Below are 119,561 nucleotides of genomic sequence, written 5' to 3' on the forward strand. Positions count from 1 at the left end.
GCTGGTAGCAGAGGGACACACCTCAAGCAATGACAACAGTAGTTCCTACTATGTCCTATGCAGATCCTGCATGGTTCTTGTCCTAGCTAGCACAGGCCAGTGACAAAATGAATAGTTGCCAGCTTACTGAAGGGATGAGGCAAAAACACAATTGAGTGTTACTTTCCCTTACGTTTTGCACAGCTGCTACTGCTTTCTAGCTTGTGCCTTTTGAGTGTAGGAATGGGATGGCCAACATGACACACCTCTCACTACCCTCAACCCCAGCTAGCATGGCAGCGCTCTGGGGTGGTGGGGGCTGAAGGAAATTGCTGAGTACCCTGGTGTAGAAACTTCTTGCTTCTACCAGGTGGATGGAAAGTTAAACCAATAAATAGGAAAACACAAATGTCATTGCAACTGCTAAACTATTTTATTCATTGTACAACCCCACTCCAGACAAACATCTCTAACAAACTAGAAGGTAGTTTATCTCACCTAACATGACACCATTGCTCAGCTGTATTATACGCGACACCATTGCTCAGCTGTATTCTATCTGCCCAAAGAGTTGTAGTATACTCCTATGTTCCAAGCTCTAACCATGAGCCAAAATATTTATCTGGTTTGGGCAACAAAATGACTGGTAAGTTGAGTACAGCACCAGCTGCCTTTGCTGTGGACTTGATTTCTGTCACTTATTTGGAGAGGGTCCCTTTGCTCCTGGAAGTCTGTCCATCAATACTTGGTAAAAGGCGGTCATCTGTGGGCAGAAATCACACAAAAAAAGCCAAATTAGTGTCATGCATTGAATGCTGGGACTTTCTAGGAAAACTTTGGGGAAAACTTGACCCAAGATATTGTGTCTATCTGCCTATTCCCCCATCCACCAGTGGCAAATTCCTTAACCCAAGGTCCCTTCATGATTAACATGGCTGATCTCAGCTAGTGATTCCAGGATGTAAAAGAGACTACCTACCATTTAGCATATTGCATCCACTGCATGCTATGGTGTTTGCACCTGCTCAATACAGGCCATCTCCCTGCGTATTCTAGAACCACAGTTAAGCTGTTTCGTTCATCCTTCCATACCTTTCTCCTGTAGCTGGTACATATATCTCTCAGGTGATTCAAGAAGAACATTGCTACGCGACACCATTGCTCAGCTGTCACATATCTGGCCAAAGTGTTGAAGTATACTCCTATGTTCCAAGCTCTAACCATGAGCCAGAATATTTCTTCATCTGGATAACTGGACCGCAGCACCTGCCAGTAACCAGGAGAAAACAGCACTGATCAGGGTTTTCACGTTGAGGCTGTAGTTCTAGTAGAAACTGAAAGAATATGAGAGTTTGATGCAGCACAATAGCTTTTGAGGAAATCTGGCAGGATTTCTTGAGCACTTATGTTGGCTACAGACAAATTTCGGTTCAGAAGGACCTGGGCTACAGCTCAGAACGGCTCAGCTCACAAGCCCCTACCCAACCACATGAAGCAGTGCATGTCAGTCCCCCGAAACCTTTTAGATATTGAGGCCATATATCATTACTTAGACCTGGCAAGGTCTATAGTTCACAGGTGGCCACTTCTAGTGACTCCGGAAGAAAGGAAACCCTGACAGCTATGAATTCCCAGCCCGACTGCCATTACCAGGAAAGAAGCATGTGGAAATAATTTTGATGGCACTTCCTCCTCACCATGCTATCCAAAATCTTGAGAGCTTCTTCAAAGTAGCCCTGTGACTCCACCAGTGCATATGAATCTGCTCCAGGCGCATCAGATGGCAGAGTAAGCTGAATCAAGCTATGTATACATTTGCTGAATATCAGCAAAGAAAAGGGAAAGAGAATTCAATGCAAGCATGTGTAGAAAGCCCTTCTGACTCATCTGCAAAGCAGTTGTCAGTTTGACACTCCTCCCCAAAGAAGCACACAGCAAAGTTTATCCAAGGGGACAGTAGATTCCTTTCCAAACTTCCAACCTCTTCAAAGGGTGAAGTATAAACATCAGGGCAGAGCCCTTCACTACCCAGTGGTATCAATTGGGTCACTCAGACGGAGGAAGGAATGCAGGTGGGTTCCTTTGCTGGGAAGAATGTAAGGAAAGAGGCCTCATCAAGGACTTCACTTACAACACGTACCCCATCTCATTAAGAAAACAGCTGCGATAAGTGGTAGCAGGTACCCATTGGGATTTAAAGGGCAGGAAGGCAGGGAGACTTAACAGTTGGTGCGGCCAAAACCAATGACAGGCAGAGGCAACTAACTCTAGTTTTGTCTGCATCATCTTCCCTGCTGAGTTCTATTTGAGCAACACGGGTTAAGTAGTAGAATGCTGACAGTCAGTTCCCCTCCCTGGACTTGTAAACAAGGTTGCAAAGCAGATCGCACTGAGATTCCGCTGGCCAGGATGCATAGCCCTTAGTGTAGCTCATCCTTACCTGAAAGTGAGTCCATCGAAGGGTTCACATTTGCTAATAGTCAAAAGCTTCCTGAGGGCCTTCTTGGCGAGTGAAGGGTAGTAAGCCGGTGGAGCCATGGCCAGCGCTGGAGAAAGGAAGGCAAGACGAGAGAGTCACTTTCAGAAGTGCGAAGCTTTGTTGCTATGCTATGTTACATCAGTCTGCCTGGTGAGGAAAATGCTGACTGCACCAGTCAAAAGCACAGGGGAAGCTGAAAATCTTTCCTCCTTCAAATGTTGCCGTTTACCTGAGCTGGTATCAAACAAATTCAACCACCTCTTTTGATCAGCTGGTGGCCACTGTAGCAATAATACTGCCATGGACAAAAGACTGCCAATCGGGTTGCGGGGAGCGGAATGCCAGATACTGGAAAGCGAACTGTCTGAGTGGCAGAAGCCTGTCTTTCTTCCACTACCACTAACTCTGGTCCAAAACTTCTACAAGGCAGGCTGCAGCTGAACTACTAACAGGAAAGCAAAAGAAATGGTTGTGGCAATATGAGGCCCGTGAATGCAATAGTTTGCCCCACAGAGATCCAAAAGATTAGTAATTCACTGGGCTGTGGAGCACACATGGTCCCACCAAGCAAATGAAATGCAAACATGGCTCTTACAGGCAATTGATTCCAGCATCTTAGTATCGATATTGGGCCTTTCCAAAATTGTATCCAGAAGACTGGTTACTTTCGGATCACCGAGCTTTACTCTCGTCTCAAACTCGTAAAGCAGAAGTAACGTATCTGATGGGTCTTCAGAAAAGTTGCCTTTTGAGTAGAAGGAGAGTCACATGTTAGCTGGTCGCTAAATCAGCTTGTGTACTGAGGTTGGCAGACCCCTAAATCGATAGACACTTAGCTGAAGGAGAATATAGATCCTTTGCCTTTGCTATACAGTCATACCCCGGGTTAAAGATGCTTCGGGTTAAAATGTAGCGTCCCACGGCAACCTGGAAGGACCGGGAAGGGTTACTTCCGGGTTTCGCCACTTGCGCAGGCGCTCAAAATGACATCACGAGCATGCGCAGGTTGCGTTCTGCTCAGGTTGCGAACGGGGCTCTGGAACGGATCCCGTTGACAACCAGAGGTACCACTGTACTAGTTTATGTGGGTAAGATACAAATCCGGGATACAAACTTGGCCCTGCTACGTAGTGGCAAAAGGTGACTGCTTCAGGCAGATGATTTGTCATTAAACCCAACAAGCAGTCTGATATTTACACAAATATCTGAAATTTGGAAGCCAAGACTACACACCAAAATATTATTTTGAGTTTGACATGTCTTCTGTGAAGGGTAGTGAAGACAAAGGCTAGGAGCTTGTTTCAGTTCTAAGGCTAACAAGGTTCCTTAGCATCAAGGTGTTTGCTTGCAAGTTTCCATCATGAATAGTTTCATCTGCCATCTTAAACTTCATCCGCAGTCTGCCCCAGGAATTTTAAAGAGAGCACTGGATGTCCAGGGGTACAGGTAGTTCTCAAAGATGGTGACTACCATCTGAAGCAGGCTTAAACCTCTGAAAAGATCTCAGCTGCAGGGGCATTTTTGGTCTCCTCTCACCATATGTCTCAGGGTCAAGCTTTTTTTTTATTCCTTCCAGCTCTTCCACCAACCACCACATATGGCTTAACATTTGTAAGCAGCAACTATAAGTAGTATACTTACAACACTATGCTTGCAATCAACACTGACTTGGGCATAAATTGTATTCAGTTCAGTGGAACTGACTTCTGAGCAAATAGGCCTGGTTCCAAGAAACTTGTGCAGCAATAATTCATACCTTCCCACCCAGCTCTCCAGCATCATGCTTTTGTTCTTCATTCTCTTGGGCTGCATGTATTTCCTGCATCCCAAGAGAAGTCACTGTACCAGCGTCTACCAAAGCAAGACCCACTTCTTTAGGCAGATATATATTGTGTCAACAGCAGCACTTTGTATTGCATAATCTCCAACTCACCAGTTTCTTTCAGATACATCCCGATATCCCAACAAGTCTCTATGTGTCCGAGGGCCTCCACCAGTAGTTCATTCTGATTTGAAAACAAATATATAATTGTGGGGGGGGGGACTCCACTTTTGAACCATAACAGTTGCACTATTCTCTGGGTAAGGCAGTTGGGGTGGGGTGTTGCATTCCGTACATAGGATTTTAGCTCCTTGACTTGCTCAAATGCAGCTGCAAAACTCTCCAGATAAATTCCAGAGGGGAGGAAGTGTGCAAGTTTGTGAAGTGGGAAGGGCTAGGAAGATGGCCTGGATATCCCATGAGGAAGTCCAGTTTACCCAGAGTCCTCCAAATGTGATTCTAATGTTTCTAATTGATGTTTGAAATTGCGTAACTTATTGGGGGGGGGGGTTGAAGCCCTGCTTATGCTGCTATATGAAAAGTGGTACATAAATTCCTAGATTTCCAAAGAGGAAGTGGGCGACTGTCCTCTCAGCATCGAATCCACATCAAACAATAACTCGGCTGTACCTTCGAGCTTGCATAAAGCATTAGCCACAAAAGGGAGGGGTGTAGAATTCTTACTTCATCCAAACTCTACCTGGCCAGTAGAGCTGTTCCGTCCTATTTCAAGACCAATGGCAATAGCCATAAGCAGGCATAATCTCTGGTCAAGCATAACGGTTTTCTCAGCAGGACAAAGCCGAGCAAACTGCAACAGGAAACATTTAATAGAAATGTGATTGTTGTCCCTTTTCTTTGGATGCCAGAGGGTTTTCTCTCCACAAACACACTCCAACTCTCCCTCCCACTCTCCCTCCACATTGCAGAGCCCAAGTCTTCTACCTCTCTGCTCCCGCCAAATCTGACCCTCCTAGGTTCCTATGAAGGGCCTGGACAGAAGCAATAGGAGCTCTGGAGTGCAAAGTGCTTGAGGGACATGCCCAAGCCCTTTCGGGTATTTACTGCAGCATTCATCTTCAAAGCTCACAACCAATTGTTGATGTTCTGAGCAAAACTGAAAATAGTTCAGCTAGGCCTTGTTTACATGGTGACAAAGAAAGCCTTCTAACAGTATCTTTCATGTTAAACATGGAAATCAAGGCAGGAAACAAAGCCTTATGAGGAGCGCTTGAAGGAGCTGGGTATGTTTAGCCTGCAAGAGAGGAGACTGAGAGGAGATATGGTAGCCATCTTCAAATATCTTAAGGGCTACCACAGGGGCAAGCTTGTTTTCTCCTGCTCTGGAGGGTAGGACCCGAATCTATGGCTTCAAGTTTCAAGAAAGGAGATTCTGACTAAAAATTCAGGAAAAACTTTCTGACAGTCAGAGCTGTTTGGCAGTGGAAGAGACTCCTATGAGAAGTGGTGGGCTCTCCTTCCTTGGAGGCTTTTGAACAGAGGCTGGATGGCCTTCTGTCAGGGATGCTTTAGCTGAGATTCCTGCATTGCAGGGGCTTGGACTCTACAATTCTATGAAACATGTCCTGCTCCTGCCATTAAAAGATCTACCACCTCTTAGCCACAGGCAGTATGCAGAGTTCCACTGAAGCACAGATAGGATGCTGAAGCAGCTTGGTAAAAGGAAACTTGGTGATATTCCCACATTCCCCACCTGTGGCAATGTCACATGGTCAGTGAATGCTGCCCTAGGGAGGCTGAACTAACCTGGAACAGTTTCTCAAAGGTTAAGCCAGGATGATCCACTTCTTCCCTGGGAAACCCCCTTCTTCTGAACTCACTTTCAAAACAGGGTCTACGGATCTGAACAAATTCTCTCAAATTTGTAATATTTACCACCATCATGACAATGATTAATTGGGATATTTGTGGTTTCCCCTAAACTTACCAGCCCATCCTAGCATCTCAACTATAGCCTGAAAGACTCTGAATGTTGCAGTGAAGACCATGCCTAGCAACCCACCTTTCTGAAATACATACTGTTACAAAGGTTGCAGCATGCCACCCCCAATCTGCCATGTGGTAGCAAGGCTCCAGGGGGTTCTAGCTGCTCAGGCAGGGCAGTGTTTTCATTGAGAAACCTATGTGTCTTTAGGAAATATGGTTTATTGGGCATGTATTTACACCTCGGTCTACACTGGAGAGTTCAGGGCATTAATCTCAAGAGGGGATCAATAAATAATAATTATAATTATACCCCGCCCATCCAGCTGGTTTTCCCCAGCCACTCTGGGTGGTTCCCAAGAGATTAAAAACAGAATAAAACATCAAACATTAAAAACTTCCCTAAACAAGATGGTTCTGCCCTGCATGACCTCTTGTCCAGAGTTCTGGCTCCACCCTTCTCCTTCCCAAAGACACTTTCGAGAGAGAAAACCGAAGCCTCGTGTAAAACAATACCTTTTTCCTGTGGGCACAGCCTGCCTGCTCCCCTCTTTTCCTATGCCATAGAAGCTGAAATCCTAAATCTTTCTCTGCCCACAGTAACCCTGGGAACTCTCCCCTCTGTCCAATGCAGAAAATATCTTGCCCTGGTGGTGGTTTCACTGATGAGCCACTATTTCTTAATAGCTACCCTCAACCAGCCCTGCCAGCATGGGCTAAGTCCAGAAATATCCACGTTTGGCAGAGTTTACTTAAACCTTTGTTAGTTCTAGCTTTCACCGATTCTACCAAATTCTATGACGATACACACAGTCCTCTACTTGGAAGCTGTTGGAACAAACCATTAAACTTATTTGGCAGCACTTATGTGCATTTAACCTGTGCTATCTCAACCATATACCAAGCCAGGCAGAGCTTCAAAGTTCACCCTGGGTATACTTGGGGATACCCAACACAAAAATAACTTTCAAGCTCTCTGCTTTGCTGGGGGCGGGGGGACGGGGGACAAGGCTCACTAAGTGTACCAGCTCTGGGATGCTCTTGGGAGATCTTGCAGGGCAATCCAAGTTCCTGCGATATCTCATGCAAACATCCCAAGGCTTTCAGAGATGGCATACTGAGATGACCTTGCCTGGCAAGCAAGGTGGAGAATTTAAGAGCTCTTTCAGTGCTGGGTCCACCTGGGTTACTGTGTATGTGTGGACCCTTTGGAACTGAACCCCCATGTAAAATGTGAGCAAACTGTTCAGAACCGCATCTGACCACAATTGAAAAAAGGATTTTTGGATTTGGATTCCAAGTGGATTTGCCAGATGGCTGGGATACTCTTGTCTGCCTGCTGCCCACACTCTGTTATAGCTCAACACGTTCCTTTACACTTCAACAGGACACAGCAACCTGACTTCTCCAAAAGCTTCTCTACCTTAAATAGATCTCTGCTGGCAGTAAATCACAAGGCTGCTTCTACATCTACTGAATCCCCAGCTAACCAATGTTTATTAGTGTTGTCATCATCATCATTATTGTTATTTATTATTACAATTTATTACCCACCCTTCACCCTAAGGTCCCATGGCAGGTTGCACCAATTGGAACAACAACATGAGCATTAAAACACAATATTAAGCAATATTAAAAACAGTTTAAAACAAAATTGCAAAAAATAAGCTAGGTCCTAAAAATAAACGTCTAAGTGTCAAAACCCAGGGCGAAGAGTTTAAAGCACTCCTCAGAATGGAACAGAAGTGATTTTGATTTCCACCCCAGGCCACTAAGTTTAAACACAGTTGGCTCAACAAAATATTTTCTTATTAACAATTCCAGGTTGACATACTGAGTATTAGTGAAAGTTGTACAGTAGGACTTAAAGCTGGTAGGACCTCTTCTCCCTATGTGATACGAGTTAATTATGGTTCAGTAAAATCAGTAACAGATTTGCAGCAATGGCAAACTTGCCAAATCACAGTAATCAGCTGTTAGCTTTCTGTGACCTGGTTCAGTAACATGGCACACAATACATGACTGACACACTCAAATCTGGGAAGTACCAAGTGACATGCTCCGAAGAGCTTTTTGTTTGCGGACTCTCACTGAGCTGAAAATAAAACCATTCATTGCAGCACACAGAATGTTGGCAGAAGCACATACCTTGAATGAAATTAGAAATAAATCCTTTGTTAGTCTCAGGCAGCCCCCCGACATGGCAGCAAAGGTCCAAGCTTAGAGAGCAAGTAAGAAAGAACAGGATTTAAAACACACCACAAAAATCAACAACTCTGCTTTGTCTCTTCTGACAGGTTAAGTAGGCTCAGTATTAACTTCAAATATGATGTGACATGCATTTAGGATCAACTGGAAACAACTAGTCGTTTGGCATCAATATCTTATTTCAATAGGTGATCATTTTGTCAATTAAAACATTTGTGCCACAAAACAAGATTCTGACTATAAGCAGAGAACTCCACAGAGACCCCTTCAACTATATTGTTACTATACAACCTATGTTGCCTTTCCCCCTTTTTGGTCTTTTTGAATCCCTCACTTCTACTGTGGAATTAATGTTCATGTGACAAAAAGGTCATGTAAATCAGTTGCCATGAGTAACTGCTGAGCAAAATCACCAGGGTGCACACCTTAAATGTGCAAGAAAACCCACACCGTTCATTGTATGTAAGCAACAGATTTACTGCAATCTGTCATTGCTCTTCCTTATTTTTTGGTGACTGAAAGGGGGAGTTGTGACCCATTAAATGTATTTTATTTTCATTTTAAGTATCTGTCCCTAGAGGGAACTGTGATGCCTTTTGGTTAATGATACACTGCTAAGACCACACAAGCAAAATCTTCCCACCCTATTCTCCTTAGCTTATAACCTTGTTGCTCTAAGTCTAGGATTTGGCCTCTAAACTGTTAAGAGAAGTGAGGGGAATTTCAATTCATCCCAGAAGGAGCTGCTTCCATGAAACCCTAAGACTACCACTTACCAGTCTTCCTGAACCATTGAACTTCACTGACTCTTGTTTCAAATGTCGTCATGTCCTTTCCGAATTCTTCATCATATCTATAGTATGCTGGAGCAGGAATATGCAAAATGATAAAGGAACTGGGACTTTTAAAAATAATCTAAGCAAGCTTCTGTCATGGAATTGATCTAAACAAGATGTCTTTTTCCACCAGCACCCCAAATTATTTTGCACTTGCTAAGTGAGTGAGAAGTGCTATAACATAGCAAGCTACATACCTGCAGTCAAGTATTTTAGAAGGTTCTCCAAATCAGACGTTCTAAAAATGAAGTAGGGGAGGAAGTTACCAAACTTGCTCTAAACAGTGCAATGTAAGAGATAAAATGTGATATTGGACCTAATGTGAAGGTTCATTTTCGACAAGGAATGTCAGGTGGCTTCTCTCTCCCACTTGCTCCATTAAGCAGGTCCTTACACAATTAAGTATCTTGACCTCAACTGGGAAAACAAGCTCACTCTAGTTTCAGAGAGGCAAACTGAAAATGCAAAAGCACATACCAGGAAAGAGCGGCCTAACGAGGGGAACAAAAGCCAATAAAAGGCAAAATAGAGGAGAGGGAAAAACCTCTAGACATAAAAATTTGAACAATGCTCCCTCAGAATAGAAAAGCCAGAAAACAATTTAGCCCTGTGCCATCTTAACAGTGCAGACTAGAGTCCTTGAGATGCCAAATCTGCAGCCTAGAGCAACAACAAACTCCTAGGGCAGGTAAGGTCCCGTCCATTCCCTGAAGTAAACAAACTTTCACAGTAGGTCCAATGTCACATCTTCCTGCAGGGAGGAGAGGATTCTCGAATGTGGTACTGAAAAGCTTACCAGACAGGCACCCATCTACTGAGACAGTGTAGAACTTGCCTGCTGAAGGAAGCCTCAGCAGATGCATGCACCCAGTTTTTAACAGGGCTTGACTGCCGAACCTTGGGAGCAACACTCCCATAACCTCCCTCAGGGGCTGCAGTCAGGGAGACAGCCCCCCCAGCCTCCTCATCAGAGAAATCTGCTGGAAAATAGAAGGCTACCAGGCCTCATAGCAGGCTGGGCCATATTTCTCAGTAGATACACTCTCACAAAGAATCCAGAAAACTTTATTTCTCCTTAACCAACAAGAATGACAGAAACCTTCTGTCACCCAACCTGCATAGGGAGTTAGGCAGGAAAGAATTGGAATGAAGTTGCCCTACAAATCAAGGAAAAGAGATCTAACAAACATAAGGACCTGGCCTCTTTCTCTTTCTCCTGTTCAACCAAAAGCTCTTTTCTTTCCTGGTCCAAGTCGCCTCTTCGTTCAAAATCCTCCTGTGGTTTGCGGGTTCTTCATCTAATCCTCTAAGCAGCCCAGTCCTGGCCTAGTGGATCAAGTGGCAGGAGGGACACCCCATTTGAGGATCCCCTCCTCCCTTCAGGAAAATGTCCTTTCTCGCAAAGTTCACCTCTCACTGTTAGGAAAATGGTGAAGAACTGCAAATGCATTAACAGTTCATATTACTGCATCTTCCCAACAGCCTTGAGGAGCGCTGCTGTTACTGTAACTGCACAGGTGGAGAGCAAAGGCTGACAAACAGTGCCTTTGCTACTATCACTCCTCATCCAGAGTCCATGGCTGAGATGAAATTTTGAGTCCAGGTCCAAAAGGCAATGCAACAGCAGAACTTCGAGCTAATTCTGTTTTACTGGATTCTATCTTTACTTTGCAAATCAGTTCAAGCTGGTCACCTAACCTTCTTCACCTACGCATTGTACAAAGTGATTAACAACAGCTGTAAGAATGAAGTGCAACTCACATTTCTTCTCCAGTCTTCCCATTGATTTTGTACATTATAAGTGGAACCAAACACCTGTAGGCAAAATAAATTACAGCAAATTATTCTTAGTAATCCTATTGACTCGAAGCATCAGCCTGTCCTCTGGAAAGGCCATGCCACCTCCATGCATCTCATCGTTATCATTTATTCTGCAATTCTGGGGTGCAATCTTATACAGAAGATGCACTGCCTGAGCTCTAGGATTTGATGGAACGTTTGAAACTATATTATGAGGTGTCCTGTCTTTGCTGGTTGCGGGATTTGATTTTGTTGAAAAATACAGATTTATTAGATCTGGAAGGACATGATAATAGGTTTGGGTGGCATGCATATTTATGGTATAATAATAATAATAATAACAATAATAATAATTTATTATTTATACCCCGCCCATCTGACTGAGTTTTCCCAGCCTCTGGGCGGCTTCCAATAGAGTGTTAAAAACAATACAGCATTAAATATTAAAAACGAAAGTACACAAAGGATTCCTCAACCACGTAATACAGAAATCAATCCACAAGGTATGGGATAGATACAAAAACTCATTAGAGCGAAGAACACCATGGTGGCTCTCCCCATTGGAAGCAATTTCAGTTAAAAAAGTAAACATGAAAGGGTATTGGGCCACCCATAAAGAATTGCTGATAGAGGCAGATGGCCAATTAAAATTGAATAAGAGGAATATTAACGGATTGGCTACGATGTTTTTAAAGTAGATTTTAAAAAAGAGGATTTATTACAGAAAGATCAAGATCTGAAAGTGATCTGCTGGAAAATAAGGTGAAAATATTATCAAAAATGTACAAACTATTGTTGGAATGGCATACAAAAGATGAAGAAGTTAAGGCAGTGATGATACACTGTGCTAGAGATTTTGGGTATAAATATTCAGCTTTTATCTTGGGAATAGTTGTGGAAAGAGGAAATAAAAATTACTTCATGCTGTTTGTTGAAAGAAAATTATATGAAAATGATGTACTATTGGTACATAACCAAGTAAGATTGCAAAAACGTATAAAACCAAATCAAATATGTGTTGGAAATGTACAGAGACAGAAGGTACATTTTGCCATATGTGGTGGTCATGTCATAAGGTAAAAGACTTATCGGAAATGATTTATAATGAATTAAATGTTTAAAAATACATTTGTTAAGAAACCAGAAGCCATCCTTTTAGGTTTAATAGGTGAAGTAATACCAAGAGAAGACAAAAGACTTTTTTATGTATGCAACGGCGGCAGCGAGAATGTTACTAACCCAAAAATGGAAAGAAGTAGAATTACCAACAAAGGAAGAATGGCAGATGAAATTGATGGAATACGCAGAAATGGAGAAATTGACAGGGAAGATCAGAAACCAAGAGGATCAAGTATTTCTCAAAGACTGGAGTAAATTTGTAGTTTACTTAAAAAACCATTGTAAACAGTTAAAATCATTGGTAGCATTGAAATGACATTTGTAATGTGAAATTGATTGTGATAACTAGGGATATACAATAGTTGGATAAAGCTTAAGATGCAGAAAACTTAAACTTTTAATATATGAACCCATGGGAGGGAGGGGATGAAGTCTGAAGGTTCAGAGAACCTTGAAATTTGATGTTTGAATTGGTGAGAGATAAGGCATATAAAAATGTGAAAACCTAATAAAGAATGTATAAATATTAAAAAAGGATTTGATGGAAGAAGCCCTGCTAACATCGGCAGAATCTGACATATGCTACCAGCATAACTGATCTGCTGGCAGAGCTTCCCCAATATACTGGAAGAATGTTCCAGTGGTGGAATGGCTGAAACATGTCAAGAAATGTGGGTGGGAGAAGGTAGCGCAAGGATGAGCACACCCATGCCATAGCCTGCACCTTTTCTATCCATGACCCATATTCAACAGTGGAACTTTTTAGCCCTCGTTGCAATAAATGCCCATCCCACCAGCTAAATGAGAAGGAGGGGTTTAAAAATAACCACGGCAGAGTTTAGCATATGGGGGAAGCTTACCTATGAAGGTGACCCGGAAACTACAGCTGATCCAGAATGTGGAAGCTGTACTGGTGACTGGGAGTGGCTGCCGAGACCATGTAACACCGGTCCTGAAAGACCTATACAGTGGTACCTCGCAAGACAAAATTAATTCGTTCCACGAGTTTTTTCTTCTTGCGAGTTTTTTGTCTTGCGAAGCACGGTTTCCCATAGGAATGCACTGAAAATCAATCAATGCGTTCCTATGGAAACCGCCTTCAGACCAGGTCCGGGGACAGTCTGTCCCCCGACCTCTTCTGAAGGCTGGGGGGGGGGGGGACAAGGGCTTTTCTTCCCACCGCCAGCCTTCAGAAGGCTGTTCTGAAGGCTGGCGGTGGGAAGAAAAGCCCTTCTCCCCACCTCCCGCCCCGCAAGCTCCGGGGACAGGAGGGCTTTGCTGCCGACCGCCAGCATTTTAAAAGCTCCCGGGACAGCGGAGACTTCTCCGCTGTCCCGGGGCGATTTTAAAATGCTGGCAGGCATTTTAAAGTCTCCGCTGTCCCGGGGGCTTTTAAAATGCTGGGGGTGGGCAGCGAAGGCTTCGCTGCTGCCCGCCAGCATTTTAAGATCGCCCCGGGACAGCGGAGAAGTCTCCGCTGTCCCGGAAAGGCCGGCGGGGGGAGCAAAGACTTTTGCCCCCCGCCGGCCTTCAGAAGAGGTCCAGGACCTCTTCTGAAGGCCGGCGGGGGGCGAAAGTCTTTGCTCCCGACCGCCAGCATTTTAAAAGAGGTCCCCGGAGATTTCCCTATGGGCTTTCTTCTTGCGAAGCAAGCCCATAGGGAAATTCGTCTGGCGAAGCACCTCGAAAAACGGAAAACTCTTTCTTCTTGCGAGTTTTCCGTCTTGCGAGGCATTCGTCTTATGAGGTACCACTGTATTGTCTCCCTGTACTTTTCCGAGCACAATTCAAAGTGTTGGTGGACAACCTTTAAAGCCCTAAATCACCTCTGGCCCGTAAACTTGAAGGAGCGTCTCCAACACCACTTTAAGCCCAGATGCTGAGGTCCAGCACTAAGGGCCTTCTGGTGGTTCCCTCACTGCAAGAACTGAAGCTACAGGGAACCAGGCAGAGGGCCTTCTTGGCATCTTCCCTGTTGAATGTCCTCCCATCAGATGTCAAGGAGATAAGTAACTATATAACTTTTAGAAGACATCTGAAGGCAGCCCTGCAAGGGGAAGCCTTTTAATGTGTAATGTTTTATTATGTTTTTATATATGTTGCAAGCCGCTCATATTGGCTGGGTCAACCCTGTCAGATGGGCGGGGTACCAACCAACAAATTATTATTATTATTATTATTATTATTATTGTTATTGTTATTGTTATTGTTATTACTACTACTACAAAAGCCCACTCAATCACACAGCATGCTACTGCCAGTATATAAACCCCAGACTGGGAGACCAGGATTCAAGAGGTCCACTGAGGTGACTCAGCTGAGAGGGCTTATATCACAGGGCTGTATCTTTCTAGCCTCATGCTGTAAACACTTAGGTGCTCACATGGAACAATTCTGTAATAGGTAGGCATGGAGAAAGGGTACTTCACACACAAAGGGAGCACTTTGCGAGAAAACAACCTGGCCTCCCATCGCACAGGGGAATTTGAGCACTTTGCTGACCATTATGTGCCTAGGCTCCTAAGAGGTACTTCACCTCAGGGCTCCAGAACACAGAAGCACAACACCAGGCTCTGTTTCAGCAACTAGGAATGCCAGGGCAGAGCACCTACACAAGCACATAAGGGAAGGCAGAATGCATCCTGCAGGGCATAACTTCTGCAACTGTCCCCTCATCTCTCCCCCCCACATATTCCATGCGTTTCTACCCTACTTGCCTATGGTTCAGACACTCCCCCCCCCCCATTAGCAGGCAGCGGTACCTCTAAACTGTTGCTTTTACGTGGTTATTTGCATTTTCTGATAGTGTTTTCCCCTTTTCACCCAGGCTGAGCGTGCATTGGATTTGGTGGCCTTTTGGACAACGTAGCATCACGGTTATCTCTGGTCCCAGAGTAATATAAGTATGAGGTTGCTTGGTAAGAAGAGGCTGAGCATCCCTTCCCTGTTCAACTCCAGTGGGGCCCATTGCGCCTCCTAGGGTGCAAGGCAGGGAGCCCAAGGCAATGACAGCCCAAGCCACCCCTTCCTTAGTTGTAAGAAGGCCGGTGAGGGCCGGGGTCAGGCTGAAGTGGATGGAGCCGTGGCCCTCTGGCGCTAGCAGACTAGCTCCACTGGTGGAAGTGTTCATCTAATGGCAAACATCAGCAGTAAGCCTCCAGGAACCAACAGGCACACATTCAGAAGAACAAGAATCAGGGATATCTTTTAAGAATTGAATTCCTGTCTGGGACACAAGTAAGGAATTTCAGCTATGAATCAGGACTGAGGGTTTTTCCACTCGGGCAACAACACTAGATCTATTGCATTTCAAATATTCAGAACATTTTAATGACAAGGAAGTTAGTATAGTTCTGTATTTTGTTACTCACTTAAAATCTGCAGCTATTAGTCCACAGTCATCCAAGTGCAGAGATAAACACTCCAAGGCCTTTATAGCTGCACAATGTTGCCTATTCTGCAGGTGGAGAATGACGTTAGTTAATCAGTGATATAACATATATAGATAAAGAACATGTATCATTAGTTTGGTGTTACGAATAGCTTAAATACAAAATTTTTTTTTTATTTCTGTTTTGCCATGTCAAACAGCTGTCAGGTTACAAGAGCCCCCAAATCATGGGGAACGTTTCAATCAAAAGTACCATATTTTTCGCCCCATAGGGCGCACCGGCCCATAGGGCGCACCTAGTTTTTTGGGGGGGAAATAAAGGGGGGGGATTTATTTTCCCCCCCAGGCGTGGGGCTGGGGCGGGGGAACCCTGAGCTTCCCCCGACCCCAGAACAGGCTGCTATCCGCAAGCCTTGGGAGCCCGGTGGGAAGTTGCGCCCGTCTCCCCAGGCTTGCGGATATCTGCGCGAAGTCGCGCCGGGCTCCCATGGCTTGTGGATAGCTGCGCAAAGCTCAAAGCCTGGGGCGTGCTGAGTTCAGCGCACCCCAGGCTTCAGGATGCAGGCAGCTCTCCGCAAGCCTTGGGAGAGCTGCGCGACTTCGCACAGCTCTCCCACAGCTTGCGGATAGCTTCAGCGAAAGCCTGCATTCGCCCCATAGGATGCACACACATTTCACCTTCATTTTTGGAGGGGGGAAAAGTGCGTCCTATAGGGCAAAAAATACGGTATAAAACACAGAATGGAAGCCAGAATTCATTTAATACAAGCTGAAATGTGAGAAACTGCAATATATCACATCAGACGGCAGGAGACTGAGCTACTGGACTACTCCATTTGTTCTTTTGGAGGTCAGCTCCATTTGAGGCCTCCATCCATCCAAAGGCAGGCAGGCAAGCGGCCTTTCCGCCAGAAAGCAGCAGAAAGGGAGATGGGAAGCAGGGGGTTCTCTGCCAAATCTGCTGAGGGCTCCGGCCACAGCCACATAGTTTAAAGCACACGGCATGAAATATAGCTGATTATCACACAGATAATGAATGCTCGAATGAGCAGAGCTAAGTTAAGCCCGTAAATTTCAGTGGATCTTCTTTGAGCAAAACTTAGTTGCATACTACCTATCACTTACTGCAATAAATTCCGGGAACTGCATTTTACCCTTCACACCGCTACAATTCCCAGGACCCTGACAAACGACTGTTCCCAGGATTCCTTGAGGGAGGCCATGTGCTTTAAACATATGGTGCAAACATGATCCAGCTGTATTTGCGCCCCCCTCCTGGGATGCTTCTGTTCCAGCTGCTTATTATAACCTTAAAAACTGGATTTTTATTCTGTTTATTAAATCTGTACACTGCCCTTCATCTGCGGATCTCAGGGCAGTTCACAACAAGCACAAAATATATAATAAAAACAAGAACAAAAAACCAACCAACCTCCTCTTCTTTTTTGTGTGTCATATCTTTCAGATTGTGAGCAGGAACTGTTCTTTCTTATTATTATTCATCTTATATAAGCCACTCTAGGTGCCTTTTCGGCTGAACATCAGGATAAAAATGTTTTTAAACAACATCTTCATCGAACATATTTTAATTGAACCACCTCTTAACTGGAAGAGGAGTAATGAGATAGAAAATAACAGTAGGTGGCTGAATTCATTTTAAAAGGTTAAAAGTATCTCCATATTCATAAATAACACATTTATGTTCCGGGCAGCTGTAGGCTATGACAAAAGCCTTTAAGTAGCCGCAATGCAACAACTCTCATCTTTTGGAAATTGCAAGAGCCCCGGGTGGAGGAGACAGGATAGCTAGACAAAGGCTGCCACCTTAAATACACTTGCTGGAGACTGAAGTCCCACTGAAGGCAGGTGGGACTTGTTTCTCAACAAGCACCTGAGAATGCCACTCTTAAGACTGCATTAGACGTGCTGGTTTAGAAGTGAATTCTTCTCATGTTTTATTTTCACTTTTTTCCTGCAAACAGTTTTTTCTAAGCAACGGGATACAAAAGCAGCTTTGGTTGAAGGGAAAAAAAACACACAAGCAAACACCGATCCAAGGACAGCCCACTTTCATTCCCCCCTTCCCCATACAGATGTATTTGGTAGCAAGGAACAAAGACCACTTCTGCTGAACTGCACCACACAATTGCAGACTGGAAATGAAGCAGCTGGTTTCTGAACTAACAGGTTGAAAGTTTCCAGTTTCCAGGTTAGGGAGTGCACCTGTGGACTGCTGGGTGTTACCAGAGCTCATTTCAGGGCATAAAAAGCAACAGATGGCTTGCCACCATTTTTAACTGAGGATGTGGAAGGAAGTGCCACAGCTCAGTGGTGGAGCATCTGCTCTGAGCTCAGCTTCAGTTCTCAGCATCTGCAGGTAAAGGCTACCTGAAAACTCTGGAAAGCCATTGCTGGTCAGTGAGGATAGACAGTACTGAATTAGATTGGCCAATAGTCCGAGTCTGTGTAAATGCAACTTCCTAAGTGAATTCAAGTACCGTACTTTCCCGTATATAAGACGGGTTTTTTTTACTCTAAAATAATGTTAAAAAATGGGGGTCATCTTATACACGGATAGTGCATGGGGGGGACTGGTGATTGGTTGCAGCCATGAGCAGAGCAAGAACTTGTCAGTGGCGATTTGGTGGGTGATTGGTTGCTGCCGCAAGGGCTGCTTTGGATTGGTGGCGGCTGCGGTAATTGGGCGGGTGATTGGTTGCTGCTGCAAGGGCTGCTTTGGATTGGCTGCTGCTGTGTCAATTGGGCGTGCAATTGCTGGCTGCTGTTGGCTTCAGTGATGTGAGCGATTGTCAGCATTTGTCAGTTGAGTTAGTGATTTTCAGCATCCCCCCCCCATTTTCTTAAATTTGAGTCCCCCAAAATAGGGGGCATCTTATACACTGGAGCAACTTATACACAGAAAAATATGGTACTTGCTGGGCATTCACATACAATCAAAGGAATTTGCTGTCACAGTGCAAGACTGGAGTACCATGAATTCAAACATAGCAGAAATGAAATGTCTTGGCACAGTCTCTGGTAAGCAAAAGCAATTAAAAGTTCATCAAGTGAGGTCCTCTTATAAGGGCCACGGTCCCTGGAAGTTCATTTAAATGACTGCCTGGGGCAGAGCTTTACAGGTGGTGGCACCCACACTTTGTAAATACATTACCCCCATGAAACTAGAATGGTGGCAACAACCTGCTCTTTCAGGAGCCTCCTTAAGACTTCTTAAAAGAAAAAAAAAATCAACAGGCTTTGTCCGGATAGCATTGCTGGAAATTGTCTATGCTGACCTCACAGACACAAGTTAACTCTGCCTTAACTCTGTATTTTAGTTTTATCTTCTTATCTCTCTTTGTACACTACTGCAAAATTTTCATATGGTGGGAGGTGTATAAAACAAACAAAAAGATGCCCGCGTTACAGGGGGTTGGACTAGATGACCCTTGCGGTCCCTTCTAATGCTAGAATTCTGCAATCTAGATACCTAGGTAGCGCTGGGAGAGACATGGGAATGTAGGACGCTGCCTTATGCTGAGTCAGACTATTGGCCCATTGACCTCAATCTTGCCTATGCAGATTGGCAGGATTTCAGGCACCCCAAACTTCAGGTGCCATTGCAGATTGAGCCAGGGACCTTCTGAATACAAAGTAGACACTCTGAGCTATGGCCGTCCCCAGGATATGTTAGTCTGTTTTGTGTACCCGATCTCAAGCAACCATGGAAGTATTTATTAAGCCCATTTAATATCGTAAGTGGGAGCTCTCCCACAGAAGCGAAAGGGGTCAAATGCCACACACTGATTTATGTGCGCATGCACACCAGCAAGGGCTACTAAGAACAAAGCCAGAGAAAGAAAACCAAATTTTCTAGACCCAATGCATTTCTCTGCAAAGTAGACCTGCGGAAGTTTAATAAAGAAAGACAAGGTGCAGGTGCTTCACTTATATGAAAATCAGGACAGAAAATCAGGACAGAAGCCCCCCAACTTTTTTTTTTTACCTCTAAAGCAAACTGGGCAGCTAATTTCAAGAGGTTAGCCAAACTTCGTTCTGACATCCAGGTCGTTGAGTCTGGGTCCGTTACGGTCCTTTCCATTTCATCAATTGCATGGGAAGCTTAAAAAAATGAAGAAGAAGGTGGAGGTGAGGGAACAGGGAAGACATTAATGATAGGCTGTACTAGTTCATACAAGAGCGGTTGTGGTTTCTCAGATCAGCAGCTGGTTGTTCAAGGCATACAGGTGTCCTATCCTGAGGCAACAAAGTGCTCCTATAGTTGTGAAAGTACATGGCTTGTCTATCCACTGTGCTCATTACTATGGTTACTAAACCCCTAATCTGATCCCTTCAAAGGCCAGGCATTCCATTTTTTTGCCAAATAATCCACAGATGGAGTGTGTTTAGCTCTGTATGTATAACCAAAAGCAAGGACAAACCAGGACAGATCTGCATATGCATAGATGCAACCCACATAAATAACAACTCTAATATAACTGGATATATCATGCATCTCACTACAGCACAGAGGACAGTGAGCTGAGCTCAGCAAAGTCCAGGGGTAAACAGGCAGATCCACACCACATGTTTCAAGTACCTTCAACACACATTTGAAGCACATGACTTCAACCCAAAAATTCTGGGAACTGCAGCTTTCTCCTCATGGGGTATAATTCTCGGCACCTTTAACAAACCACAGTTCTCAGCAGGGCTTTTTTCAGCTGGAACTCACTGGAAATCAGTTCCATCACCTCTCAAGTGGGCACTGTTGCCCATTATAGGAAAACAAGGGAAGCACTCATGGTGAGTTCTGACATCTCCTTTTCTAGAAAAATAGCACTGGTTCTCAAGATGATATTATGGCCTTAGCTTTTGTAATGTGATTCTACTGTATGAACCAGCATGTTAAGAGTTCGGATATTCCTCACTCCGATAGATTTCTCTGAGTGGCTTGCTAGTCAAATCAGTTTGGAGACTGTAGCAAGTGTAAAAGTTCTCTAAAAAGCAACTGTCATCCTTACACAAAGAAACAAACTTGGATTTAACGTGGTATATTTGAAATCCCAAAATATACCATCCTGATTCCAAATACGTGACCAAATAACTGTGGTCAAAACCACCGATGGTATACACACATAGGGATAATAGTTACAGTTAGATTTCATATAAATACTCCCAATAACTGCAACCAGGAAAGAAGCATGCTATCAATATAGGAAACCCTTATCTAATCATGACTATGTATCTCTTTTCTAAGATAAGAGAGAGTTTCTGGCATTCCCAGATGAGTGTCACTGACCGTGGCACTCAAAACAGAGAGCCAGTATGGTGCTGCAGTCATACAGTGATGTAATAGGACCTGGGAGACCTATAAAATGGGAAGAGGAAGAACCATGTAGGCTACCTTGAGCTCCTTAGAGGATATAAAGGGGATATAAATGCAGTAAGTGAGTAATAAAAACACACAATCTTTTTTTTTTGTGCCGTGACTCGGATAAAAACACACAATCTTGAAACCACTGTACCCCCCTTATCATTCTGCTAGATGACATGTTCTGACGTAACAGATTCCAAAGCCTCAGATCTCGTCACTATAATTGCCAGTGAATTCTGTCCCTCTGTAACATCAAGAATGCTAAGTCAAGTTGCTCAAGCATGCTATTATTCCATGAGATAATGTTGGGCAATCCCACTCACACTGACCATTCACTACTTCATTGCTAGGATGTGACATGGGCCTGTCTCTCTCCCCTTTAAGATGCTCTAGGTTTCAATTTCCATAGGGTCAAATCCACACTGTAAAAAGTGGATGGTTGTGGCTTCACTACACCTGTTTGGCAGTCCTACATAGAAGGGAGGCAGAAAGCAGAGTTTCCTCTGCGTAACTTGCATACCCTTTTCAACAACAGAATTCTATTCCTGTAGAAGGCGGTATTGTTACAAATATAGCTGTGGACAAGTATAGAGAAGACAACGAGACAGCTTGCTGAAGTTAGAAGCTGTAATGTTTAATGAGTTTAAGGACAGAAAACTACAGAACCCAAAGTTCCCTACCCACTTTTACCTCTAAGTCCTCCTGGGCAAGATAGGAAATCCCAAAGCAGAAAATATGACTAAATATTCCACCACCTTCTGTTTTTACCTGCTGCCACGTCATTCTCCAAGATGGCAATTTTATAGAAATAAAAATAAGTAAATATGCAGTTGGGATGGTGCCTCTCTGCTTCCTTCAAGGCCTCCTTAGCCTGCAGACAGAGGGATTAGCAGGATTGCTGATTAAGTATTAAAGCAAGGACAACTAACAACAATTAAACACACAGGATGCACAGAACACATTGATATTATTTACATCATTTCACAGAGAACTCACAGGGCAAGAGCCACCAGCCTGGCATCCAGGAAGTCTTCTAGTGGTGGTCCTGGGCAGGTGCCCCAGGTTTCGAGCTTTCTTTTATTTAATTTTTATTTTTTATTTTTTATTTTTTAAGTCTCTAGCCCTCCTAGAAAGAAAGTTAGGCAGCAAAAAGTGCATGTCTGTTCCAAGTGATTTCTGTGAAATGAAAATGGTGTGTGGCTACCTCGTATATCTTTCCTGGCCCTGAGGAAATGTTTCCTGTTGCAGGGGATTGGACTAGATTACCCTCAGAGTCTCTTCCAACACTACAAGTATGATCCTATATTAGGCAGCACCAGTATCCGGGAGGGTGGGTGTCATCTACATAATAAGGACTAGCATGACATGGTTGACGTCCAATAGTAAATATAAGGTTGTCTCTAATTTTGTATCATATGACAAAAGCAGTTATTTCGTGTTATGCCACGCCTCCTTTGTGGTAGCCATTTTGTGACTGGCACCCCTGTACGCTCTCAAAATTCAAAATGTGCCTATATATTTGAAGCTGTTGGCAACCCTTGACTTGGGAAAAACTATTATCATCATAAGGTTAGATTAACCGCGCAAGACAAAAAACTTACTGTTCTGTTGCTTCATTTAGCCAGTTTTTGTTGTTGTTAATAATAATAACAAATAAATTACTTTTAACTGTGCACAGTTTGAATGCATACATATGGCGACAGTCTGTTAAGTAGTATGAAATAATTAATAATATTTAGATTGGGCATGCCTGCTCAGTACTAAATCCCATTGAATTCATTAAAATGTGTCACTGCAGGCTTGCAGCTACTGGTCCAGGTTGAAGTCTCGTGTTGATAGGCAAGGCTCTGAATAACGTGGGGTCCAGGATATCTTAACCTGAGCCCTTATATTCCAGCCTGATCATTGAAGTCATCTAGGGCAGCTAGTTGTCTCCCATGTTACAGAGGCCCAGCTGGCCTCATTCAGAAGTTGGGCATTTTGTCTCGCAAGTTCTATGCTAAAATATCTCGAGCAGCCAAGCCAGCTGCCTGAGTGATTGCTTTGTGTTGTTACTATGTTGCTATATACTGATGTTTGGGCAAGAGTGTAAATACTTTTGCAAATAAATAGAACAAGAGTGCAATCCAATGCTCTGCTGTGCACTGTAGGTTTCTAGCAAAAGGGGCTGCCTCGGCTGCTGCAACTATGCAGGTGAAAAGAACAAGCAGGACATGAGACCTTCCTATTAGAGGCTTTTGAGGTGGGGAGATGAATTGGAACCACATGAGGAAGGGCCATGCACACAGCCTTGTTTCCTGAGTAGTCAAGTGTAAGCACAAGTTTGTGACCACAGGTGAGGGTCAGAGGATGCCAAGAGCTTTTATGAGCAAGGCAGAACTGGCTGCAACAGTTGCCTGGGCTGGAAATGATGTTCCTTTAGGTGTTTGCAGTATAGCCTTCTGTGCCTTTGCAACAGACCACATGGGTGACAGAACCATAGCTTCAGCTATCAACTACCAAACAAATATATACAAGGAGAAACCTCATTTTTCAAATGAATTCATGTTAAACTTTAATAACCTAAACACAAGGAGGAATTTGGACAAGTACCCTTCCCTCTCTGAAGGCAAATGATTTCCATCACTGGGTGGTGATGACAAGACATGCAAAACCTGATTGCAGCCCTTGCTCCTAACAACCTTTTGTTGGGCTGGCATAACATACATCTCCAACATTAAATTAATAAAGAAAAAACATCCTTCTTGCGGGATGGGTTTTAATAGATAGGAGAGGATATATTAACTGCAATTTATCTCTCCGGGCACCCACGTGTGTGGGATGAAGAGAGTTTAAAAGTCCCACCCTTAGCAGCAAAATTAAAGGAATTGGCTGTCAGGCCTTCTTTTAATTAAGTCCAGCTGCGAAGCAAGCCAACTTCCTCTTTTCGTTTACCCCCCTTAAAAAAGAAATCGGACAAGTTGAGGCTGCCTTAAAATATGATATACTTACTCATAGTCTTGCACTGGTTCTCAGCTACAGCAGCAGTAAAATACATATATTTACAGTAAAAGCAGTCTCAGGCATACTGCCTGATCTGGAGCAAGTGGACATCCGTCCTCCTGCACAGCTGGTCAAAGAGCGGGGTGCGGGGGGAATACATCTTTGACTGTTCCCACTCAAGAGAGGAAGGGAAATGACGTCACACACTCTACTAATTGCATTTCTATGGTCTGAGTGCCTGCCAATCAGCCACACAGCTCTGTGGCAGTCAGCCCCTAATCTTACTATGTAGCAAGAATAAGCAATGTTAGGTTTGGCTGCTACATCTCCCACATTTCGAAAGGAAGATTTGCCCGTACCCCCACCCCACAAAACACCCCAGGCCTGATAATATTAAACAGTAGCAAATTTTAAGACTTTCCATAAGCTCATGGAGAAGGTTAAATTGGAAAAAACATCAGCACCTGAGGCTGAGAAATACCTTGAGAGGCTCTTTCAAGCGAAGAAAGCAAGCAGCCATATTCCTTTCCAAACTTGCAATGTTGTTCTCTATTTGTCTGCCTGAGCAGAGTTTGAATGAGTAAGTGTACCACTCAAGGGCTTCATAATACTTTTCTTCCTAGAAAATAAGCATTGTGTCTTAAACTGATTGTATTCTGTGAGTTCCAAGCTCATGGGTTGTGAACAAGTATGCAGTTGTTCTGCTCTTCATCAATAGGAGGTTGGAGAGCATGGTGACTTTTCAAAGCCAAGCAGGCTAGGATAACACTGATTATTTAGATCTCAGAGTTGGGGAACCACCTGCATTTTGAAAGGTATGTACTGCAATCCAGCACAACAATCCTTGCTGAAAACCACTAACACAGCCCTTGAAAAATACTGGCTTAGGAACCTTGAGTATAAAAAATGAAAGAGGCTGCATTTTATTTCATTTCATAACCAGTCCATGTCTGCTAAACTTATTCCTGCACCTGTTTATTTTGAAAGCTCAGATACCCAAAATATTGGCAAAGTGCAGGGTGAGTGGGAAGGTGTTCCAAAGGAATGCTACATTCAGGGTTCAGCCCACAGACTGCTTGCATTCACCATACATAAGGAGTTAACCACATGTGGTAGTCAAATAATAATAATAAAAAAATTAATTTATATCCTGCCCTCCCTGGCCAGAACTGGGCTCAGGGCAGCTAACATCAAAAATATATAATACATTAAGACATAAAATTCAGCAATCGACTGAAATACAGCTTAAAATCGGATTAAAATCAAAATAAGATCAGATGGCTACCAGCAAATTATAACTATAACTATAGGGGTTGGGAACCTTAAGTACTCACCAGGCTCAGCTATTTGTATGAGCCAGTGAGAAGAGTTAGAGAGGCCACCTGTATGCAGGGTCTTGTAAAAGGAGAGGGGTCAGACTGAGCCCCGACCAAAGGCCTGGTGGAACAGCTCTGTCTTGCAGGTCCTGCGGAAAGATGTCAAGTCCCGCAGGACCCTGGTCTCTTGCAACAGAGTGTTCCACCAGACTGGGGCCAGGGCCGAAAAGGCCCTGGCTCTGGTCAAGGCCAGATTAACCTCCTTGAGGCCCGGGACCTCCAAGATGTTATTGTTTGTGGACCATAAGGTCCTCCGCGGGGCATACCAGGAGAGGCGGTCCCGTAGGTACAAGAGTCCCAGATCGAATAGGGCTTTAAAGGTTAGAACCAGCACCTTAAACCTGACCCTGTATTCCACTGGGAGCCAGTGCAAGAAGAAAACAAGAAGAAAAACTTTGCATGGCTCCAAACCTTATAGTACTTGGTAGCTCTGTCCCACAGAACATGGTGCAGGTGATCCAGTGTTTCAGGACGAAGAAACTTTCCTTGGCTGTGGTCTGAGGAGACAAAGTTCAGCACTTCACCAATTTTAGAGCATCGAACATATTTGCAAGGACAGGAGCAAAGTGCACTCTATTATAAATCCTCAAAGCCAAACTAAAATGTGACCTTATCTAAAGCTGGACTCTTGGCATCTTACATAAAGCCTGGTTCTAAGAATGCTCAATCAAAGTTAAGTCCTACCTGTTACTTTCACCCAAGCAAATATGCTTAAGATAATCTTAAGAGCAATATATCCTGAACCAGTGTGGCCCATTCCTGACAGGACAGCCAGGGAAGAGGAGGACAACAGCATTTGCAGTGGAAAAGTGGGTCAGGGATTCAAAACCACCTTCCTCTGCCCCACTTTCCCCACAAACCCACCAGCTTACATTTGTCTAGAAGCCTAGGTCATTGTTAATAACTGGGCAGAGACAGAAACTAACTGGCCTTAACTGTTATCATATGGAGCTGCTGAAATTGATTTGTGGGCTCCCAGTTCCCGAAGTTCCTATATCTTGAACTGGAATGGCATGTGGGATGGCAAAAAGGAAGTTGCTGCCTGGGGGCTGCAACAAGGGGAAGGGGACCATTACTGAGCCTGAAGCCCCTTAAGGACCACCTGATCCCTTATACTCCCCTTCAGTCACTGAAATCCTCTGATGGGACACTTCTGGGGGTTGGCCTTCATCAGGGACTGAGCGTTTAGTGTGCAGGCCCTGCCCTGTAAAACTCCCTGCCAGTAGATGTTTGGCAGAAACCACCCCTTGCCTTCTCTCAGATACCTCTTAAAAACTGCCCCTTTTAGACAGGCCTGACCAATATGATCAAAAGAAAACTGGCACAGACCTGCAATAACACCTTCAATTATATTTTGGGCAAGCGACTCATTCATTGTCTGTATCAGGAGTTCAATCTGAAGAAGACTGATTTTGCCAAAATCCGGGAATCCTTTAAACCTCTCAGCAAGTGAGTCCAAAAAGTCTAGCGCGATGGTCTGCCTAGATATGCAAAGAACATGCAAACAGGTTGGGCATATGGACTGCCAGTCACTGGCAACAAGAAAGGGAGGTAGCATTCATGAATTGAGTTTCCAATAGCAAAAGAACCTAGATTCCTATCCACCCACATTGCCCTCTCAAGGGAGAAAATTTCAGCCACTCTCTGATGCTCTCACACCAAAAGCGTCATGAAACACTGCCATCCTGACAACAGACCGTTTAGAACTGCATACACCAAATGTACGTACACCTGCAATAATACTAATTGCAGGCCTCAATCTGCTCACCCAAACATCTCTCCAAAACGGTTTGAGCACCTAAATGTGCCCAGATGAAAGAGCCATTGCCCCTTTATTTTCTCATCATTCCCAATACTCCTGTAATTTTTCTCTTAAGGAATTCTACCATGACAAGCCATGTCATAATTTGAGTTCCTTTGTCTTCCTTAGCGTCTATTCTGCTTGATGAAAAACTACTACTGGTCAGGATCCCTTAGATAGCTGTACCTCTCATGCTCCAGAAGCAGTTTTGCCACATCCACAAAAAAATCCAGGGTGAACCCATGACGCAGAAGTTCATCAATAGCTGGAGAGGGAAGGAAGTGGCAAGGTTAGTGTGTCACTGAAAGCAAAGGGTGGAGAGGAAGATAAAATCAGACAGAAACATCAATACTGTTCAGGTTTTGATTTCCAAGTGCTAATCACAGAATCCAGATAGGCAGGATTGTAGCTGATTTGATTAACTTGGGTGGGGTCTCAGAAAATACTGAATGTGCATAGTATAAAAACAAATATCCCTCCAAATCTATGCTAATGGCACTGAAGAAGGAAAATATTCACTTGGGTGAATATGGACTGAGAGTGCAAGCACCTGTACTGTAAACAGCCATTTTTCTACTTTGCAGTTCATACTCTTTGTTAAAAACAGAAGAGGCTCATCAACTAGAACACCGTGCAGTATAAAATGAAGTTGCCTCTGTTGCCATAGATTAAACAGTCCTGGCACTTTCCCTCACAACTCAACCTTCCTTTACAGGCATGATGCCACATGTGACTTATTTTGAACCAAGGATGGTACCTGCGCCAAGTTCTGCCTCTAGCACATCGCCTTTCAGGAGAATCCTAATTTTCAAGAACAAACCAGCTGGATGCAAATCTTCCTGTAAATCAAGAAATCAAGACATTATTTTGACAGCCAAGCTATTCTTCACCATATTCAGGATATTTTTAACTGGCTGCTGTCAGAGCTTAGCTTATTCATAACTCTGAAAGAATGTCAAGGCCCTCTCATCAGCACTCCCCAAAATATATATTCTAAATAATCTCCTAGAATAATTTTAAACATCCTTAGCAACAAGTCAGCCAGCACTGCGATTATAATTTCTCATCCCAGAGCCTCAAAACTATATTCTTTATTTTTTTCAGAATTCTCATATGGAGAGTGGGAGAGGAGAAATTGCCTCTTTACTGTCTCCAATATCCCGTCTTCTTCTGAGATAGCAGAGACCCCAGGAGTATCAGCTGCCTGTCACACCAAAGATCATTTAAAGGGGTGAAAGAGGATGCTGTTCGCTCTCTGCATTCACACCATACATTAAAAACACCTGACTTCCCCCCCAAAATCCTGGGAACTGAAGTTTACCCCTACAAAGTTATAGTTCCCAACACCCTTTGGGGGAAGTTATGTGCTTTAAATGTATGGTGTGCAGACACATCTGCTCTTTTGTAAACAAAACAAATAAACTCCATACTTCCCCACACCACTCCCACGCTGGCATCGGCCACAATCAGATAGACCATGGGTAGGCAAACTAAGGCCCGGGGGCTAGATCTGGCCCATTCGCCTTCTCAATCCAGCCCGTGGATGGTCCGGAAATCACTGCATTTTTACATGAGTAGAATGTCGTTTTATTTAAAATGCATCTCTGGGTGATTTCTGGGGCATAGGAATTTGTTCATCCCCCCCCAAAAATATAGTCCAGCCCCCCCACAAGGTCTGAGGGACAGTGGACTGGCCCCCTGCTGGAAAAGTTTGCTGACCCCTGGGAGATGAACTAAGAAGGAGCAAAGAAGGATGGAAGCCACTCCCTCACTCTGCCGCTACAAGGGGAAGAGGGGATAAAAGGAAAAGACTCCTTTGCCCCTGGACAGGGCAATAATAGCAGGTAAATTACTCTTCCAAGCACATTATGCAGCTATTGCTTTGAGAGTAGGAATTGGTACTACACTGCTAATAAAGCTGCTGCACAGAGCAGCCCTGAATTCTCATGTCTCTATGTGAAACAGCAAAGGGCCTCACACCTTGTAAGGCAACCCTGAATTCTCCATTCCGTGTAAGAAGTCTTAAATGTCTGGCAACTGTGCACAACCTTCATGGAAAACCAGATGCATTGTGTCAAAATCACTGCATAACCCTATGTTCCTGCTAAAATCATACAGCCATAATGGTTCAATATAACATAACTCTTAGGGTCAGTGACAAAATTTTCATAAGGATCAAACAATGTTCACAATGTAGTGTACAAGCTTTCAAGTTACAGAGGACTCTTCTGCAGACCAAAAGTTCAAGATTACCCAGGAGGGGAGTTAATGGAAAAACGAATGCTTCCAAATGTAAGTTTAATGGTGAACCCTTGTTTGCAGGTTGTTTGAGTCATAAGGTGAAGATAGAACAAAATTTTGTTTCAGACTGAAATGTAGAGTTTAGTGATAAACGCAAAGAGGCTTGGGGGAAAGATACTGTTTCTGGAGTAGCTCCACTGACTGCAGCACTTAACTCTCAGCAGAAACAAATCCAATCCATATGCTTAGAGCACAAGCAACTCACTCAATCCCATGTCTTTCAAACAGCTGTTTGCTTGCTCCCTCACCTCATTAGCCATGGTGACAGCCACAAGAGCTTTTTGTTCATGACCTCTTATCCCCGAATCCAGATAGACATTACTTAGCAACCGCAGTACTTTAGCCTACAATTAAAAATAAATGAATATATAAGCTCAAAAGGCTGGCATAAATGAATCCGTTCTAACCCCAGAGGAAAACGGATTCCTCCATTGGGCTACATGTGGTTTACAAAGATTTCTCACCTGCATTGCTTTTTCATTGGAGTATTTCCTATCCATCTTTCCAATTTCGTAACTCTGGCTGTTGGAAAGGGGGAAACCGACAACAGACTAGCTGATTATTCATAGCATAGAAAAGACCCACTTGGCTATATTCACAGGAAATAGCATACTGTGTAAGAATAACTGTATCCAGTCCACGGTACCAATTTTTCTCTTATTGTTTCACATGAAATGTTCCACAGTGAAGAAATTATACTGCAGATTAGCCACTGCAAAGATGGTGAATTCAATGGGGTGTCATTTACTAATCACCTGAAGATTCCCCAACGCTCTGAATGGCAGGTGGTCCTCCTCTCCATGGAGGGCTCTTCAGTCGTAGACCCCTCTCCCCAATTCAGCTCACACGAAAGTGTTCAAGTCTTATTTCAAATGGCAAATTTGAAGCTGGCTGTCTACTCATAAATGAATATTGTCAGGAATAAGTGTCCTAGCCTGTCCCTGCCATCTCAAGGGACAAGTTAGAGCCTATGTCAGCAAACGTACCAGCAAATAAGCAACCTAGTCAGCTGCTTAAAATCCAACATGAATTATATTTTGGGACAAGATGGGATTCAAGATTGTTCACCTCTTCCTCTACCAGAAATAAATTCATGATGGAGCTTTTCTGTGAACACTGTTTACTTTAAAAGATGTATAGTAGAACCTCATGTTACGGACAGGATCCATTCCGGGTTCCACACAGAACTGACGCACGCATGCGGCACAATTTAGCGCTTCTGCACATGCGTGAGCGACAAAACCTGGAAGTAACCCATTCTGGTACTTCAGGGTTGCCGCGGGATGCAACTTAAAAACACGTAACCTGAAGCAGATGCAACATGAAGTGTGACTGTACTGGTGTAATCCCCTGTTCACTGGCCATGACAGGTCATGGGTTCCTCAACTTTGGTCTAATGTCTGCTTCCTTTAAGAAAAAAGCAGCTTTGGGAGGGTTCAATCTGGAGTGCAGCAGCAGAAGGAAAGAGTTGCTGTGCCCTCTCGGGTCACTGTTTCTCTTCATCAAACCACCCAAGCTGCTGTCTCCACCTTCGAAATGCATGCTAACTTCCCTTGGAAAAATGCTCTCATAAGACTAGATTTTCTGCCATTGCAAACAACTTTTTAAGCCACTAGATGGTGCCAAACGACACAATTGAAACCAACGCTTGTTTGCCTTTGGTATATCCGAGACAGGACATTCTATCTCTATAGCCTAGAAAAAAATAAATAAATGCCTGCTTGTCCTTTTTTGGGAGGAAAGGGCAGCATATGCTATCGGCAGGTACCTTCTGTTGCAACATTTTAATGCTTGCGGAAACCATTTCTATTCAGTCAGGCTTATGCAGGTGGTTCAGAAGGCATCTTTCAATAAAAATTTATGATGTTAAGATTTAAATGATTTTTTAGTGGTACCTCAGGTTACAGACGCTTCAGGTTACAGACACTTCAGGGTTACAGACTCTGCTGACCCAGAAACAGTACCTCGGGTTAAGAACTTTGCTTCAGGATGAGAAGAGGAATTGCGTGGCAGCAGCAACGGGAGGCCCCATTCAGGTTAAGAACGGGCCTCCAGAGCAAATTAAGTTCTTAACCTGAGGTACCACTGTAAATCGCTCCAATTATTTAATCAATAGTGGTACATAAAATTTTCTTATAAATATATACTGAATAAGCAAAAGACTACTCATGGAATTACCAGAGCCAAAAGGAGCTCTCTTCATATCTCTTCTGTGTGTATCCTTCCACACCAAAGTTATAGCACAGGCGGGAGAGGTAACAGGTCTGCAAATATACGAAACAAACATACTGCTGTGTTAAAAGGCCAAGATCTGTGTGGAATAGTTGAAACATTTCCCCTAATTTTCAGTGAAGCACCACTGCAACAGAATAGAGTACAAATGCATTAAAAACTATCATAAAGACAGTCTTATGGCTACTCACCTTTTGTGGCAGGCTCATCAGGATGTTTTTGCACTGAAGAACACATGTGACAGCTTTCTGATGATTTCCTTCAGCAACTGCCTGAGAAAGCAAAAGAACAGGCCAGTAAACTGCTAGGTTGTGCCACAGGTCAATTTTAAATTGATGTTTCAAAATTCTAGAAAACTATGTTTGTATTGGAAACACGTTCACAGAAAGAGTGTGTCAAGTTCTATGAATTAAAAATGTTGGAAGCCAGTGAACTGCAGAAAGCACATCATATGAACAATACGAATGAAGACAACACTCATTACATTGCCATAGCACTACCACAGCAGCTTGGCATTTATTTTTTGCACCAACGTACCGATTCAGCCTGGAAAGAGATAATGTTGAACATGCCCTTCTCTATATCAGATTTGTGTTCACAAATATCAGTCTCTCTAGGACTCCTCTTTTTCAGCAGAGCATAGAGTTGTTTCAGACTCTGCAAAATGAAGCAGGTAATATGCTTAAAAACAACCAACAAACCATGGTATTTGCTAAAAACACACCAAAAAAACATTATTGCACAGGAAGGCACAAACTTACATCCAAAGCAATCTCAAAAAATTCATTGGCAAGATCAGATTTTCCAATATTCGCATAGGCTTTCCCAGTCTTTGTAGCCATCTGGATCATAAAATAAATTCGTAAGTTTAAAACAAAACATGGACATTGGCCTCTATGGAATCCTACAAAACCAGTACATATTTTCAATAGAATAACAGAATCGAGAGACCTTTACAACAGTTTGGCTGGTTTAAATTAGAGATCGTGATCCTGGCTTATGGCTTTTTGATCTGAGACCAAGAATCAAACCTGCATGCTCACCCATCATGCATAGCCTCATGCCTCTGTGCACCTGCTTAAGTGCAACTGTCACATCCTTCCCGGACAGCACTACTGGGAGTGAGAAGGACTGCATTCTGAAATCATGGAGCATCGCTGCCATCCAGCGCGAGACAATGCTGAGCTAGATGGACCACTGGTCTGGCAGTGCAGGGCAACTTTTCTGGTATCTTGCCAGGCTCTAACCTGACTCAGGACGATTCAACCTCTTAAAAAGACCCAGACTTCCCAGGAGGAAAGAGCAGTCCAACTCCAGAACTGGTCCGAAAGGCCTCAATATCCATGGAGACACCTCACCAGGCCTTCCTCCAAAGGCTGCCTGGAAGGACTGCTTCTCAGTCTGAGTCTGAATCACCTCCCAGCTCCAGACAGCATGCCAGGAAGGTCAGGTGGCCACTCTGTAAAGGACCCCCTATGTGGAAACTCAGAGGAACATAGCAGCTCGTGAGCAAGGGGGTCCTTGGCAGTAAAGGGCTGCTCAAGAGCAGAATTAAATGCACTTGGTCCTGGATGGTGTTTGAGAGACCAGACTATGCAAGTTCTCAGTTGATGACTAGCAGCTGCTGAAGCAACACACATCTTTCAGCTCCCAGACTTTTCTAACCTGACTTCTTTGCTCTACCTCTTGACGGACCTCCAAACCTACGTGCAATGACTCAAGTCTTCTGTACTGCACTCAGTTATGGACATTGGTTTATGACCTTTTGACGTTTGCTTCTCCTGGGCTTCCTGTTTTGGAGGCTCCTCTGGCTCTTGACAAGCGCTGTTGTTTTGGATCCCAGCCTGTGGCTAATCTTGTTGCACGCAACTACCCTACCCAGTGCTCAGGACCTGGGACTTCAATTTGGATGGAGGACTACTGCAATTTGTTTATACCAAACTAGGGAAGTGGTGCAATACTGGTCTACTAATCAGGACATGAAGCCACACCTGTTTCATATCCTAGAAAGTAAGCCAGGAATAAACCAATTCCCCATTTTGGGTGTAATGGGGAGCTGTGGTTTAAACAAGCCGTAACAGAAGTGTCAAAAGCAGGTGCATGCAAGGAGGAGCAACAGGGGAGCATATGAGCACAACGTCTATCATCGGGTTTATTACCTATAATTTATTAACTGTGGTAATAAAGTAGTTCATTAGCCATGTTAATAAAACTGATTGTTAAATGTGAGGTAGACCCTACCTGACATTCTGCTTCATAAAAAACTGCAAACAGCAAATACTTTAGAATTATTATAAAATATAGTGGTACCTTGGTTTACAACCTTATTTTTTTAAAAAAAGATATTTATTGAGTTTTTCCACCTTTATACATTAAAAAATAAAAAAACAAAAAACAAAAAAGTTAAAAACACATAAAGTTTACAATCCTTATTTTCAATAACATATTTCCCTGACTTTCCCACACCTCCCCTTCTTATATTCCAATTCAAATTGTTAATTCAACAAGTTCTTGTCCCCAATTTTTGACCTTTTTATATTTAATTCATTTTAGAAAAACTAATTTTAACTTATAAACATCAGTATTTAAACATCAGTGCTCATTCTTAAAACTTTTTTCTAAAGTCGACCCAAATTCCCTTCCACGAATTCCCCAATTTTCATACTAATAACAAAACAAAATTAAAAAAAAAATTATAATTCTGCACCCTTTGGATTCCCAACCCCCCCCCTTCCCGGTTTCAATCCCCAACAAATGTCCATCAGTCTTAGTCTACTATCAGCCTGGAGACCTCACATCCGAGGCTCTTAATTCTCTCTCAATTCCTCTCTGCCGGTTTTTTTGGTAGTCCTTAATATTAAACACCAGATCTCGGAGAAGCTCTGTCCCAATAGGGTCCATATTTCTTCCAGCCAGACCTCCATACTTAAAAGTGGAGCCCGAATCTTGTTTCTTACTCCTTTTAAGTCCAAATGTCCCAAAAGCTCCAACTTCCACCTTAATCAAATTTGTAATCCATAGGTCTTCAGATCTCCACATAAGGAGATCTCTCCATTCTTCAATCTTCAATTCAAAACAGATTTTCATCATCCAGTACTTATTTTCCTTTGTAGCCATCATGTCAGGCCTCTGGCTCTCCTTCGTCATCTGCAACATTACATCTCCTCCTTCCTTTTCCTCAGAAACAACATATATCTCTTTCTCCACACTCTCAAATCTTTCAAGTTTCTCTTCTTGTCCAGCTGCATGAACTTCATGAGTCAAGTCCTTATCAAATTCAATGAATTTGTTTACTGTTAAGTCCAGAGTTGCAACATTTGTAGCCAAAACATCAATTTGGCCTTGTAACTTTCCCAAGAGAAGAAACACTCTGTCCAATTTAGCTTGAATTTTTCCTCCTTCAGCCATTCTTGTAATGTCCCAAAATCCCCTCTAGAGGGATTTTGGTTACTTTATCTTCCTTCCAGTTCAAATCCAAAAATCAAGTTAGTTTGTATCAGTTCTTCCTTGTTTTCAACAAAATATAACCAAATTGTAGCAAATATATCCAGCAGAAACAGCAGAAACAAAGTTCTCTTTTTGCTTCTTGACAGCTAATTTGACAGCTGTCAAACACTTCTATATCTCCTCAACAGGCTCTCTCGCGGATCACTCCCGGGTCCGGGGGGGGTGGCACTTCAGCTCTCAAAATTAGCTCTTATCCTCCAGTAAAATTACTTATACTGCCAAATCGTGAAATTAATGTCTTTTACCCAATAAAGAAGAAGAAATTCTCTCGACCTTAGTTAGCTAGTCCTTGCTTTAGATTATTTATAAGACGGGGAGACGGACTTCCTGTTTGCGCCTTCCCCGATCGTGCCTAATTCAAAAAATTTTTTTCTTTACAAATCCAATTTCCGTATTACTCACGGGTTGTTGCTTTTAGAGTCCAATTGTTCACAAGAAGAAGTCAGCGCTCTCCGACCATGGCATGCGGCTCACCCCGTCCCCCGTTCCGAAGCCTTTAAAAAGACTCATTCGCGGGTCAGGGGGGCGCAAATGGTGCCCGCCGAGTCACCAGGTTCACAGGCTTCAGCGCCTGTGATTTCTGAGGGTCCCCGCGTCGCCGCAGCAGCAAGACCCGGATCCTGCGGAGCCGATTCCCTCCGGAGCTCGGAGGGAATCCGCCATTAGCCGATGGCGCTAACCCGGAAGACCTTGGTTTACAACAACCCGTTCCGGAAGTCCAGTCTTAAACCAAAGTGGACTTAAACAAAGGTGTGCTTTTCCATAGAAAGTAACGGAAAATGATTTAATCCTCTCCAGACGATGAAAAGCAACCCCTAAAACAGCAGTGGTACCTTGGGTACAGTGGCACCTTGGGTTAAGTACTTAATTCGTTCCGGAGGTCTGTACTTAACCTGAAACTGTTCTTAACCTGAAGCACCACTTTAGCTAATGGGGCCTCCTGCTGCTGCTGCGCCGCCGGAGCATGATTTCTGTTCTCAACCTGAAGCAAAGTTCTTAACCTGAAGCACTATTTCTGGGTTATCGGAGTATGTAACCTGAAGCGTATGTAACCTGAAGTGTATGTAACCTGAGGTACCACTGTATGAATTTTACTATCTAATGAGACAATTGATCCATAAAATGAAAGCAATAAACCAGACTGCAATCTACTATCCAGTATCAAAAACTGGCAGTGACCTACCCATTGCCATTGGAGGGACAAGACGGGAGGGGGGAGTTTAAGGGGTGTGTGGAAACACTCAAACTGGAGGAGCAAGGAGCGCGCATGGGGTTCTTGTGGGAAAGGAGGTGGCTAACTTGATGCAGGAGATGGGCTTAAGTGGGGAGGGAAGGAAAAACACTGAAGGGATGAGGAGCATGCATGGGGTGTGTGGGGGGGAAGGAGGCGGCTCACTCACTGAGGGGACGCTTCTGCCCAATGCCCCAATCAGCACGATCTTTTGAGATCTCCCTCTTGTCAAAGCAGCTGAGCTGCAGATTGCTGAGGGGACGCTTCCCTCCCAAGCTTCTGCGGGGCTTGCTCTCCTCCCGCAGCTGCAAGGGAGAGAGTTGTGAGCCTTCCAACCATATGGCTGGCGGGCAAAGCCTCTGTGGGGATTGCTCTCCTCCCGCAGAGGCTTGGGAGAGAGTTGTGAGCCCGCCAACCCTGCCACTGAGGGAGGAGAGCAATCCCCGCAGAAGCTTGGGAGGGAAGCTGCATGCCTGCCAGCCATATGGTTGGAAGGCTCACAACTCTCTCCCTCACAGCTGCAGGAAACACCGTGATGACCCCCTTCTCCGCTGCCAGACAACGGAAGTGTGGCACCCAAAACAGAAGTGCAGCCACAAACGGAGTTCATTCAGAATCCAAAAAAACCACACAACCTGGAGCCCTCATTTCCAGGTTGTAATTGGTTGTAATCCAAAACGGTCGTATACTAGGCTGTTCGTAAACCGAGATACCACTGTAAAGGTAAAGGTAAAGGGACCCCTGACCATTAGGTCCAGTCGTGGCCGACTCTGGGGTTGCGGCGCTCATCTCGCTTTATTGGCCAAGGGAGCCGGCGTACAGCTTCCAGGTCATGTGGCCAGCATGACGAAGCCGCTTCTGGCGAACCAGAGCAGTGCACAGAAACGCCGTTTACTTCTGGGGCAGTACCTATTTATCTACTTGCACTTTGACGTGCTTTTGAACTGCTGGGTTGGCAGGAGCAGGGACCGAGCAACGGGAGCTCACCCCATTGCGGGGATTGGAACCGCCAACCTTCTGATTTGCAAGCCCTACGCTCTGTGGTTTAACCTACAGCGCCACCCATGTCCCTGAGATACCACTGTACCTGCATTTAAATATTTGAAACAAAACAACCAGGTATAAAGAAGTGTGGATCCTGGCACTGGCAGAAAAAACTTACTGAACAATTAAGAATAATTGAATTTTGAAGATGACTTTTGCAGCACAGGGCTTTGGATTAAATTACATATATTAGTAAAGCAAAGAGGAAGGATCTCAATGACAGGAATTAATGGCTCCTTATGGACAGATACCTTGGTATAAGATGTTAAAGAAATAAAACTCCACTGGACTCCAGAGAGCTATTCAACCGGACTGGAGATTCAGATACCAATTGTTCCATAGTTCCATAGTTATGGAACAATACAGACAGTAAAACAATGTACTGAACATTTATGGTTGGGGAAGGGGCTGGGATTTGTACTCCATGATTGTATACGTTATAAAAGAACAGAAGTGAAATACAAAACATCTAACCACACATTTTGGTACGTCATTTGAGTCATTAATTATTATTACTGTTTAATCATTGCAAATGTTTTCTAAATAATGGATATGATATTTTCCCAGGCAAGTTTAAAGAAACTTTGAAACCCATTTCTTTGTGTCTAGCACCCTCTTAAGGTCCATGTAGCACCAACTGAAATCTATCAGTATAAGAAAAAAAAGGCAACAGTTGCAACTTTATAGGCTATTTAGTTTTTCAACATTTTGGGAAGCTGAATCAAACTTTAGAGAGTAACAGTATGTTATTTAGTTGCAATTACCAAAATCTGCCTCCGCACTTTCTGCTCAGAAGGGTTATCTCCTTCAGAGGACTTCATCAGTTTGCAGGCCACGTGGAGCACTGTAAAACAATATGCACATGCTTAAACACCAGACATATGTTATCTATTGCTGCCAACACCACTAAGTAGACTAAACATGGAAGAGGTCAGCATATTTCCTTGCAAGTAGGGGATGGGGAAGAAATTTGATTCTGTTTGCACTTAAACATAGCCACACTTCAAAATCTGCACTTCTCTGAACTTTCTAATGCAATTATGCAACCATGTAAAGTGTAACAAAAATGCATATACTGGGGTAAAATGCACATAAGCATGCATAAACTGGGGCAAAAAAAAAAAGATACAAAAATGCATATATGGGGTAAATTGTGTCACAAAAATGTGAACAACTGGCAAAATTGCATACAAGAATGTTTATATTAGGAGAAACTCTAAGCTAGGGACGTCCAACTCCCAAGAGACTGTGATCTACTCACAGAATAAAAAACTGGCAGTGATATACCCATTGTCATAAAAAGACTGGCAGTGATCTACCCAAAGTTGTTGAGCTTTCTTTAAGAAGCCAAATTTGTGGAGCTTTTTTAAGAAAGGCAAAGTTGGGGGCTTTTGGGGGCCTTTTTGTAAGGAGATCGCTGAGGGGTCAGAGATCAACCAGGATCTACCAGGAACACCAGTAGATCACAATCTACCTGTTGGACATGCCAGCTCTAAGCCTAAGAATCTGATGATTTGAAGGCTTTAAAAAAAAGGTATTCATGAACTGATGTGGAAATAAGCAGAGCTGAACTTAAAACTGGAAAAATAATAAACAGAGACCTGAGGCTGTCAGATTTGCACATCCTTACTAGCCAGTGAGACATGCTTCTTTCAGTACACCAGTCACCCTGTCCTAATTTAGGTCAGTCTCTAGGTGGCAATTAAAGAATAATAATCATAAAGTGTGCTTTCATTTAAAAATACAAAACCAGGCAGTGGTACCCATAGCAAGTCTGGAGTCCTTGTCATTTGCAGTTCCCCTTCCCCCTTTTGAGACTTATACAAATTTCAAAGTAACAGGAAATATTTTACTCTTTTCAGTAAATGCTGAGTGTTTATGGCAGAGATATCATACATACACTGAACTTTCTGCACATCAGCCATAACACAGTTTTTATTTGTTGCCGTGGTCCAATTCCATAAACTGAGTGCAGTTTCTTCAACCTATGGGGGCGGAAATTGCAGCCTGTCAAAATCCATACAAGCCATTTGAAATGTTTTCTAGGAAAAGCATCCCAATTATCAGAGCTGTACAATCCTCCTGGAAACTGGAAAAAGGAGGAATGGGAGCTTGTCACACTGTTAAGCACATTATGGTATCCATTCCATAAAACAGATCTGAGATGACGATGTAAGTGAATAAAAAAAAGAAGACACCATATGTTCTCCCTTCCGATAATCGCTCTTGATTATCACTTCTGTCACACACATGAACATACAAGCTGTGTCACATCAAGATATTTTATCAGCCACAAATACATTCTACCCTAAAGAATATTGCATAACATGGACTCATGCATAAGGTTGGAACGAACTTTTCAAGGACATTTAGATCCCCAAGAGCCCACAACCAGGTGACTGCCCCTTCTGAGGTAACTTGAATGGGAACTTTTTGGTTTTGGTGCCCTATTTACAGAATGCTTTCTTCAGAGAGACCCTTTAGGAAACAACTCTTTTATCTTACAGTGGTGGATGGTGCCCACTAGGACCCGAGCTGCAGGCAGAAGACAAACAGCTGATGGAGCCAGAGCTAATGACAGAACAGACAACTTATTTCAATTTAGCCCCCATCCTCCTCCCTGGTTAGTTCTGCTAGGTTATCAATGGGATGGCGGAGGAGGAGGAAGCCAACAGCTGGCAGCCCTTGGACTGGTTGGAAGTAGGAAGTCGAGGTTGGCAGAGAGTGGACTGTGGTTTGCCCTAGTGAATGAGCCTCTGCTACAGCTTCCGACCACAGGCAAATACATTTTTTAAATTTATCCAGGCATTTTAACAACACATTGTTACGAGTTTGGAAAGGGAGTCAGTCTGGATGATACCTCCTGTGCCTTCTCTCATCATCTTTAACTGCTTTCTTTTAGCTTTAATTTTCTCCGCTTTTTTATTATCACCATCATCATTTAAATTTGTATACAACCCTATACCAGTGGTGTCCAAACTTTTTTCAAAGAGGGCCAGATTTGATGAAGTGAAGGGCCAACCAAAGTTGTTGAGCTTTTTTTTATTATTTTACCCTAAAGGTTTTTTTTAAGGATTTTACTCTAGCAAATAAAGTGCCACAGGGGCCAGATTAAACTGTCAGGCCCCCGAAACGGACTTTAGACATGCCTGCCCTGTGCCTACAGATCTCAGGGAAGTTCACATGTTTAAAATATGCTTGATATTTATTTCTGTATACGGTACTGTTTTTGTTGTTCTCTCAAGCTTTAATAAAAATTCAAATGCAAAAAAGATGCTTCCCGGTGCCCCCTCCAAACCTGTGGTGCTTTGTGCGCATGTGCCCGTTGGGGAGCAGCGCTAAATTGCCTAAGAGCCAGCTTGCCAAACCCATTCCTTTGCAAAGGAATTGGTTTTGACTGACTAGTTAAGAGCTACGATTAGCGTAACCAAAGAAGTCGCTCTGTGCCCACAGAACAAATGAGCAAGCCTTCCTAGCTACTAGGAAAACAAAACCAAGCCTTTCCAGATATCGAAAGAACAATAGCCAGAGATGTGAGTCTGAGCTGAGCTGGAAGCTGTAGACACAAAGACATGCTTGATCTGTGCTTGACCCAAAGCTGCAACTAATGGAGAAGAAAGGTCTTTTGCAGTGTTAGTACTGTGACCCCTCCCCCCATCCTATGTAGAGGTTGCATATGTGAATAAAACCATATATGCTAAAGACACCACAGTCTCTGCAGACCTTCATTCCAAGGATAATGAATGCTGGGGAAATGCCAGAACCCCTGGAATCTTTCTCTCTGTTGACTGGGGTGGCATGTATCAGTATTTTAGGTCTGTTTTAATGTTGTTGGTGTTTCTTCTGCTATCTGACTGTTTCTGACCACAGCTGCATTTCCTAATACAGTGGTACCTCCGGTTACGAATGGGATATGTTCCACAGGCCTGGCTGTATCCCGAAAATTTCGTAACTGGACGACCGCTTCCGGGTTTGTCGCAGCCGTAACCTGAAGATTCCGAAACCTGGAGGTAACGCAACACAAGGTTGTATTGCTCATTGTTTCAGGCTGCAATCATAAGTAACCCAATTAAAAGGTAAAGGTACCCCTGACCATTAGGTCCAGTCGTGACCGACTCTGGGGTTGCGGCGCTCATCTCGCTCTATGGGCCGAGGGAGCCGGCATTTGTCCGCAGACAGCTTCCGGGTCATGTGGCCAGCATGACTAAGCCGCTTCTGGCGAACCAGAGCAGTGCATGGAAATGCAGTTTACCTTCCTGCCAGAGTGGTACCTATTTATCTACTTGCACTTTGACGTACATTCGAACTGCTAGGTTGGCAGGAGCTGGGACTGAGCAACAGGAGCTCACCCCGTTGCAGGGATTCGAACCGCCGACCTTCTGATCAGCAAGTCCTAGGCTCTGTGGTTTAACCCACAGTGCCACCTGTACCTGAGAATAAGTCCCATTAAATTCAGTGGGACTTATTTTTGAGCAGGCCTTTAAAAGACTGTACTGTTCACTACTGAGTAAAAGCCGGGTATTAAAAATTTATCTAACAGTGAACATCAGTCTACACCCAAATACCAAACAGATTTCTAGGAAGACAATTTCCCCCAACTTCCAGTCCAACTTGTTTTTAACAAAACTGTCTCTGTGTCTACCTTGACCTTCTGAATATTGGTAATGGATCCTTTAGTCACTGTCTCTGTCTTTCCGAGTAGAGTGTCTACATCCACTACAATCTCTTTTTTCATCAGTTCTTCAATTTGCTCTGAAAGAAAAATAACAAGTAAAATAAGATTACAGAGTAGACTGAAGGCAGCTAGCTTATTTTTTCGCCACATCACTCCAGCAACAAATAGGGCTTTCCAAGGGAAGCTGAACAGACAGATATGCTATATGGAACTTCTATTCAGGGTTGGCATCATAGGCTGACATTGTCTGGCACCTGACAAAGCCCACACCCCTGGTTCTCCCCATCCTTGCTGTTCCTGCCTGTTTACCTGCATCCTCTGAGCATGCAAGCAAGAAGGCATAGGCAGCCTCCATATGTCCCTTGTCATGAAAAAAATGTGCCTTGCATCTTTAAATATTATTTTAGTAAGCTGGCAACCCTAACAAACATAAGCACTAGGACCAGCCTGTGTATTTGGTAACCTAGTGAGTTAATGCTTGTTAAGGACATTTGTGCTTATGACATATTCACGTATGCTTTTAAAAACCCTTTTGCCCTTTTTGTTATTAAGTTACAGTAACCATTATGCCAAACTATGACAAGAACAACGAGAAGGCACAGCTGCCTTCACTTAACTTACCCTCTCCTTCCAAGCAGTGGTGTGGATTAGACTAAAATACAGAGTGCAACAGGGTGGCAGATGCAATCTGCTAAGGAAATCATCTGCAGAGGGGCAGACTGCTTCACTGAAATGAACAGCAGGAACGAAATAAAACAGCATGGAGGAAAGGAAGCAATGGCTATTACCCAGAGTATTTAACATTTTACCTGGACCGAAGATATTAGTTTTATGCAAATATTTTATATACCTTTTATTTCCACAACTGGGTCAATTATGTCCAATTCGTCCACGGAGAAAAACGGCTTTTTAAAAAGGGGGGGGGGAGAGAAAAGAGAGAAGCATTTCAGTTTATATTCCTCAGTTATCCCCATCTACAGATTCTATTGCATTCTTTCCTCCAGTGATTCACATTCACAACTATTACTAGATATGACTAGAAACCTGCAGTCCCAAAATAAATAAAATGGCTGGTTAGTTCCAAGTCTGACTGTATCCATCTTCCTTTCCCCTGAAACCTTATTCTCTGCCTACACCTCTCAGGTTCCTGATTCTCAGTCCCTAGCCTATTTTGCATCCTTTTAACATTATTATTAATTTACATACCACCTTTTTCTTCCAAAGAACTCAAGGTGGTGTGTGTGGTCCTCCTGCTCCCCATTTCAAAGTAGATTCACTGCACAAATATTAGGGCACTGATGCTATACATAAGGAGTGGGGTCCAATCACTTTAAGTGTGTAGGATTTTGGCCCCTGCAGTACAGTGCTACCTCAGGTTAAGTACTTAATTTGTTCCGGAGGTCCGTTCTTAACCTGAAACTGTTCTTAACCTGAAGCACCACTTTAGCTAATGGGGCCTCCTGCTGCCGCTGCGCTGCCAGAGTACGATTTCTGTTCTCATCCTGAAGCAAAGTTCTTAACCTGAGGTACTACTTCTGGGTTAGAAGAGTCTGTAACCTGAAGCGTCTGTAACCCGAGGTACCACTGTCTCAGGCTTGTGCTCAGTGCCCAGTAGCAGATACTCTGTAACTAGGGAGTCCTTATTTCCTCCTTGTAATACACCATGCTTTCCACAAGGAGCTCCCAAGAATCACATGACATACTGCGTGTTGTTCTCCCCCTCACCACTGTATTCCCACGCCTCTGCGAGGCAGATTTGGCTGCAAAGTGTTGACTCGCCCAGGATAACCCACTATTAATATGTGTTTGCCATCAGTGCTCTACCCAGTGAGCCTCACAGCTGAATGAGGATGTTTTTAACTGGTATCTCCTTACTGGTATCTCCCAGCCCAGCAAACAGCACACCAAGCTGACTCTCTGGAGAGGGGGTCTAACAAATGCCTCAGAACATGTGCAGTGTACATTTCCTTTCTGGAAAGTGTTTTTAAAGTGCGTTTTTCATCTTCATTATGAGTTGCCTGGAATTCTCCACATGTAGAAGGAATAAAAATGCTAAAGCATTTAAGGAAGTGTGGGTTTTATAACAGGAAGGTAGGAAGTAGCTTCTTTGCAGGGGCTTCACTAAGTCTCCCCCTCCCTAGGAACAGCTGGGAAAAACAGCAGCGAAATTATTTATTTATATTATTTTTTAATGCATTAAATTTCACAGGATGAAATTACTGAAACTTTAGTTTGTTGACTAAAACTACTGTAGCACTGAGTTTGTTGTTTTTATGTCTGAGGGGCCAGTTTTCAATGGCTTGCTTTGCATTTCTTTTCCCACCCATGCATTTTTAAAAGTTATTATCATCATTATTACTACTACTATGTCTGAGGGGCCAGTTTGCAAGACCTTGCTTTTCAGTTCTCCCCCCACCCTGGCATTTTATATTTTTTTATTACTATTTCTAGGGGCCATTTTCAAGCCCTTGCTTTTCCTCCCACCCATAGTTTTTAATTTTTATAATTGTTTGAGGGGCCAGTTTGCAAGACATTGCTTTGCATTTCTTCTCCCACCCTAGCATTTTATTTATTTTTTATTACTATTTCTAGGGGCCATTTTCAAGCCCTTGCTTTGCAGTTTTTCTCCCACCCATATTTTTTAATTTTTATAATTGTTTGAGGGACCAGTTTGCAAGACCTTGCTTTTCAGTTCTCCCCCCACCCTGGCATTTTATATTTTTTTATTACTATTTCTAGGGGCCATTTTCAAGCCCTTGCTTTTCCTCCCACCCATAGTTTTTAATTTTTATAATTGTTTGAGGGACCAGTTTGCAAGACCTTGCTTTTCAGTTCTCCCCCCACCCTGGCATTTTAATTTTTTTTATTACTATTTCTAGGGGCCATTTTCAAGCCCTTGCTTTGCAGTTTTTCTCCCACCCATAGTTTTTAATTTTTATAATTGTTTGAGGGGCCAGTTTGCAAGACCTTGCTTTTCAGTTCTCCCCCCACCCTAGCATTTTATTTTATTTTATTACTATTTCTAGGGGCCATTTTCAAGCCCTTGCTTTTCCTCCCACCCATAGTTTTTAATTTTTATAATTGTTTGAGGGACCAGTTTGCACGACCTTGCTTTTCAGTTCTCCCCCCACCCTGGCATTTTATATTTTTTTATTACTATTTCTAGGGGCCATTTTCAAGCCCTTGCTTTTCCTCCCACCCATAGTTTTTAATTTTTATAATTGTTTGAGGGGCCAGTTTGCAAGACCTTGCTTTGCATTTCTTCTCCCACCCTAGCATTTTATTTTATTTTTATTACTATTTCTAGGGGCCATTTTCAAGCCCTTGCTTTGCAGTTTTTCTCCCACCCATATTTTTTAATTTTTATTACTGTTTGAGGGGCCAGTTTGCAAGACCTTGCTTGGCAATTCTTCTCCTGCCCATGTACCTTACTTTATTTTTATTATGCCTGAGGAGCTAGTTTGCAAGCGTTGGCTTTGCAGTTCTTCTCCCACCCTCGAATTAATTCTTATTATTATTAACATTCTTCTTAATTATTCTTATTACGGCTGCGACGCCTGAGGGGCTTTTCGAGAGCAGAGGCGCCAGAGAAGGGCACGCGAACGAAAGGGCGCGGCCCCGCGGGAGGGCTACTGTACCTCCATGTCGAACTCCATGTCTGACTCCTCCGACAAGCGACGCGCTCAGCACGCGGCAAGACACGCCTCCCCGCTCGCTCCCTTCCCGCCTTCATTTTATACTTTCTGCGCCACGTGCTTCCGGCGGGGGCGGGGGCGGAGGACCGGAAGAGAAGATGGAGAAGAAGGAAGGCCTCTGACGAGTGGGGCGGGGAGAGGGAGAGAGAACTACACCACCCGGCAGCCCTTGCGGCACGGCGGGCCCGCCCCTCTCCGCCATTGGCCGGATTCTCTGCTGGGCGGCGAGGCGAGCAAGAGGGCTCCTCGAAAAACAAGGAAGGGTCTCTGGGCGCGACGGAGGAAGGGCGAGGAGGGATGTCGGGGCTGCTGAGCGCGACGCTGAGCGGCCTCAACAGCGACTCGTACTGCGAGTTCAGCACTTATCGGGACCAGCAGTTCAAGGTAGCGCCCGGGGCTCGCTCTGCACGCGCTCAGAGGCGCCCGTGCCCCGCGGAGGGTCCCACCCCGCGGAGGGTCCCACCCCGTCCGAGCCCCCCCCCCGTACGACGCATGGCTGCAATGGGCGCAGAGCGGCGGGCTCCAACCGACGGGGCTATTCCAGCCATGCCTGGAGCTTTTTCTCCCGCTCCTTTCAGCACCATAGACAACAGCACCAACATCCTCTTGGGATTTCTCTCACGGGTTGTTGTTGTTTCTTCCCTTTTTTCCCTCCTTAAAAAAAAAAACACGACCCCGTGTGCTTTTTTCTTTGTCCTCTGAAATCCACTGAGGGACGACGGTACGTACAGGGCCAGATTTAGATTTGATGAGGCCCTAAGCTACTGAAGTTAATGAGGCCCTTTATATGTCCAGCTGTCCTTATCGCTTTTTTGTGTTGAATATATGCTATATGGTCATTGATGGACCTAACTGGTATCTAAAGCCATTTGCACATAAAATATGCAGAATGTAGGCCCCCAATATATAGAGATGAGCAAACCGGTGATATTTTAGGGAGCAGGTGGAGCCCATTACTTACAGCATAGGAGCCTACACAACACAAAACACTGTTGCTGTATGTAGGTTTTATTTTATTTGTTTTTTATCTTACATTTTGGAAATGTACATCCAGGGGTTTTTTCCCCTTTAATTTTTTTTGGGGGGGCTCCAAGAGAGTGGAGCCCTGAGCTATAGCTTGTTTAGCTTATACGTAAATCCAGCACTGGGTATGTATGTATTTATTCCGCTTATGGTTCCCACAAAGCACCCTGCAGCAATCAACAAAAAAAGCACATTTCGGATCTGGTACAAAGGCTGATATGCATCTCCACCTGAAAGGCTCGTTGGAAAAGGAAGCTGTCCAACAGGCACCTTAGAGACAGTAGTGAATGTGTACTTTTTAAAATAACAATAGATACTCTGTAAACAAAATCCCTTCTTCCAGCTTTATCTTGCCCATTTAATGTTTAAGCCATTACGTATGCACTGTGCTGCTTCTTGGTTTTGCACAACTCTTAAAACCTGATGGTGCTAAGCAATGTAAAAAGGAATATGTGGGTTTTTAGGTGACATTATCTATGCTTCTCCCTTTTTCTTTTCCTTTCCCAGGGAAGTTGTGACCTGCAAGAAAAAACTCTGAAAAACTCCTGCACACTTTATGTGGGCAATCTCTCTTTCTACACCACAGAGGAACAAATTCATGAGCTCTTCTCCAAGTGTGGGGATGTGAAGCGCATAGTCATGGGGCTAGACAAAGTGAAGAAAACCCCCTGTGGCTTCTGCTTCGTGGAGTATCCTTACCTTCTATTAATTGAAGTAGACTGTGGGCGGTCTCACTAATGTTTTTTAAGCATCATGGGGCATGAAGCAAGGTTGCGTTCTGGCCCCCACTTTTTAATTTTTATATTAATGACTCGGTGCCCTATTTAGGAGTCAGTGCAGATGGGAGGTGCTGCATGTTTATCATCACCATCACCATCATTTATTTGTGTGCTCTCTTTCCATACTTAAAACCATGTTCTATACTTGCAACACAAATTGATTTACCTAATTATCAAGAGCATAAATCGTTATAAACACTAAGAAAAACACATGGGAAAATAACAAATTTGAGCAATTTCCACATAAATGATAATATTAGAATCATAGTATCATAGAGTTGGAAGGGACCCAAGGGTCATCTAGTCCAACCCCCTGCAATGCAGGAATCTCAGGTAAAGCATCCATGACAAATGGCCATCCAACCTCTTGCTTAAAAACCTCCAAAAAAGGAGAGTCTGTTGGCTATTTGCAATTTAGTAGTGCAGCAGAGAGCTTGCTGGGGCGACCGTGCATAACAAGGAACTCAAAATAACTTTAAAAAGGTTTTAATAACAAAAACAAAAACTCCTTTTACACAAAAGATAACAACAAACATGACCCAACCACCAACCCATCCCAGGGTAATGGGAGAGCTGCTCCTTATATACTAACCCAATTGCTGACACAGCTTGATTAACACAACTCAGCAGCACCTGCTATGTTTCACAGCTGTAAGACTGGGTCTCGTTATTTGCCCTAGCCCTGGACCTTAAAGGCATACACAACTTGTGAAACAATAATGAACCTTCACATTTTAAAGTGACCATTCAACAGAGTCCACCGCCTCTTATGGGAGTCCGTTCCACCGTAGTTGGAATCTCTTTTCTTGTAACTTGACGGCATTGGTTTGAGTCCTACCTTCCAGAGCAGGAGAAAACAAGAATGTTCTCTCTTCCATGTGACGGCCTTTGAGATATTAGAAGATGGCTATCATATCTCCGCAGTCTCCTCTTTTCCAGGCTAAACATACCATGCTCCTCATAAGGCTTTGTTTCCAGACCCTTGATAATCTTGGCTGCCCTCCTCTGCACACGTTCCAGCTTGTCAGCATCCATAAATTGTAGTGCCCAGAATGGGACACAGTATTTCAACTGTGGTCTGACTAAGGCAGAATAGAGTGCCCTTGATCTGGGCACTATACTTCTGTTGATGCAGCCTAGAATAGTATTAGCTTTTTTTGCTGCTGCATCACCCTGCTGACTCATGTTAAGCTTGTGGTCCACCAAGACTCCTAGATCCTTTGTCCGTATTGAAATTTATTTTGTTAGCTTGTACCCAGTTCTCCAATCTGTTAAGGTTATTTTGAATTCTTATATTAAAGATACAAATATTAATACCAATAACAAAACTCTAAACAATACCCCATCTCAGAGACTGTTTGGCAGCCTCAGCCTTTGTAGCTGGAGTCATTCAGGGCCCTGTGCTTCCAAGCTAAGTGAGGAATGACAAGGAAGGCAAGAGAAGGTCTTCCAGGACTCATAGCCAGGCTGTTGGCTGTCCGTCCCCGTCAGAAGTCTAGCTGCTGCATTCTACTCCATCTGGATTTCCTGGACCGCACCCTCAGGCAACTTCACATAGAGTGCATGGCATGGTTATTATGTTTACCTGCTAACTGAACTTGTGGAGGTTATGAGCTGTTTGATTTTCAGCTTGCCTGTTCTCCCCTTCATCGGCCTATAACCAGCTGGCATAAACCCTCTAGCAATATGAATTTTCTTTAAAGTAGCGTTCCAGGTACTACACGAGAGCAGAAGCAGAGCATTCCATGCGGTTCATCAATGGAACCCGTCTGGACGACCGCATCATTCGAACAGACTGGGATGCTGGGTTTAAGGAAGGGCGGCAGTATGGCCGTGGGAAAACAGGTGGCCAGGTAAGGGTTGCTCATCCATTAGAGTGCTCTACCAATCTGGAATGAAGTGGCAGCTGCACACCAAAGCCCACCCCCCCACAGGGCTGCAGGAATACACAGTTATGAGTCTCATTTTATGGGAAAGCAAAGATTTTATCTTCTGTATTCCTGGAGCACAAAGGTGAAAAACACACTTTCCCCCACCTTAGTGCAGGACTTCCATTCCCTTGCAACTCACCAAAACTGCCATAGCTTTCTCCAGAAGCATTCCAAGTTCATTTCTTCTTGTATCCACCAGCATTCCTTTAGCATCATAAAGACCAAATCATTCGTTGGGAGCAGAAGCAGGCTTCATCAGAGTTCTGGACAGCTCTAGCTTTACATATGTTCAATTAGCATTGATGGTGCTGCTGGAATCTTGCTGTTCTCTGTCAAAAAGTGGCCTATCAGAGTTTTATTTGAGCTGGCCTACAACTGGTCTTACTCAAGCTTTAAAGGCTGCTCTGAGAATTTAGTATTTGACCTGATTTCATCTGGATATGTGCTCTGCCCAGGGTTCCCACCCTACATTCTCAGGCTGGGGTTTGCTGGCTAAATGCCCTGCAAGAGCAAAGTCGAATTTCATTATAAAATCTTAAGTGTTGGAAGGGACCCAAAGGTCATCTAGTCCAACCCCCTGCAATGCAGGAATCTCAGCTAAAACATCCATGACAGATGGTTATCCAACCTCTGCTCAAAAACCTCCAAAGAAGGAGAGTCCACCACCTCTTGTGGGAGTCCGTTCCACTGCTAAACAGCTCTTTCTGTCAGAAGGGTTTTCTGAATGTTTAGTCAGGATCCCTTTTCTTGCAACTTGAAGCCATTGGTTCAAGTCCTACCATCCAGAGCAGGATAAAACAAGCATACTCCCTCCTCCATGTGACAGCCTTTAATATATTTGAAGATGCTATCAGATCTCCTCTCAGTCTCCTCTTTTCCAGTCTAAACAGACCCAGCTCCTTCAAGCTGTCCTCATAAGGTTTAGTTTCCAGACCCTTGATCATCTTGTTGTCCCTCCTCAGCACACGTTCCAGCTTGTCATCATTCTTCTTAAACTGCGGTGCCCAGAATTGGACACAGTATTCCAAGTGTGGTCTGACTAAGGCAGAATAGAGTGGTACTATTACTTCCCTCGATCTGGGGACTATACTTCTGTTGATGCAGCCTATCTTTTTTTGCTGCTACATCACTCTGTTGACTCATGTTAAGGTTGTGGTCCACCAAGACCCCTTGATCCTTTTCACATGTACTGCTAGTAAGCCAGGTGTCCCCCATCCTATATTTGTGCATCTGGTTCTTCCTGCCTAAGTGCAGAACCTTACAGTTGTCTCTGTAGAAATTCATTTTGTTAGCTTGCACCCAGTTCTCCAATCTGTTAAGGTCCTTTTCATTTCTGATTCTGTCTTCTGCAGCATTAGCTACCCCTCCCAGTTTGGTGTCATCTGCAAATTTGATAAGCATCCCCTCAATTCCTTTGTCCAAGTCATTTATAAAATTGTCAGTGAGCAATGGAGGAATTTGTCAGATCTTACACTCTTGGCAGAGCTTGAGTCCCAACAGGTATCAAGGAAGTTGAAGTCCTCCATGATTATTTTTTCTTTCCTTTTTGAATGTTTGGTAATCTGCTCTAGTAAAGCATCGTCCAAGTCTTCAGTCTGGCTTGACACCCACAGTAAGGTCACTGTTGTTTCTCCCTCCTATACTTTCTACCCATATACTCCCAATCTGCTTTCCATGCTCCAGGTCATAGATTTCTTCACAAGTGAACCCGTCCTTTATATACAATGCTGCTACTCCTCCCTTCCTGTTTGGTCTATTCCTTTTGAACAGATTATGCCCCTCAGTTCCTACATTCCAGTCATGAGTCTCATCCCACTAGGTTTCAGTAAAGGCTATCAGGCCATTATTGTTAGAAAGAGTCCTGTCAGAATGGACTTAAGACAAGACTTGGAGGCTGCAGACAAAGTGAGAAAAGCAAACTGAGTCTTCTAGGATAAATAGTTAACCCTGTGCTCTTTGGGAGAATCTTTAGGCGACCCAGCCGTGTTGGGCTATGAAGCAAAACCCACTAGTATCCCAATGCTCTTTTCCACCTAGAATACTGGCCACCATCAATCTGGTGGGCCTTGCCTCTGCTCTGGTCATATGAGGCCACTTAAAACACGCACAACCCCCATACCTTCTTGACATCAACATGCCCAGAATATTGGTCCTTGTATCTGCCTCTGTAAGACATTTGCCTCATTTTTCTCCTCTTCCAGGTACGAGATGAGTACCGGACAGACTACGATGTGGGCAGAGGTGGCTTTGGCAAGATTGTTCAGCAGCAGAAGATGAACCAGCAGACAGTGATCTACTAATGGCTTCTTGGATGGGGTAGATAATAATAATGAATTAAATAATGAATTAAATAAACCTGATCTCATGATATCTACAGTAGCCTGGAGTGATATAACTGGCGTAGGAGAGGGAAGAGCAATTTCAGAGGTCCTGTCTTAATTAGCTTTTAAGACCCATCTCCTTATAATGTGCTGGATTGCCATTTCTGCACATACATGGCAGCTAAGAGGGACTGGGGAGAGTCTGGGTTTGTCTTTGGAGTAACTTTGGAGAATCATGGATCTATGATTCATAGGTCCATGGGTCCATGATTCTCAGGTCTATAAAAGGCCCCTTCCACATACCCAGTTCCATGCTCTGGACTTGGCCTCAGTTGCTGGTGATGTTGATGTACAAGGTTTGTTGAGGCTCCTGAGTTCTACTGGGCAGCTGTCCTCATAAGATGCATTGAATTACTGGGAACAAAATAATTCCCTCCCATTTGTGAAAAAAGGGGGGGAGACCAAAGTGTGGCACATTATGGCCCAGCTTCTTCTCTTGTGCCATAAATTTCAATGCATCTACCTTATTTTCATCCCTGGCACATCTTCACCAAGAAGGCAGCATTCTGCTTAGCTGCCATTTTGTTTCATTGATGTAACTCAATTTTTAACCCTGTATTTTTTTTTTACCCTCACCCCGAATTCCATTCGATTTGCTTTTCCTATTTGGGGGAGGGACCCAGACAACAAAAATCCCACACAATTTAAAAACAATGAAAGCAAATTAAAACAGTTCAAAATACATTAGAAATGACTCGGCCCCAAACACACTGATCAGATGTCTGGAAGCCTCTCCTGGTATGTCCCATAGAGGACCTTACGGTCTTCAAATAAAAGCATCTTGGAGATCCCGGGCCACAGGGAGGTTAGGCTGTCCTCAACCAGAGCTAGGGCTTTTCGGCCGTGGCCCCGATCTGGTGGAATGCTCTGTCACAAGAGACTAGGGCCCTGCGGGACTTGACATCTTTCCACAGGGCCTGCAAGACAGAGCTGTTCCACCAGGCCTTTGGCCAGGGCAGAGCCTGACCCCCCCCCCTTCTGTAATCCTCATAGAACTCTAGCCCAATGGTTGCCGTTAATTTGACTCTGAATTGATTTTAGAATGTATTTCAATTAATTGATTATGATTTTATGTAAACTGTGTTATTTTTACTGTTGCTAGCCACTCTGATCCCAGCTTTGGCTGGGGAGGGTGGGATATAAATAAAATATTATTATTATTATTATTATTATTATTATTATTATTATTATTATATTTTAATAACATTCCTCTCATCCCAAGCCTTTGGCTAATTAAGCAATCTATGGCCTTTTAAATGGGAGGTAGGGAATGGTGGGTGTGGGTGTTTTTATATACCGTATTTTTTGCTCTATAAGTTGCACCAGACCATAAAACGCACCTAGTTTTTGGAGGAAGAAAACAAGAAAAAAAATATTCTGAATCCCAGAAGCCAGAACAGCAAGAGGGATCGCAGCTCAGCCATCCCGCTTGCTGTCCTGGCTTCTGTGATAGCTGCGTGCAGCCTCTCCCCGGCAGCGGGATGAAGGCTCCTGTTGCCCGGGAGAGGCTGCGTGTGGCTAAGGCTCCCCCAAGAGCCACGCTCCCTTAAAAGAGCACACGGAACATGTGTGCGGCTCTTGGGGGCTCTCCCTTCTCGGGGAAAAGCCCCCAAGAGCCGCGCACACACTCCACATGGCTCTTTAAAGGGAGCACTGAGCAGAGCCTCCCGCCTGCACTTGCTCCATAAGATGCACACACTTTCCCCCTAACTTTTTAGGATAGGAAAAGTGCGTCTTATAGTGCGAAAAATACGGTATATAATGATTGATATATATGTTTGTGTTTTTATATAGTAAGCTGCCCTGTGATGCTAGGATAATGGGCAGTATAGAAATTTGGTAAACAAATAAAATGATAAAATGAAATAAATATGAAATACTAAAAAAGTGTTTTCTTCATGCTGTGATGCATTTGGGTGGGGGCAGAAGACCAGGCGTGGCCCCACTATGAGGCACTGCAAACTGGCTGTTGTGGCAAACTTCACTTAACTTTCGGACTCTGCTACCAAAATGTCTTGTGCCCAGTCTACGGTAGGGCTGTCGTTAACCCAGCCCTTGTTCCCATCTCACCAATGCTTTTTCCAGCTGGTCTTTCAAGAGTGGCTCCCTTTAGCTGCAGTACCCTCACCTTGATCATTTCAAGGAGAAAAGGACTGGTTCTGCAGGCTATCTTCTTCTGCCCCAGACTAGGAAAGTGTTATTGTTTGCTGTCTTAGAAGTCTTGAGATCTCTAAGAGCATGCCAGGATGCTGAATCCCTCTTAAGCCAACCTCCCCAACCGCTCCTGGACTCAGGAAGGGGAAAGGGTGGGTCTGCTGGCACCGATGAGCCTGGCAGCTGATGACAGCAGCCAAGAGCTTGCATCATTGGCAGTGCTGCAAAGCATCCCTGTTAACATAGTCTGGTGTTCAAACTTTTCAGAGCAGCTGAGAGTTCCCTTGTGTTCTCCCAAATTGCAGCTCTGGATAAGCACACGAAGGTTAGAGCCCAGAGCTGTAGCATCCTGGCACAGAAGATGGGGCTGCTCTCTGCGTGGTGCTTTCCTCTGTGCTGGAGGCGGAGGGTCAGGCAGCAGCCACTCCTGTTAATGCTCTCAGTGTGGTCAACATTTTGTTTTACTGATCTCATTACACCAGCACCTTTTATTTTATTTTTTTACAGTAACTAGGTGCGCTGAAGTGACCCTGGTGAAACTTTTACTGACAGGCCTAGGGCCATTACTAGGGGAGCAGCTCAGGGGGTTTGAGTCCCAAGGCTTTTCTGCCACTTCCCAAAAACAACGGCAACTTTATTTTACATAGCAGCTAGAGATCCTGCAAAGCAGGGTGTTTGTGGGAGCACAGGCAACTGCCATCTCAGTCCACTCAGGAGTCTGTGCTCTGAGGTGTACTTTTGCAATCTAGCAATGCCCCTAAATGAGACCAAGTGATCAGAAATTAATTTCTGCATGACAGCACTGCTGTTAAAGGGGCAGGGAGCAGTTGAAAATGTAAACAACACTGTTCCGGAGGTCCCGTAAGAGCCAGGCTGCTGGATCAGCCTATCTAGGGCAGCATCCTGCTCTCACACTGGCCGACCAGATCCCCAGTGGGAAGCCTTCTGCAAAGCCTGAGCACAACAGCGCTCTCTCCACTTGTGGTTCTCAGCAACCTGTATTTGTAGACAGAAAACAACATTGGTGGCCTTCTCTCCCATGAGTTTGCCTGAAGTTATTTTAAAGCTTCATTAACCCCTAAATTTTGGGTTCCTTCCAAACTGATGCCAAAGTTTTGTGCTGCGAATCACGCTTTGTGACGTCACCGCACACACCCCAAAACTGAGTAATTGGCACAGCAAACCGGGGTTACAGGTTAACATCCCAAAATCAGCGAAACAAATGCAGAACTTTAGCCTCAGCTTGGAGCAGATCCAAAATTTTTGGGTTACACATTAATGAAGCTCTGTTTTAAAGCATCCCATGTTGGTGTCTATCACTGCCTCTTGTGGGAGCAAGTCCGTTTGATTGTTTGTTTGGTTGTTTCATTTGTATACCCCCCCCCCTTCAGCTGCAGATCTCAGGGCGCTTATCAGCATAAAAACACAAAATGCATTAATAAGAACAAGAACAAAAACCATTGATCCCCACCCCCTCCTACAAACATATTTAAAAGGATGTTAATCAGCCAAAGGCCTGGTGGAAGTAGAACGTCTTAGCCTGGCAACTAACTGTAACCTAACCATGCACCCTGTTGAAGAAGTATTTTCTTCTCCCATCTCCTCCTGGCTTGGGCCAAGCACCTTTCAGTGACTCAGTGCTGAATCCCCTCTGAGCTCCAAATATATAAAAAAATAAAATTGTCCAGTAGCACCTTAGAGACCCACTAAGTTTGTTCTTGGTATAAGCTTTCGTGTGCATGCACACTTGCCAGTCCTTTGTAAAATGGATGGGACTTGGGGAAAGCTTAAGGAGGGCTGACACACCCACTGATTAAGAAAATAGTTCCCAACACAGGCATCTTCCAGAGTACATCCCTTAGGGCACAGACGCCTACACCATGCTGCATCTTGTGAGGCTAACTAGACACCCTGCTATGCACTGCATCTGACCTGAAGCTCTTCTGGCAGAGGTGCTGAGAGTCTGAAATTGGAGTGCCAGAAGTCCCCCATCCCTGCCTAGAGCAGAGGTGGGCAACTTTGTGGTCCTCCAGATGTTACACCCATCAACCCTTGCCATTGGCTACATTGGTGAGGTTGATGGAGAGTTGCAGTCCCAACAACATCTGGATCAGGGATAGGAATCCTTTGGCATTCCAGAGCTTGTTGGACTGTGCCACCCATCAGCCCAGCTGGTTTGGTTCCCTGGATGTCCCTGGTGCTTAACTGCTAAGTAGCAGATGGACAGCAGCTCTGAGGTCAATAGCTGGTTCAAGAACGGATCTTGGGAGCAAGAAGGAAGAGTCTCCCACTCCTCTCAAGAGGAGAAAAACAGCAACATTTCTCTCAGCAGAAGAGGAAGCAGAGCCTGCACAATCCACAAGAAATTCAGCACCGCCGTACTAACTGGAAGACACAATTGCCCTCACCACATCCTCCTGAAACAACAGGTCTTGGAGTGGTGGTGAGGTGTTTTAATGTGATTGAGCTAAGCCTATGAGGACAAGAGAGGGAAAGAAGCACCTAGCTCTCTCTTCTACACATTTCCCCATCTGGAAGCAGCAAGATCCCAGCTCTGGTTTCCCCCAGAGCTTGGAAGTGAATGAGTGAATGAATGAATGAATGCATCCCCTCTAAAGCAAGAAAGGCAGAGTGAATTGCGGGAAGGAAACAAGCCTGCCTCATGCTGGGGAGCAGCTGACGCAAGGAAGACGCAAGGAAGAAGCCGCCTCAGAGGTCAGAAGCATCCATCTAAAGAGGCTTATGTGCAGGGAACAACACATTGCTTCTTGACATTTTACTGCTGAAGGCTAATTCTGCGCATCTTCACTCGGAGGTAAGACTCACTGTTCATTTTAAAGGTATTGGGAACTGCCCTGCAAACTAATGCTAAAGGGTGATCTATAAATCAGTCTGGAATGAAACGGCAGAGGTGTTGGGGGGAACACAGGATTTCTATAATTGCATGCAGAAGGCCCCTGGTTCAACCCCTGGTATCTCCAGTTATTAAAGGATCTTGTAAGGCGAGGCTGAGATGGAGAGGGAGCCCTCTCTGCCTGCCTGAGAAGTGTTGGATCCATTGCCTGGTGGAGTAAATAAAGCAAGGCCAGCTGGGTCAATTGGTGTGGATTGGCACCAGGCAGCTCAACAGGCTCATTAATCTCTGGAGAATGGTAGCTCCTGGCAGAACATCTGTTTCCTATTCACAAGGGTTCAGTTCCAGGTAGGGTTAAGAGAGATGCCCTGCCTGAAATCCTGGACAGCTAACAGCTGTCAGTGTAGGAAAATGGTCAGACTCATAAGAGTCTGCTGGATCAGGCCAGCAACCCATCTCATGTGCCATCCTGTTCTCACAGTAGCCAATCAGATGCCTGCGGGAAACCCACAAGCAGCACCTGAGCACAAGAGCCCTCCTCCCTCCTGCATTCAGAAGCGTTGCTGCCTCTGACCATGGAGGCTGAGCAAAGCCATCCTGGGTCTTAACCTCCCATGGCAATAACTTCAGGTAATAAGCAACAGGGCCTTTTCTACTGCAGCCCAGTTTCCCCCCAGGAGAGATACATGCTCAGTGGTGTCATAGTTGAAACCTCTCCAGTCTCCACTTTCAGACCTGTAGGGAATTATTTGCTCCCCAATAAATAGGATTACTAGAAAAACCATGCAAGCAAGGTGTTCTTGTATAGATGTGTCTTCAGTGCTGGGAAAATACCCTGGGTAGCCCGGAACAGACCACAGAATCCGGAAACCAAATAGACGGACATTTATTTAGGCATTGCAAGGCCAGTGCAACACAACCTCAGCCAGCAAGTAGTGAGGCATGGCACACCAACTGCGAAAACAGTACAGTACAGGCATTTATACACTTACAAGCAAAGGGGCAGGCGTGTCCCTATATGGCAGTACTTCATCATTATCATCATCATCATAATTTATACCCTGCCAATCTGGCTGGGTTTCCCGAGCCACTCTACTAGCTTATTGTGGTTTAATCACAAAGCATAGCAACTTTCTTATATTTCATTCCTTCCTTTGTAATCAACAGTTATAGCAATAGATGCTTTGCACATGTCACTCCGTCCTCGTCTCATGGCTCTCTTGTGCACACAGCCTTCATGTTCCAACCTTCACCTGCTCAGCCCTTCTCACATGCATTTCGATTTTCCTCCTATAATTCCTGTAACTCCCAATAATTATCCAACAAGACCGTAGGCAGGACTGTCTCTCCTGAAGTTTCCAGCAACTGGTATTCAGAAGCATCACTGCCTCCGACTGTGGAGGTAGAACATGGCCATCAGTTTTAGTAGCCACTGAGAGCCTTTTCCTGCATGAATTTAAAGACAAGTTGGTGGGCATCTCATTCCTGGGTTAAATAGACTAAACGCATGGGCGCAGCCAGGATTTATGTTGCTGGGGAGAAGAGGGGCAGGATGTCACCATCCTCTGTCAGGCTCCGCCTAGCAGATCAGAATGAAATGTCTCCAACAACAGTTGCTAAGTGCACAGAAAAAAACATGCCAAAATCTTCATTCATTTGAAAACAAGGAAATTAAATAAAAAATTAACATCAGGGGGTGCCTTTCATGCAGTTTACAAGTATATTTTGCAAAATTACAAAGAAAACGTCTTTTTCGTCTTATTTTTTTAAAAAATCTAAACTAAAACAAGTTTTCTTGGATTTGCTGAAAAGCTTTTACTGTGTACTTAAGCTTATTATGATAAAAGGGTTAAAGCTCCAAACCTTTTTCCTGGTCTTTAGCAAACTTTCCGTTTACAATTTACCCCCCCCCCCCATAATTATTAATTTAATGGGCACAGTCTAACATCACAATATTATTTTACACACTGTATAAAGGAACACCATACCAGCTTAGCTGAGAGTTGGTTCGTTGAACAGGGCATTATTCTGTGTAGGCCTCTGTAGGATTTGTGCTGCGAGTATTCTGTAGGAATAAGAAACATTGGGGAAAGTTTTTTTTATGGAGGGATTTAGTGGAGAGAGACAGAGGTCATAGAATCATAGAGTCGAAGGGACCATGAGGGTCATGTAGTCCAACCCATTGAAATGCTATGTGTGGTTCGATTCGAACCAACCACCTTGAGATTAAGAGTCTCATTACCAACTGAGCTATTTGTCAGATGGAGCGCTGCTTTATGTTTCTGGAAGGAGAGGCAGCCAGTGAAGCTGTGGACAGAACTTCGCTCGGTCAGCAGAAGAGCATGAGACTCTCAAGGTCGTGGGTTCGTGCCCCACGTTGGGCAAAAGATTCCTGTATTGCAGGGGTTGGACTAGATGACCCTGGATCTCCTTCCAATTCTATGATTCAAACTGTTCCAAGGAAGGGGCAGGCTGTCTCGGACACGTGTCATGTTGCACGGTGGTGCTAGCGCTGCCCGCTTCGTTCACACGATGCTGTTCGCTGGGCAGAGGTGCCGCAAGCGTGCTCCTCTCTCATCTAGAACCTTTTGCCTCGAGGAGGCGGGCGCAGCTTTGTCCCCCCCCCCCATCGGCCCGCCCCCTCCGGTTCTCGCCACTTGATATTGCTGGCCGCCCGCCCTCGATTCTCCTTTCTGGGATTTGCTGGCTGCTGAGCTGCGGGAGGCGCCGGATCTGCGCTGCTTTGGCTGGTGAGAGGCGGGGACAGGGCAGTGTGGGGGCGCTGGGCTGCTGAAAGCCGGGGAGGCCGCGGCTCGTTCTCTTCCCCTCTCCTCACTCACTCACTGCCGAGTTGCTGCCTCTTTTGCAAGCGGAGTGCCGGGTTGCGTCAGCGCCTCCCTACCGGGAGCGCGCCGACCAGCCAGGCAGGAGTTCAACAGGTGTAGCTTCGGTTTCCCGCGAAGATTCGGGCGCTATAACTTTTTAGGGCTTCCTCCCGCCGCCTCCTCTGCGCGGGGAGGCGCGCTCTGTCCATGCTCAGACACACACATACACACACACACACACACAAAACCCCGCTTCGTGGAGGCGCCGCGTGACCTCCCCCCTTCCCTGAAAGAAGGTTCCGCATCTGGAGCAAATTGCGCCCTGGTGCCCCGCAGGTGGGAGGGCGGTTTGGGTTAGCTTGAGGCTGCCCCCGTAAATATCTGTCTGCAGGGCAGAGGGGAGTGGGACGGCATCGAGCTCGCTCCGGGAGGTTGCATCATCCATCTTTCCCCTATAGTTTAGGGAGTAAGATCCGGTTGTGAGAAAGATCTGAGCACGCTTCTCTCTCTCATTCACACCTTTTCCTGCCGACATCCTGGCTGGAGTATTCCCTGAGCTGCTGTTGATGTTGGTTCCTACCCCAAGCAGCAGACATCCTTACTGGCGACCAGGGCTGTTTTCCAAATTCACCACCCCTCCCCTGCCCAAAGCAACCCCTGCCCTTTGGAAAGGTGGACAAGGCAATTGTAGACAGACATCTGTCCCAGTATGTTCTATGTATGTTTGTGTCTCGCCCTGCAAGAGTGAAGTTCAGATTGGGGCGCTTTGGGATGAAAAATCAAATTAGATTCCTGAACATGGCAGAGGCAGCCGCTGTAAGGAGACTTGCCAGGAATTCGGAGGAGGGGAGAACAGTAGCCAAGACAGAGATCGTATCATTCCTGTAGCATTTTCATAACAACTGCCAACCCCTTCTATTGTGTTCACTCCAGTTTACTTTGCCTTACTTTGCTTTTTTGTGAGGGTCTGATTTAACTGATTCTCCTAACCTGCCAAAATGCCCGCCCCCTGCCCCACCCCGCCCCAAAATAATCATGGAACGCTGATATACCAGTCACCCAACTTTCCTGTCCATCAGTCTGATGCTGCCGGTACAATGTTATGTATGCATTTTTCATTGCATTAATTTCATACATGCACATTTTCTTGTTGGCTATCTTATCTATATCTTGCTTTTACACTTAAAACCAATGTCTAAAGTGCCTCTACAAAGAGAATATTGAGAAGACTCTGCCCGTATGATAGAATCTTAGAGTTGGAAGGGACCCTGAGGGTCATCCAGTCCACCCCCTGCAATGCAGGAATCTCAGCTCAAGCATCCATGACAGGTGGCCAGTCAACCTCTGCTTAAAAACCCTCAAGGAAGGAGAGCCCACAACCTACCCGAGGGAGACCGTTCCATGTTGAACAGCTCCTAGTGGATCTCTGGGGTGGGGAGAGAATGCAAGCAAGCCCAGTGGACGTTGGCTTGCCTCTCTGGACCCTTCAGTCGTTGGTGCTGGCTTCACAGCCGGACAACACCTTTGTGAGGAACCAACCATGTTGTCATAAAAGAATGGCAGGCTGACACATCCTCTAGAACTCTTCATTGCAAAGAGTAGGAGGGGGCGGCGGTTGAGGAAAAACAAGAAAGCAAAAAACTACAGATTTGGGCGGGGTGTTGATTCAGACTGTCCAGGCCGTGGGAAATTCCTTGTCCAATTTCTGGCTTTCAGCTGCTAAATTAAAAAAGAGTGTGGGTGCGGGAACTGAGCTCTGCCCGGAACAGCCCCTGGCACTATTCGGTGCTTCTGGCTGCAGCAGTTGCTTGGCTGAGTCCTGTTTCCGTAGTGCCTAAGCAGAGAAGGCAGTGCCTCCCTTTGCTGCCTCTGCATTGTTGTAGCTCAGTGGGTAGAGCGCAGCGCTGATAATGCCAAGGTTGCAAGTTCAGTTCCCAAATGCATTGCAGGAGGTTGGACTAGATCAGCAAACTTTTTCAGCAGGGGGCTGGTCCACTGTCCCTCAGACCTTGTGGGGGGCTGGACTGTATTTTGGAAAAAAATAATGAACGAATTCCTATGCCCCACAAATAACCCAGAGATGCATCTGAAATAAAAGGGCACATTCTACTCATGTAAAAACACTCTGATTCCCCAACTGTCCGCAAGCTGGATTGAGAAGGTGATTGGGCCTTAGTTTGCCTCCCCATGGACTAGATGGTCCTCAGGGTCCCTTCCAGCCAGTGCCGGATTTATGTATAAACTAAACAAGCAATAGCTTAGGGCCCCACTCTCTTGGAGGCCCCAAAAAAATTAAAGGGGAAAAAACCGGATGTATATTTACAAAATTTTAAGTTAGAGCTTAATAGTTATTTCACTATTAACATCCTTCTTAATTGTATTTCACTACAGTGGTACTTTGGCTTACCACCATAATCCATTCTGAAGGTCCGTTTGTAAACCAAAACAGGTTGTAACCCAAGGCGCGCTTTTGCCAATGGGGCCTCCAAAAAAAATTCGTTCATAATCCCCCCCCCCCAAAAAAGGGTTGTAATCCTAAAAAAGGTTGCAAACTGGGACACACACTTCCAGGTTCGACGTGTTTGTAATCCAAAATGTATGCAAACCAAGGTACCACTGTATTAATATACTTCTTAATTGTATTTCAGTTCAACAATTACTTTGATAAAATACATAACGTATTTTTTGCTCTATAAGGTTCACTTTTTCCCTCCTAAAAAGTAAGGGGAAATGTGTTCGCGTCTTATGGAGTGAATGCAGGCTGCACAGCTATCACAGAAGCCAGAACAGCAAGAGGGATTGCTGCTTTCACTGCACAGCGATCCCTCTTGCTGTTCTGGCTTCTGAGATTCAGAATATTTTTGTTCTTCTTTTCCTCCTCCAAAAACTAGGTGCGTTTTGTGGTCTGGTGCGTCTTATAGAGAGAAAAATATGGTATTTTGTTATGTGCAAATGGCTTTAGATACCTATTAGGTCCATAAATTACCATATAGGATATACAGTGGTACCTCTGGTTGTGAACAGGAGCCCTGTTCGCAACCTGAGCAGAATGCAACCCGTGTCTGCGGGCCGCAATTTGCCACGTCTGCGCATGCGCGAGCGGCGAAACCCGGAAGTAACTCATTCCGCATCCTGAAAATATTTAACCTGAAGCAAACATAACAAGAGGTATGACTGTATTCAACACAAAAAACAGTGACAATTTGTTGTTTACAAAGGACAGCTGGACATATAAAGTGCCCCATTACCTCCAGTAGCTTAGGGCCTCATCAAACCTAAATCCGGCCCCGCTTCCAGCTCTACAATTCTACAGTCCTGTTATTCTAATCCACAGGTAACTCCCAGTATGAAACGTGCCCTCTTAAAACTGGTGCAGTTTTATACTGTGGGGGAAAACATTAACAATACTCACTTGAAGGAATATGCCTCCGAGCACCATTGCTTTTATGTAGGTCCTTCTTGTGGGCTTCCTGGGGTAATCTGGTCAGTCATTCAAGAGGAGGAAAGTGCTGGATTTAGAGAGCTGTTGGCCGGATCCAGCAAGCTGCTCTTAGATTCTGGTGAAATCCTGCTTACGGAATGTGCTAAAGGCATGCTCTCCAGCAACTTCTGGACTCCAGCTCCTGCCAGCCCCAGCCAGTGTGGCCAGTGCTCAAGGATGGTGGGAGTCATGGCCCAGCACCAACCAAAGGGCAGCACATTTTCCTGTCTCTGCATTGGGGGGTAGCAGCTTCCAAAATCCCTTTGCAAAAAACAATTGCCCCCTTACTGGAGGCAATGCTAATATCTGTGTTCCTTAGATACACTTGGCCTTGCTGGGAAGCAGCAGGCCGGATCCCAATCCTGAGGCTATATTGAGAACAGGATGCATGAACAGGTCAGGGGGCTTCCAGGATAAGGAGTGGCTCAGTGGGGCGTTGGAGTAGGTTTAAAGGGCGCTTGTGGTGCTAGCCTCAGGATCCCATCTCGTCTGTTTATCCTGCTATTGTTACCTGTGGCACTTAAAACTCCTAGGTCTTTTGAAATCAAGGAAGGGTGGGGAAAACCCTTTCATCCCTGTGTTTGAGCATGACTTCTGCTCAGGTTTGCACCCTGGGGGCTACTTCCTGCCTGTGCCTGCCATAGCTTGGTGACGAAGGATCTGTCTCGCCTGCAGAAGGTCCAGTCTCCAGGCAAAGCGGAGAGAGCGCCTGCTCTGAAACCCCAGAGAGCTGTCACTGCAGATAGCTCCAAGCCAGATGGACTGTGGTCTGACTCTACATAAGGCAGCTTCCGATGTTCCTCGGCAGTGTGGTAGTGGGGAGCAGAAGAGGGTCAGTTGGCAAGCAGGGGAAGAGGAACTGTAACTGTACCCAGCATTCCTCAGTCTATTTGTGCCCAGGAATCAGAGTACAGTACAGCAGACCTGCTCCCAGCTGCTTTCTGACTTGCCTTGCTGTTTCTCCTCTTCCTAGAATATATCTGTGGGGAAGAAGTGCTTGATATTAACTGAGCAGCAAGCGGCTTTTGAAAACAGCCAGGTGGGTACTTCCCTTTGCTCCCAATTCAGCTCTGCGAATGTTTCTCCTGTTTGTTCTTATCCCTATTGCATGACTTCCACCGATAATATCGGGATGAGCTGAGCACTTCCTTGGTTGCAGGAGGGGAGTCTGAGCCCATGTTCACACACACACACACCCTACTCAGTCAAGCAGGATTTTTTGTAAGCCTCTGAATGACACTAAGAACACTTCAGGAAATTGTGTGCAGTCCCAGCCAGGTGTGTGTTTGTGTCTTGGGTGCTTGGAGTGTTAAGTGCACCATCTCCCAGATTTTTTAATAACTTGTGAGATGAAAGAGCCAGTTGTACAGATGATGCTCTTCTTCCTTCTAGCAAGGGGACATGGGTGGTTTAGATCTTTTCTTTGGTCCTCTGCTTCAGATCTTTCTTGTGGAGCAGCTGACTTTAAAGCAGACCTCATTAGCACCGCATTATAGATTAGCTCCTGGAGGTTTCAGAGAGTTGGGCAAAGTGCTCTGAAATGCCTCAGAGCTGCGGTTGAGTAAATAGAGCCCTAGTGGGAAGGAATCCCTTCTGGAAATTGCTCCAGTTTGAAGGCTAGTAGACTAATCTCTTCCTGGTTTGGGTTTTTTAACATCTCTATGGTTTCTGCCTTCCTCAACATGGGGATGATGGGTGGCTTGAATTGCAGCTCCCATCAGCCCCCTGCTAGCCTAGCAAAGAGCCGGGAATTATGGAAGTTATAGTCAACATCTCTGATCTACAGAGCAAATTGAGGGGCGGGGTAATGGGTGAATGCAGTTAATTGCCTTGAGGCACTTCTTGTTTAGTTGTTTAGTCGTGTCCGACTCTTCGTGACCCCCTGGACCAGAGCACACCAGGCACTCCTGTTTTCCACTGGCTCCCACAGTTTGGTCAAACTGAGGCACATACAATCTTTTGAAACACAGTGGTGCATGCTTAAACTTGGTTTTAGTCAAGCCTGAGAGCCAAGGATTTTCTCTCATCCATTCCTTAGGGTCTATAACATACTGTGTGTCATTTATGGCCTTCCTGAGCTGGAGTGTGGATCAGTTAGGTTGCTAAGCCAAGTGGCAAGGAGAATGCACTTTTACGAACATGGGAAACTGCCCTATGTTACTGGTCCACCTAGCTTAGTGTTGTCTGTACTGACTGGCAGTGTCTTTCCAAGGCTTCAGGCAGAGGATTTTCTCCTTGCCACACTTGGTGATGCTGGCGGCTGATCCCAGGACCTTTTCCACACCAAACACATGGCTCTGCCTCTGAGTTGCAGACCTTCCCCAAGGAGGGAAGTTCTGCGAGTGGGAGAAGAAAACCCAGTAACCTCTCTTAATCTCTCTGCAAGAGACATGACACCAGCTAGGACCAGCCAGTGGCATTGCATGACTTGGGACCCACCCAAAGCATATTTCATTCCGTGCCCTGGGTTGCCTCCAAATGTTGTGTAGCCTGTAGCTTAATAAGCCATGCAGAGGGACGTGTGTGTGTGTGTGTGTGTGTGTGTGTGTGTGAGAGAGAGAGAGAGAGAGAGAGAGAGAGAAAATCCTTCGCAGACTTGTCGAGGCAAAGTTAAATGAGTTGAGCAGCTGCAACAGAAGGAAGAGGGCTTGCTTTTCATCTTCAGTGACTGGCTGATGCAGTTGGCTGCCTCTTCCTGCAGCTCCTTGTAACTGTCCAGGACTTTTGCCCTCATCAGTTCACGCTCAGATGACTCTTCCTCTGTGACCATCCCTCACTGAGAAAGAGGCCGCGGTAAAAGTGTAACTGCTCAGTGAATCATTCCTGCCCAAAATGGGAACCGGCGAATTGGCAGGGTGATGCCCCAGTCTGTCACGGGGAGTGTGGCTGTGCCTATCCTACAGGCTATTACTGGGCTGTTCTTTATCTGATGTTTCCGACAGGGCTTCCAGAGCAGCATGAAGGGTCTTGTCTGCAGGGTAGGGACTGCTGCTCTCCAGGGAAGAGATCGGCCTGAGGTTCTATACTCTTCTCTCAGAGTCTTTGCAGGGTGGAAGCCTAAGGCACCAGGAGTGGGAACCTGGGAGGGTGACTGGAATAAGCGACAATTGGCATATTGAGTGGCGACTGCAATGGGTACAAGCCAAGCACCCCATGGGTTCAGGAGGGCCCCACACACTTTTCTCGGCCTTCCCGCAGTCACCCATAGACAATGGCAGCAAATCTCTGCTCTCCCCTGAAGTGGCTGCCCACCACTTTTACTGACCCGAAATGCAATGCCTTTGCCTATATAGCTAGGTGATTTCGGCATTGCATGGTGGCCACCATGGAGAAGAGCCAAGCTTGGTTCTTATTCAAAAGTGCATTGCCACTGAAATGCTGCCCAGTGGAGAGCGGCTGGCAGGAGAGTCAGTGGGGTGGGGAGTTATTGCATAGAGGTGGCCATGTTGGGGTGGCAGTTGTAATGGCAGCACTGTGCCAAGGAGCCCCTGAGATCTGGCACCAGCTCTGCAGCAAGGGCTCTTTCAAGGCCTCAGCTCCACTTGAACATGGTCATTTCCAGTGTTGCTCTTCCCACAAGCAGCTCTGCTTGTCCTTCTGTAGGTGTGTGCTGTTTCCTTAATAAGTTACGCCTCATGAACGGCTGCCATCATAAGGAGACCACCTCTCCGTGTCTGCGCCTCCCTGTTGGGACTCACGATGGGAGTAGCAGGTGGTGGAGCTCTTCAGGGGGTCTGGCATTGCTTGGGCTTGGCAATTACGTTTCCCTCTGGAGCAAACAGATTTAATGAAAAGGAGAAAATGGGGGTGGGGAGGGGAAGGGACTGAAAAACAAGCAAACAACCAAGACCTGTTTCTTGCATTTTGCAACTTTCATTAATGCACCTGTGTTATTTTTTTTAATCAACACATCTTTTTATTGTGCAGGACTGAGCTACGGTCTCAAAAGTCCTCCTGATCAGGAGAACAAACAAGGAGATCTAAGAGCTCAAAATGCTAATTCCACAATAAACCAACTTTTCAGTTAAGCTTTTCATTTTAACCCATCCTGTCTTCAGGAGATTGTAAGATAATGCATTTGGGAAGAAAACCCTGAAACGAACCATTAATTCTTGGTACCCGCAAGACACCCCTTAACCGATAACACATGAGTTGTGTTTGTTTGCCAAAGTCTAGATTATTGTCTTTGTCTCCATAGCTCATTAAAGTGCAGCTCCCACATTCAGGTGAAAATTGCCAACTATTTCTCCCTCTGTCTCTGTCTCTCTTTAAAGGAATGATGGTTTGTATTTCTGACAGCATCATGCCACTCAGGTGGCTTACCTACCTCTGGCCTGCTTTTGTCCCCCGAACCTTAAATCCAACATGTAAATACTGGGAAACAACCAATATAAAGGGAAAATAAGAAATGGGAGGACATTTTTATATATTTCATTTATTTCAAAATATTTGGGCAAAATCTTCCCAATGCAGCTTATAGAAGAGCAAAGACATATAGACTGTAATAAAACCACAATCCAAAACTAAAAATAATTGCTATTACATTATTAATAATTTGTCAGGTTTTCCATGAAGGTGTCTGAAAGCGACTTACAAGTAGAAACAAGAAAATTATGAAATATTAAAAATAATTATTAAACATTGTATAAGCATTGGGGCAGTAAAACAGTAGCACTTAAAAACAACACAGGAACACTGCATATTAAAAAGCAGTGTTAGCAGGGAGGAAGTGTTCAGACTCTTGTTTAAAAGTCACTAGAGTCAAACCTTGGTTTCTGAACGCCTTCGTTATCGTGCATTTTGGCTCCCAAACGCCAAAAACCTGGAAGTAAATGTTCCGATTTTCAAACGTTTTTTGGAACCTGAATGTCCGACACGGTTCCGCTTGAGTGCGAGAAGCTCTTGCAGCCAATTGGAAGCCACGCCTTGGTTGTCGAACATTTTGGAAGTCGAACACTCTTCCAGAACGGATTACGTTCAACAACCGAGGTTTGACTGTAACGTAGAAGCCATGCATACTTTGCTAGTGTGAAGGAGAGCCATATGCACCTGTTTCTAGTGGCCACAAGTTTGATGGCAGGCCCCCATGCAGGGCCTTTGAGCTTAATCTTAAGGCCTGAACTGGTGTGAGTATCCAAATAACCTGGTCCCAAACCACTCAAGCCTTTAAAGGTGAACACCAGCACTTTAAAGTGGGCCAAGAATCAGGACATGAACAGCAAGCCAGTGTAATAGGTGTTATGTGCTTTGAATAGCTAGTCCAGTCTTTGTCAGCCTGGTGCCCTCCAGATGTTTTGGACTTCAGGTGTGGCTGGGACTAACATACTCTCCAACATTTCTCTGATGAAAATCAGGACATCCTATTCAACAACGGTTGTGGTTGTGGTTGTTGTTGTTTTGTTGTTGTTGTTGTTGTTGTTATACCTCGCCCATCTGACTGGGTTTCCCCAACCACTCTGGGAGGCTTCGAACACATATAACAACATAAAACATTAAACATTAAAAAAACCTTCCCTACACAGGTCTGCCTTCAGATGTCTTCTAAAAGTTGTATAGTTACTTATCTATCTCCTTGGCTTGGGAGGTGCATAATTGAGCCATACCCTCCAACATTTCTCCGATTGAAATAGAACCTCAAAGCCAAAGTGAGAGCATTTGGGTCAAAATTAAGGGAGAGAAGAATAACAGTGACCTCATTGTGGGAGTTTACTATAGATCCCCAAGCCAAACGGAGGACATAGATGATGCCTTCCTGGAACAGATGGCCAAGCATGCAAAAGAAAGGGAGATAGTAGTAATGGGGGACTTCAATTACCCGGATATTTGTTGGATGTCAAACTCAGCCAAGAGCATAAGGTCAAACAGATTCCTCACTGGCCTTGCAGACAACTTCATTGTCCAGAAAGTGGGAGAAGCAACAAGAGGAACAGCCATTTTAGATCTGGTCCTAACCATTGTTGATGACCTGGTTAGTGGGGTAGAAGTGAAAGGATCATTAGGCGCGAGTGATCATGCTCTTCTGAAGTTTACTATACAGCGGAAAGGAGCAGCCAAGCATACTAGGACTCAATTTCTTGACTTTAAGAAAGCCGACTTCATAAAACTTAGGGAAGAGCTGGGTGAGATCCCATGGACAGTAATACTAAAAGGAAAATGATGGCTGGGAGTTTGTTAAGAGGGAGATAGTAAAAGCACAACTTCAGGCAATACCAATGAGACGGAAACATGGAAGGTGCCTAAAGAAGCCAGGGTGGCTATCTAAAGAACTTTTAACTGAGTTAAGATTAAAAAAGGATGTGTACAAAAAATGGAAAAGGGGGGAAACCACCAAAGAGGAATTCAAACAAATAGCCAGCACGTGTAGACACAAAGTCAGAAAAGCTAAAGCACAGAATGAACTCAGGCTTGCTAGAGAGGTTAAAAGCAACAAAAAAGGCTTTTATGGGTATGTTCGTAGCAAAAGGAAGAACAAAGAAACAGTGGGGTCACTCAGAGGAGAAGATGGTGAAATGCAAACAGGGGACACAGCAAGGGCTGAACTCCTCAATGCCTTCTTTGCCTCAGTCTTCTCCGATAAAGAAAACAATGCCCGACCTGAAGAATTTGGAGCAAATGATTCAGCAGAGGAAACACAGCCCAGAATAACTAAGGAGATAGTACAAGAATACTTGGCTAGTTTAGATGTATTCAAGTCTCCAGGGCCAGATGAACTGCATCCAAGAGTATTAAAAGAACTGGCAGATGTGATCTCAGAACCACTGGCAGTCACCTTTGAGAATTCCTGGAGAACAGGCGAAGTACCGGCAGACTGGAGGAGGGCAAATGTTGTCCCTATTTTCAAAAGGGGGAAAAGAGAGGACCCAAATAATTACCGCCCAGTCAGTCTGACATCAATACCAGGGAAGATTCTGGAGCAGATCATTAAGCAAACAGTCTGTGAGCACCTAGAAAGGAATGCTGTGATCACCAATAGTCAGCATGGATTTCTGAAAAATAAGTCATGTCAGACTAACCTGATCTCGTTTTTTGACAGAATTACAAGCCTGGTAGATGAAGGGAACGCAGTGGATGTAGCCTACCTTGATTTCAGCAAGGCATTTGACAAGGTGCCCCATGATATTCTTGTAAAGAAGCTGGTAAAATGCGGTCTTGACTATGCTACCACTCAGTGGATTTGTAACTGGCTGACTGACCGAACCCAAAGGGTGCTCATCAATGGTTCCTCTTCATCCTGGATAAGAGTGACTAGTGGGGTGCCACAGGGTTCTGTCTTGGGCCCGGTCTTATTCAACATCTTTATCAACGACTTGGATGATGGACTCAAGGGCATCCTGATCAAATTTGCAGATGACACCAAACTGGGAGGGGTGGCTAACACCCCAGAGGACAGGATCACACTTCAAAACGACCTTGACAGATTAGAGAACTGGGCCAAAACAAACAAGATGAATTTTAACAGGGAGAAATGTAAAGTATTGCATTTGGGCAAAAAAAATGAGAGGCACAAATATAAGGTGGGTGACACCTGGCTTGAGAGCAGTACATGTGAAAAGGATCTAGGAGTCTTGGTTGACCACAAACTTGACATGAGCCAACAGTGTGACACGGCAGCTAAAAAAGCCAATGCAATTCTGGGCTGCATCAATAGGAGTATAGCATCTAGATCAAGGGAAGTAATAGTGCCACTGTATTCTGCTCTGGTCAGACCTCACCTGGAGTACTGTGTCCAGTTCTGGGCACCACAGTTCAAGAAGGACACTGACAAACTGGAACGTGTCCAGAGGAGGGCAACCAAAATGGTCAAAGGCCTGGAAACGTTGCCTTATGAGGAACGGCTAAGGGAGCTGGGCATGTTTAGCCTGGAGAAGAGGAGGTTAAGGGGTGATATGATAGCCATGTTCAAATATATAAAAGGATGTCACATAGAGGAGGGAGAAAGGTTGTTTTCTGCTGCTCCAGAGAAGCGGACACAGAGCAATGGATCCAAACTACAAGAAAGAAGATTCCACCTAAACATTAGGAAGAACTTCCTGACAGTAAGAGCTGTTTGACAGTGGAATTTGCTGCCAAGGAGTGTGGTGGAGTCTCCTTCTTTGGAGGTCTTTAAGCAGAGGCTTGACAACCATATGTCAGGAGTGCTCTGATGGTGTTTCCTGCTTGGCAGGGGGTTGGACTCGATGGCCCTTGTGGTGTCTTCCAACTCTATGATTCTATGATTCTAGGGACGTCCTAAGGAAAAGCAAGACATTCAAATGAGAAACCAGGACAGCTTCTGTAAATCCAGGACTGTCCCTGAAAAATAGGGACATCTGGAGAGTCTGGGCCAAGGAGAGTTATAGTCCTAGTTGTAGTTCTGTTGTGGCCCAACAAGCATCTGAGCAGCTGTATTTTGCACAAGATAGATTTAAAGAGCATCTGTCCAAGGCAGACTTGAATAGAATGTGTTGTGGTCATCTAGTGTGTGTGTAATGATGCAAGGACCACTTCCTCCAAATAGCTTTCTGTAATTCTAGAGAGCCGCCAGCAAAGGCTTTGCTTAAGGAATGGGTCTGGTATCCAATCTGTATGTTTCATATAGCTTTGTGAAGAACCGAGAATTTCATAGAATCATAGAGTTGGAAGAGACCACAAGGGCCATCGAGTCCAGCCCCCTGCCAAGCAGGAAACACCATCAGAGCACTCCTGACATATGGTTGTCAAGCCTCTGCTTAAAGACCTCCAAAGAAGGAGACTCCACCACACTCCTTGGCAGCAAATTCCACTGTCGAACAGCTCTTACTGTCAGGAAGTTCTTCCTAATGTTTAGGTGGAATCTTCTTTCTTGTAGTTTGGATCCATTGCTCCGTGTCCGCTTCTCTGGAGCAGCAGAAAACAACCTTTCTCCCTCCTCTATGTGACATCTTTTTATATATTTGAACATGGCTATCATATCACCCCTTAACCTCCTCTTCTCCAGGCTAAACATGCCCAGCTCCCTTAGCATTTGAATGGCATATTGTGTTTGTGTAGCTGGCAGCTTTGCTTTTTGGCTGCAGAACTGAATCAAGCTTGTTCTCTGGAGCATGGCTCCCTATTTGTAGCCCAGTGAAAAGATCTAAGTTGGTATGGAGATTTTGGCAACCCTGTTTCTAGGCCGCCCTGTGCATGGGCATGGGCTTGCAGGGTGGAGTGCTGTGCTGTCACCACCACCCAAATTAAAAAATCAAAATCCCTGAACATAGAAAAGTAGGATATAAGGGGATTTCTTCAAATATGGAAGGATCTGCCAGCAATCTAAAGTGATAACAGCGCAGAAATAGATTTAGACCAACAGAGCAGCCTAACATTAGCCAGAGAGTGGGCACCTGATGCCAACAGGGAAAGGGAGGCACAGCTTCTGGCTCCTGCCAGTCACAGCCTTTTCTTGCTTTCTTACCCCAGGCTTCCTTTTCTTCGGCAGTAACCTAGGTTACGGTAGTTTTCAGCTGGAGCTGGGGCCAGGCAACCATGACCTTCTCTGGTGCTTCCTTCTGCTCAAGTAAAATTATTATCTATTAATAGGATCAGATGAGCATTGAAAGGCACAATTAACTTCCTTGCTCTGGCAGTGAAATGTGAGTTCAGTTGCTCTTCCGAGGAGGAAGCGTTTAATTATGTGTTTTGCCAACCCAACTGCCATCCTCGTAGATAAGCTAGGGCACTTCTGGGCACTGATTGCAGAGGGACAGCATTTTGCTTTGGCACCTTTTCTTGTTCTGCTCTGTCAACTCCATCCCTTCAACCAGAACTTGTATGATCACAGAAGCTGCAGTGGTGCCTTGATGTGAGCAAGGCTTCTCTGGGTAGGAGGCTGGTAGTTTAATGTTTTCAAAGTGGTGGGAAGTTATGAGGCAAAGCTCCTGGGTTTACTTCTCCTTTGGATGGGAGAGCACTGTGAGTTGTCTTGGATCCAACATCCAGCATGCATCGATGAAATCTTATATAATCAAAACCCATTGAAAAAGCCTGAAAACACCCTGTTCCACCCCCGTTCTGCCTTTTTAGAGATTTTTCAGTGATGTTTTTATGATGTCTCCAGGTCACTTTGGGGTTCAGTGCGATGCACATATACACAGTTGCACACATATTGCATGCGCGTAAACTGGGGGCTTTGTTGGGAAACTGTGTACGTGCAGCTACTCACACAGAGTCAATTAAGGTTTGGCAGACAGCCAGAAGGCAATCTGAAGGAGTAAGTCTGCCTGGTGATAACAGAGGCATGGAGACAGCTCCCTGACTGGTCAAGCTCTCTCAAGGGAGTGATAATTAATGACCTACTAACTGGTAGTTCAGTGGTTCAGTGTGTCAGTGAGTGTAGGAGTTGTGAGTCGTGTCAGAGAGAGCTAGCAAAAGATCCGTGTTCTGTTCCTGTAAATAGTCCACTGTATATAATAAACACCTAACTACAAGTTCCTGGTTCCTGCTTCGTCTATCCTGTCTGCAGCCAAGTCGCCAATTGCTTCCGTGGATTCTGCATGTATTCTGCTAAGGTCCTGCAACTAGTTGGAAAGTTGCGAAACACCAAATAGGTTTTGCCAATAGGCTGCCTGTATGCTATTTGTATAAACGTTAAATGTTGTTAAAGATAGCTTATTAACTTTGCTCCGCTAAACATGATTTGGTTTTCCCCACAGCATTGCAGTTTGCATTGAAATGCAATTTGCAAAGGTGGTGATTAAAAAATAATAATTCACCAGTGAATGAAATGAAGATGATGGTGCTGAAATATGGTCACAAAATATGACTTAAAGATGCTGCACTTTGAAACTAAGTGTTGCGGGCAGAAATTTCTAAGCAGGTGGAGCATTCTGCAGGTGGAATGATTTCCTGTTGCCGCTTTTCACGAGTGGCACTACTTCTTAAGGACTCTTTTATTCCATCTTTTCCCTTTTCCGACTCTCTTCTTCACAGCCCTTTCTTTCATCCTCATTTTCATTTGGTCTCCTTCTCTGGATGGTGACTTGGCCCAGCTCTGTGGTACTGCTTTGCAACAAGGACCAGATTGAACCTGGAGAACATGTCCCTTGAGATGCTCCTCCAACTGAGTCCTTTCCACCCCAGCTTGCTGTGGGCAGGTGGGGAGATAAATGGCAACCCGCCCTGTCTTCTGTAGCAAGCCCATTCAGATTAAAGTGAGCAGGCTGCTGCATCTCTCCAAGGTTTGCTGCTAACTCTTAATACGCTTGTTGTTTATAATCCTTTGTTTTATAGGGAAGGGCCCCCTAATGATCCATAGTGGACTCTCTGGCACACTTCCCCCTGTCCCAAGTATCCACAAGGCACAACCACTGAATTAGAAACACCATGAATTAGAGACATCTCTCCATATGAACTGACCCAAACCTTGCACTTGTCATCTGAGGCACTTCTGTATGTCCCTGAGAGGTTCGGAGAGAACACAAGAACAGGCCTTTTCTGCAGTGGCTCCCCAACTGGGGAATGCTCTTCCCAGAGAGGCTCGCCTGGCACCATCATTACATGTCTTTAGATGGCAGGTGAAAATGTTCCTCTTTACCCAAGCCTAGGCTATTAAATAACTTATGGCCTCTTAAATGTTGGGGGGCGGGGAAGGAGATTGTTAGTATGACTATTTTATTATTATGCTTTGCATTATGTAATTATTATGCTCTGTAAAATATGTTCTTAATGATGTACAGCACCCTGGGAGCTTTTGATAAAGGTTGGTATATAAATTGAATAAATAAAAATAATAGAATAATAGGATTGAATAGTTACAAGGTACCTCCAAGGGTCATCCAGTCCAGCCCCCTGCAATGCAAGAATCTCCACTAAAGCACCCCCCATGACAGAGGGCCATCCAGATGCTTAAAAACCTCCAAGGAAGGAGAGTCCACAACTTCCCGAGGGAGTCTGTTGCACTGTTGAACAGATCTTGCTGTCAGAGGCAGTAGCTTGCTGCTCCTCAGCAGTCTTCTGTGGCCTTCTGCTCTCCTTCCACGCCCACCAAACTCCATACCCAGCCAGTGAGTTTTGCATTATCAACTGCTTTTTCTCAATCAAACTAAAAGGCTTCCTTAAATAAAAAAAATCCGCCCCCATGTTTATTTAATATTAAAACAAATCCTAAAAAATATGTAGGAACACTAAAAGGTTTCCTAAGCAGCTTAGCCAGCCTGCTCGCACATCTCTACTGAGGAATATGCTGCTAGGCAGTTTTGTCTGGTAGTTCTCCAGCCATCTCATGTCAGCTCCTGCTTGGATTCCTCCCCCCCCCTTCAAGCAGAGCTTCCCATCCTTCATGACGGCAGCAAGTAGTGGCCTCCAGTCTTGGCTGACCAGCACTGGACTGTTTCTAGGGTAGTAGGATTCCTAGACCAGAGCACAGCAGGCAAGTTTGCTTTTGTCTTTCTAGAAATGGTGCCATGATCACGGCAGCCTGGAACTGCTGAGTGTGTGTGAAGTCAAACGGTTACATAAAGAAAAACAAACCAAAGCTGCTGGCTTTTGTAAGCTGTGTGCACTTGACTTTCTCCTGTTGCACTGGAGTGTGTGATTCTGGAGGTTTACGCTAGGCTTGGTTGCAGGGGGATGGGAGGACGAAGCTGTCCTGGTGTGTTTGTCCAGGGGTTCTCCCCCTCCCCATGCACAGGCTGAACAGGCACTTTGGTTTGTGGGAAGGAGCGGTCGCTGGTAGCCAGGGGGCAAAATCTTAATACTTCCACCTGCTGAGATCATTTCTGGGCACTGTTCCCACAACAGACCCAGGCTTGAAAAATGTGTTTCCTCACATAACTTTTCCCATTTTTATTCCGCTCTGCTGGAAATGGAAGTTTGCGTTCCTTTGGCTGATGGCGAACATCCATCAAGGTGACACTTCGCCTCCTGTTTGTCAGGAGCCAGGAGGGTGATGCAAAGGACCAAAGCAATGTTATTGCAACTCCCACGCTAACAAGATGCTTCCTTAACATTTCGGCTTCAAAGGGTAAACTCTGGGTTCCATCAAAAGAACCCTGCAGTCCCCAATGGTGCTGTCTGTGGCCATGATCCAGACGTTAAGGAACTCAACAGGGAATTGTTAACCCACCAAGGGTTCATAGCAGACAGTTACACATATATCCTCATGGCCAGCTCCTCTTCCTGCTGCTCATTTGCTGGGTCAATGTTTGTTTGTTTGTTTGTTTAAAACAATTTTCACTGGTTTTAAAAATAAATACTAGAACCATTAAACACTTATCCACCAGTACATCTAATGGTGTTTGTTCCATCTATTGACTTTAGACATAAGCTTCCATATTCAATAATAGTCAAACGTATTACGTAACATAACCTCTCCACTGAGAAGATTCAGCGGTTAGTATAACAAGGTCTTGATTTGGGTTGGGTCTTGTTTGCAGCTAGATCCCCTCTGTTCTTCTGAGTAGACCATTCCTCATGAGGGGACCTCTGGCGACAGAGCCATCTGGCAGCTTCTATGGAGGCTCCAGCATTCCAGAGGAGAAAGGAGTTGTGGGCTTCCCATAGGCATCTGGTTGACCTTTCTGAAAATGGGATGCTGGAATAGATGGTCCACTGGGCAGATCCAGCAGCCAGGCCCTTCAACCAAGTCCACGGTAGCCTTTACTCCTGAGGCCTGGGGAGCAAATCACATCAAGGCAGGGCTTGGGATGTGGTCAGAGAGATTACTAGGAGGCCGAAGTGAAGCATCCATGTTGTGGGTTCCTTCACACCCACAGCTGTACTAGAAGGGGCCCCAATCCTCTTCTTCTGAAAAGATGCTCCTGGGTTCTGGGATGTTAGCTGGCCAACTGCAGAGGGTGTCTCTTTGTTGATCTTCTCTTTGTACCTTCTGCATGCCAGTTTCCTTCCATTGATGTAAAAAACTATCTCTGGGTTGGGAAACATTTTGCACATTTTCTGTGTCTCTAAAGGAGCAGGAAAGGGAAGGAAATAAACCAGAGATAGATCCAAAAATATTAGTACTGGCTTCCCTGTTGCCAATATCTTTTTCATAGCTGGTTTTTGGCTGTTGTTGCGCCTGTGATTCCTTCTGCCAACCACAGAACTGTTAATGGCACAGGACTTTCCTTTTAGTTACATGTTGCCAAATCCTGGTTTTTCTATGCTTTCACTTGTGGGTTCTCCAGGATGCTCATAAATAGCGCTTTTCCCTGTTAGCAAACAAAGCAGATGGTCTGATAGCAGATGGAGATGGTCATTAGTCTTCATAGATCAATGCTGCAGAAAGAGGAAACGAGAGGGCCTCTGCTTTGCTCTGTCTCCCGACAGTGCAATCAGTCAGCTTGATAGACAGGCTGGGTAGATGGCATCTTTATTGATTCCTTGAGGCAGCACAGATGATGGAAATTCTGCAGTTGGCTGGTTATATACAACAAGCAGGACCTGCAACAAAATGTTGCTGAGTTGCATCCCACGAAGCTGTAAGGTCAGAGCTGGTTAAATGTCAGCATGGTTAGGCATCTGCTAGACTGGAGGCTCACATCCCAGCACGGGGTCCACTGGCAAGAGCACCCTGGACCTGCTTCAGTGTGTAGGTAAACTCAATTGAGGGAGGGGTGTCAAGGGTGTCTTGCCTAAAGGGTCTCCAAAATCCAGAGCTGGCACTATGTTCAAGCAAGCCAGTTCCATTTCCCCCCTGCACACTCCTACTTTTCCTATTCTTAATTTGCAACTGATACGCAGTGTTCTAACAGCTCCTGGAAGCCACACTGTACATGCTTCATTCTCATTGGGCTCTTTCAGGTGTTGTAGAGAGTTGGCCCTTTTGTTTCCCAGTGTTGTACCTCTATATACCTTGAGGCTTCCTGACCTACCTCTTTCTTCTTCTGTTGATACTCAGCCTATTGAGTTTTACAGGATGGGTTCTAATAGGTAGGAGAGGATGTATTACCATAATTACAATTTATCCCTCCAGGCACCCATGTGTGTGGGTTGAATGAAGTCTTGAAATTCCACCATTGGCAGCAAAATTAAAAGCATAGGAGTTAGGCTATAAAACCTTGCTTTGAGCAAGTCCAACTAACGAAGTAAGCTGGCTTCCCCTTCTTATCCCGCTTAACAAAGAATCAAAACAGTAAGTAAGTTGAAGATATTTTTTACTTCCTTAAAGGTCTTGCCCTTGTTTTCAGCAAACAGCAGGCAAAAATAATTCTAGGTTAGAAAATGCATAGTTGAATTCTAAAACACGGTCTGCACTCAGGGAGACATCCATCTCCACTGAATACATGGTAAAGGAGATATCCATCTTTCCATCAAAGAGAGAGTTACTGACAGGAAGGAGAAGGTTTTTTCCCCCTCATTTCTTCCTGCCACTGGAAGCAGGGGACACCACACAGAGCTCTCTCTCCACTAAATGCATTCCTATGGTTTGAGTCTGCCTATCTATAAATTTATAGCTCTGTGGTCATTAGCCCCTAGACTTACTAATTAATAAGAACAGGGGTGCCAACTTGAATAAAATATTGGGGGGGAGGTAAGCCCCGCCCCACATAATCCATCACAAGATGTGGCGCATCAACTTAGGGGGTGCAGCCTCCTCCAATATTTTATTGGGGAGGGTACTTAAAGGACCCTAGGAGCTGGCTCCCATGAACAAGAATATGCATTGTTAGTTTTTTGTTTTGTTTATACTGCAAATCTCCCCCAAGTTTGCTGTTAGAAGGATTACAGGGAGATGTTTCCCCTGCTATAAAGGTAGTTATTTGGGACTGAAGCAGTTGGTGTATATACATACTTTGATGTTCCTACAAATGTTAAGACTGTGCACCCCTTGCTTGGTAGCCTGTGATAGGTAAGAATTGCTGTTGGGCAAGCAGGCAGGGAAGCCTTTGAAGAGGAGCACAGTTTGGATCTTTACAGCAAATCAACTTTGGTGTGCTGCATTTCCATGGCAGAAACACTGGGAAATAGAATGGAAATGCTTTGTGGGAATGGAGTGAGTTGAGAATTGGGGGTTTCACTTGTGCTGGTACTAAGACCGGGCAGTGTGGATGTCATTAGCCTAGCCTTGTAAAAATAACCACTCTTCTGTTTGCCTGCGATGAGACTGTTATGATTTGTCTGAGCCTAGTGCAAACTTTTCACAAATAGCACAGATGAAATCCTTTTTATCTTTTGAAAAACAGACAAGGAAAACCTAGTTTGTGTTGAGCAAGCAGAAGATTGGCTGGTATCCTTCAATTTCTTCTGGGTCTCTTTGTTTTGGATTCCTGGGGGTGGCTGGTGGGAATTGTAGTATGGAGGGTGCCCCAGAGCTTTAATTCAAGTTCTCTGTCTGTCTGTCCTAGAGAAGCATCTGATACAGAAACTCCCTGTTCAGAATGCTGCTGGTGTTTTTAGTTCCGTACACTGTTTCTGATTTGGTTACATCAATTCTGGGAAGACCAGGAAGTGCCACATAGGACATATGGGCTGATTGATTGGTTATTTAATTTCTTATTCCACTTAATATGTTAAAAACATTTCTAAGCGGTGTACAGAAAACTGAAGCAACAGCAGACAACTTAAACAAAATATTACAAAAATGCACAGATAGATATAAAAATGTTACATTAATTAATATGAAGTTAGAAGTACTTATATATAAGTCACTATTATTTCATTGATATTGCTTACAGTAATTTATTCAATGACATCAGGATCAATGAATTTATTTTTGTCAGTGACAGCCAACACCTTTTCTTCTTTTTCACTCTTACTAAATTTGCCATCAATCAATCAATCAATCAATCAATCCATAAGCATTATCTACAACTTCATTCCTTGCCTCCATGGGATCACTGTCTTAGCCCAAGCTCCATTGACATGGAGCTATTTCCCCCTCTGTGCTTGGTTAGGTGGGATTGAAACCACCTTGTGATTTCAGTACTTGTCAAGTTGCCTTCATTTATTTGTGAAATCTTGAGAGCACTTTTTTTAAAAAAGATGCTGTCTTTTGCATCTACACAGGACTTTTAACAGCAGATTTGGGAATGTGGGGTGCAAGTTTTGTCCTGTGCATCATGTGCCAGACTTAACGTTGACCCCAAGGTCTCATTCCGCCTGGCCCATAGCTGGATGTTCTGGACTAAAGTTTGTTATGTTGTCTGTTAACCAAAGTTGGCTTAAACTTTGGTTAATAGCTGAAGATATCTTCCTGCCTTTTTATCTTGTGTAAACACTATTAATCCCAAGAGCTGCCTTTTGCTAACCTTCATGGACACCTGCAGGGTATGTGGATTTAATGTGTAACCACCATCCCTTTGACTTCTAAGCTAGTCTCTGGCATTTCCAACAGCAACATTTACCTTAAATACTCTGGGTTGAGACCCAATGGGGTTGCATCCAATGCTAGTCCTACTTGGAGTAGACCCATATAAATTAAAGGCACAAATAACGTTGGCCCGTTCATTCCAATGAGTCTACTCATGAATAGAACTTGGTTGACCACAACCATTGCCTGTCTGTATACCCTCTTGAGTATTGGTTCTATGAAATTGTCGTGTGTGAGCTTAGGGTCCCGTCCCCCCCCCGATTGCCATAATGTCACTCAACAAAACAGATGCCTGGATAGGAGGCAATTTGTATCCCCATCAGGGCACTGGCTTCTGCCCAATCCAGTGCTATGCCTAATTTAATCCCTCCCCACTTTTAACGCTAATGCCAAAATCACTAGGGTCTTGGAGGGCTGGATCATGCCCCTGAACTGAGAGTTAGCCACTGCTGCCCTAGACTTGAAAGCTACAGTCTAACCTAAGGTAAAGGCAAAGGGACCCCTGACCCTTAGGTCCAGTCGCGGATGACTCTGGGGTTGCAGCGCTCATCTTGCTTTATTGGCTGAGGGAGTCGGCGTACAGCTTCCAGGTCATGTGGCCAGCAGGACTAAGCCGCTTCTGGTGAACCAGAGCAACGCATGGAAATGCCGTTTACCTTCCCGCTGGAGCAGTACCTATTTATCTACTTGCACTTTGACGTGCTTTCGAACTGCTAGGTGGGCAGGAGCAGGGACCGAGCAACGGGAGCTCACCCCGTCGGGGGGGGGGATTCGAACCGCTGACCTTCTGATCGGCAAGCCCTAGGCTCTGTGGTTTAACCCACAGCGCCACCTGCGTCCCACACAGTGTAACCTACTTGATTTGAAAAAGGGCCAGTGAAAATTCCTCAACTGTCCTTGGGTTACAGGTTACTTAGATTCTGGGGATCCGGGATGAACATTGTGCTTTGGAACTGGCACTCCCTGGTTGCTTGCTTCTGCTCCTCATAACAATTTTTATTTTACTTCAGTAACAATTTCTGCCTTACTTGCAGCTTATGAATAAATAAACACTGCCTTAAAACAAACATAGGTTGGCTTTAAAAAATGCTCAAGGTGCTGGCCCTAAATGGCTGAACTTGACCACAAAGGGAAGGAGGAGTGGAACACCATTATGGGGTTCTGCTGGGGAACAAGGAATTGCCTGATTCCAAGTGGTATAGGGCTCCAGCTTCCTCAGCCACATTTTTGCATTACCACTGGCATGGTTCTGTTACATCTTAAAATCCTTACCCACATTCTTGCTGGCGCACACCCCATATTGCTGGCTCTAACACTGCAACATTCTCTTCTCTTAGATCCTTGGGAAGCATTGGAAATTTTACACAATTGTCCAGAATGCTGGAGAAAACCATGGCAAGCTTCGGCAAGAAGCTGATCCGGCAGCGCACAGTGGACCTCAGCTCTGATGAGACCCAGTTAGCTCGTTGCCTCTCCACCCTGGACCTGATAGCTCTTGGTGTGGGCAGCACCCTTGGGGCTGGTGTCTACGTTTTGTCCGGGGAGGTGGCAGTGGACGACGCAGGCCCTTCCATCGTGCTCTGCTTCTTCATAGCAGCTGTCTCATCAGTGTTAGCTGGTCTGTGCTACGCAGAGTTTGGAGCCCGAGTGCCCAAGGCTGGCTCTGCCTACCTCTACAGCTATGTCACAGTTGGGGAGATCTGGGCCTTCACCACAGGATGGAACCTCATTCTCTCCTATATGATAGGTATGTGCCGTTCGGCTCAGAGTAAAGGAGGTGACTTTGAATGAGCAGACAAGAATGATTTCACCCTGAGATCAGGTGCAAAGAAACAAACCTGTTGCATTGCCTGCAGCAATGCATCAAAGAAGCACCCTTCTCAGCGCCCAAACCCCTCAGGAGTAGGGGGCCACCTAGACTTACATTACTCATTACTTACAGATTCAAATAGCATAACAGTTCAGTCACGGTTGAGAAATAATTTTATGCATAGTTTATTTAAAATATTTTGGGGGCCGTTTCCCCCCGACTGAACTATATCCAAAATAATTTTACTAAAAATTACTAAAATATAGAGAGGAGGGATACAGTCCAGAAGGAATTAATATCAAAACAGCAGCATAGAACTAAAACTACTAAACAGCCAGGAGGTTTAATTTGCCTCCTTAATGATGTTGTGGCTCCTTTACTACTCAGAGAGGGGTGATTCTCAAATGAAGCTTCAATGAAAAAAAAAAGCCTCTGTCTGGTCACTACCCATCTAACCTTACCTAACAGAGACACCTGGTAGAGAACCTTCTCAGTAGGCATTGCTTCCTGGCCAACAGTTACTATCAGCAACCTCCTGAACCAACTTAACTTTCCAAGTAGTCTTCAAAGGCAGCCCTGCAATACAGTGTATTGTAGTAGTCTAATCTGAAGTTTACCAAACAAGAATAACAGTGGCCAGGCTATCTCTATCCAGAGAGGACAAGTAGCATTTTGCTTTCTTCTGGAACAAGTGGCTCATCTTGATGGTGTGAGTTGTTCTCCCATATTCATCTCGGGCATCTCTCTGTGGTGTGCTGAGGCTCATTCACTCTGTATGTGGCTGGAAGCGGCCGAGGTTGTATTTGTTAATGAAGGGCTCTCCTTTTGGTTTCCAGGGACAGCAAGCGTCGCTCGTGCCTGGAGCTCAACCTTTGACAACATCATTGGCGGCCACATCTCTAATTTCTTCCACAATCATACTGCCCTGCATGTGGAGAATGTGCTGGCTAAATATCCTGACTTCTTTGCTCTATTTCTGGTTTTGCTGCTTACAGGTGAGGCAATCTCTGCAGCGGTAAGGACCTTCTTCCCTGGCAATAATCATAGAATTGTAGAGTTGGGGGGGGCATGAGGACCATCTAGCTCAACCCTCTGCAATATGGGAATCTCAACTAGATCACACATGACAGATGGCCATCCAACCTCGACTGCTTATAAACTTCTAAGGAAGGAGAGTCCAGCACCTCCCAAGGGAGTCTGTTACGCTGTTGAACAGCTCTCGCTGTCAGGAAGTTCTTCCTAATGTTTAGTTGGAATCTCTTTTCTTGTAACTTGAAGCCATTGGTTCAAGTGCTATCCACCAGAGCAGGAGAAAACAAACTTGCTCCATCTTCCAGGTTACAGCCCCCCTCCTCAAGTAGCTTACTTGTCTAACCTCCAAAGAAGAATGAAAGAGCGCGAGAGCCTCAACAGATCTTAAATCAATGCAAAGGTGGAATCAGGGTTCTCCTGAAATATGCCAATGACAGACTGTTTATGGAGCGCTGTATTTCGGAGACCCATGAATAGGTTCTTCTGCCCTAGAACACGTTGTAAAGGTGATCATAATCGTTAACCCAGCAAGCCTGGAGGCCTGCTCCCAAGAGACTTGCCATAAATCTGTGCACCCATCTCTCACTCTCTTTCAGGTTTGCTGTCGTTTGGTGTGAGTGAATCTGCCCTGGTGAACAAAATCTTCACAGCTATCAACTTACTGGTCCTGAGCTTTGTCATCATTGCTGGCTTTGTGAAGGGAGATGTCAAGAACTGGACCTTATCCAAGGAAGATTATCAGAACCACACATGGAAACACGAGGCTGGAAGCAGGTAAGGGCCCTTCTCCCCTTGCATAACATCTGCCTGACCTTCTCCCCAGGCTTCTGTTAAGTTTAGGATGGGAGGCAGCAGCCTGTCCTTCCCTGTGGAGAATAGTATCTGGGTGCAGGTGGCCATCCACTCACTGCTCCCAGTTTTTATTATGGTCCTGTGCAGCACATGGTTTTAGGGCAATGTGACTGGTTTCCCCTCTCTGGGCACTGAGCAGGCACCAAGCAGAGAGGGCATCCAGTAAACACTTGTCCCACTATAGGAAGGAGGCCTGAGGACTCCGACAGGGTCCTAGAGTCCTTCTGTCTCCTTCCCTTAGCCTAGTTAGTGCTTTTTCCAGCTGTGGGAAGGAGGTGAGAAGGCTTTAGGAACCTGTAAGACCCCTTGCACATTCTTCCTAAAACCCGACAGTGCAACAGTGGGGGCACCAAATTTTGGCCTAGCTCAGGGCACCATAGTACCAAAGTCCGCACCTGGCTAAAGCAGGGGTGAAGAGGAAAGGAAGTAGCAGCAGAGAGGAGCCAGTTTGGAGAGGCCCTCATGGTTCATGGATCAGCTGTTCTAGGGGGAGATTTAATTCATTAAGTATACATATTCCTGAGTGGCCCATCAGGAGGTTGTTCTCCTAGTTTTGCCTTCCTTGAATGTTGCTGAAGTACATCTTTCTTTCTCTTGCAGTATTGGGCGCTTTGGCAGTGGTGGCTTCTTTCCCTTTGGCTTCGAGGGGGTCCTCTCTGGGGCTGCCACATGCTTCTATGCCTTTGTTGGATTTGACTGCATTGCAACCACAGGTAGAGTATCTGCATTTGAGGGGTGTGGTGAATAGGTGAGAAATTCCCTTCTGTATTTCCACATACCCTGGAGCACAGGCAGGTGTGCAATCAAGAGAGAGGGAAATGCCACGCTCAGCAACTGGGGGTGAGCTGCGTGCATCAACTGGCATCTCTGCTCTTCTCCCAGGGCAAGGCTGAGCTGCTGTTCCGTACTGTGCTTTCAGCAGAAAGTTTCTGCTTGTGATCTGGGGAAATAAGTCATTCGCAATGCAACTCTGTGCAACAGTGCACTGCCTCACCTGGAAGTTCCCAAGCCCCACTTCACATGAAATAGTTCTCCTGCCTAGAGATGTTATTTGCCAGAGTAGTAGATTTGCAGGGCAAGTAAACAACCCCTGCACTGTGCAGATTCACATATTCGAAGTAGTGTGGTGTGGTGTGAATTGTGTGTGAAGGGTGGGGGTCCAAGGCTGTGCCTGTCTTGGGTATAGTAAATGAGAGAGGAATTTGCTGGAATCTCATCTGAGTTGTTCTGTTCAGTCTGCATTTTAATGTGAGCCTAACTCATTCAAACAAGTTACATAAATCAAAACACAGCTGCCTTTTCTGAATTTTGGTGGCAAAATTCTCCAGCAAAAAAAAAGGGGGGAGTGCATATTAAGAGGAATTGCAGAGATGCAGTCATCAGGGCAAAACTGCACACAAAAAACATAGATATGGGGACAAACGCACATGAGAAATGTTGTGGTAACATTTAAGAAACAAGCACAAAATAATGTGGAAATGGGACAAACTGAATTTAAGATTAAGAGGTGCGAGAAACTGAAGTTGATAGTTTTCTTCTGTCTTGACCCCTTTCTCCAGGTGAGGAAGCTCGTAACCCGCAGCGCGCCATGCCCATCGGCATCATTGCCTCACTCCTGATCTGCTTTGTGGCTTACTTTGGGGTTTCTGCTTCCTTGACCTTGATGGTGCCTTACTACTTGGTGAACAAGGAGAGCCCCCTGCCTGATGCCTTCAAGGCTGTGGGGTGGGAGCCAGCCCGCTACGTAGTAGCTATTGGCTCACTCTGTGCCCTCTCCACCAGGTAAGGGATAAGGAAAAGCAGCATGCACTGAATTTTCTACTGCTGTTACATAGGAAACGCGAAGAGCTATGTTAGCTTCAGTGTCTGATCCTCATAGTATTGCATATGTGGACCCAGTATTATTATTATTATTATATTATTATTATTATTATTATTATTATTATTATTTAATAATAATAATAATAATAATAATAATAATAATAATAATAATGAATTAATTAAATTTGTATACTGCCCTTCATTTATAGATCCCAGGGCAGTTCATGACATAAAAATACATAATAAAAATAAGAACAAACAAACAAAGAATCCCCGCTCCCACAACACATTTTAAAAGGGCATCAGATGTCAATCAGCCAAAGCCTTGGTTAAAGAGGAACATTTTCGCCTGGCACTTAAAGGTGTATAATGAAGACGCCAGCTGAACCTCCCTGGGGAGAGCATTCCACAAATGGGTTGCCACTGCAGAAAAGGCCCGTTCTTGAGTTGCCACCCTCTGGACCTCTTGTGGAAGAGGCACACGAGGAAAGGCATCAACTGATCTTCTCAGGGTCCGGGTTGGTTTGTAACAAGAGAGGTGGTCCTTGAGGTATTGCGGGTCTGAGTCGTTTAAGACTTTCCAGGTCAAAACTTGAATTGGGCCCAGAAGCTAATTGGCAGGCAGTGCAGTTGGGCCAGCATCAGCATAATATACTCAAATCATCTTGACCTGGTGAGCAATCCTGGCTACCAAATTCTGCACCAGCTGAATTTCCAAACCATCTTCAGATGCAGCTCTGCATACAATGTGTTTCAGTAATCTAACTTAGAGGTAACCAGAGCATAGACAACAGAAGTTAGGCTCTCCTTGTCCAGATAGGGGTGTAGCTGGGCCATTAGCTGAAGCTGATGGAAGGCACTCAACACCACCAAGGCCACCTGAGCCTCAAAGGACAGCAATGGGTCCAGAAGCACCCCACAAGCTGTGTAACTACTCCTTAAAAAGAAGTGTAACCCCATCAAGAGCAGGCAGCATCCCAGCCATCTGGTCTAGGGAACTATCCATTAACAGTATCTCAGTCATATCTGAATTGAGCTTCAGTTTATTGGCTCTCATCCAGTCCGTTACCAAGGCAAGACAATGGTCCAGCACTTCCACTGCCTCACCTGCAAATAGCCTTTGCCAGCCCTACCTGATGAGCCCAGGGACTGAACCCAGGACCTTCTTCATGCAAATTGTGTACTCTGTGGCATCCCCATTCCCTTCATCTGCCACAGTTTTCCTCTTAGTTTAGTTGGTTTCAGCATTTAAATCCTACTATCCTACTGTTGGAAGAGTAGCTAACAAACAGAAGCTTGCCCAGTGGAGAAAATGCCAAAGAGCTGTAATCTATAAAACAAAAGAGCAGATAAGATAAATCAAATCATCAGTGATACTTTAAAAGACCAGCTCTGGTTTTAAAGCAGGCAACACAAGGAGTCAAAAGGCTATTAAATGCCATTAAAGACTCAAGTGAAGTGGACGCACTTTGCCTAGTACCCTCAAGGGTCGTACCAAAGTGTAAGGCAAACGTGTCTCAGGATAGAGTTCCCTGAGCATGGGCACAACTACAGAGAAAGCCCTTGCCCCAGTAGCTGCTTACCTGTCAAGCGTAGTTCAGCAATCAAAGCAAAACACAGTGTCAGTGAAGTTAACTCTTTATTCAAGAAACCAAAACGGTGCAGACCTAGTGTTCCTGGTAGGTCTTGCTCCAACAAGGCAGTTGCAAGGACTGAAGGTCCCCGCCATCTCCCAACACTTCCTAAGGCTCCTCCTTTCCAGGTTCTTTCCAAAGCAATCGGAAACTGCACCTGTGCACACCCCTCCTCTGCTTTGCCCTCTTCATTTCATTGTGTGTTCTAGGAGACCAGAGGGTAGAGGAGCTGGTCGCAGCAGGACTGCTCCCTCTAGCTTCCACTTCCACCTCAGAGTCTGAACTTCCCCCTGCCTGTTCCTGCTCACTAAACTCTGTTACCCCTTCAGCTTCTGACACCTCCTTCTCCCAGTCTGCTCCCTCTTTTCCCTCTGGCCAGCACCATCATCCCACCACCAGTTTCTGGGCTCGCCGTTGGGTGTACCTCAGCTGGTGCCTCCCACCACTCTGCATCCAGCCAATCCATGCATTATCTAAGCTTGGGACGTAGCTGCCTCCATCCTAGAAGATGGTATGGTGGATGTGGGAGTAGACAGTGTTTTGGACACCCTGGGCTTCAGGCTCCTTAAGTCAGGCCATCAACTTGATTTGAACCCAGAAGCAGACCATGAGGGTGACTTGTGCTAAGGTGGCCACAGACTCCGTTCATGAGCTGTTGGCCATCTGCATTCTCTTCGTATGGAAGTTCTCAGATATGCCCAGGTCTTGATTTTATGTCTCTTCCTGCCCAATGCAGCTTGCTTGGTTCCATATTCCCAATGCCACGGGTGATCTATGCCATGGCTGAAGATGGACTACTCTTCAGGTTTCTGTACCGGGTCCACAGCCGAACCAAGACTCCCTTAGTGGCTACTGTTGTGTCAGGCATCATTTCTGGTATGGATATCTTAGTGGGTCTTTGTCCTTTCACCCTCTACACTTCCATCACCATTACCGCTCCTAGTGGTGCAGCAATAAAATTGCTAGCAAATTTGAAAAGCTAAGCAGAGTCTAGTACAGTTTCAAGTTGGATGGGGAACTAAGTGTTGATATACTTGCAGTGCAGGGGATTGGACTACATGACCCTTGAGGTCCCTTACAACTCTATGATTCTATCCAGTGTGGCGTAATGGTTAGAATGTTGGACTATGACCTGGAAGAGCAGGGTTAGAATCGCCATCCAGCCATGAAGCTCCCTGGGTGACCTTGAGCCAGTCACCATCTCTTAGCCTAACCTACCTCAAAGGGTTGTTGTGAGGATGAAATGGGGAGGAAGCATGAACCACGTACACCACCTTGAGATCCTTGGAATATAAAGGTGGTATATAAATGTAGTAAATAAATAAGTAAGCCAGCCCATGAGTCATGTGGGGCTATTATCTTGCAGGTCTAATGGCATTTCTCTTTGAGCTGAAGGACCTGGTTAACCTCATGTCCATTGGCACTCTGCTGGCGTACTCCTTGGTTGCAGTTTGTGTTCTCATCCTCAGGTGGGTACTTCTTGGAGTGAGCAGCACTCCACACAGAGTTCTCCAAGCCATGTCTAGGCCTGGTGGATGCCCCTTTGCAGAAGGACTGACAGGGAATTGCAGTTTCCTTTTACTTAACTCTTCTGCCTTTGCTGATAGATACCAGCCTGACCTGTTCGCTCCCTCCAAAGACTTGGAAATGCTTGAGATGAATGGAAGCGAAGAAGAGAAGGTGGTGATTAATCTCTCTCTCCGTGATGGCCATGTGGCCCTAAAAGACAAGTTCACCTGGAGGCACCTTTTCTGCCCTTCCGGAGATGTTCCAACTTCCATCTCAGGGCGCATTGTCTACATCAGCAGCACAGTTGTCTGTAAGTGCTGGCATGTGCGGGGTCTAAACTGAGCATGTTTGCTCACCTGGATGGGCGAAGCCGGAGTGCACCGCAGGGGTGATGCTGAGCCCCTGCTGCTTCCCAAGGCAGAGCTCCGGTTTGGCTCAAAGCATAAGTGTGCATGTTCTGACTCCGATATTTCCAGTTAAAACAGGAATGAGGAACCTGTGGCCCACCTATTGTTGGTGGCTAGAGCCTTGATTCTCAAAGGGTGTGGTATGCCACACTGATGTGACAGGAGAGGATAGCAAGTGTGGTGGGAAGATTCAAGGACAACCAACATTATATTTTGGGAATGATATAAGTTCTTCTGTAGCTGAATTGTTTTCTACTTTCTGGATGTCCCATATTATAAAGCAGTTGTGTTCTATGTTATAAATCAAGTACTGCTGGGAGTTTCTTTTTGTTTTCCAATTTATCAATAAAAAATTCAGTGTGGTGCAACCAAATTTTTATTCTGAAATTGTGGCCCAGAGGAAAAGATTTGCGAACCAGTAGGTTAGAGTTTAGGCAAGGACAAGGGAGAGCAGGGGCCAGATCCCCAGTAACCCTGGACCAGTCGCTGTCTGGGTTGTGGTGAGAATAAAATGGAGGGGGCACAACTATGTGTGCCACCTTGAGCTCCCTGGAGGAAAGGTGGGCTACAAATTGAATGAATGAATGAATGAGCCTCCCATCTTCTCTGGCCCCCAACCATGCAAGTTGGGGCTGATGTGAGTTGGTGTCCAGCTTCTAGAGGTCTCTGCCTTGAGGTAAAAGATTATCAGGTGGAACGATGGGGCAGTTTTCAGCTCTATAAACCTGGTGGTCTTGTCTTGCAGCTCTGATGATCACCACTCTCTGTGGCATCTTGGCACAACAGTCGGCAGCTCTCATGCAATGCAGCATTGGCTGGGTCGTTGCCTGTGTGGTTCTCCTGGTTGTTTCACTCGTTGGCACCATCATCATCTGGAGGCAGCCAGAGAGCAAGACACGCCTCACTTTCAAAGTAAGTGTTCTGGCCAAAGGGCTGCCTTTACTTGTGGGATTTTGGGGCACTTGCATGTGGCAGAGCTGGATTACCTCAAGCTGGCACATCAGCGCTTGCCAAGCAATCTTCTGCCATTGCTGGATCTTTTGGGGGAGAGATAAGCCATCACATCTTTCTCCCATTTCAGAAATAGTGTGTGTGTGTGTTTACTTTGTCTTTCCCTCCTGGACATGATTGCTTGATGGGTCATCTCTCTCCCTCTAAAGTTTGGGAGTATTGTGCCCTCTACACTGCACTTAAGACTTTAGTTCAGCTTGCTTTACAGGACCCCTCTGGTTCTTGCTGGCCTTTGGCTAGGGTTAGGGGGAAGGTGATAGGGCTCAAGATGTCCCTTCCTTCAGGAAGTGTTATGTTCCTGCCTGCAGGGATAGGCTAGGACTTTCTGTTCATTGTCCAATTACTGGAGATGGAAGGGCAGTCCCAGAGATCCATTGGATGATCCTTTGTTTGCTCCCTTCAAACCTTAAACTCTGATGGGGGAAGTGGGGGGGATTCCCAAGTACAGTACATTCGCATCTTACATGCATTTAACTTGTGTGATTTCAACCTTGTGTGGTTGAAGTCCACAAATTAATTTCACACACGTTGGACAGCTTAAAAGCTCCTTTGCACTGGGCTTTCTGATGCAAAAAGAGCTTGCTCACCAGGCTCTGGGAGGCTTTAAAGAACTCGTGGGAACTTGGACGGTCCAGGGAGGTCTTGTGAGAGCAGCCCAGAGCTTTAAAAACTCTCTGTCTTGTTTAGAAGATAAGGATGGTCATGCAGGGGCAGTTCCAAGGGGAGCAGTTAAGGTGTATGCATTTCTGCAGATATGTGCCAGCCCCAGAACGTAAACTCCATACAAGTCACAATTGTACTGTAGTATAGGGGGAAATGAAGAATTTGCAATCTGCTCTAGGGGAACTGAGTGACATCCCTTCTGCAATAGCATCTGTTATGAGAATCCTCTTCTTCCAATTGTGTAAAAAGCAATTATTTACCCAACCTACCCCTGCAACTGCAACTATCCCTAGAGATAACTGCTGCTTGTTGTAGGTACCTGTTGACCTGTATCTATGATATCACTCATGACTTAGCATCACAACCTGCCCCCTCTATGCCAATGAAATTTTGCAAGCAACATTCTTCTACCTCCCCACAGCTTCCATCAATGCAATCTACTTGGATGCAGTCTTCCAGTTGAGTGCTTAGCCACTGTTAATTTAAAAGCAGCACCAGCCTCCTGCTTCATTCTGTAAAAGAGCAAGACAACAGTCTCCTTCTGCACAGCCTCACTATTTCAGGAACATGATGGAACTGATGGGAGGAAAGGATTTTCAGGAGAGGATCTTTAGAAAATATTGAGAAAACCATTCTTTCCCCATGCTGCCTCTCCCCTCCCCTTAAATACCATTACTTGGAGACTGGAAATTTGTACTGGAGGCACAATATAGGGGTTGGTCTAAGACTGTGCTTCACCAGCTCCTGCTTTTAGGCCCCCCACCCCACTGCCTGGAAAGGCCCGATTGAAGACCAGGCTAAGCTTTAATCTTAATGGAAATTGTGGGTGGTAGCTAGTTTTTCCCAAAAGACAAGGTGTTTTGCATCCTCTTGCATTGGGCCTGTTTGTCTTTTACAGGTCCCTGGCCTGCCACTGCTTCCCCTCTTCAGTATCTTGGTGAATATCTATCTCATGATGAAGCTGGATGCAGGTACCTGGGCCCGTTTTGCTGTCTGGATGGCAATAGGTAAGGAGCCACCCTGTCTGCGAAAGCTACTATAACAGGAAACAGTCCCAATCTCACTTGGTGGTCCATTGCTTGGTTGCTAGGGAAGGCTGGCTGTGGATGCTTTGTGACCATTGGGCTCCATTTCTCTTCTAGGCTTTGCCATCTATTTTGGATATGGGATCCGCCACAGTGTACAAGGACAAGTCACTCCACAGTCTCAGATAGTGGCAAGCAAACCTCTCCAGCGGGCACCCTCCGACCTGAGCCAAGATAGAGATATCTGAGAAGAGGATGTGGTTCTTTCCTTGTCCCCACCTCCTACCCACCACAGGTCCCCTTGAGCTCCACCTGCCTCCTATGCCACCCTAGGACAAGCAGATGACAAGCTCTTGGGCAAATGGTCTCTCCAGCATGCTGTAGTATATCCAAGTCAACCGTGTCATTCTGTAGAGCAGGAGGGGAGAGGAAGCACCAGCAGGAAGTGGGGCAGACGCAAGGGAGAGCTGATTCTTCTGCTCTTGGGGGAAAGACAACCCTTGAGCAAAGAAGCTGCCCCTCCCTTCATGTCTGTGTTTATTCTCTTTGGGCCGTGTCGGCAAGAGGTTGCCTTTCTCACATGTAGATGTTTGTGAAAGTGTCAGCTTGTTTGCAGTCCAAAAACATGTCTCTAGACCCTGAAGCTATAAGTATTTGTTGCTGTCCTGTTCATTGTTTGTATAACATCAAAACATTGATGTTTTGTACGATTAAAACTCCAAAGGACCATTTTTTAAAAAATAAAAATGTGTTGTTTTTTTGTTATGTTGGTCATACTTCATGTCAATTTACTTTCTTATTAATCTCTCTTTCAACACACCTAAAAGCTAAAATACATGGCTCCATAAAACACACAATTATTCTGGGGCTTCTGGCAATCTGGTCTTGGGCCATTCAGTAGTCCAATGTGATGGTGCGGCAGAAGCACTTGAATAGATTTTGTTCCACTGCAAAGGAACATCTTTCCTTTTGCCAACTGCTTTACCCAGGCTTGCTTCTTAGCCAGAGGCCACACTGGTAAAGCAAACTTGGTGTTGCTTTACAAGCAGAATAAACCACCCTCCCTTCCACTAGCACAAGTCAAACATTCTGCAGCACGAGGCAAGGGCCTGTTTCTTGATTCTATAGCACTTTTAAATGATGGTGCATTGCATGGGATTACAAATAACAAGGCGTAAATAAAATCTTTTTCTGCAATGGCCCTGCTCTTCACTCAGCACTTTCACATTTTTGCAACCCGTATGCATTTACTATTTCATGGGGGGGGGCATAATTCTACTTGTCATAAGGATGGGAAACATTTCTGCACTGAAGTTCACCTTATGAAGCCTGATTCCTAATCTCTCTCACTTTGCACTGTCAAACACTTTCAAGCTTGTTTTGTGGGGTAGCAGCTCCCCCTGGCCCCTCCAGCTATTCCAATGATTCAAAGGCTGAATCGAGTGCAAAGATCAGGATGCAAGTGCTCTGATTCAGGATGAGCCTGAATGGAAGACTAGTGCAGGTCTGTGGTGTAGCCCGGCCTGTATTCATGTACCTTCGTCTCCGTCAGCTGGACCAAGGTGGACTCTTTTGTTTTGTGGGGAAGTTGATTAAAATACAAGTTAAAAGATTAAGATACAACATTAAAACAGTTAGGGAGCAATCTCTTCATAGGAGGAGAAAGGAAAAAGAAAAAGGGGGAGGGAATCAAACTGATTCTGAGCCAAAGACCAGGTGGAACAACTCTGTCTTACAGGTCCTGCAGAAAGAGATCATATCCCGCAGGGCCCTGGTCTCAAGAGACAGAGCATTACACCAGGCCGGAGCCAGTGTTGAAAAGGCCCTGGCTCTGGTTGAGGCTAATCTAACTTCCTTAGGGCCCGGGACCTCTAGGGTGTTGCTATATGTGGACCTTGAGGCTCTCCGTGGGGCATACTGGGAGAGGCAGTCCCGTAAATACGAGGGTCCTAGGCCGTGAAGGACTTTAAAAGTCAAAACCAGCACCTTAAATCTGACCCTGTACTCCACCAGGAGCCAGTGCAGCTGGAAAAGCACTGGGTGAATATGCTCCCATGGCAGAGACCCCGTGAGGAGCCTCGCTGCAGCATCCTGCACCTGCTGGAGTTTCTGGGACAGCCTCAAGGGCAGCCCCACGTAGAGTGAATTACAGTAGTCAAGCCTGGAGATGACCGTCGCATGGATCACTGTGGCCAGGTCAGGGCGGGAAAGGTAATGGACCAACTGCTTGATGCGGCGAAGGTGGAAAAATGTCGCCTTGGCTGTTGCTTTAACCTGCACCTCCATGGAAAGGGAGGCGTCAAGAATTACACCCAAACTCTTAAAGGAAGGCAATGGCACTAATTGGGCCCCCGCAAGAGAAGGGAGTTAGTCCCTCATCCCCATACCATCCCAACCCAGCCAGAGGAACCTCTGTCTTTGAAGGATTTAGTTTCAATTGGTTCCCACAAAACCATCCAGCCACAGCTTCCAAACATCTGGTCAGTGTGTCAGGGATCGAGTTGGTATGGCCATCCACCAGCAGATAGAGCTGAGTGTCATCAGCATATTGGTGACAACCCAGCCCAAAGCTCCGGATAATCTGGACAAGGGGGGCGCATAAAGATGTTAAAAAGCATTGGGGAGAGGATTGCGCCCTGCGGCACTCCACACACCAAGGAGTGGCGCAACGACAACTCCCTCCCTAGTGCCACCCTCTGTCCCCGACCAGAAATCAAAAGAGCACAGCCATTTATGGGCTATGCCCTGTATCCCCACATCGGCGAGGTGGTGGTCCAAAGGATCATGATCAACCATGTCAAAGGCTGCTGACAAATCTAAAAGGATCAGCAGTCCTGACCCGCCTCGATCCAGTTTTCTGCGTAGATCATCTGTTAGGGCGACCAGAGCCGTCTCGGTCCCAAAATCAGGACGGAATCCGGACTGAAATGGATCTAAAGACGATGTTTCCTCCAGAAACCTACCAAGCTGTTCAGCAACTGCTCTCTCAATTACCTTACCCAGATATGGGAGATTTGCAACTGGGCGGTAATTGGATAGATCTAAAGGATCTAGTGAAGTTTTCTTTAAGAGCGGACACACCATTGCTTCCTTCAGCTCCCTTGGGAATATCCCTGTGTCAAGGGACAAATTGATAATTTCAACCAGGGGGGTCTGTGCGATATCTGGACACGCCCTAATCAGCCAAAACGGGCATGGATCGAGGAGGCAGGTGGTAGGCCTACCAGCTTGGAGGGTCTATCCACATTAGCAGGGAGTATCCGATCGAAATGTTCTAACACTGGACCCGAGGACAGTCGAGGGGCCTCCAGTTCTGTCACTGTATCTAAATTGGCAGAGAGGTCACGGCGGAGCAACAGGACTTTCTCCGCAAAAAAGCTCGCAAATTCCTCACAGCTGTGGGTCGAATTTGTGCTTAAATTTGGTTGTCCTCCTAAGGGCGTTATTGACCTAATTGTTCTAAAAAGTTGTGCTGGGCGAGAGCTAGCGGATGCAATGGAAGCTGCAAAGTGAGATTTCTTAGCAGCTTTCATAGCCATCTCATAGGCTTTCATAAGCGTCCTATAAGATGTTCTTGAAGCTCCATCACGAGTCCGTCACCATACTCGCTCTAGCCGTCTGAGATCCCGTTTCATTTTCCGAAGCTTCTCGGTAAACCAAAGGGCCCGGTTTCGACGGGGTCGCAGAGGGCGCTTAGGCGCAATCTCATCGATGGCTGCCAAGAACCGGTTATTCCAGTCCTCGACAAGGTCATCTAATGAGTCGCCAGGACTAGCAGGGTCCCTCAAGGCCAGACGGAATCTATCAGGATCCATCAGTCTTCGTGGGCGAGCCCAAATAGGCTCGCCACCCGAGCAGGGGAGGAGCGGGAAGTTGATCTTGGCTTTCAGAGCATAGTGATCAGACCATGGCACTTCCATAGGGGGGAGCATGATCACATCTATGCCAGCACCAAAGATCAAATGCAGTGTGTGGCCTGCTTGATGGGTCGGGCCCATAACAAACTGGGAGAGCCCCAGTGTTGCTATGGAAGTGATTAGGTCCAGAGCCTGTGAGGAGGGGGTGGCATCGGCATGGACATTGAAGTCTCCCAAAACCAATAGGTTTGGAAACTCCAAGGCCCAGCCCGCCACCACCTCCAGCAGGTCTGACAGGGTGGCTGCTGGTGTGCTGGGTGGTCGGCACACCAGCCAGACAGCCAAGCTCTCCTTGGTGCCCCACACGAGACCAACACATTCAATGCCGGAGATTGCCGGTGGTGGCAGAGCCCTGAAAAAGCAATCCTCCCGGATTAACAACGCTACTCCTCCCCCCCCCGACCCACAGTCCGCGATTGATGGAGGACAGAGAAACCTGGGGGTGTTATCTCATGTAGGGAGATTACTTCGCCTTCCCGTACCCAGGTCTCTGTCACACAAGCCAGGTCAATTCCCTGCGACACAAAAAAGTCACGCATGGTGGCGGTTTTATTGCCTATGGGCCTGGGATTGCACAACACCAATGTCGGAGGTGGGTAATCCCTGCTCGCCCTACCCTTTTCCCTTGGGATGGGGCGTAGATTGGAAGGGGTTTGAGCATCACTGCATCTCAAAACCCTTCGCCAATAGTGATATTTAGCCCCACCGCCATTCTTCCCTAGCCCTTCAATAGTGGGAATCCCAGACCCCATACTAGCCTCCCCAATAGAGGGGTAAGATCTCCTCACTAACAAGTCATCGCTGGGCCAGGACTCTTGGGTCAGAATGATACGGGGAAGAGGTGAAAGTTCGATAGGCTAATTATCCCTAGAAGATAAAACCCAACCAACCGCACCCTGTTCCCATAGACTCTAATGCATCTCTGCGATGTTACATTATCAATGCACACTTTAATATAGGAGAGTATGGCATCTGTGTATCTATGCAGATCTTGATGTTCAAACACACTCCAATCAGTGCTCTCAAAACAATCTTGGAGCTGACTAAGAGCACCCTCTGGCCAAATTCTAACTGTTTTTATAACTGACTGAATTCTTCTCCTGAGAGGGATGTACTTCAGACATAGAAAAACTGAATAATGGTCGGATAAGCCTAAGTGGGGGAAGGGGATTGCCCTGTATGCCTGTTTCAAATTGGAATACGCGAGATCTAGAATATTCTGTCCTCTAGTGGGAAATTTCACAAACTGTTCAAACTTAGGAAAAACCGTCTTTAGGCAGGCTTGATTGAAGTCCCCTGCCACAACAAGGGCGCCCTCTGGGTGGATTTGCTGCTGCTCGGAGATGACGTCATATAGTTTAGAAAGTGCCGCACTGACATTAGCATCAGGTGGAATATAAACAGCTAGAATAATTATGACAGGCAGATTCTCTAGGCAGATAAAATGGCCGATATGTAACTGCCATCAATTCTAGATCTGTGGAGCAATACATGTAAGCTACTTTGCTGTTAATGCACCAACCATTGTGTATGTAAATACAGACTCCTCCACCCCTAGCTTTACCAGAATCACTGTTTCTATCAAAGCGATAAATTATTCGATTTATCAACTCAACTACAGCATGCAGTACTGCCGAATGTAGCCAAAGGTAGCTTCTTTGATGTAGTTTGTTAATTTTTAGATAGATCTTAAGGGCCAGGAAGAGTGTTCACAATGAGATGGTAAATACTACCCATCCTTCCTTCCTTTATTGCTGTTTATGACCTCCGGGTTTGCTGAATGCATTCTTCCTTTTTAGTTCTGTTTTATTTACCCCAGAAGTATGCATGCTTAAATTAGTTTTGTAGTGTAACTTTGTCCCCACATGGGGTTTTTTGAAATGCTCAGAGGAAATCTGATTGGTTCTTACGAACACTGGGTAAAAAGTTCTTTTGTGAATAAAACGACCTGGGCCGGAGGGTGGACAGGAATTTTTATTATACGCACTCTTCCCAGAGTCTTGCTGGTTCAAGCCTCTGTGTGTATTTTATTATCAGAGTCCTTCCTTTACTTTGGGAACGCCTCAAGTGGTGCCAAGTGTGAGGCAAAGCTAAAAGAAAACCTCAGCGTGTGAGGCAAACCTAAAAGGGAACCGCGTGATGTTTGTTAAAAAAACCTCAGCATGTGAGGCAAAGCTAAAAGAAAACCTCAGCGTTTGTGGCACAGCAAAAGGAAACCTCTGCAAAAGGAAGCCCCCAGGATTGGACTCTCCTTGGAGCTAGCAACCTGCTGTCCCTCGGTCGCGGTGGATCATCTCCTGCAAAACGATTCCCGAACTTAGGATTTCATTCGCTCAGAATGAGCCCCAAAGACACGCGTCTATTACCCTTCAGGTGAGATCATGGGAAGCAAGCTTTCACATGTGCTAGAAAAGCATAGGAATAATTTGTTATTTTTGCTAGCTCAGGCAGGGCATAATAAGCATTTAGCATCCCTAGTAGAAAAAATTGTTGTTAGAGATTGCTAGACTGTGCCTCTGGTTTCCAGAGGAGGGTACTTATGACATTTAAGAAATGGAATGAGCTGGGAGATGCACTCCATAGACATTCTGAGGCATCTGTACAAGTCTTGCACACCTGGCATTTGTGTAGAGATGCAGTTGGAAAGCTCTCTAACCCTTTGCTCCAACCACCAGCTCTCTCTGTGAATGCTCCCACATTGTTGCAACCCATAGCTGCCTTTAAAAATACCATAATATTGTGTGTGTGTGTCCCAGCCTCTAGATTTCTAGCCTCTCTCCTCTGAGGTTATGCCAAAGGTAATTCCATTGGCACATTCCTTTGCCAAAAATTTGCCTGGGTTGAATGTAAATTCCATGTCACCTACTTATTTAGTGGGCAATCCTCCTCAAGGGGCTCAGACCACAGTGCAAACATTGATTATTCCAAATATGGCAGAAAGAAGCAGTGAAGAAAAAATAGCTGATACCTTACCATTATTAGCAGTCTGTCCTGTTGTTCAGAATGCACAGGAACAGAGAGCCCATGAATCATTGCCCTTTGCAGTTTTTAAAGAACTGAAGCGAAGTGTGACAGTAAATGGCTTGCATTGCATTCTTGATGGGCTAAGAGGAGCCAGTACTTTAATTCCAAACCTTGAAGCCTCTGAAGTCTTAATGAAACAATTGGCTTATGAAAATGAAAATGCTGATTGCAAGACTGCTCTTAAAGCGATGCACCAGAAGCCAGAAACAGAGATCGCTCAAATGATTAAGCCTTGCCAGAATATTGACACTGAGACTCACAAATCTGCCCTCCTAGCAGCAGCTTTGTCTCCTTCAGTTCATCCTGCTAAAGACAGGCAATGCCACTGACAGGTGGCCTTCCAGCCTGGGTTAAATGGGAGAACAAAGACTGTTGTGCCAGCTGATTGTCAGTCTTCCACATTAGCAAAGACAGTTGCTTTTAACACACTGTCTCCTGTGGCAGCTCTGCACCATGCCACTATGGTGGTTTATAAAATTAAGACATAGCTAACATTTGCTTGGATTTGGCACCATTGATAGGGAACTGCCTGCTGCGTCCTCCGCTCTGAAGTCACCCTGGTCTTTGGGCCTCCATCACTTTCTTCAGCATGTCCAACCCATCTAAGAGGCATATGATACTGGTGTTCCACTGGGTTAGAAAGAAGCCCCTGACAGAGAAGCCGTGCTCTACCATCTCGGCCAGACCTTCTGCGTCTGAACCGGCTTGCAACACTCCTCACATTTCACCCTACTTCACAAGGAGCACGACACAACCCGCTCCACTCAGGAGGTCCAGCAGGCGCAAGGTACTGTGACTGCCGAATCTCACCGACCCCAAGTTTTTAAGATCTGTCATTGGCACCGTTGGCCAGAAGAGAGCCCGCAGGTGTGGCAAGCAAAAGAAGACTCCAGCGGGAACAGGAAAAGGGGTGAGGGCTAGGCTAGAGGCAAGAAGGCTCCAAAGCTATTTGCGGAGTGGAATTGCTTTGGAAGATGCCTTCTCACAATCTCTACCCTTTAACCACGTAAGGACATAAGAAGTGCTTGCTGGATGAGGCCACATTGGCCTGTCTAGTCCAGCATCCTGTTCTCACAGTGGCCAACCAGAGGCCTGTGGAAACAAGAGCATTCTGTATTCCCTTCCTGCATCTTCCAGCAACTACTGTTCACAAACGTTACTGCCACTGACTGTGGAGGTAGAGCATAGCCATCATGCCTAGTGGCCATTGATAGCCTTTCCTGCATAAAACCATCCAAGTTGGTGGCCGTCACAGCTTTCTGTGGGATTGAGCTTCCAGAGGGGTAGCTGAGCATGCCTGTTGCAGGAAAAACAGGCATTAAAAGCACATTTCTCCAAAAGAATCCTGGGAACTGCAGTTTGTAAAGGGTGCTACAAATTGTAGCTGTGCAGTAGAAGGGTAATCTACTTTTATAAATATTATAAAACCCATTCCTGCAAGCCATGTAGTCTGGAATAAACTCAGTCACCCCTCCCATCATTAATGGTTTCTACTAGGTGGGGAGGGGTGTTGGATCTGCTTCCCTGCCTTGAAGAAAGGCGCAGGTCAAATGTGTGCCCAGACCTGGCCACGCTTCGCAAGAGAGGTGTGTTGGTTCAAGGTGGCCACGCTGCCTGCAATTTGCACTCCTTCCTGACGTGTCTTCCCCAAACCCCTTCTTCCAGAGGCTGTGTTGAAGTTTTCCATCACGTGGAACACAAACTCGCAGAACTATCTCGAGTCTCAGCCGGTGGTGGAAACCCTCCTCAAGCATGAGACGCCAGAGAGCCTCTTGCAATACGAAGGGATCAAAGCAGCTGTGGAGTCTCTCCTACCATACACGGCACTTCCAGAGGCTGGGCCGGTTACTGCAGGCCTCCATGTTCCTTGATTTCATGTGACAAAACATGAAGTTGCCTGACGCCGCCAAGTGGGACGGGGAGATGAACACGTGATGAGCTTTATTTATTTATTTATTTTATTGAGGACAAATTAGAAAAAAATACAAATATACAAAAAAAGGAAAATACATGTAACCAATAAAAAATTAGAAAACATTTTACCTCTTCTCATATTTACACTTACCGGTATTTACATCTCTACAAAGCAATATTCACAATAAAGAAAAGAAATGAAAGGTAAAATATAAAAGAACAAGAAGAAGATAAAGAAAAGGAAGAAATAAGATCAAGAATGAGAATTTTTAAAGTAGATATGTATTCACTATACACAGCCATTTCCAATCTATATTTATGTTCAGTTATGTATTTTCATCATATCCTTATCTATCTTAATTAAAATATTTTTAAAAGACTTCCACCGTTTGCCTCACACGTTTTTAGTAGTCCATTTGTCAAAACCTCTGTTCTTCATATTTTTCCTTTGGGTCTCCTTAATGTCTCGCTTCATATTTTTTATATTACTCACAAGATTACTCTAAACACAACAAGATTTTAGTAGCCGAGCCCTGGTTTTGTAAGTAATCATTTAAACACTCCCATTGCTTCATGACCATAGAAAGCAGCGCTTCCCCCCACCGCCATCCCCACAAGCTCGGGGGGGCAGTGGGAAGGCGGCACGCAGCCTTTGCACTGCTCCCCGACCTGGTCTTTGAGGCTGGCGGTGGGGGAAAGCAGCGCTCCCCCCCACTGCCAGCCCCACAATTTCGGGGGGCAGCGGGAAGGCAGTGCGCAGCTTTTGCGCTGCTCCCCGACCTGGTCTTTGAGGCTGGCGCTCTTTGAGCAGCGCCCTCCCCCAGCCCCAAAGAGCAGGTCAAAAGGAACCCGAAGCCTCTGGAGCCCAGCGGGAACTCCCGCCGCGCTCCTGAGGCTTCTGGTTGCCTTCACTGAAGCCTGGAGAGCGAGAGGGGTCAGTGCGCTCCAGAGGCTTCGGGTGAACGCTCCTTGAACGCGCAGAACGCACCTTGTTTTAGAGGGGGAGAACAGGGGGAAAAAACTTCTCCCCCTCACTGCACAGCGCCCCTTCAGCGAAGCGGCTAGAGAAATGGAAGGGGCTCCGTTTCTCCTGCCGCTTCGCTGAAGAGGCACTGCGCAGAGAGGGGGAGAATTTTTCTTTTCTTGTTCTCCCCCTCTAAAACAAGGTGTGTCCTATGGTCCAGTGCGTCCTATAGAGCGAAAAATACGGTAGTTCAAACTCCCGGGATGAGGTCAGTAGAGGGGCATGCTGTGTAAGTTTGCGTTTTGTAGTCCCCTCTCACTAGACCTCATCTGCCTGCATATCCTCAGCCAGGCAGACTGAGAGGGTTACCTGCCAAGGCCTATGCCAAGTTTCCCACTTCTGAAGCTCAATAAAGTTGTGGCCAATTTGAACCCATACTCTGGTCTCTTGTCTCATCATTTGGGGTAAAGGGGTAGGTACCACAGACAGGGTTTAGCGTGTGTGCCCGCAAACAAAGTTCAATTGTGTGGGTCTTCTGACAATCAGGAGTTATTGTCTCATCATACAGCCATTGGCAAATTGGTAATTAACCCAAAGAAATGATTGGTTCCTAAACCTGTATTCCACCTGGGGTTCTCAAGGATAAAGGTTTGAGGAAATCAGATGCAAATTGCAGACCATCTTGCCATGCAAGTCATCTTGCCATGCAGACCACCTTGCCCTGGTGTTCACCTGAGGGTGTTTGACCAGAAGAACGGATTTTGTGATTTTTTGCTAAGCTTTGAACTGTTGATCCTTTGTGTGTATGTTTTTAGTTAGTGATATTTTGCAACATTTTTATTTTCTTGTTTGTAATCTTTTAAAAAATGTGCAAGCTTTTATTCTTTGAGTTGCTTTTTCAATAAATTTGGAAAAGGACTTTTGCCTTTTGTATTTTGTGCCTTTTTCCAGAGAAGCTAAACCAGAGCCTGACCACTTGGTACACACTACCTGTTGGATTTCTGTCTGCGTCATGGTAAAGTGACACAGAGTTGGGCAACCCAGTGAATATTGAAGGGGAGTTCTCCTCCTTGGATTCCTTTTGAGGGTTCACCTGGATAAGGAGGTGGTGGCAGCTTACTACTGTTTTGACTTGTGCCTCACAACCCCTTTGTGCACCTACCCCTCTCTCTGCCAGGTCTTGCTGGAGCTTGGAGGACTGGTTGGGGGGGCGGATAGCGCATGCGATCGCTACACCATGTGCCTGAGACAGACCTGGAGAACAATCCTGCAGCCATTTTTTACTCTCCCAAATTGACCTCAAACATTTCTCTGCAAGGGGGAAGGAAAGGGGAAAACCTCCTGTTGCCTCTTTGATCACACAAATCCTGTCTTAAGGGTGTATCTGTGTATGAATAGGGTGAGCCTGTGACCTGGATTCAGGAACTGAGTATTTACCATCACAAAAGAATGACCAGACTGCCCATGTAAATGGAACCAGCGACCATTATCAGGTATCTGGAGGACAGGATTTCTGCTGTAGACAGTGATGTATGTATGATGTATTGGGGGGTGGCAATTTCAAAAGTCTATATAAGAGCTTGCACATCAATGTTTGGGGTTCCTCCTCCCTCCTGTGAGCACCCAGTTTAATAAAGATCAGGCTTACTAGCTGCTTTGCTTCTCAATATTATCTGGTTGGCCTCTGTCATTTTTTCCAACCGATAGGAAACCTATATAAGGACTCTATATGGGCTCTTGTGTACCCCATAAGGGAAAAGGAGCAGATTTTTCTTATAACAGTAGGTGTTCAGGTTTCTAGAATAGGTGGTAAAATGCTTAACTCAGTTCATGGGCCTAGCCAGGGGAGGCAGGTGGCAGCTGCCCCCCCCAATCAAGTAAAACAGTAGAAATACTTAACTAACTGACCAATCACTTCAGTTCTGCCCCCCCCCCAACAAAAGTCCTGCCCTTTCAAAAAAATCCTGGCTACACCCATGACTCAGTTTCTGTTATTTCCCTCTCGTTTCTTCACTTAGTTAAGATAGTTTAATACTTTTGGGAGAGCACAGCTTCCTTCACCACTTAATTCTTTGTTTCATGAGGGAAGGGCAATTTTTGTCAGTTTCCCCCTTAGCATTCCCACTCCTGAGGTATTCCAGTTACTATAACAGACCCTTTTTGCTGGCCTGGGAAGCTTCTTTTCCTAGAAGAACCCTCCCCTCTTGACTGCAATGAGATCCAGGGAGTCCCTGTTCCCCCAGCTCCTGCCTCCCCAAGCTCAGACTCAGCCCTCCAGGTAATTCCTGTCTGAATACTCTCCCAAGACGCTATCTAAGCTATGAAGCTTCTTCCTCTAGCGATAGATATTCTCCTCAGAGGTAGGGTTGCCACCTTTGTTGTGGCAATACAGGATAGTGCAGTGCGGATGGTAGAAGATTATTTTTTTCATCTGTTGCTGAAGTGACTTCAAAGCAAGTCATTACAATCTATTGCAGCCTCACAGGATGCCCCCTATGGAAGTTGTCTCTCTCTCTCTCTCTCTCACACACACACACACACACTCCATGTGCACATGAGTTTGTAAATCTATCTGTGCTTGGCTTAAATGCATGACCTTTCGCACAACCTTTCAAGCACATGCATTTGGAGAGGACTTCACACACACACACACACACACACACACACACACACAGGACCTGAAATTATGGGACAAAACTATCAATACGAGATACAGCATTTTACATTGAAATATGAACAAATTCTGTGCCATACAGGACAGGTGGAAACCCTGCAAGTCAGAGCAGGTGTTAAACTCAAATTTGAACCAACTCTCTCAGACAAACCCTATCCTAATCCCTATCCCCCACCTCAATTCTAGCCTTATCTCTCAAACAAAACCCTATCTCACTCCAGCTCTTGCTCTTTCCCTTCCCTAGCCCAGTCCAAAAAATTCTCCTCAGAAACAGCTTTTATTTTCCCTCCAAAAGTGCTTCTCCCCCCCTCCCCCCCCCGCTCCCGGCTTGTTGTAGCCAATCAGAAAGGGGCTCCTGCCCTCTGGTGGAATTCTGAGGCACTGCATTGCCAGACTGTCTGTCACAGGAGCCCATGGAGATGGACTCTGGCCTATTTCAGGGATAATTAGTTTAAATGAGATTATTGGATGAGCAGAGTGTGACGCCTTGTGGAGTAATTCTGCCTCTGCTGCCACCAGCAAAACAGAAAGCTAATGGAAATTATCGGCAGGGTGAAAGCAAACAGAGCTCAAGCCCCCAAGAATGGTTGTATGTACAGATATATTGATAATCTTCAAACCAATCCTTGACATGGAAAAGGAGCATAATGTGACACAGACTTGCAAAGCGATGCAGTTTCCCTTCCCTTCCTTATTTGTTGATGCCTTTGGGGAGGAGGAAGATCTTCAGCAAATCTGCTGCTGCTTTCTCCACCTCTTCTTCCCTGCAAAGGGGCACCCAGTTCCCTAAGAAGCCTTGAGAGTGTGTGCCATCACTTGCTGGAGCTCTCTAGTTGTTTGGGGATGCTGAAGGTTCTCACATATCACCAAAGGCAGCAAAGGCAGATATTAAGACGGGACCTGGATTTGGCTAGCGGAAAACCCCAGAAATAAATTGGGAGCTCACAACCATGCTCTTGACCGATATTAGGATGGAGAGGGAAGGCTCAGGCAGATGAAGAAGGAGGAGGAGGAGGAGGAGGAGGAGGAGGAGGAGGAGGAGGAGGCTTGTGTCAACAGGGGGTCCCTACTCGGGGGGACGCCTGGTGAACTTCAGCTTTCGCTGTATTGCTTTCCAGAGTAGGGAGCCTTATCCTGCTGGGAAGAAAGCAAGAGGCTAACTCCAGAGAGAGCTCCCAGCTTAGAGGGTCCCTTGAGCATAGATGATGTGGCTGCCCGGAGCCCAGGGGGGCACCTTGAATAAAATATTGCGGGGGCCTACGTAAGCCCCATCCCACATGACACAGTGCACACACACCATTTGAATGGGAATGCCCATCAACTTTAGGGGGACCTGGCTCCTTCAATGTTTTATTGTGGGGTCTGAAGCCCCCACGGCCCTTAGAAGTTGGCTTCTGCCAAGAGGCTCATGCCAGCAGCTGGCAAAAGGCCAGGGCATTGGTGAGATGGATGCCAGATCTTAGTCTGCCGTCAACCCACTCTGCAAAATAAGCTAATCAAGAGCCTCTGGCTCCAAGCTGGGGGTGCATTTCTTTTTTTTAAATGGAAGGCATATGTTCACCCTCTTCCCCTACCCCCAGGTTATAAATAAGGTGCAATAAGCTCAGGTTTCATTTTAGTCCCTATTGGCAGTACTCTCGTGTTTGTGCTCCATTCCTCTATCTAGCTCTCACAAATAAAAATACTAGGGACATATTTCTATAATGACTGGCGGCTGATATGAAAGCTCTAACTTGGGACACCATGGCCTGAAGTTGGGACCTCCTTATGGGAGGCAGATGCTCTCCAACTTCATTTTGGCCCTTCTGCAGAATTATCTGAAGACCAAACTATGGATGATTTGTTGCAGAAAACAAAATATAGATTATATTATTAGACAGGCACACCAACACTGACAACTATGGAAGCAGCTCCCTTATCTTCTGGGACAGCCTGGTTTCTCCTGCTTGAGCATGAGACTCTTAATCACAGAGTTGTGGGTTCAAGCCCCACCTGGGCAAAAAAAGTCCTGCATTTCAGGGGGCTGGACTAGATGACCCATGTAGCCCAACTTCACAATTATATTATTCTATGATTTAAAGCACAAGCCAGGTGCTTTCTGGTATGAAGCAGGTTACTCCTCTTTGGACTGCAAAAATAATCCTTGGAATTCCAGCAAAAGCTCAACAATTACACTTTTCTTTTGTGTATACACAAACACAGCATGTGCCTATAGAAGGGGATATATAAGGATTGTCTTGCATAAACCTGTTAATAGCTCTAGTCCTGACTAGGGCTGGGCGATATATCAATATATAATCCAACACCAGTTTGAAGTCCATATCGTGATATTGGTTTCATAATTTTTGACCTGACAATATATTGCAAATCATGATGTTTGCAATCAACAATATTTGAGGTCAAAGACCAGACAGCAAAGTTAACAAAAACAACAAATGCCACAACCACATAAAGAAGTGGATATAATTAAAAATTCCCTATAAATTTATTTACATTAAAAATAATACTTCTTCAGCTAAAATCTCTTTTCCAGAGATTAAAATGAGTACTCATTCACCAGCAATCCCTGTCACAACAGCCTGTCTTGTCCTCATTGCTATAAAACAGAATTTCTCAACAGGCTTGATGATATCCAGATCTTTATCGGCAAGAAGGTATTTAACATGTTTCCTCTGAACAGCCAGGTAATTTTCTTAATAATGGTAAAATTAGCTCTCTTTAGGTATCACGATACAGCAGGCAATATAGAAGAATGTGCCCAATGGATTAAATCTCTTTAGAGTTGCCTGGACATAATCTTTGTTCAACTGGGATGTTATGATATCTGTCCTCTAGTAGTGCTGAAGGGAGAGCATTAAAACGGGCTCTGGAAAATGGCCAATGATGCTTAGGGTTATCCAGTGCACATAGTCCATATCTGGACTGGAAATCATTGCCGCACACTTGAAACGGTCCAGTCTAAATTTTTAAGACAGATTCTAGCCGTTCCACCATGCGCACCAAATGCAGCCCTATGGCTGGAGACTGGCCTCCTCTCCGTCGAAACCCGTACCTGGTTAAGAACATTCAACTATTGGCTTCGCTTAAATTTAAACCCATCCGGACTACTACCTCTAGTAGCACGAAATGCTCATAGAAGTCGATGGTCCAAAGTAGTGCATCAAAAACTACTTACATGTGGCCTCCAAGCACAGCATCTCCTGAAAATGGGTCTCCCTAAGGCAAAAACCTTTATTGACCAGCGCATGAAGGATATTGAGCAGCAGAATAATCTGGCCTATATTAAGAAATTTGGTGCTTGGTACGCTTATCTGCCCCCCTCCCACTTTGATTTTCGGGCACCTTATTTGTCTACCTTAACCATTCCAAAACTCAGACGGGCCTTTACACTGGCCAGACTAAATATGTTACCCTCAGCTGTTCTTGAAGGTAGATATCAAAAAAATTCATTCGAGAACCGGCTCTGCCCCTGTGGAGCTGGCTACGTAGAGACTGTGTCACACGTTCTCTTGTCTTGCTCCCTATATAAAGATCTCAGGGACGAGACCATCACGCCGCTCCTATCTGCCATCCCGGGCCGCTCTTGTGAAGCCAAATTGTTCTCACTCCTAGCCGACCAGAACAGCTCGACAACAGAGAAGCTTGCCAAATTTATCGAGAGAGCAATGAGACTGAGAGCTGCTATCTGAATGACATTAGTGTCGTCACCCGGATTCCTCGCCTAGGATCTTATTATTATTATCTTTACGTTTTATTATTATTATTTTATTACCTCTGTCAAGTTTTAAGTACTGAGATTATTAATTTATCTGCATCTGGTTATTATTATCTTTCTCCCTGTCCTGACCATCCCTCCGAGGTTATATTTATATTTATAATCTTTCAATTTGGCTGGTCTATTCACTTAACCGACCTGGAACAATCTACCAGAGAAAAGGCCGCCGCCCATGGGACAGAGGGTCATGGATGAATGATAATCCAGCTTCTACCTAGGGTTTTAATAGGTCATAAGATTTTATGGTAACTATATTCATAATGTATTTTTGTCAGTGTTTGTCCTTTGATGCTATAGCCTGTCGGCTATGCAAATAAAGTCTATTCTTCTTCTTCTATCCAGTGCACATAAGTAATTTGCTGGATGGGATCTTTGGGGTTCATGTAGAGATTTATAGATTTTAGAAGATTGGGTAAAATCAGTTTGGAATTCTATGTCCCATATTTGTTCTTTGATTATATTTCTAGCCCTTCCCATTTCCAGATATTCAAGAGAAAGGCTGCAAAAGAAGAGTTTTCTTGAACTGCTCTTCCACCATTTTGTTTGATAGTTATCAACCAGCATCAAGGGGGGCAGCCCAGTTGGGGTCTTGTTAAGTCTTAGCCAAGTGTACAGAGTAAATAGGCAGACTTGGCTTCAGTCCTATATAGGCCCATCTCCGGTCACAGGACTTGGAGAATTGACCTTAGGAATCCTGATTGTATTTTTCCATAAGGCTCCAAATTAGAGAGGGGGACTAGTTGTGCACCATATAATAATTGGCCATAGGTTTTGCCAGTGGCGTAGCGTGGGGGGTGCAGGGGGGCCGGCCGCACCAGGCGCAACATCTGGAGGTTAGGGTTAGGGGGCGCAAATCCACGGGTTAGAGGGCGCAAATCCACGGGTTAGGGGGCGCAAATTACTTGCCTTGCCCCGGGTGCTGACAACCCACGCTACGCCACTGGGTTTTGCAGCAAATAGTTTGATAGCAGCTAGCACAAAATTTCCTCCCTTTACTCAGTGGAATCTTAAAATTGCTACAGTACTTTTTTGGGCCATATGTGTGTTTGCAAAAACCATGATGTGGGGAAAACCGTGAAGCTAGCCAATGCCTCTACATAACTCCATCCTTATTTCAGACTTCATGATATGTCATTACATCATGATGTTTAGCTCGTGATATATCGTAAAGTTGAAAACCAGATACCGCCCAGCCCTGGTGCTCATCTTGTGCTTAATTTACTCAAATCTTTCTCTCAGAGCAGCAGAGAATTCACAGGTAGAAGACCCAGCATACAGAAGCAGGTCCATATCTATGGGAACACTTGATGTGATGGCATAAGAATCCCTATGGACAATTTTGTAGAATTATACTGAATTTCACATTAGTAATTTTACCTTGGGAAGATAAGTGCCTCCATGTGCGGGGTAGTGGGGGTGATGGAGAGAAACTTATACAAAATACTAAGAATATTGCTCTGGGTGGCTATGCCAAGGATTACAATAAAAAGGTGAAGTATGATGGGGGAAAGCAAACAGTGAATTCTTAGAAGCAAGTTAAAGTCAAGCCCTGCTGATGTTCCTTCTGCTATGCTTCATTCAAATGATTATGGAGACCTATTCACGGAATGTGCTCATTCACAGAATGTAATCTCTATTCAATACAAATATGCAGAATGTTGCCAATCTTTTTAAATGACCTAATAAAATACATAGAAATATATCTGTAACAAACATTGTGACAAGTCCATTACAGCAGGAAAAGTCAGCTTGACCGATAGCCTCTTGCGAAAGAGTGGATTGTGCCTGCCTGTATGAGCCACAGGGCTGAACTCAGTCCAGGCAAGGGCTGTAAAATGTGTTGCCTAAAGCAGAGTCCTTCAGTTTTCACTTAGATAGCTCTGCAAATTCCATTTACTGAAATCTCTCCCTCCCACAAAACCACTCTTGAAAATGTAATTTAACATAATGCAATGTCTAAACTAATTGCTAGGACTGGAGAGAAAGGAAACATACAAGCTTCTGACATTGGCGAGAAGCCATTCCCCCTGCCTCTCAGAGCGAGCTTCAAGGCAAAGGAGAGGTTGCCCTGACCCCATCCACCAATGGCTATTCATTAATCCATTTAATGAAATATGTATGTATCGCCGGGTTAGTCATCCTGACTTAGACTGTCAACACGGCATTCAGTTTCATGTTATGGAGACAAATCCCCGCTTTGCTCGGTTAATGTAACCAGCCTTGATTCTGAGAACTGCTGGACACGTCGCTTTCAAGTAAACAGTCTTACCTAACACTCAAGCAAATATAGAAGCACAAAATGGAAATCTGGGTTTCGCAATTGCTTATATAAATTGCACTACCTAAAGTTTTGGATTATGCGAAATAGAAAAGCCACTGTTTTAAATTGGTTCTTTTTTGGCAATTTAAATAGTTAAAGTGGACTTGATTAAATCAATCCTCCACACACCCAGCTGGCAACAGATCCCAAATCACTGGGGATCTCTTCACCCACCATCAAGCTTCCAAGTATGGATGTCTTTGCCTGACATGAATACAAAACAAGTTATTTTACATCTCCATTCCAACATAAAACTAAAGCCTAGAGCTTTATTCTCCCCCTCATCTGGAATATGGTCCATAGCTGTCAACGTTTCCCTTTTTTAAAGGGAAATTTCCTTATTCTGAATAGGATTCCTCGCAAGAAAAGGGAAAAGTTGACAGCTATGATATGGTCACTTCCAGTCCCCTCCCAGCCAAAGCAGTTTCCCCCTCTGTCATGCAATGCTAGGATACCTCATGTTTTTCAGCCATAGAGGACGGCTTGTATGACAGTTTTTTTCTGTGGAGTGCTGCCTCCCTCTGCTGGTGCAAGCTGTTTCTCCAGCAGAAAAAAGGCTTCCTGGTAGATTGGAAGTGGCCATCCCCGAATTCTCTAGGCAAGCATGCATGCCACACCTCAGCCAAAAGAGCTGCTATAACTCAGGAAAAGAGCATCTGTGCTGTGACTCTGGATGGCCAGCATTCTGCTTGGGGAAGCCCTGTCTCTCGAATTCAACTATCCCACACAAGGCCATGCAGCCAAAGAGCTGCCTCACCAGGCAGTTACAGTTTCCCCTGGCTGGTCAACATAGTTCCTCTTCCAAACGCACACAGCTTCAGTCCAGCACCTATTTCCTATCTTTCTAGGAGAAGTGTTAAGATCCACTACCACTGCTGAGACTGCTTTCCTTGCACACTTACTTTTGTCTGACCGAGATGACCTCTGGTGGGATCCTTCACCTAATGCTTTCTTCTTATTGCCAGCTGCAAAAACCACAAACACCAATTTAGGAAAGGCATCAAGTTGAGTCCTAAGGCTGCAATGTATCTCCATTCAGACCACAGCCTGATGAAAGTGTTGTGGTCAACACCCCACACACAATGGAAAGTTGCTGGTTTCCACCTTCATACTAGCATGCAGTGTAACAGCTGTTGAGGAAAATGCCAAAAGCTCTCACAGCCTGCTACACAAACCGTAAGAGTCTACCCAGCCCTCTTCCTCCCCTATCCCAACATATAACCAGCTCTTGAGTTCATAAAGGAGTTCCGTCTTTCCCCAACCCGTTCCATATGCATCCTGACCCAACTATCAGGATTTGCGATCTGACCAAGTTTAGGCGCCTAACTCTACAGTACTGCTGATACACCAGAGAGGCAATAGCCTGCCACTCACTAACCTAACTGCAGCCTTGCAGGAAAAGAATATAAGATCAGTCAGATATTTTGCGGTCCAGAGGATGCACACCCCAACCTAATTAGCACAAGCACCCATTAGAAATTAGCATAAGCAGACCAATCCCATGCAGTAGTCACCCTTGGACCCATAAGCCAAGCCAATTCACTGCCCAAAGCTGCGAGTCGTGTTCCTGAAAATACTTTGCCAAATTTAATGAGGGGTTGGTTAGGAGACTCTTTGCTCCTGGCCAAATCCTTTGCTTTGACAGGAAGTCACATGGCCCAAATATCAGAGGAGACTGAAAAGGAAGAGAAGCTGACCCCACCCACTGCTCTCTTCTCCCAGGCATTTTAAGACACAAAGGACTCACCTCTACCTGTGTGCCACAAGCCTGAATTGAAAACAGTTCCCACTTTGGTGTAACAGGGAACAAACATGCTGATGACGAGTTCTGAGGCTCCCCCAACAAAGCCATTTTCCTGGGCCCACATGTCACCACATGCTGCAGGCTGCCTACCCACAGGGAAACTGCACTATTCTCCCCACAAACCGAATAGGATGTGGACTATAACTATAACTTCTTAACTTGTGAGTTCTGCTGAGCCACTGCTGCTTCCTCAGTTTAAAGCATGGAGGCTCAGGTGAGCCTTAAGCTAGAAGCTGCCTTCTGGAAATGTGGCATGCAGGAGAAGGACGGACCTCGGGATTCGCTGTCTGCCTTCCACCTCATGACATCCTTCCCCAACCTAGTACTTTCCAGGTGTTCCTGGGCTCCATTCTCATCAGACCCAGGCAGCACGGCCAGGGGTTGGGGTGGGAGCAGTTGTCCAACCAGCTGGTGAAACTCAAGGTGGGCATTACAGCCTCAAAGCCCTTTCCCCACTTCTCTTTCTGCATTTACCTTGGCCAGTACCTGGCCTTTAGCCTGAGCAGCTCTGCCTACAGACTGGTTCCTTCTGACAGGGAGACCCTGCTTGGGAAGCCCAGTAGGAGCAGCAACAGAAAGCTCCCTCCACAGGGAAGAAATCCCCTGAAATGATTTCAGGGAGCACCCTTGGTGCTGGAAAGACTTTTCTCACTTTCAGCCTCAGACTGTGGGGTAAAGTTGACTAAGGGTGTCAGTACATCCCCAGGAAGCTCTTCCTCAAAAGTCAGGTGAGTAAGGAAGGAAGAAAATTCACCAGGAGTTGTAACCCTGAATCTTCTGCACCACAGAGAGAGGTGGCTCTCCTGAGGTCATTAATAAAGGCATCATGCTATTCAGCCTGCATACACAGAGCTGTCTGCTGTAAAAATGGAGAAAATTTCAGAGGAATCCAAGAAAAAGCAATTTCTGAACTTTCTGTCAGACATATGAATGTGCAACTGCAACTTGATGGTGTCGGGTTTGAATATGAAATACTTGAAAGAAAGACAAACCTGCAATATGACTATGGCATTCTCAAGGAAATATTAAAATTTGAGACTTATCAGCTAACACAGCAGCTCACCAATAAGAAGCAAGAATGTGAAGCACCAAAAACTAAGCTTTGGGATGTATTGGGAATATTGGAAAGTGAAAAAGAACATAATCAGAAATTGCAAGAAGATAAAGAGCATAATTCCAAGGAACATCTGAAAATTTTTCAAATCGTGGACCTAGAGAAACAGTATTCTTAAATGGCATCAAGATGTGAGAGGAAGCTGGAGCAAAATTTAAGTGCTTCTGAAGTTGTTGCTTCTCTACAGAAAACAATTGTGCTGATAAGGAAATTGTATCAGACATGATGAACCAGATCCAGGTATTAATGGAAAACAACAAAACCAACTTGAAGAAGTATAAACAGGAAGAAATATCAGTGCCACAAGTATCCAGATATTAAAGGAGAAAGAGAAGGAAATTTCTGAATGAAAACTTGTTGGGAGAAAAGCAAATAAATTTCCTTCTCTTGAGTTTGTGTGGCAAAGTTTGTAAAAGCTGAACCATTCTGTTTGTTCTTCTCTCCAGACAAGATGCTGGCTACTTTCTCTCTCTCATCTCTACTCATCCTGTTAAAAGTCCCTGCTTGAAGAATGTACAACTTGCTGTTGAAATGGAATACACAGGATGAAACGGTTAAATCAGCTATGATTAAATGGGCACAAGACATTGGTCATGACATTATGTTTGCTGACTGGGAGCAGTTATGGACCACCGGTATAAAGTTCACGGCATGTAATGCCTTAAGAGAGAATATTATGAAAATGATTTATAGGTGGTACATGACCCCAGTCAAGCTTGCAAAAATCTATCATTTGCCCAATAATAAATGCTGGAAATGTAAGGAAACTGAAGGTACTTTCTATCACCTTTGGTGGACGTGCCCAAGGATTAAGGTCTTCTGGGAGATGATCTATAATGAAATTAAGAAGGTTCTTAAGTGTACCTTTCATAAGAAACCAGAGGCTTTTCTCCTGGGCATGGTAGGCCAATTGGTGTCAAGGAAAGATAGGACGTTCTTTATGTATGCTACAACAGCAGCAAGAGTCCTTTTAGCAAAGTATTGGAAGACACAAGAACTACCCACGCTGGAAGAGTGGCAGACGAAGGTGATTGACTATATGGGACTGGCTGAGATGACGGGCAGAATCCGTGACCAAGGAAAAGAGACGGTGGAAGAAGACTGGAAGAAATTCAAACTTTATCTTAAGAACTGTTGTAAAATTAATGAGTGCTAAAATGTCATGGGTAATGTAAAACAGATTTGCAGCGGTAAATGATTGGGTAAGAGAAAAAGGATTAAAGAAAGTGAATTACAAGTAATTGAGATTAGGGGTTGCTGAAAAAGTTTAAAACAGGGATGCAGAAAAGGGAGGCATGGGGAAGTCGTTGAAATTGGGCTTAAGAAAAAGAGGTAATGAAATTATACGTGTTTATATGTTTGTTTGTTTGTCTATGTATTGTGATTGTAATGTGTCTTAATTTATGTTGGAAAATCAATAAAAAAATTATATATATATAAAAAAATTAAAAGTCCCTGCTTGAATAAAGCCTTCAAACACCAGAAACTGTAAGTGATTACTTCAATATAATTCATCCATGCTGCAATGGGTAAAGCATAAGAAGACATACTAAAAGTTAAATAAGAGTTAGAAAAAGTCCTGAGTGACCATAGAAGCAAAGAGACTGCCTTTCAGAAAATGCTTCAAGAGGTAGAATGAACAAGAGCTTTGAAGGCATTCCATGAGCAAGAAGACACAAGAGCAAAACTGGAGGAAACAGATGAAGAGAGAGCAAAAAGTGAAATGGAGATGTGCTCACTAAGTTGAACAAATGCTGCTGGTAAGGAAGTTGTGTCAGGCCTGATGAACCACATCCAGGGGATGAGGATGTCAACTAGCCAAAAGACAGAGTGCATAGAAGGGCTCACAAGTGAGCTGCAGGACATATAATGTAAGTATAATTTGCTTTGGCTGCAAAAGAGGAAAGCAAAACAATTATAGGAGGTCAGGAGAGGCAAATTGAAAAGTTGAGAGAGGCCTTGGAGAGAGTACAAAATGCTGAGAAAATCAAGAAAGAGCTTATTTGTGAAGAACTACAATGTATTTCTGAGCAGCTAAGCAGTTTAACAGAAGCTTCTAAGAAACATGCAGTACTTCAGCCTGCACAAAGCAGCCAAATTAGGAAAGAATAATGAACCCAAGAACTTCAGGAACAGATGCGGACAAAAGGACAGAACTGGAAAATAGTGAATATGAAGCTAAAGTGCACCAAATAGACCTGTTTATTGAATCTGTATTGGCAACACTTCCACAGAGCCCCCGAACTCTTCCCAACAGTCTGGTGAAACTGTTAGAGACAATCAAACAGGAGATGGCAGATACTTTCTGAAGGCCTGCTTTCCTAAGGCTCCCTCACTGCGACTTTCTGAGGAGTGCCCAGGTTTCAGCCTCCCACCCTTGACATGGAGAGGTGGCTGCAAGGATGCAATGGCTGCACACTCCCCGGTGAAGTTGCTGTGGTACAGGACGTGGATGTGGAGGAGGGTGGTGGCATGTCCAGGGCATCACAGTGCCAGGTGCTAAGGTGGCACTGCAGGGCAGGAATCAGGCTGTGGTCTATGGCAAACTAACCCTCTCCATCCTACAAGACTGGGTGATGGTTTGCCTCTGTCATGGTCTCTGCATAGATCTTGGGAGAACTCTTCCACTCCTTCCTATGGAGGCAATTTCTAGGGGCAGTTCCTCTGCAGCAGCCTCGGTTTTGGACCCTACATGCCCTTCCAGATTGGTCCATGCACCCACCAGTAGGCATCTTCCTGTCTCAGGTAGTAGGCTGCTTTCCCCAGTCAGCTGAGCCATGATGAAAGGGTGAAGATCATCTACCAGAGGCCCACCAATGATAGGTGATGGTGTGACATTGGATCTCCTGTGAAGGTTCATTTTCTGCACAGGATGGAGGGGATCCCTTTGATGGATTGTTGTTCCCACTTGCTCCAAAGGCAGGAATATGCAAATTAGGCAGATCTTACTGTCCAGTACCTCAGGGACTTCCCTTGCATGCAAAGACAGGCTCCAGTGGATTGAGCAGACAAGACCAATTGTGAGTTTGATGGTTAAGAAGGTGGTAACTGCGTGTGCTGCAGAGGGAAATGAAGGGCAGATGAGGCTCATCAACCTGGGAAGAGAGCCCATCTAGGAGAAAGAAAACTCAGATCCTAAGCCCTCACTGTCTTGTGGCTATACTCATTTGTTAGAAAAGCTTCAGGACCCTACACAAATCCGGAGTGGAGACCCTAAGATGGTTGGGTGGCACCTTATACACCTCCTTCCAGCAACTTCTGCAGCCAAGCCGGTGCCAAATGTATTGCTCTGCTTTCCTCTGAACCACATCCGTGAGGCCAAGAGGGAGGTCTTGTCGCCTGGCAGCCCAGGACCTCCGTGCACACTGCTTTAGAGTTGAGCCCCAGGGAGGTCACTTCAATGCTGCAAATGCTGCGGTCTGACTTCAATCCTGGAGGCACACTCCCTTGACTCTTGAGACAGGCAGTTGCCAACAGCCAACAACCTCACAATGGGAGGGCAATGCACTCCCAGTTAGCAATGCAATCCAGCTCAGAATAAAATATAATCATCATCATCATCCTCATCATCATCATCTCCTCAGGGGAAAGCATTGCATCCCATGGGTACAAAGCACCAGAAAAATGAGAAAAATGCAAGAACCTAATGCGTTGAGCCAAAGGTGAAGATATTCTCTGGAAGGTCTGCAGGTGCTATCTTGGCGGTCAAGATAACCCCAAAACTAATTGGTAGTTGTGGTGTGACTAAGCTCATACATGTTTCTTTGGTTTGATGTATGCTAATAAGCTTGCTTTGATGCTTCGCTTATCTGTGGACCTTGGGATGCTGGGCTCTAGGCCCAGAGAGGGGAAAAGCTTTGGGCAGTTGCCACTTATGGCCTCACCAGCCAGGTGTGGTGGGAGGTTTAGGGTATATTGATGTATGCTGTTTTGTGATTAAAATATGTATAATTGTGTGGGTACGGACAAGCCATCTCCTTGCTGCATTGTATGTCCTGCATCTGGAAAGGATGGGAATCCTGGCAGGCTGGTTTGCTGTAAATCTACACCTTCTTTTAATAAAGCACTAGAACTGTTCACTCTGGCATTTGGGGCATCATTTTTTGGCATCCCTGCACCCAACCACTCCCATAAGCCATCCTTTGGGCCAGTAGATCAGGGCACTTCAACCCTTGAGGAAGAGGAATGTTCAGTAAAAAATAAAAGTAGTAAAAATTTGAACTGAAATTAGGAGTATTTCAACACCGAACAAGAATATATGCAATTAAAGAGAATACCCAAAAATAAATTTTAAAAAATCATATGAACCAATTTGCCCACCCCATAGCCAAAACTAGCCTAGGGAGGATGGATCCCCCTCAATCCCCAGCAGAAAAAGGACCTTCACGGGAGGTCCAATGTCACATTTTCCTGTAGGGAAGAGATCAGATGGGATTTGTCAGCTATTCAGATGTGTGAGAATAGCTTCTGACCCTACCCCATTGGTAAGCCACTTGCTATAGTGGAAGAGAATATCTGACCAACCTAGAAGAGCCCAAGGCAACCTGATAACCACTCTTTCCTGGGCCAAAAGGAAGCTATGAGAATGATCTCTGCCCTCCAGTGCCTTACTTTCTGGAATGTGTGCTGAATCACTACCATTAAGGGGAAAGCATACAAGAGACCCTTGTCACAAGTGCTCATGAGGGAGCCTATGCCTTTTGCTGTTGGACACTGGAACTTTAAAAGAAGCTGCTCACCTTCTTTTGCTCAGTTGCACAGGTCCCCATAGGGCTGACCAAAGCGTGCCACTATCTGTTCAAACACCAAGGGCAGAATACTCCATTCTGCTTGGAACACGTCCTGGCAACTCAGCCAATGCACCTTGATACTGGACACACCCAATACGTGTTCTGTAGTGATAGATGTGAGGTGGTTCTCCAACCAGTTGAGCAGACATGTTGCCTGCTCAAAATATGAGCAGTTGAGCTTTTGCACAAACATTGCCTGCATGTATCAGGACACCCATTCCTTCCAGGTGATGGTGGAAGGCCAAGAGAACTAGTCAGATTGCCCTCAGTTCCAGCAGATTCACACTCTGTATCCTTTCATCCTATGCGCAGAGCCCCAAGGCATGAAGCTCCCCTTGTGGGTTCCCATGCCCTGTAGGCTGGCACCCAGTTATCAGGACCCTGGATGGATCCCACATCTGCCATCCCTGTAGGAGTGCTGAAGAAGAGAGCCACCATTGGAGGGATTACCTGGTAAGGGCAGAATGCCTTGTTCTTCAATGCAACCAATATGTAATCTCTTCCTGGAACAGAAGAACCTGCCACTGCAGGAGTGATGACGAGACCATGGTACAATGTCCATGCATGAGACTATGCTCCCCTTCAGTTGGGTCAGATGTTGAATACCTGGACAAGGTGACCTCAGGACTGCTTGATCCTCTGTTTATTTTTTGCAATCGCTCCTGCGACAGGGAGACTAGGCCTAATCTCATGTCTAGCATGGCCCCCAGATACAGCAGCCTCTAAGAAGGCATCATGTGCGAGTCTTCCATGTTCACAAGGAAGCCATGGTTGGGTAGACATTCTACAACTTCCTTGAGCCCTGCTGAAGAGAAACAGTGGCTGTGTGCCCTCCAAAACCTCAGCTCTCCAGGTGGGGTGATTAGAAGACAAGGGCAAGGCTGGCACAGGTCTCAGCTGCCTTTTTGCAAACTTAGCTGACTGCTCCTCCACAGCCTCTGCCAGCTCCTGGGATGCTGCTCTCCAGTACCTTACCAACAGCTTAGCCTGCTTCACAGGGTAGTTTTGAGGATACAACCAGGGGGA

The 119,561-nt window shown here is 45.2% G+C and overlaps 3 protein-coding genes across 10 annotated transcripts; 2 read left to right on the forward strand and 1 right to left on the reverse strand.

The window, feature by feature from the left end:
- Nucleotides 1-390: 390 nt before the first annotated feature.
- On the reverse strand, nt 391-45,862 carry TEX11 (testis expressed 11). 5 transcript variants are annotated; one of them, XM_053373987.1, is made up of 30 exons: nt 45,743-45,844; nt 42,955-43,009; nt 42,072-42,181; nt 39,330-39,414; nt 38,194-38,273; nt 32,409-32,489; nt 32,185-32,304; nt 31,839-31,919; nt 31,594-31,679; nt 29,880-29,937; nt 29,664-29,759; nt 27,872-27,953; nt 27,301-27,379; nt 26,643-26,794; nt 25,725-25,810; nt 24,419-24,556; nt 21,724-21,826; nt 19,585-19,700; nt 15,559-15,644; nt 11,030-11,083; nt 9,466-9,506; nt 9,209-9,295; nt 8,373-8,443; nt 4,981-5,091; nt 4,392-4,464; nt 3,054-3,203; nt 2,420-2,525; nt 1,677-1,797; nt 1,072-1,245; nt 391-742 (listed from the first exon to the last, which is right to left on the reverse strand). In XM_053373987.1, the coding sequence occupies exons 1-30, from the start codon at nt 45,758-45,760 to the stop codon at nt 674-676; spliced, it is 2,769 nt and encodes a 922-aa protein (XP_053229962.1). In that variant the 5' UTR covers nt 45,761-45,844; the 3' UTR covers nt 391-673. The 5 variants fall into 5 exon arrangements, 4 of the variants coding, with proteins under 4 accessions (XP_053229962.1, XP_053229964.1, XP_053229965.1 ...); XM_053373989.1 differs by lacking the exon at nt 32,409-32,489 and having other exon boundaries at nt 42,955-43,011; nt 45,742-45,861; XM_053373990.1 differs by lacking the exon at nt 24,419-24,556 and having other exon boundaries at nt 42,955-43,011; nt 45,742-45,861.
- Nucleotides 45,863-46,006: 144 nt separating this feature from the next.
- LOC128406272 (nuclear cap-binding protein subunit 2-like) lies at nt 46,007-51,904 on the forward strand. The gene is made up of 4 exons (XM_053373523.1): nt 46,007-46,183; nt 47,330-47,511; nt 49,316-49,454; nt 51,734-51,904. Exons 1-4 carry the CDS (start codon nt 46,097-46,099, stop codon nt 51,830-51,832), a joined length of 507 nt encoding a protein of 168 aa, XP_053229498.1. The 5' UTR covers nt 46,007-46,096; the 3' UTR covers nt 51,833-51,904.
- A 4,296-nt stretch (nt 51,905-56,200) lies between these two features.
- SLC7A3 (solute carrier family 7 member 3) lies at nt 56,201-93,000 on the forward strand. 4 transcript variants are annotated; one of them, XM_053373518.1, is made up of 14 exons: nt 59,571-59,671; nt 64,201-64,266; nt 81,813-82,222; nt 83,122-83,280; nt 83,914-84,091; nt 84,770-84,882; nt 85,729-85,951; nt 88,361-88,500; nt 88,991-89,093; nt 89,232-89,443; nt 90,286-90,452; nt 91,636-91,672; nt 92,113-92,221; nt 92,357-93,000. In XM_053373518.1, the coding sequence occupies exons 3-14, from the start codon at nt 81,853-81,855 to the stop codon at nt 92,475-92,477; spliced, it is 1,932 nt and encodes a 643-aa protein (XP_053229493.1). In that variant the 5' UTR covers nt 59,571-59,671; nt 64,201-64,266; nt 81,813-81,852; the 3' UTR covers nt 92,478-93,000. The 4 variants fall into 4 exon arrangements, with proteins under 4 accessions (XP_053229494.1, XP_053229492.1, XP_053229497.1 ...); XM_053373519.1 differs by lacking the exons at nt 59,571-59,671; nt 64,201-64,266 and adding an exon at nt 56,201-56,882; XM_053373517.1 differs by lacking the exon at nt 64,201-64,266 and having other exon boundaries at nt 59,549-59,671.
- The last annotated feature ends 26,561 nt before the right edge of the window (nt 93,001-119,561 follow it).

Source organism: Podarcis raffonei, chromosome Z (assembly GCF_027172205.1).
Source record: "Podarcis raffonei isolate rPodRaf1 chromosome Z, rPodRaf1.pri, whole genome shotgun sequence".
NCBI classification, from domain to species: Eukaryota; Metazoa; Chordata; class Lepidosauria; order Squamata; family Lacertidae; genus Podarcis; species Podarcis raffonei.

Bases quoted from the DNA above. Each gene is read 5' to 3' on its own strand.
- TEX11 (XM_053373987.1), bottom strand. The intron at 24,557-25,724 runs GTTTGGAGCCAT...CTTATTTTCTAG, and splicing joins GAGCTACCAAGTACTATAAG to GAAGAAAAGTATTATGAAGC. The intron at 15,645-19,584 runs GTAAAAAAAAAA...CTCCACCTGCAG, and splicing joins CTGCCCAGTTTGCTTTAGAG to AATAGGCAACATTGTGCAGC.
- LOC128406272 (XM_053373523.1), top strand. From the start codon at position 46,097: ATGTCGGGGCTGCTGAGCGCGACGCTGAGCGGCCTCAACAGCGACTCG. The intron at 47,512-49,315 runs GTATCCTTACCT...GTAGCGTTCCAG, and splicing joins TGTGGCTTCTGCTTCGTGGA to GTACTACACGAGAGCAGAAG. The intron at 49,455-51,733 runs GTAAGGGTTGCT...CTCCTCTTCCAG, and splicing joins GTGGGAAAACAGGTGGCCAG to GTACGAGATGAGTACCGGAC.
- SLC7A3 (XM_053373519.1), top strand. From the start codon at position 81,853: ATGCTGGAGAAAACCATGGCAAGCTTCGGCAAGAAGCTGATCCGGCAG. The intron at 82,223-83,121 runs GTATGTGCCGTT...TTTGGTTTCCAG, and splicing joins CATTCTCTCCTATATGATAG to GGACAGCAAGCGTCGCTCGT. The intron at 89,094-89,231 runs GTGGGTACTTCT...CTTTGCTGATAG, and splicing joins GTTTGTGTTCTCATCCTCAG to ATACCAGCCTGACCTGTTCG.